This window comes from Caretta caretta, chromosome 5, assembly GCF_965140235.1.
Source record: "Caretta caretta isolate rCarCar2 chromosome 5, rCarCar1.hap1, whole genome shotgun sequence".
In the NCBI taxonomy this organism is placed as follows: domain Eukaryota; kingdom Metazoa; phylum Chordata; order Testudines; family Cheloniidae; genus Caretta; species Caretta caretta.
In genome coordinates, this window is record NC_134210.1 from 17,282,830 (window position 1) to 17,427,008 (window position 144,179).

Consider the following 144,179-nt stretch of genomic DNA (forward strand, 5'->3'; position numbering starts at 1 on the left):
CTGCTTAAGTTGAAATAAGAAGGCGGCACGCTTGTAGATATAGTTTGGAAGGGAACAGGCTGAGCTGACAGGAGGGAAGGAGCTTCGTATACTATATAGCAATGGACTAAAACTAATGCTCCAGCTCAGAACACGCTGAACTTTGGAACAGTTCCATGCCAGACCCAACCTTCACCCCTGGAGCCTGTCTCTCATGATAGCACGTCTACTACAAGTCAGCCCATCTCGGGCTATTGCTAAGATTTCTATGAGCAGCCTACTTAATCCTTCTGCTGCCAGATGTGTGGGTCTAGGTCTGGGGATGGGACAGGGACACGTGTTTGATTATTATAGACCCATAGCTTCTCATGAATGCTGGGATGGAAGGGACCTCAAGGAGATTAGCTAATCCATCCCTCCTGCACTGAGGCAGGATACCTAGACCATCCCTGATAGGCGGTTGGCTAACCTGATCTTGAAAACCTCCAGTGATAGGGATTTCCCAGCGTCCCTGTCCTGTTTTAGTTCTTAAATATCCTTATAGTTAGAAAGTTTTTCCTAAAACTCCAACCTAAATCTCCTTGCTGCAAACTAAGTCAATTATGTCTTGTCCTGCCCTCAGTGGACATGGGGAACAACTGATCACCATCCTCTTTGTAATAGCCTTTTACATATTTGAAGATTCTTATCCTCTTCCCCCCTCAGCATGGGCAGCGCATGACTCCTCCATTTGGGGAGGCCGCCTGTGGCCCTGCTCGAAGGTCTGCCCCCCGCTCAGCCTTCTCCCCGAGAAGCTCCAACCATGCCTCACTCCTGGCCCCACTTGGCCCCCTCCCCTGGGACCCCCCCCGCCACCTGCCACTCGTGCCTCTTCGCCTCCTCCCCTGGCTCCTGCTCGCCAGCTGCTAATGTGCCTCTTTGCCCCCTCCACCACTTGCACCCCCTCACCTGCCCATGTCGTTTCGCCTCCCTCCCCTGGTTCCCCTCCACCTGCTGCTCGCCCCTCTTTGCTCCCTCCCCCAGACCTCCCCACTCGCCTGTTGGCCAAGCCAGCCACTCACGGCTCGGGATGCCTCCTCGCCCGCTCCCACGAGGCTCCCATGCAGGCAGAGTGGGGGCAGGCAGCGGCGGAGCCTCGGGGTGAAGCGGACAAGTGGGACAAGGCGGGGCCTCGGGGTGGAGCGTAGGTGGGGGCCACAGCCAGGGGAACCCCCTTTTGGCAGCAGCGTGCTCCAAAGGCAGCAGGGAGGCTGTTTGGGGAGGCTTGGCTTCCCCTGGCCTCTTATACCCACTGCCCATGCCCCTCAGTCTTCTTTTCTTAAGACTAAACATGACCGAGTCTTCCAGCTTTTCCTCGTGGGGCCTGTTCTCTCATCCTCTTCTTTTTGTTGCTCTTCTTCGGACTCTTCATTTTGTTCACATCTTTCTCTGGCTGCCTAGCCAGAGCTTAATTTTCACTGGAGCTTGCTGGGGCTGAGCCTTGGCACCTCTTTCAATACAAATTAAGCACTGGGGGAGGGGGCAGGGGGAGGCAGCAGGGCCCTGAGGGGTGGGAGCCCCTGGGAGTCGGGGGGGGGGGTGAGCCTGCTGGAGCCAGGGGCCACACATGAAGGTCAGGGCCAATGGGGGCACCAATATACAAGTTTTCCCAGGGTGCTGTTGGCCCCGGGTAGCTCTTAACGTGGTCTGGCTCCAGGTTCTTGCCTGGCTGGGGGTGGAGTCATGGGGGGGTGGGACGGTAGAGGAGGAGTAGGGCCGTGTGACAAGGGGTAGGTTTTGTGCAAAAGTTTTTTGTGCCCAAGGCCACAAAGAATCTTAATCTGCCTCAGAGTGTGGATGTAGTTATATCCATATAAATGTGCTTATACCAATATATTTTCTCAGCTCTGCTACTGACTTGCTGAGTGACCTTGGGCAAGTCATTTCCTCTCCTTGTGCCTCAATTTTCCCCTCTGTAAAATGGGGGTGATGATACTGACCTCCTTTGTAAGGTGCTTAGAGATCTACTGATGAAAAGGGCTATATAAGCGCTAGGTATTATCATCATCATTATACCAGCACAAGGTATATTTATTCTGATAGAATTGTAGCCATGCTACAGCTTGTACTTGCATAACTATATTGGTTAAAAAAAAACAACCCCTCCTACCCACCAGTGCTACTAGGACAAAACCTGTGTGTAGGTCAGGTCTTCGGAGCACACATCCCACTGATTTTCCATGAGACTTGTGTTCCTAAGTCATTTTTAGACCCTTTGAAAAACACCTCTCCCGCCGTCTCTAATTTTACCTGCTCATGGTACACAGGCCCAGCTTTATCTGGCCTACAGACAAATGCTACTTTCATGTGAACGAATTCCAATTAGCAAACCAGAACTGGAGACCGGACAGTGATCACCTAAATTTTAAATCATGCCCATGCTTTTGTTAGTGACCGTATTCCCAGCTCACTACACAAATATCCACACCCACACGAGGAATAAACAGTAATGCTAGTGCCATTCACAAGGTAGAAAATGAGAGCAGCACTTTCAGCATGACCACGCCTGCTTATAAATCTGGAGATTGCTATACTATGCTATTATTTCGCCCTAATTAAACTCAGATGCTCAAGCTCGTGGCTAGGTCCAGCATGAGAATATAGACTTCACGGGGACTTGCTTACGTTAAAAGCTAGTACGCAGTGGCGAATGCGAAGTGTAATAAGTAGTACTTCATTTACAGAGATAGATTATGAAGCTGCTGCTTCTTCAGGAATACACAAAAAGAAAAGGAGTACTTGTGGCACCTTGATGCATCCAATGAAGTGAGCTGTAGCTCACGAAAGCTTATGCTCAAATAAATTGGTTAGTCTCTCAAGTACTCCTTTTCTTTTTGCGAATACAGACTAACACGGCTGTTACTCTGAAACCTGTCATTATTCAGGAATACAATAATTTATAGGTGCCTGAGGGCTAATCTGCTTATCTTTATGGTTTCTGGAAATTCTAATTAACTCTAAATCTTTTTTTTTTTTTGGCAGCAATCCCCATGCATCCAGGTATGGGCTTAATTTATCTATCTAACATCCCCCCGTCCCATCATACTCTGCCAAGCTAGCAGTGGCTCCCACCACAGCACCTCATCTTGGGCAAGAGCTGCAGTTTCTCTGTAGTGATCTGGCACTGCTTTCCACTCGAGGACTGCAGCATAGAGCTAGTTGATTGTGGCAAGCCGTGTCCACAAAAATTCATGCATCAATTGTTGCCTGTTTTGTATGATTTTGCCCTCTCCCAAAGGTTTGGATTTCTACCTCATCGCAGGACATGGGGACATTTTTGCTCCCACATTCACACTTGTAATAGTTGAAGAAACAGAAGAAAGAATTATTCAAAAAGTTATTGATTAGAAGATTAACTGGGAGAGAAAAGATCTGGAGGTCTAATTCCCACCTCTGTGCCTGGCTGGCTTTACAACACACCTGTGAAATATCACTATTTTCATTTATAGACAGGGAAGCCCAGGCTAAAGTTAAGGGATGTGTTTATTATCAAACTGCAAGCCAATGTCACAACGAAGTTAGAACCCATATCGCCCCCCTGTTCCCTACTCAAAGTGGTGGTCCGCGGACTGGTGCCAGTCCGCGAGCCATCGGCTGCTGGTCTGCACGCACATTGGGGAAAAAAATTGCCGGTCCCCCACATCAGATAGCTTGAGAAGCACTGCCCTAGATGATAGCTAAGGAACCCAGGCTGAGTGACGTACCTGTGCTCATAATCCAAGCCAATGTTACAATCAGAGCTTGGTGGAGAATGGAAATCCATTTCATGGAGGAGTTTGAGATTTGGTTTCATTACAATTGAGAATGTTGAAATCTTTGGTTAACTGGAAATATTGTCCTCCATCCAGCTGTACGGTGAGTCCCTGCTCTGGGCCTAGGGAGGGGCTACCCCAGACTGGGGGATGCTGGGAGCCCAGGCTGCTAAGGAGTGATGATCATGTAAGCCAGGACTTGCAGGACTTCAGGCTCTCAGCTCTGGCAACCCATGATGCAGGCTGCTGAGAAGCTGGGCGAGCAAGCTGGCAGCAAACCAGGCAGGGTTCCATTGGAAGCATCCCTCATTTGCACTGGAATTTAAAGTTGAAATTGACAGGCCTAGGCCTGTTTCAATTTTGACTAATCAGCAAATTCAGATGAAAAAAAATGTTTTGTTGAAATTTTTCTGACTAGCTCCGGTCTCAGCCAGGGTTAGAACCTCTCTTGGTGCCCTGTCCCGTAGCTAATTCGCTATGCTACTGAACCTGACTCCCTGGAGCCTGACGTTCCCTGTCTGGGAAATGAGGGCAATGGCAGCAAAGCCTAATGAACTGAAGCTCGTGAGGTGCTGTATAAATGTACAAAACAGCATCAAGCAGCGTTTTTCAGAGGTAGGAATGGCACTTCGGCTCTTCTGCATCGCAGCCCTGTGCTGTATTTCCAAGTGAAGGTGGCTTTGAGCTTTTGCCAACATCTAAGTCGTAAAAAATAGCATGTGTAAAGTTCCACAGAAATTTGCCCAATGGTCTTTTAATACTGCTCCAGTTTCACGGAAGTTTTGTGAACTCAAGCAGGCACATTTCAAACAAACAAAAACAACCCCCTCCCCCGCAATCTAACCAAAAAACCCCCCCACTTCCAATGTTCCACCCAGCTCAGTTTATAAACATTAATTAAGTATTGCCCAGAGGTGAGATTTAACTATTATTCCCATTTTACAGATAAGTAAACTGAGACAGAGAGGGATTCAATAATTTGCCGCTGCTCTCACAGGAAGACAGAGCCAGAAGCAAAACTCAGCGGTCCTTCTACTCCTATGATCTAATCACTAGACCAAGTCTCCTCTAGGAACCTATTCCTTGTAAATCCACTAGTTGAAGAGCAGTGAACCCAAAACACCGCTACTACAACCTGGGTATAAATTAACCACCTTGAATCTGCATAAAATGTCAGCTGTGTGAGGTGACAGAATTTATCGTCTGTTCCTAGACTCATTTTAAATATAGGCAGGTCATACAGGTCTGCAACCAAAAGTAACAATGTAATGGATGCAGAACTGCTAAAGATGCAGATGAAATTGCAGCCAACACTACAACTGCCTTACTGGGTCCCCTGTAAACATTCAAAAGATGAGAGATTTAATAAATGTGGGTCAATGTTGCAGATGCTTAAAACTAACAGGAGACCCGCACATGTGAAGTGTCATTTGTGGTCCTTCACCTGAAGTTGGAGTCCATTTTGCAGGAGACCCCAGCCCCACATATTTTAGATAAGAACAAAATTTAGATAAAAAAATGAAGTCCAGTGTTCTGCTAAGATTCTGGAAAGAAACAGCCCCTGACAGTGAAGAGCAGCTGTCTTCATTAACCACTTGGAAGCTGCAGCCAGACATTACACTGGAGCTGGGTGAACCGTGAATTGAATTGATGTTTCTCGGATGTGAGATTTGCACAACGTCCGTGGCCTTGCAGTACCGTATGAGTGTGCTCGTGTTTGTGAAAGATGGCTCCATTTTGCCAGTTGTGAGGACAAGGAGCTAGCTCAGAACTGATTGCCTGAATAGACTGATTGCCAGCAGACGAGAGTATGTTGACTTGGAAGCTCTGCAGATTCTCTAGCTTTGAGCAGAGCGGACACCTTTATTCTACGGTGACAGCAAGGGTGGAATAAAGGTTTCTTCATTACATAAAAAGCTGTGTGAACTGTCTGCCTGCTGCCTTTCATGGAGGTTAACCCCTACATGGAGAGAGTTTTGCACCGGCACCTGTGGGGTAAGCTGCACCAGTGGAAGTCAGGTTGGGTTGCAGTGCAGCTGTACTGGGATTTTGTACCAGTGTAGCCAGACTGATGCAAGACCCCCCGCAGCATAGACAAGTCCTACAGCACAACTTTACAGGCGTGGTCCTCTTGCCCGTAGGGAGCAAAGAATGTTTCCGTGTTTCAGGAAATGGGTGATGTGTGCCTAGGTTCAGAGCTTCCAGACCAAGAGGCAGAGTGTGTGTGTGATTACACCAATATTACTGGCCATTAGTGTATACTGGAGGTTACCACCATAGCCATCCCTCCTTGCATGAAATAACTGTTGCAACCCATCCCGCATATAGCAGCATCTTAAAGACAGATATACCCATGCACAAACCCTCCTCCGCAAGGAGGATACCACGTTCTGCAGATACAACAGTTGGGAATGTTTACGAAAACCTGGACCTTTAAGATTCCCCTGTGGTCAGTCAACCAGCCATCCTGAATTGGAAGCTCTCCCCCTCCCCAGTCCAATAGTATTCACAACATGCAGCTCTGATGGTTTTTCAACTGTAGATCTCAATGTATTTTTGCAGAGGAAGCACTGTCCCTATTTTACAGATGAGCAAAGGGGCACAGGGAGGAGATGTGACTTGTACAGCAGGTGACCCCCCAGCTCAGTGGAAGGGCCAAGGAATAGAAACCACGTCTCCTCAATCCGAGTCAAGTGCCTTGACCATTGAATCATGCTGCTTCTAGTAAGGAGTGTTCATCAGATAAAATACATTGAGGCAACAATCATGCCTACATATGGTTTGGTAGCTCTCGTCCTCTAATGCCCCTACTCTACTTGTGCTATATTGATGACATCTTCATCATCTGGACCCATGGAAAAGAAACCTTTGAGGAATTCCACCATGATTTCAACAATTTCCATCCCACCATCAACCTCAGCCTGGTCCAATCCACACAAGAGATCACTTCCTGGACACTACAGTGCTAATAAACGATGGTCACATAAACACCACCCTATACCGGAAACCTACTGACCGCTATTCCTACCTACATGCCTCCAGCTTTCACCCAGACCACACCACACGATCCATTGTCTACAGCCAAGCTCTATGATATGACCGCATTTGCTCCAACCCCTCAGACAAAGACAAACACCTACAAGATCTCTATTAAGCATTCTTACAACTACAATACCCACCTGCTGAAGTGAAGAAACAGACTGACAGAGCCGGAAGAGTACCCAGAAGTCACCTACTACAGGACAGGCCCAACAAAGAAAATAACAGAACGCCACTAGCCATCACCTTCAGCCCCCAACTAAAACCTCTCCAACGCATCATCAAGGATCTACAACCTATCCTGAAGGACGACCCATCACTCTCACAGATCTTGGGAGACAGGCCAGTCCTTGCCTACAGATAGCCCCCCAACCTGAAGCAAATACTCACCAGCAATCACACACCACACAACAGAACCACTAACCCAGGAACCTATCCTTGCAACAAAGCCCGTTGCCAACTGTGTCCACATATCTATTCAGGGGACACCATCATAGGGCCTAATCACATCAGCCACACTATCAGAGGCTCGTTCACCTGCACATCTACCAATGTGATATATGCCATCATGTGCCAGCAATGCCCCTCTGCCATGTACATTGGTCAAACTGGACAGTCTCTACGTAAAAGAATAAATGGACACAAATCAGATGTCAAGGATTATAACATTCATAAACCAGTCGGAGAACACTTCAATCTCTCTGGTCACGCGATTTCTGATCTCAAAGTGACTATCCTTCAACAAAAAAACTTGGAAAACAGACTCCAACGAGAGACTGCTGAATTGGAATTAATTTGCAAATTGGATACAATTAACCTAGGCTTGAATAGAGACTGGGAGTGGCTGAGTCATTATATTAAGTAAAACGATTTCCCCTTGTTTATTCCTCCCCTCCTCCCCCCCACTGTTCCTCAGACGTATTTGTTAACTCCTGGAAATGTGCTGGAAATGGCCCACCTTGATTATCACTTCAAAAGGTTTTCTCTCCCCCCCATCCCACTCTCCTGCTGGTAATAGCTCATCTTAAGTGATCACTCTCCTTACAATGTGTATTTTTTCATGGTCTGTGTGTATATAAAATCTCCTCACTGTACTTTCCACTTTATGCATCCGATGAAGTGAGCTGTAGCTCACGAAAGCTTATGCTCAAATAAATTGGTTAGTCTCTAAGGCGCCACAAGTCCTCCTTTTCTTTTTACGAATAAAACATTGTAACTTCCCTAAAAATGCCTTTTGCCCCATGTCCCCCCCCCAAGTTATCCTTTATGTGCCCCCATAAAGTTGTTCTTTGTCTGCCTGATGCACAGAGGACTCACCTTACTCAGCCCTGACCATCCTGTTACTTCCTTTATAGTTGCCATTAGGTGGTTGCTGCCCATTTTGGCAGTTGAGAAAGAAACTCCTTCAGGTACTGCAATACAGCATCAACTCCTTAGCAAAAAGCCTCTTTGGGCAATTGCTTATGCAGCACAGGTGAGTCACTGCTGAAACTGCTGACTCCAAAATGCTTCCCCCGCAGACACCCAGGTTTCAGTCTTCTGCACGGCACACTGTCCTTTCTGAGGCTACACCACACCCTGGAATGTGTTAAAGCCCATGCAACAACAACTACGGGAAGCCCCATGCTGGCTCATAACTGCTTTTTTAAAAAAACAATACTGTCCTGGACAGGAGTTTGACTAGCACTATCTTTGCTTAAAGTTATTTTTGATACAAGAAATGTTACAAACCAAATCTGAGATAGCCGTTGATGAATATGCAAGGAATAAGATCAACTGCGATGTCTAAGAACAGTTACCAGCAGGTTAGCAGCACAGAATATGGTTCTGTTGGAAATATGTATTACACTTCCAGAAATTATTGGCAGTGTTGCCTAATGATTAGAACACAGGACTCCTACGTCCTATTGTGTGGTCTGCCACAGACTTACTGTATAACCTTGGTTAAGTCACTGAACTTCTCTGTGCTTCATTCACTGATCTATACGCACCCAGCACCAAAGTATCAGAACACCTCACAAGTATTATCTTTACCACACACCTGTAAGACCAGGAAGCACTCACTCTCTTTTACATACGAGGAACCACATCACAGAGATTAAGCAACTTGCCCAATGCTGTGTTGAATATTAGGTGGAGTTATTTAGGCCTGCTGCCAAAGATTTGCTGGGCAACGCAAAAGGAGGTGGTGGTGGTGGTGGGGGGGGGGGGGGTATGGCAATTTTTAATAGTTTATAGCTTGACTAAACTTCAGTGAAATTTCATTGGATTTCTTATCTCTGAGGGTTTTCTCCCAGCCAGATTTCAAAAGCCTGCTGCCAACCATGGAAGTGTTGGAGCGTCACATGAAAGAAAGGTTGAAAGAAACATAATGGAAGCATTGGGCAACCTTAATATAGGGGTGTTGCAGATCGATTGCATCTGTGCTGCATCCCAGCTTTTAAACAGGCCCTTGGAGAAACACCTAAGGGGGCCCCACTTTTCCTTAAGGATAGGCCACGTGGCCACACTGCCTCCAAGACTGAACCTCTGGGCTCCAGCACTCCTGTTTCACACCATGAATGCTGCCCAGCAAGTCCCACTGGGATTGTCTCCTGTTCAGAGACTTTCACACACTCCAGGGACCAATGCACTTCAGTAAGTATTTGCAGTGACCCCAGGAAGCCTTTTCAAAACAGGGGAGGATTTATTAGTCAGCTGGAAGACAGCACCAGGCAGTTCTTAGCTTAGCACAGAGAAGCAAAAGCTAAGACATAGTTCGTGCTGGCCAAGCCAGACTCTCTTGAGCCATGCTGCTGAAGGAAATATCTTGGTTTCTTCTCTTTGTCGCTGTTTCTTTGTCTCTCAGTCCCAGGTGAGGTCCTGTGTCTCTGCATAAACCAGCTCTTATTCTAGCCTCCTGTCACCTCTTGGTCCCTTATCTCCCTCCTGCAGAGCTGACATGTTCTACCGGCTGGAGTTTTCCTGTTTGCAGGGGTCAGTTGTTCAGTCACTGGGGTTCCCATTGTCTTTCTGGATCCCCCATTAATGCAGGGGGGGCTTCAGCCAGTCCATTAACAACCCATTCATACTGCCCCAGTTACATGACACAAACCCCTCATGGCTCCGGCTCTACCCTGAGACCAGCTTTTTAACCATTTTGAACCCAATGGGCAGCAATCCTTCATTAAAAACTCACGGCCATGCATATGACTCAAACATAGTACAGAAAATTTTCACTTCAGCACAAGAAGTCACGAATTACCAGCTCCCTTTCTAATTTACTCTGATGGACGTCTCTCATACACGAGCATCGGTTTAGTCCACATTGGCTGCTTGAGGGGTAATGTTCTATGCAGCTATTGGCATCCATTTGTATCGCCCCATTAGGAAAGATTATTCCCCTCACCCTCCTGCCTGTCTGGACTCATTTTATTGCTTAGTCTGTCTTGAAAGCAAAGAAAATTAGTTCATAGTCTCTTTATTATCTTCACTAGAAGCAACACACCCACGGGTACCATAAGGTAAACTAATTTACTTCAGTTTATTCAAACACTACTGAGGAACTAGAAATAACCCTACAATAAAACCTTGAAGAGGAAATCTACATTAAACCACATGCTTACCCCTACTTGGCAGGCTCAGAGGAGCCTCCTCATTGTAGCGAGATGGTGAGTGTCTTCAGAAAGTCCCTTCCCCTGAGATTATTGAGCCAGTAGGTCTGAAATCTAACCCAGGGCAACACAGGAGTCATAGATCATGCTGAACTACAGTTGCTTCCTTGCTGTTCTCTCCAAGCTATAGGCAGAGAGCTTCATTCCTCTCTGGCTGAAGGCCAAGGCTCAACTCGCTCATTTTTTCCCCACTCACAAACCACCATTCGCTCTTGAATACCTTGAAGTATGTATCCAATATGCATCCTGCAGCTACCGGGTGGCCCATGTCACCTCTAGCCTGCTTGGTGCGCACATGCACCAGTAAGATTCTCTACACAGGTTGTTGGGTAAAAACCTCTGATATGTATTGACCCACTGCCTCCAAACTACTTATGCATCTTTGACCCCGCTAATTTTATTCATCTCTGCCCTAGCCCCTCCTCTCTGAGCACAAAGGTAGTTTATAGAGTCTTTTTTCACCTGCTGCTGTTGGAGCAAGTGGTTTCTGTTGGCTAGCTGGTAAAGTGAGCTCCACTCAGACTGACTACATCCCCTTCTGCTAGGTGATTGTGCAATAATCATCCACGAAATACAAATAGTGTGAAATACACTACATAACTGACCAGCTCCTCAGCTAGTGTCAGTTCTTCAGAGCTCCTTTGCCCTTCAATTGAGCTAGGACAGTAGGCAGAAGTTGAAGAGCTGACCTATTATATGTAGCATATTTAAGGCTAAAAGAAAAAGGAGGACTTGTGGCACCTTAGAGACTAACCAATTTATTTGAGCATAAGCTTTCGTGAGCTACAGCTCACTTCATCGGATGCATACTGTGGAAAGTGTAGAAAATCTTTTTATACACACAAAGCATGAAAAAGGGGGGTAGGAAAAAACAAGGGGAAATAGGCTTGAAGAGAGACTAGGAGTGGCTAAGTCATTATGCAAGGTAACCTATTTCCCCTTGTTTTTTCCTACCCGCCCACCCCCCAGACGTTCTTGTTAAACCCTGGATTTGTTCTGGAAATGGCCCACCTAGATTATCATACACACGGTAAGGAGAGTGGTCACTTTAGTTAAGCTATTACCAGCAGGAGAGTGGGGTGGGGCGAGGTATTTTTTCATGCTTTGTGTGTATAAAAAGATCTTCTACACTTTCCACAATATGCATCTGATGAAGTGAGCTGTAGCTCACGAAAGCTTATGCTCAAATAAAGTGGTTAGTCTCTAAGATGCCACAAGTTCTCCTTTTCTTTTTGCGAATACAGACTAACATGGCTGTTACTCTGAAACCTGTCATATTTAAGGCTGTTTATTTAGCCTCTGCAAACAACAGACAGCATCTACTCAATGGAAGCTCAGTCCAAAAAATCCTCCCTCCCACCTATTTGACCAGAGTGATTGTTGAATGGCTGATGCTGTCTTGAGTTCTTCTGAAGCCATTCCCTAGGGAAAACAATTAGATTGTTCTAATTCACTCACATTCACTCCCAGCATAACATTGCTTTGGACTCCTACATGTTCAAAACAGGGAAGCTTCGGTGTGTTCTTCACTTCACAGGGGATGTGGAATAGAACCCAGGACAGGTGCATTCCCAGCCTAGCACAGGTAGTTAGTACATTAAACAAGAGCTGGTAGCATAAACAAAAACTGAAAACATTTTAAGTGCATCTTTGGAACAAACCCATTTTTTGTTTTTCAGAATGTGAGCAGCTTTGTGGTGTTGTGTGTTTTTAAATAATGGGATAAAAAAGGCCTCCGGCTGAACCTACCTAACCATTCTGGAACCACAGATTCATTTCCACACAGGGTTAACACAACTCCGTATCCTCCTCAGGAAAACACATCAGTATAGCTTAGTTTTTTCTGTTACAGGTGGGTCTTTTGCAGGAGGAGGCTGAGCTGTTCTAGTAATGTGGACATTAAAGATCCCATGGCTTTTGAGAAAGGGGTTTGCCCCCATGTCTTAGGCAAACTGTTGCCTGTCTCCCAGCTGGGCAGTGTGCTGTGGACTGGTTGGTTGCCAGATGCGTTTCACTTGGCTCTATCCTGTTTGGAACGAAAAAGGCAAATATAACACTTTCACACCCTGCCCTGATGCTTCCATTAAGCTGCTTTATTTTCCATCCTCACACCATGCCCCTCCCCCCGCCCCCTTTGTCCATGCAGGGATATTTTAATTCTTAACCTATTTGAGGCAAGGAGCTGGTTGAAAAGTTCTGAAATTCTTTGCAATTTTGTGTGTGAAAAATATGCCCGTTTTAGGCCAACTCTACTTCCTACTTACAGGCCCCATAGCTGAATGCTTTGAACAGTGGACAATTTTTCCACTTACCTGATTTTAAAAAAGGAATCATTGCCCTTGTGGAAGTAGATACATCAGAAAATTAAGCTAGCAGGATATTAGCTCAGAGTTGGCTTTAGAGGAAACTTTAAAACTCTTGGTTTAGTGTTGCTCCTTTTCTCTTTGCCAAAGATCAGCCAGTGGTTTATTTGCTCCAAACACTATGTCTAAGATAGGCGATCCAGCAGCCTAGCTCAGGGTAATGAATTGCCTCCCACTACCCCTGCCAAACCTGCTCCCTGGGTGTTAAGAGAACATTTGGAATCACAACTAAGCAATGATTGGCAGAACCTGGGAAAGGTGAAATGTACTAACCACTCAAACATCGAGGAGTCCAGCTTGTACTAAACTCTCTCTCAACACTAGCAACCTCAAGCTACCACCAAATATCTAGTGCATAACTACCACAGTAATGGGCAACCTACAACCTCTTATCTTCCCCACCCCTGAGCTAAACGAAGCTTAGCCAAAACATCTCCAATGCCACCTATCAATACGCAGGGCCTGGTTAACAGACAGCACTGGTGGATGACCTCCTGCTGTCTATAGACAATGGCCATATTTCCATATTCATCTTTGGACTCAGTCATAGTAAGCCACGAAGCTCTATCCTCTCCTCTGTATTAGTCAGCATCTGTATGAAGGGGATCAGGTGAGAGAACACTAATGGCAGAGTCATCAGTATTTGCATGACACCTAGCTCTATATTACACCCACAGAGCTTTCTTGGGGCCCAGTCACGGTCAACACCTGGAGGAAGCAGAATCCAAGGAAGGTGGAAATAGATTAAAGAACTTGTCTCCTTTTGTTAACATCCCCCTGTGCTGACAGTAGCTGCTTGCTGTTTTGGGGCTCAATTGGACTTCTAACTATTGGATGACAGGATGGCCTCAGCTATGACAAATGCCCATTTCCACCTGCGTCTGGCAAGAATGCCATGCCTCAGCCTATTGTATTCAAACCTGGCTGTCGTGAGCCAAGTCTTCATGAGATCTTGGGCTTAACATTGCAACTGATCTCAGAGTGACTATCTTCAGTCCTAGGTGATGCTGCCTGGTGGGGAATGCAGCAGCCTATCTACAAGCCACAACAGGGTGTCACAGGCACAAGTTCCTAAAAGATAAGACTCCTGCCTAAACAGCCCGATTTTCAGAAGTTCAGTGCACAATCAGCTCCCTCTTGACTTCAATAAGAGTTGCTGAGTGCTTAGCACTTTTGGGAAAATCAGCCCACTTAGTTAGAAGCCTAATTTTAGACTTTTTAAAAAATCTTGACCAGAAGTTATGTAGAAGCAAGTTGCTCAGAGAGGGGGCTAAGAATGCTATAAGAATGTAGATTTATTGAGCGCAGCTGCACTGCTGTCCCCCTCCCCAGTGGAATGCTCCGCTCATAGAGCACTTGTATTTGCTAAACCTCCACCAGACCAAGTTCTAACTGAAACCATACTTAAGATCATCCCAATACCAGGCAGACTAAGTGTTCTTGCATAGCAAGTCTTGGCTCTTTGTGTAAGTGAATTATAATCTTTACCATCACTTTTGCTTACCTCTGCCACAACCACCAAGTAGCCTGATATAATTCTTCATGTTTAGGGAGCAGCTTACGTTATGGTTTCATGAAAGCTAAATGAAGACGTATCAGAATCACTATCCTCTGCCCCCCATCCCCAAGTTTCCCTTTGCTGTTTTCAGAAGGGAAAATAAAAGTGTCAATCAAAAGTTCTACCTATAAATCACTTATGTAAGTACAGGTTTCAGACTGGCAGCCGTGTTAGTCTATATTCGCAAAAAGAAAAAGGAGTACTTGTGGCACCTTATAGACTAAAATTTATTTGAGCATAAGCTTTCGTGAGCTACAGCTCATTTCATGCATCCAGTGAAGTGAGCTGTAGCTTACAAAAGCTTATGCTCAAATAAATTTGTTAGTCTATAAGGTGCCACAAGTCCTCCTTTTCTTTTTATGTAAGTACAGAAACTCATTCAGGTCTTCCATTGGTGATTCATAAAAGATGTTTGCTGACAGCACTAAAATATATGTACCAATGGCACTTTAGATCACTTTAAAAACACTAAATTAATCCTCAACACTCCTGTGAGGCAAGTATTAGATCTATTATGCAGATGAGGAAAGCAGAGACCAGAGGTTAAAATGGACAAGGCATCTGTGCCAGGGTTTGAACTCTGGAACTTCTGGCTCTGAGTTCCCGGGTACAGGATTCATTTTTTGTGCCTCAAATGATTTCCAGGCCAGCAGATTTTTGAAAGGTTAGTTCTCGTTGGTATCTGCGGTGTTCAAAATTGAATGCATTTATCAAAACTTAGAACAAAAACTATCCTTCACCCCTTCTACCTCCCACCAAACATAGGAATGGAAGTAACACACTCGCGTTGGACACAACATGACGTTGGACGTGATTCCAGGTTACAGCTGGACACATTTGTGGCACGTAAATGACATGACCAACTAACTTGGCTTAAAATTTGCATGACATGAAAACAAACGTCTACAGAACTTAGGACACATTTAAAATCTTTTTTTAAAAGCTGACACTCCCTTAGTGTTTACAATTTTAACACCAAAATCTGGAAGTAAAATGGATTTGGTTTTCTATTGCCCAAGCTGAACTGAAACGAGTAGATTAAAAAAAGTGTTCAGTTTTAATAACCATTTTATTACATCGGTAAACAAAAACTACGGGATTTTTAAAACTGTCAAACAAGGACTTGCCAATGAATTAAAGATTCATAGAAATTGTTTCACCTTTATTTAAACAGAAGCTAAAATACTGAACTTTAGTCACTTATCAGAAGTGTTTCTGATGCAGGGAAAATATAAAGTGTAATACAATAATTATAAGAAAATCAAAATTAGTCTTTTAAGCTAATTCCTGCCTTGTGCTGGTTAAGAAACAGATTTTATTGGAAAATCAGCTGAATATTTTGATATTATAAAAACATGTCTAATTGTGACATTTTCTCAAAGCCTGAAAAGTAAATTATTCCCTTGCCATGTGACACACTAAAAGAGAGCACAGGGTGAATTCAAGTTTTATTTGTCCTCTTCAGGATTCTATCAAGAAAAAAAATTGAGAAAAAAGAGGAATCCTTAATCCCAATCTGACGGTGGACAGCAACATCTTCTTGGTGTTCCACAGCAGCGGGCCAACTGCGTAAGAGGCTTGAGCATCTCTAAAGATGCGGAGGAATACGGATGTCGATGCATCTGATGAAGTGAGCTGTAGCTCACGAAAGCTCATGCTCAAATAAATTGGTTAGTCTCCAAGGTGCCACAAGTACTCCTTTTCTTTTTGCGAATACAGACTAACACGGCTGTTCCTCTGAAAGGTAGGTGATGATTACAGAGTGGCAGATCTGTCTCTAAAATAATCAGGGCCCAGCATGTTTAGAGGCTTGAAGATAAATAGCATGACTTTTATTCAATACACCTGTTATTGCTGCTGGCAGAGAGCAATCACTTCAACAATATTTACTGGATATTCATTACTATAAGAGCTACATCATCATTTCATAACAGCTTGGACTGAAGTACATCATGGTGCTCAAACAACCAAGTGCTGCAGGTTCCAGTCCCTTCAAATGGAGAGGTCAACCGAGAACTCCTTTTCTTGACAGGGACATTTGTCTTCACTCTTCCCTTTTAATCCTAATGCAGCAGATTCATAACCGGAGCAGCAGCATCCTGCACCAGAGGCAACAGAATCTTGCCCAGTGGTAGAAATCTCTTGATTGCACACTGTTAGATTATACGTATCTGTAAAACACATACATGCCTTCTAGTTCTGGACAGTTTCTGAAGGCAATTTGAGGCCAAGTTCTGTACTCTTACTTGTGTTAAGTTATAGCTCACTGAAATTCAGAGGAAGGGTAGCCCAGTGGTTAGAGCAGCAGCCTGGGTTTCAGGAGACCTGGATCCAACAACTCACTCTGCCTCAGGATTCCTGTGTGACTCTGGGCAAACAGTTTAATTGCTCTGTGCCTCAGTTCCCCATGTGTCAAATCTGGATCATAGCACTTCCCTACCTCTCAGGGGTGTTGAGAGGATAAATGCATTAAAGTTTAAGATGCTCAGATACTACTGTAATGGGAGCTATAAACTCCTAAAATGGATCAGAACTGGGCAGCTTGCAGAGCAAGTTATGAATCAAAATGAGGGTGAGCAACAGAATCTGACCCTTAGTAAGTAGAACAGATACCATGCTTAAGACCTCAATGCATCTGTGTTCACATTCAGTTTAACACCAAATGCAATGCACTTGATATTGTTTACAATTTTCAATTAAATGGGAAAGGCAAAAAAATTATACCTGCAACTTGAAATCAGCGAGGAACTGACACGGCTGAAATAATGAAAGTAAAACACTACTTCAAACAAATACCTGATAATTCTCTTCTGCTGCTGTATGTGTGTGTATCTAAGTAGGGAAATACATTTATCTTGGATGTGCTTGGAACAGAAAATTTCTAAATTATTTTGACGATGCGCTCTCAGATATTACTAGTCCTACATCTAACTTTTCTGAAATTTGGTCAGTCATTGCTACTTTTAAAAGATTATGTGTAAAATTAAAAACTGTTCACTTGCAAAGCACTTCAGCAATAAACCCCCCAAGTTTTAAGGGAGTGAAAGGGAGCTATCAGATTATAGTTTCACAGAAGTGGTTTGAAATGAGAACCATGAAGACAGCAAGATCAGAAAACATTCAAGTTAATGGAAACAAGTCTTTATTAAGTAACTTTTAATATCAGAAAAATAAAACTCTTATAATTCTCTTTACAGCAAATATATAATATCAGTGCTTTGGCCATCATAAGTTAAAGGCCCTTTATCATAAAATATATGGTTTTTAAACTTTACTCAAATTGAATTTATAATCCCTATGACCTCCCTACATATACATAACAAAAAGAGTGTAGTAAAATTAGCAAATACTAAACTATATTGATAGTTTGTCATTGTTAGTTTGTGGTTTATAGAAATGGTACACGCACCTAATATCTGTCGATTCCTTGGCTTATTAGTTGCAGTGTACAATGCAATAAAATACAAAATACATGCTTGGTGAACATTTGTTCATATCTACAAGACTGGAGCTAAAGATTAGGTTTCAATACTGACATTTAACTATTCTACAAGCAATTAGCATTAAAGTTATGCATTACATAATATGCCATCAAGGCAACTCTTATACTGAAAAAATCGTAAAATAAAAACCATTATTTGTAAACTTTTATACGAAATGTAACTCTTCAAGTGGAAATAAAAAATAAAATTTCTGTATATTTACTAGTTCAATACATAGAATTTGTTTTGCTATACTGAGGAAAAAAAGCTTGTGTGTGTCTTGGGAAAAGAACGCTTAAAAAAATAATAGAAATTCTACTACAACGCCACTTTGTGTGTGTGGGGGGGTGGGGGGGGGGTTCGTTTTTTCAGATGCCAGCACAGATTTTGGAACATACTGAGGATGAAGATGCTAGAGACATCCACAGGTTGAAATGTAAGCAGCACATTTGAAAGACATTTTTTGTTGTGATTGGAAACAGTTTTGAAATGACGTAAAATAATTGAAGGGCCATGGTCACAGCTGCTTTCAGGAATTATACAAGAGCACATACACGCCTCCCCCTTTTTCCTTTACATTACTAAAATAAAATATATATATATATATATATATATATATTGTATATATATATTTATATAATGTGCAAGACAAGTATGGATTGAACATAAAAATGCTTCACATTTTGAACTATATAATCTCTAAAATGTAATTTAAGAACACCTTGATCAGACTAGTGAATGGAATGTTAGCATCCTCACTATTAGCCAAAGTATGTGCACCCCAAAGTTCTTATTGAAATGGGATCAAGCCACAGCCAGGCTACTCCACATTCCATTAAGAAAGGCAGTGGGTAGGAATTCACAATGAAGGAGACCAAATCATTCCTGATCCTCTGAACATACCATTGTTCACAAACTGGGTGAGATGAAGGTCAATTTGGCAGTTTCCCTCCCGCCCCGCCCCCAATTAACAGTGATCTATTTAAAACTGCCAACAACCTTACTGATTCCCCAAAAAAATCAAACTGTGCATTAACAGGTTATTTGCAATACTGAAGAATTAGGCGTAAGTTGTTGTAAAATAAAACTAAACAAAACCCAAAACCTATTTCAAAACTGGCAGTGTAAAGAAGGCAGCATTGGAAGTGTTTTTTGATACATCAATAATACCATGAACCCTCCAGAGCAGACTAATTCTCTGTTTAGGCTATGGGGTTCATTGCCTCCAGAACTTAGATGTTACCAACACTAATACAGATCACTAGGAAAACCTGTAAAATTCATTTGTTTTCTTGGTTGTGAAATTGATCTAAAGTTTCCCCCCTACTGTTCCTTAACCTTATACCAGATGTATCTCTGATAAATGTGCCATCCGTTTAAACCAAACCGGACAGAGACCATTAGATTTAGTGTTACCGTAGCAGCCTTTTAGAAAGTATAAATTTACTAACAACTTTAGCCTAATCCCAAGAAAACCCAATAACAGTCAGAATTAATTAGGAAGTTTACTGGGGGGAGTACCATTACACCCATGCCTTTAAGAGTTTAAAAAGTCCATATATAATATCTATATATATTTAAGAGTGAATTTGGATTGCCTGAGTAACAGCTGTCTGGCAAACTGGACATGATGGCGTTTCTTTTTCACAGATCTTGTTGGCACATTCCATACAGAAGAGATTGTGGCCACAAGGAACTAGGGCAGCAATAACTTCATTCTCAAAGCATATCACACAGTCATGCTTTCGTCTAGACTCGGGTGGTGAACTGGATGTGGAACCGCCGTTGGAAGAGGAGTAGCTGTTGGTACCATTAGAAAAAGCAGGGATGTATATTGGAAGGCCAACCTGGTTGCATGTACTGGGTGGGTCACTTCTCACTCTCCTAGCAAGCGGATGTTCCAAAGTTTCAGGAAATGTAGGTGACAGACGAGGAGTGGATGGCTGACTTCCTCGACGCTGAGCCTTCATGTTACCAGCAGGGTCGCTACCAAAGCCAGATAGCGGGTTTACTGGTTCAAAAGGGGCCCAGATGGTTTGGGAAGGCGTTGGTAAGGAGTCATATGCAGGAGAGTCAACTGCAAGATCTTCTGTGCCCATTGAAGGCAACGTTTCTCCAAACCAAAAGTTTCCTGTGCTGAATGGACTTGTTGGGCTGAAGTCAGCCAATCTATTGCTTCCAAAATAGGAATCAGTGGAGCCACTTCCTAAGGAGCTGGAGCTGTCATTTCTATAATTAGAAATCATTCTGGTGCGGCTAGGAGGGACAGGATTGGAAGTAAGCCAAGCAGATCCAAGAGTGCCGCCTTCAAAGCTCACATCTGTACCATTGTAATGGAAATCATTTTCTTCATTCAGCTCTATGTAGTTTCCTGTGCGCATGGCAATATGCATTTCTATTTCTTCACGTGCACGGTCTACATTTTCAGGCATCCCTGTAACCTCAAAGACTGGCTCCTTGTCTCTGCTGGGAGTAACAATGTACGTGTGTGTCTGCTGCTGAATTCTTTTGATTGTAGCTCCTTTGGGTCCAACCACCAGCCCAACTACACGGTAAGGCACCCTCACTTGGACTGTAGTCTGACCTGGCAGGTTGGGAGTACATGGCAACCCACCCAGAGCAGGACCATTTTTGTTGCGTGATGCTCTGATCATGGAGAAGTGTTCAGCTGCTGAGAGAATTTCCCTTTTGGCCATGGCTACATCCTCTTTTCGTCCAGTGACGACAAAAATGGGTTCTTCTCCTCGAACAGGGGTCTTAATGTAAGTATTCGTCTTGGCTCTTAATGCTTTTATTTTGCAACCTGTTTAGAGGAAAGAAACACACATTTAGTAAAGAGGGATTTTAGAAAACCACAAGAAAACAGTCTCCTGTTTTAAACTGCTTGCAAGCTTCAAGGGTGAAACCTGAAGCCATCTGTACTTCTCACACGTCATGTCAGTGAAAGCAGCAAAAACTTCTCTCTCAATTATGTCCATGTTGATCTGTGGTGACCACAAGGGTGAGACTAACACATTGTGCAGTAACATTATTCAATTGATTTTTCTTAATCACTTTAAAAAGTGTTTTTACATTATGCCTTAATACTACAATCTATTCTGAAGGCAACTCTTCCCAGTGCTTGGTCTATTCGATGAAGCGTTATTTCTGTGGGGCTCTCTTTTTTTTAAAAAACACATTATTAAAGACCGCACCTTTCCAAGGTTTCCCAGAGGAAAAAAGTGAAATTAAACTCACTGAGATATCAGAGTTGTAAGTGATGCAATTGAAGTTCTCATATCCCGGAGCATGGTGTTTACTGCACCATCATGAATTTTATGGAATGTCAGTTCTACTGACAAAAGCAATCTTCTAATCGGCGTCAACGTTTAAGATGAAAGGACATTCAGTTGCTTAGGTGCATGCTAAGGGTTTACCTGTGACAAGGCGGGCGGGGAGGGGGGAGAGGAGTAGAAATGTTGCTACTCAACTGTTCAATTCAACTCAACTCTTTTCAGCTCTGTCTACATCAGTTACTTTGTGATGAACCTTCAACGTTAGGACTGGTAGACCTCCACGAGTTGTAGTAACAGTGGGAACACCAGGCAAGGTGCGGGCAGCCTTTCAATGCAGTGTCAATTAGGCCTACGTCTTGTCTACACTCGTGCTCCATGAGTTGTTTATATGTCTATATAATTTATTACACACACATATATACACGCACACTTTTGATAAATGCCCTCACATTACAGAGCAAATGTGAGGTATACATGGCTCCACAACCACCACGTGGCACTTAATTTCCACAGTGCCTGTAAATGTAACTAGAATTCTGTGTGTTTCTGGCTTTGTGGGGTATACTTCCTCAATCATGTCAAGATGCATGCTAAACACCGGCACAATTAAGCTAAACCCTCGAAAAAACAAATAAACAAGGCACACCAGCATGCATTAACACACGTTCCAATGACTTCCCTTGCTTCTCCCCATCAGAAGTGTTCAGTAAAGAGAAGTCAAACATTGACAGGAGTTAGGGAACAGACAATGCACACATGTACTATAAGCTATAGGTACTTTAAACCACATCCTCAAAACATGACTTTACCAAGAAGTGTCATCGTTACCAATGAGCACTGGTATAATTTATACTTTACTCTTGCCTCATTTCATAAGTGGAGACTTCCCTCCCAGCCTGTTGAGTAACAGTCTGCCAGTTTTCTCCTCATACTTAATTTGGTATAATCTTTGTACATTAGGTGCTTGCTGGGATTTTCGGGCTGTATTTACATAATGAATGCTGAAGGAGTAGAAATGAATAGTTAAAGAAGCTTTACACTTGTATAATTCAAAGTCTGAGGACAAAATGGCAGGCAGGCCTCTTCCTAAATACGTGAGGATTTTTAGCATGTTGTGCACACAAACAATAAGAACTCCTGCTGCACATCACCAGGACCCAAAAGTAGCCAACAGACTCTGTCAGTGATCTGCAAAAGTTATGCCTACATTGCCTAAATTTACAAGATATGCCTACATTGCAGCTGGGAGCAAGCCTCCTAGCCCAGAGAGACAGACAGAGACTCGAGCTAGCAGAGCTTGAGTTAGTGCGATAAAAATAGCAGTGTGGACACCGTTACTAAGGCTGCAGCTCTGACTCGCTAGGCTTGAAAGCCCAAGCCACAATGGTCACACTGTGTTAGTTTCAGCCCCACTAGTATAAGTCTGTCTACCTGGGTTGGGAAGCTTGCTTCCAGCTGCAGTGTAAACATACCCAAAGGGTGCCAACTTTAACGTTAGCTGCTTAACAGCCATTGGGGGGGGGGAGGGGGGAGGGAGAGAAACACAATTCAAAGGAAAGGAGTACTTGTGGCACCTTAGAGACTAACCAATTTATTTGAGCATAAGCTTTTGGTTAGTCTCCAAGGTGCCACAAATACTCCTTTTCTTTTTGCAAATACAGACTAACACGGCTGTTACTCTGAAACAATTCAAAGGGCACTTCGGCAAGGAAAACTATCAATTTAAGTTCCCCAAACATTTTGGTCTCAAAACATTACCTACTACGGTTTCAAGTAACACTGATGATTAGAATCGTGTGCGCGCATGTGCGTGTGTTGGGGGGGTGGGGAATCATTACCTCTTGGGGCTCCTCTGCTGATCCTTTCGAGGAGTTTAGAAGCTCAGGAGAGGTCAGGCCAGCTGGCTTGGGCTTGTGGGCCTTGGGCCAGAAAAATTGGTGTGCAGATGTTTGGGCTCAGGCTGCCTACAAGGGTGTAGGGTCCCAGAGCTTGGGCTCCAGCCCAAGCCAGAACATCAACCTAGCAGTTTTTAGCCCCGAATCCCGAGCCACCTGCTCATGCCCTGAAGCTTTTATCCACACGTAGATGTACCCTAAGAAGCCCTACATTGCAATGCTGCTGTCAAGGCCAGAAAGCAAGCAGGCGAGAAGAAGAAACAGGTACAAATGGTGTGGGTGGCACAGCGCCTGTGCCCAACTGCTCTCCTTTGCTGAGCAGGCCCCTTTGCATCAGCAGGAAGCCAAAAAACCTCATAAAAGGCTCTTTAAAAACATGATGGCTTTTCTATCAAATATTCCAGGCTATGCTATGTACAAGGATGCTTGCAGAAAGGGAAATTTTTAACTAATTTAGTAAAAAAAAAAAGTCACCCCAAAAAATGACGATGTGTCCCTTTCATTTACTCTGTAAAGGAAGATTTTATGCAAGTGATTTGGGAGTGGAGTCTCCCAATATTCATATCCACCTAGCAGGACAATTGCCACACCAGCAATTGAGTGGGGGGGGACTAAGAAAAAGTCAGATGGTACAAGCAGTATGGGAGGTTGTAGGTATCAGCTTTTGGAGAAAGATTCAATTTCTCTGCTAACAACATTAAAAGTACACCATAGCTCCTAATTTAGGTAATTTCCTCTTCTCCCTGTACACCCTAGATTGTGTTGTGGGCTTCCTACTCTGAATAAGTGCCCAGTCTGCCCTTGGTTTTTGATGCCACCACAAACAGGAAGTTGACAAAGCAACATGAAATTTGCCTCTGGGGATAAACTAGCTCACTGTGAGCCCAATATGCTGCTGCTAAGCTAGTCAATGCAGTAAAGTCTTGTTTATCTGAATGACCCCAAATTGAAGTCCTATCCTCCTCATGTGCACCAACTATCCCCGCCCCCCCACAGACACACGCAAAAATTACTTTAATTTCCTTCGTTCAACTTAGATAACTGATACTATGTCCTTTATTTCAGAGAGGGTATGAAACATGAACATTTAAAGAACTACTCCAAAGTGTTATGACTATCTGGCACAAAGTGCGATTTAAAATTTGAGCCTATTGAATACTAGTTTCCATAGTGCTTCACCAATCTGAATAAGTTACACATTCTAAACAAGTTTCCCTGGTAGCTAGTCTTCTGTCTCCAACACCCAGTCCCTGCAACCTGCAGGGACTTGTAATGTCAGCTGAAAACTCATAAAAACAATGCTTTTAATAAACTTCAGTCCCAATACAATTCACATTGATAAGACTGTTTGTTTCACATGTCAGCATTCAGAATGGTGCACTGACCAAGAGGAGCATGGCTTTCTTTTAAGATATGACTCATCAGCCTAGAAAAAGCAAAGCCCCAGACATTTAAAAATTGGCTTCACAAGAGAGTGGTTTCCACCAAATCCAAGGTATACTCTCAAACTTTATCTGAAGGATAGAAAGAACTGCCACTGAAGGAAATCATTACGACCTACCAAATTCATAGTCCGTTTTGGTCAATTTCACAGTCGTAGGATTTAAAAAAAAAATCAATTTTATGATTTCATGGTGGTGTAATGGGGGGAGGGGGTCCTGACCCAAAAGAGGGTCATGGGGGTTGCAAGGTTACTGCAGAGGGGTCTTGGGATTGTCACCCTCACTTCTGCACTGCTGCTGGCAGGGGCACTGCCTTCAGAGCTGGGCAGCTGGAGAGCAGTGGCTGCTGGTTAGCCTCAGGAGGTCATCTAGTCCAACCCCCTGCTCAAAGCAGGACCAACCCCAACTAAATCATCCCAGCCAGAGCTTTGTCAAGCCGGGCCTTAAAAACCTCTAAGGATGGAAATTCCACCACCTCCCTAGGTAACCCATTCCAGTGCTTCATCACCCCCATAGTGAACCAACCTCTAAAGCCAGTGCCACTGCCAGCAGCAGCACAGAAGTGAGGTTCACAGAGCATGGGTGGGGTGGGTTACCGTATGTCCAAGTTTTTTTTCCCCAGAAGTCTCTCACGTGGATCAGAAGCTGTCCCAGCCAGCAGCCACAGAGCTACTTGCAGCCAGGTGAAGTTAGAACATAAGAACGGCCATACTGGGTCAGACCAAAGGTCCATCTAGCCCAATATCCTGTCTTCTGACAGCGTCCAATGCCAGGTGCCCCAGAGGGAATGAACAGAATAGGCAATCATCAAGTGATCCGTCCCGTTGCCCGTTCACAGCTTCTGGCAAACAAAGGCTAGGGACTCTACCGCTGCCCATCCTGGCTAACAGCCACTGATGGACCTATCCTCCATGAATTTATCTAGTTCTAGGTTCCCAGAGGTGGGTCTCATCTGGCTCCTTGAATGGCCCCTGCAGGGGAAGAGGAAGTCCCGTCTTTCCCTAGCTAGGGCCAGGACCCCCCCGACCTTGTCCTTCCCCTACGATAATCAGATTTCATGGGGGAGATCAGATTTCATGGTCTGTGGTATGTTCATGGCTGTGAATTTGGTAGGGCCCTAATCATTATGTATAACACCAGAGACCTATGAATGCATCAATCAATACCAACTCAGTTTAGTTTGCTAGGAAAGCTGGAAGACACCAATAATAGACTATTGTAAAAGGCAATCGTGTCATAACTGGGTCACTAAACCTCATTATATAGTTCTATTAGAACGATTTTTCTATTTGTTTTTACTTGGCTGTTCTGGTTCCCTACCCTCCTCTATTAATCACTGCAGAGGGATGATGCAAAGCATTTCCTTGTACAGCATACTGCATCTGAACACGATGCCTTCAGTCTGACATGGAATCATTAAGCAATTAAGAGTCATATGGCTACTGTACAAATCAAGAGGTTTCTCAGCCTGTTAAGTCAGAGACAAAAACGCATGCATATGAAGAAAAGGCCCCTCCCCCCCAGTGTCTCCTAATTCTGGACTTGAATAGCTATTCTGATGCAAGACAATGTAGAATAGCCCAGTAACAAATGTAAACAGACATGAACAGTGAAGTCTGACAGCCAAGGAGTACTGTATTCTTTTAGACTGAGGCCTAGTCTACACTTAAATAGATTAACTTAATTGCATCACCAGGGCCATGAAAAATTTCTTATCCTGAGCACTGTAGTAAGGTTGACCTAACCCATGTTGTAGACACAGTTAGGTTGATGGAAGAATTCTTCCACTGACCTAGCATCCACCACTAACTATATCGGCCAAAAAACCACTTGTATTGATACTGCAGTGTAAATATATCTGTAACTTGCGTAGTTCCACTGATTTGAAATGTGCCTACAACTGTACTTAACTTTACCACTGAGTAAGGCACAATAACACTAGGTGTAGACTGGCATAGCTGTTGGCAAGGGGTGAAGTTTTTTTTTTTTTTTTTGGGTGGGGGGTGGTTAAACTGACATAGTTATGCCACTAAAAGCCTCTTGCAGATGCGGTTATATCAGATAAGGGGGTTTTATATTGGTATAGTTTATTTTGCTTTGCTGAACATGAATAAAGTTATACCAGTACAGAAACGCCTCACTTAATGTTGTCCTGGTTAACTTTATGTTGCTGATCTATTAGGGAACACGCTTGTTTAAAGTTGCACAATGGTCCCTTATAGTGGTTTGGCAGCTGCCTGCTTTGTCCACGGCTTGGAGGATTCTCTGGAAAAGCAGCCCCTCCTTGTGGGGATTAGAAGGGGGGGGGGGGCGGCAGTCCCCTTTTCTCCCCTCCTCCATCAGCTACCTTACAGGGAATTTAGGGGATGTGGCTTGGCAGCTGCCCAGCACCAGTTCAGGTGGCCCTCCCCCCTACTGCCTCTGCCCTGCCCTTTGCCTTGGAGCTGCCCCTAGAGCTTCCTGCTTGCTGGGAGAGGGGTGCTGATATCAGGATGTCCCCCTGCTCCTGCCCCCCCCCAACCCCCATACTCCCTCTCCACAAAGTGGAGGAGGGGGACAGGGCTCAGGGACAGAAAGGAGGGTGCTTGCTGGAAGCTGTTGCTTCTTGTCTGATCTGCTTAAAAGGGCAACATACTTGAAGTGGGGTCAGCATATTTAAAGGGGCAAGGCACGAATCTCTCTCTCTCACACACCCACACACACACACTCATGCACGCACCCCCCAGCACTTTGGAAAGTCAGCACTTGTGCATGTTCTGTCAGGAGGAGGGAGTGGTGCGCCCCAGCTGGATAGCGTGGGCTCCTCATCATGTTCAGTTTTTGCAGGGAAGTGTTTGCAGCTACTACCCTGCATCTATTGTGTTTCCTCCCTCCTGCCTCGTAGAGTGTGAGGCTACATTAACATCAGCATGTTAACCCTTGAGAGCCCAGCTAAGTACTAGTTCATCAGCAGCAAGGCATTCCCTGGGAAATATTCCACCCTCTTACTCCACCACCTCAACCAAGCTTCACAGTCATTCACGGCTGTGTACAATATTAAACGATTTGTTTAAAACTTATACTATATATGTATATAATATCTTTTGTCTGGCGAAAAAAATTTCCCTGGAACCTACCCCCCTCCCTCAATTCAATTCGCTTAACATTGTTTTGCATGAAGTCGCATTAAGTGAGGAGTTACTTTTATATATGTGTAATTGAAGGCTTGTCTAAATGGTGGGATAATGCACATTACAAGGGTATGATTTCTAAAGTGCACAGACATGCTGCACATTAATTGGTCCATGTAGACCTGCTCGTGTGCACTAAATGTTCTGTAGTGCACTTTAACATAGTGCTGTTACGTTAGCATAGTGCTGTGCTAGAAAACTTGTAGTGTGCACTAGCATGGTCAACACATTGATGCACTTTAAAAGTCACACCCCAGTATGTGCATTGCTAAAAAGCACAGACAAGTGCTAAGATTTGCTCCCCTCCTTTATGCTGTCATATTTAACAAGCATAGACAACACCTAAGTCTTTGAAGGACTGGGGCTTTAACTATTTGCCGGTTGGTTTGTGCTGATCATATCCAAAAAAGGATGTTAAGCCTGAAGTTCTAAAGTTGATATTCCAAGGAAAATGAGAACACTTGGTTTGGCTCATATTTCTCAAACCTCCTCCCCATTTTTCTTAAAAGACAGACTTGTCTGACCAGAAATTTTATAACTTGTAAATATTATCCTTCCCCTTGAAACGCAATTTGTTCCTTTAGAGCACTTCTTATCTCTCAAGTAAGCGTGTGTTTAGGCTCAAATAAATATCTGAAGGACAAAATAGGTCTTTGGCAACATAAACGTTCTTAAAGCCTAAAAACAGATTTGGCACGTGTGTTAGTTTATCAGCTAAGGCTGGGTGGCTCTTACAAATCATGAGTTTAAGAAGAAAAAATATATATAGTGTCAGAAACATGGCTAACCCGAATGGCTTCAAGCGAGGCAGCATACTGCATTAGACAAATATTAATCATACGAGTGCTGATGGCATGCTCAGCCTTATACAATACACAGAGGCACCGGAGGGGTAATATTCCAGGACAATATTGCCCAGGAAAAAGGCCTTAGCTAGCTGCCTGATCTAGTTAGTTTTTCCATGTTTTGTAAATATATGTACATTTTAAACACAAACACAACCCAGGGCATTTAGGATGAGGGTTCAGTTCATGAAGGGGGAGGGAAGAGGATTTGTGATAAATAAGCCTGTCAGAATTACACTAAGAATGTCCTTATTTACCCCCATGCAATCAATTAAGTCTTTTTAAAAGGGCAAGAATTTTATAGTGATTGCTCCTTCCAAGATGTTCTGTGTTTGTTTCTACCAGGTTCTTCCACTGTAGATAGAGCAACTCCAGACTCAGAACTGATGTATGTACCTAGCAATTTTACTGAGCTTTTTATTTGTTCAAACCTGAATCTCAAAATATGGGTGTGCAGTGGAGAGGTCTCAACTATACTATAGCTAGAGTGATGCCTATGAGGAGCATAGGACAGCCAAACAAATTGTAAAAAATCTACTAAGTATTTAAAACACACACACACACCCAAAAAAAACCAAAACACAAAACAAAAAACCAACACCAACTAGCTGAGGAGCAAACACTGATGTTCCTAAATGTAAGAGCAGAAACGGTAACACTAACGTTCTATACCAGTGGTAACCAAACTATGGGCTGTGTCCCCCCCTCCTGTAAGCAGGTTCAAAGGAACATTGGGGGGGGTGCACATCAGGGCCCAGGGAGGGAGCATCATCTAGCCCAGTTCAGCCCTCTCCTTTGCCCCCAGCCCCAGCTCATTCCCTCTCCACCCCCAGCTCCACCTCTAGCCCCAGCCCCACCCCCAGCCCAGGCTCCTCTGCTGAGCCAACTGTGTAGCAATGGAGAGGGGACATGGACACATTCAATTACTGGTGAGGAGGGGCAGGGCAGGAAAAGTTTGGGCACCACTGCCCTATACAGTTCTAATCTTTTGTTAATAGGCAATAATAATCATGTCCTTACGGACTTCGACACTATAAACCAGATGAGACAAACTGCAAAGATAACAAGTTTCATGCGCCAAACTTTGGAAGGGGAAACCGCAAAACAACTTGATAAAAACCATCTAGAAAAGCAACGACTACTGGAGCCCCTTCTCGTGCAGCCCAACACCGAGGCCTGGTCTACAGTAAAAAATGAGAGTCTTAGCTATGTTGCTCACAGATGTGAAAAATGATGTGCCCTCAGTGCTGTAATTGGGTCAACCTAAACCCTGGTGTAGAAAAAGCTAGGTTGACCTAGCCACAGCCTATTGCAGTGGTTCTCAAATTTGTATACTGGTGACCCCTTTAACATAGCAAGCTGCGGAGTGCAAGCCCCCTTATAAATTAAAAACACTTTTTTATATATTTAACACCATTATAAATGCTGGAGGCAAAGCGGGGTTTGGGGGTGGAAGCTGACAGGTTGCGACCTCCCATGTAAACCTCACAACCCCCTGAGGGATCCTGACCCCCATTTTGAGAACCCCTGGCCTGTTGAAAAGGTGGATTAACTCCTAATGAAAAACAGCTTCCTTCAATGTAGGAAGTGTCTACACCAGTGGTTAGCAACCTTTTTACGCACAAGATCACTTTTTGAATTTAAGGGTAACCCAGGATCTCCCCCACCCCTTCTCTGAGGCCCCACCCTGCTCACTCCATCCCCTGCCCCCCCTCCGTCGCTCTCTCTCCTCTACCCTCACTCACTTTCACCAGGCTGGATCGGGGGGGGGGGGGGGGGGGAGGGTGCTTTGGGCTGAGGGGTTTGCATTGTGGAAGGGGGTTCCTGGCTGAGCCAGGCGGTTGGGGTGCAGGAGGGGCTGGGGTGCTGGTTCTGGGAAGGGGTTGGGGTCCCGCCAAGCTGCATTTACCTCAGGTGGCTCCCGGTTGGCAGCGTAGCAGGGCTAAGGCAGGATCCCTGCCTACCCCGGCCCCACACCGCTCTTGGAAGGGGCCAACGAGCCCGGGGGGGGGGGGGGGGGCGCCCATGGCTCCATATGCTGCCCCTCTGCAGGCACTGCCCCTGCAGCTCCCATTGGCCAGAGTTACCCATGGGAGCTGCGTGGGCGGTGCTTGCAGGCAGGAACAGCTCACAGAGACTCCTGCCCCCCATCCCCAGGGGGCGTGATGGCCGCTTCCGGGAGCAGCTTGGGGCTGGGGCAGGCAGGGAGCCTGCCTTAGCAGCAGACCCTCTGCACCACCAGACTTTTAGCGGCCGGAGAGCGCGATTGACTAGGAGAGTCTTCACGATCGACCAGTTAATTGCGATTGACCGGCTGGTGACCACTGGTCTATACTATAGCACTGCAGTGACACTGTTATGCTGCTGTAGTGTAGACACACCCATAAACATTAAGGAAGGAACCTCAGTCCCAATCTCCCTCAATTATTTCCTTCCACTAAAATTGAAATGACTCTTCCAAAGTGATTCTTCAGAAGTAAGAATCGGGCATGGATCTGCAGAGGCAATATAGTCAAAGAACACCTACTGTTAAGTAATCCTCCTCTCCTTCCGAAGGGCCTCAGAACATCCTCAATGATGGGCGGTTAACAAGCAGTCACTACCCAGGAGTGTGGCCACACTGGGCCAGACCAATGGTCCATCTAGCCCAACAGTGGCCAATGCCAGCTGCTTCAGAGGGAATGAACAGAACAGGGCAATCATCAAGTGATCCATCCCCTGTCGTCCAATCCCAGCATCCGGCAGTCAGAGGCTGAGGGAAACCCAGAACATGGGTTGCATCCCTGCCCATCCTGGCTAATAGCCATTGATGGACCTATCCTCCATGAAATTATCTAATTCTTTTTTGAACTCAGTTATACTTTTGGCCTTCACAACATCCTCTAGCAAGCAGTTCCACGGGTTGACCATGTATTGTGTGAAGAAGTACTTCCGTAGGTTTGTTTTAAACCTGATGCCTATTAATTTAATTGGGTTACCCTTGGTTCTTGTGTTATGTGAAGGGGTTAAAAAAAACCCACTTTATTCACTTTCTCCAAACCATTCATGGACCACCCCCACCTCACCCGCAATGGGGGATTTGACAGAAATCTATAAAACTGAACAGTCCTAGTATTTTTAATCTCTTCTCATACAGAAGCTGTCCCATACCCCTAATCATTCTTGTTGCCCTTCTTGTAGCTTTCCCAATTTTAATATATCTTTTCTGAGATGGGGAGACTAGAAATGCAAACAGTATTCAAGGTGTGGGTGTATCATGGTTTTATATAGCGTCTTTATGATATTTTCTGTCTATCCCCCTTTCCTATTGGTTCCCAACATTGTCCTCTTTTTTGACTGATGCTGCACATTGAGTGGCTGTTTGCAGAAAACTATCCAGGGTGATTCAAAGATCTTTCTTGGGTGGTAATAGCTAATTTAGAAGCTATCATTGTATTTGTATAGTTGGTATTTTTTCTAGTGTGCATTACTTTGCATTTATCAACAATTAATTTCATCTGCCATTTTGTTGCCCAGTGACCCAGTTGTGTGAAATAGCTTTGTACTGGGTCACTGTTGGCTTTGGCTTTAACTTTCTTGAGTAATTTTGTATCCTCTGCAAACTTTGCCACCCCCGTTTACATCTTTTACTACATCACTGATGAATATGCTGAATAGCATTGGTCTCACTACAGATCCCTAGGGGACCCTGCTATTTACCTCTCTCCATTCTGAGAACTGAAGATTTATTCCTACCCATTGTTTCCTGTCTTTTAACCAGCTATTGATCCATGAGAGGATCTCCCCTCTTATCCCATGACTGCTTACTTTGCTTAAAAGGACTTTGGTGAAGGACCTTGTGAAAGGCTTCTGAAAATCCAAATACTCTTATTATTCAAACCCAAGTACACTGATTGACCAGATCACCCTTGTCCACATGCTTTTGACTCCCTCAAAAAATTCTAATAGATTAGTGAGGTATGACTTCAGTCTACAAAAGCAGACTCTTCCCCAACATATTGTGTTGCTCTGTATCTGATAATTCTGTTCTTTACTATAGTTTCAGTCAATTTGCCTGGTACTGAAGTTAGTCCTGTAATTGCCAGGATTGCCTCTGGAGTCTTTTTAAAAATCAGTGTTACATTAGCTATCCGCCAGTCATTTGGTACAGAAGCTGATTTTAAGCAATAGATTACATACCACAGTTTGTAGGAACTCAGATTTAAAACTGCAGACCTTCAGAACTCTTGGGTGAATACCATCTGGTCCTGGTGACTTAGTGTACCCTTGAATTTATCAATTTGTTCCCAAGCCTCTACTGACACCTCAATCTGTGACAGTTCCTCAGATCTGTCACCTCAAAAGAATGGCACAAGTGTGGGAATCTCCCTCACATCATGTGAAATGAAGACCAATGCAGAAAAGCTAAGTGAATTCTTTGCAATGGCTGTGTCTTTCTGGAGTGCTCATTTAGCACTTCAATCATCCAGTGATTGTTTGGCAGGCTTCCTCGTTCTGATGTACACCTCTACCCCGATATAACGTGATACTCAGGAACCAAAAAAAATCTTACCGTCTTATAGGTGAGACTGTGTTATATCGGGATAGGGAGAGTAACCATTCCCTGCTCCAGCTCACCTCCGCTCTGCCTCCTCCCCTGAGCGTGCCACTGTGACTCTGCTTCTTCCCCCTCCCAGCCTTGCCGTGCCAATCACCATGTGCTAATGCAGTAACACTAATTTGGATATAATGAGGTAAAGCAGCCCCGCTCCCTGGAGCGCTGCTTTACTGCATTATATCCGAATTCACGTTATATCAGACCGCATTATATCAGGATACAGGTGTACTTCAATTTTCTACAGTTAGCTTTTGTTGCTTTTACTAGTTGCTCTTCAGATTCTTTTTTGGTCTGCTTAATTATATTTTTATACTTAGGGAAAGCTTCTCACACCAACATGGAGCGTCTTCACCAGAGATGCGCTTGCATATGTAGACATGCCTTTAAGAGGACCAAAAAAGCTGAACAACAGAGTACTCTTTTTATTTTTAAATTGGGGTATACATTTGAACCTCTATTATGGTGTTTTAAAAAATGTTTCCATGCAGCTTGCAGACATTTCACTTGTGACTGTTCCTTTTAATTTCTGTTTGTCTAGCTTCCTCATCTTTGTGTAGTTCTCCTTTTGAAGTTAAATGCTACTATGGTGGCTTAAGTTCCCATATTGGTGCACATAACAAAATTCATTCTGCACATGGGTGGGAAAAATTAGAGAGAACACTGGTGGTGGATTCAGTATTTCTCCTCCATCCCGCCCCCAAAAAAACTATGTTAAATTTAATTATGTTACAGTTGCTATTATTGAGCGATTCAGCTATATTCACCTCTTGGACCAGATCTTGTGTGCCACGTAGACCTAAATCAAGAATTTGTCTCTCTCCTTGTAGGTTCCAGGATTATCTGCTCCAAGAAGCAGTCATTAATGTTATCTACAAATTTTCATCTCAGCATCCCATCCTTAGGTGACATGTACCCAGCCAATAAAGGGATAGCTGAAATCCCACATTATTGAATTTTCTATTTTTATAGCCTCTCTAATCTGCCTGAGCATTTCACAACCATCACCACCACCCTGGTCAAGTGGTTGGCAGTATATTCCTACTGCTATACTCTTATTATTCATGCATGGAATTTCTATCCATAGAGATTCTACAGTAGTTTGAGTCAAAATTTTTACTGTATTTGATTCTATGCTTTCTTTCACATATATAGTGACTCCATTGCTCCTTCCCCCCATACCCTGCACAACCTACTCTGTCATTGCTATATATTTTGTACCCTGGTACTACCATGTCCCACTGATTATCATTCCATCAAGTTTCCGTGATGCCTATATCAATATTTGCATTTAACACCAGGCACTTACTACAATTCACCCATTTTAGTATTTAGACTTCTAGTGTTTGTATACAAGTATTTATACAATTTGTCAACATTAAGTTGTGGGTCTTCGTGTGATTTAATTGAATGGGACTCTTTCATTTGACTGGTTCTCCTCAATTCCGACCTGTACTTTATCAATGTCTATCCTAAGGGATGTCTCTAACCAAACAGTGTGCTCCTCTGCACCTGTTGGCTTTCCTTTAGTTTAAAAAAATAAGAAATAAAAAAAATTCTCTACCTTTTTAATTTTACATGCCAGCAATCTGGTTCCATTTTGGCTTTGATGGAGCCCATCCTTCCTGAATAGATTCCCTCTTTGCCAAAAGGTTCTCCAGTTCTTAATAAACCTAAAACCCTCCTTCCCTACATCATCTCTTCCATGCACTGAGACCCTGAAGTTCTGCTTGTGTAACTGGCCAAGTGCAGGGAACTGGAAGTATTTCAAAGAATGCTGCCATGTGGGTCCTGGACTTTAATCTTACACAGCAGCCTAAATTTGGCCACCAGGACCACTCTCGTACCTTTCCCTATATTATTCGTGTCTGCATGTACCAGAACCACTGGCTCTTCCCCAGACCTGCACATAAGTCTGTCTAGAGGTCTTGAGAGATCTGCAACTTAAGGTTATATCTAAACTAGCGCTTTTGTTGGCAAAACTTTTGTTGGTCTGGGGTATGAAAAAAAACAAAAACAAACCACCCCAACCAACAAAAGCACTGGCGTGGACAGCACGATGTCGGTGGGAGAGCGTTTCCCACCAATATAGTTACCAACGCTCATTGGAGGTGGTTTAATTATGCCAGTGGGAGAGCTCTCTCCCGCCCACCGGTATAGAGCGGCTACACATGAGACCTTACAGCGTCACAGCTCGATCGGTACAGTTGTGCTTCTGTAAGGTCTGTAGCGTAGACATAGCTTAAGTCTCCATTTTTAAAATTTTTTTTTGGAGTGAGAAAAAACAGAATGAGAACCTCTTCCTCCTTCCCCTCCCCCCAGACTACTGAGGTTCTTCTATGCTAAATATTTCCCATTTAAAGAAACTGCTACTGTGACAGTTTGGTGGATGTATCTGTATCAACTGAAATTCCATTTTGACTTTGTGAAAGCCAAGTTGTATCACAACTTCCATTTTCAATGTAACTTTATGGTGGCTGTGAGCATTCCTTGTGCAGCAGGAACTTCCTACCCAATGTGTCTGGGAAACTGTTACAGCACAATCAAGGGCCATCAACCTTGAATGGCTCTACCTCGGTGGAACGGTGAGTATGGCAGCAGGGCCATGGACGCTGAAGAACTCTGCCCCAAATCTGAAGGGGTTGCAACATGGAAATTCCCCTAGCAGCAGCACAGAAAGGAGTCAGAGACAGGAGCGATCTCTATGCAAAGCAGGCCATTTCACTGCCAGAAGACCACGGACTGGGCAAGAAGGCTGGAAGAGTTGCATGGTTTAAAGGACTCACAGAGGCAGTAATGTCACAAAGGACTGCATTCAGGAGTGGTGTTGTTTTGCCATACTCTTAAAGAGTAAAGAATTTGTATGTATATTAAATTCTTTTGCTAAGTGGTTTCTTGCTTTACTCTCCTGCCACGCTGTGCTGGGGTGTTACCAGAAAACCAGAGCTCCTACAGCCAGGTGGACTCTGGAGGGGAACATGTCTAAGCAGCTAGGGGAGAGGGGAGTCAGGATGGCTGATACATTTGTTCCAGGATCTAGGCAGCTGGACTTTGGGTCTCATTGCCGTAGAAGACTTAGAAGCACACAGAGAGCAGGCTTGGAACTGGTTGTAAGCAGCTACTTTTAAACAATTTTTTAAGTAAGGATAAGCAGCACAGAGTGAACTTTGATTACAGTAGCACCTACAGACCTCAAAAATTGGGGCTTCCATTGTACCCTTAGGGACTGTACAATCGCATAGTAAGGTTACTGAAAATTTCAATCCTAATCAGGCAAGACAAAAGGCAGGAAGGGAGAGAGGCACAGAGAGGTGAAGTAACTTGCTCAAGTTCACAGCAGTTTGTGTCAGAGCTGAGAACAGATCCCAGGTTGTCTCCTGTGTCCCAGACAGCGACATCCTTCTGTACCAGGCTGCCCCTTGATTGGACTGTATTGTCAGCCTCTAAACCTCAATGATCCATGGCAATTGCACTTCATTCCATATGGATCAGACGATACCCAAAAGAAGAAGGAAAAACAGACGAACTCTCAGGCCTCCTCTCACCTGTGATGCTTTAAAGATGGTGCAGACGTTGACAAATTTGAAGGATCACGTGTCTGCCTATCATCTATAATGTTGATTCCTAGTAGGTAGTGACTTAAGATGATGATGCTGCAGACAAATGGCCAGTCCTTTTAACTTTGTCAGCTTCACACCATCACCCATGTCGGCAGTCTCTTTCATAACTTTCCTCTGAATGTTTGAGCCCACAGCCGTGACTCACGCAGCCCCAATCGGTAGTGCTCTTCTAGATGGTTCTAAGCTTGTTGCAATGGGGGTATTCACGACTCATGGAAGCAGTTCTTGAGTAATTTATTTTTAAAATGTGCGATGTCAAGGTAAACAGATGGATCCCTTTGCCACCAAGTTTGATGTGAAATTAGGTTCAGCCTGTTTTTGAGAGAGGTGGCTACGGAAACAGGAGATGCTTCCTCTTTTACTTCTAGTTGCAAATACAATAGTACCACAAAGCAGAGCCCTGCGGGGAATTATTTTTTAATCCTGCTTCCATCCTGTCCTGCAATATCCACTCCCACCTGTTCCCACATTGTTCCTTGAATTTTTATCCTGCTCCCACTACTATGGCAGCAGGTTCTGTGGGACCCCAGTCCCAACAAAGGGCTCTACCATAAAGGCAAGCAACACTAGAGAAAAGTAAGTTATTGAATGGTACAAAAGTGTAAGTGGAGCTCTGGAGGGACTGTTCCAAGTAGGAGAAAGACAGACAGACAGACAATGTATGGGTCTCGCATGTTAAAGTTAAAATAACTTGATAAAGAGGACATTCTGGTCCCTCCGCTCATTAAGTTACCACTGCAATCAGAATTAAGTGTTTAATTACACTGCATTATCTGGAGTCTTTTTACTGACCTGTGGAACATTTCTATACTGACTCATTCTTTACATAGCTATTTACAACACTTTCATTATAAATTTAGTCACGCTTAGTTGTTTCCTTTTTATAAACGCACCGATGTGCGCTCTTTTGGCCTTTGGCTTTATATTTGACTACTTTCAGTACGAGCCAAAAATGCACGCGGCCAAAGGGTTTTATCCAAGATTTTAGATTGTAAGCTGTTTGGGACAGGGCTTTTCTTTATGTGCGTATAGTACCTACTGCCAGGAGTCCTGGCCTTAGTTGGGGCCTACAAATAAATAAGGGATCTAGAGTGCTGAACTCCCGACTGGTTGTGATGACAACTGAAAGCACTCAGGTTTTTGTAGGATCAGGAATCCTTCAACTCTTAAAATGGACTTATGAAGGCTCCTTGCAAAACATCCAAGTAAAAAATTTGACCCGGGAGGGGGGAGAAACTGGACAATGGAGAAATCACTCAAATTAAATGTGATTTACCATGGTAACTGGGGTTCTTAAAGAATTTTGCTTCTGTGGGTTCACAGTGGTGGGATATGGCCCCATCTCTACTCCTGTCAAACCTGTGGTGTCTGCACAAGTGCCCTCTCATAGCACTGAGCAGCTGGGGTAAGATTATGTAATGGTTGTGTTGCCCCAACCACTCTAGCAAGACTAAAGAATACAGAAGACATGATGGGACTAGATAGAGGCAACACTCCGAGAGCCACTAATTAAGAATAACAGATTCTTTGAAGGAGACTATTTTCCCCATAGGAAGTCTAGCACAGAGTACAATTCTAGCAATTCAGGAAGGTGTGCTGACAAGTTCTAGTTTACACAAAGATAATAGAACTGCTCTCTGAAAGTGGGCTCTCAAGTCAGGAGAGTAATGCTGTGTAAGTCTGTATACAAAACAGGTAACAGCCCAACAGACTGCTATGATAGACATGTTATGAGGTGGGCATTCAATACTGCCTTGCCCTAGAAGTGTAAATTCGAATGTCATGAGGTAGACACCCAAGCCCAAAGCATAGTCTAGTCCTATACAGGGACTGATTGAATGAAGTGTAAAGAAAACTGCTGTGCCCTTTAGACAGAGACAGTCTTGTGGATTTCCTCACTGACTTAGTCAAATAAAAACTCAAAAACCTTTTGACATCTGGGGCATATGTAGAGTCATTTCCTTTATGTGAGAATGAAATTTTGGAAACTCCACAAGATTAATGGTCTGATTCAGGTAATATTTCATAAAACAAGGATGGTCATTGAGGCACTAGCCTGGGACTATGAATTGAACTTGGTCTCCTCAGCTCTGCCACAGACTGTGTGACCTTGAACAAGTCATTTAACCTGTGCTTCAGTAAAATGGGGGTAATAGTACCTGCCCACCTCAAAAGGAGTGCTGTCAGAAGAACAAGTGCCTAAACAGAATTCAAACACCACACCTGGGATAAATCGGGGATGAGGAAAGTCTGCAACTCATTCTTCTCAAGTGAAAGTGCAAATGAAAATAGAGGTAGAATGATAAATATTCACCTACAAGGTAAACACCTGAACTGGCACCCATCAACCTTGTCAGCACCAGCTGGGGTCCCATTGTATAACAGATTCTTTGACCAATGGGAAGACTAGATCTCTACAGTCATCCCACCACCAAAGATGCCTGAAAACAGAGCTGTCCACTGGCAGACGATATGCTGAAGTGAGAGATAGCCTTTTGTAGTCTTACCTCAAGGGTGAGACTTTCAAATCCATTAAGTTGTCCATAATACTGGATATGGAGGTAGAATGTAGATAAGGGTCTATTTAGAAAAAGCCTTTTCCATTTCTAAGTGTAAAAACTTCAATGAAGATTATTTTCTAGACTACAGCAGAATTTTCTGCACTTTTATAAGACATGTCAGGTCAGAAGTAATTACATATCCCATGATTCAAACAGCAAGACAAAGCAATTCCAGACTGGGATGGAAGGCAAGACAGCAGGGAAGGCAAGACAGCAGGTCTGAAGATAATGGTAAGTAATACTGAGGCTCCACAAAAATATCTGTAATAATTACATTTGGTCCATGTTGCAGCAACCAGTATAACTCAGGCTCAGCCTATCTTTATGACCAGTGGTGGAATAAACAGACAGACAATCAGCTAAGGACATGCATTGAGGCTCATCACAAAGAGGGCTATGATGCACAGACCTATTTCTTGAACAGTAGGCCCATCTGTTTAATCCATCAACTGTGATGTTCCTGAAGCCTATGAATGGCTACTGTGTTCTCTTTGCCTTCCAGACTGAGAAATAGGGGATGTCAGCAATCCCATAAAGCCAGTGTCTCCTGTTAGAGTTGCACCTCCTTTTTTGTTCATGTAATATACAGTGGTAGTTCTATTTGTTAGCATTTGAACAATGCAGCCATTGTTCAGCGGCAGAGATTTGAGAGTTCACTTTATAACTTGCAGCTCCTGGACACTGTGGAACTTAGCCTCCCACACATTCCACCAACCCTAAATGGTCAGCCTCCGGTGATGGGATCCTCAACCAAGAAACATCTGTTAAAATTACAATAGTTGGGGATGGAATACCGAAACACTCAGCTTGGAGACAAACTGAAGAATAATCAACATAGCTCCAATGTCATCCATATTTGGAGTGAAATTTATTGCTAACTAACCCTGCAAACTTGAAATAAGATTTAATAAAGGTGTCTCACATGAGGAAGGGCCATCTACTCCATTAGTCTGAGGTAAGAGCTCACTGATTTTAGATTAAGCTCTCAGTGGAAGATACATTCAGGGACACTTAAGCTTTATTCTGGAAGAAATGTCTTGGCCCTAGGGTGGTCCATGCTAGCCCTTCTGAAAAGTTATTTGGGTAGGTACAGGGCCCCATTCAACTATCAATACGTTATAAATCTGCAGACTGCAACAGTCTGCAAGTCTCAAGAGGAGACGAGTGGCAACCAGTGCGAGGCACTCTGAAAACACCTTTGGCCCAAAAGAAAAGCCAGATAGCAACACCTTTTATTATTTGTATTACTGTAGCACCAAGGAGCCCTACTCGCAGACCAGGACCCCACTGTACAGCGCCTAGCACCAACAGAACAAAGATAGTCTCTGCCCCAAAGAACTTGCAATCTATTTATAAAGATCATCTTCCACATAAAAATGGAGGTATTTTCTGTGAGTCACTCCAATAACTATATGAAAGTAGGCACCTTTAAGCCAAGAGCGTTAATTTAATCTGGAGGGAAAAGGTAGGAAACAATGGAAGTTAACCTGAACTGCCTAATGAAGTAGGTCAGTTTTTGGAGGCCAACTGTGGGAAGAAGACCGTCTCAATATGCACCCGATTGCCCAAGCAAGAAAACCGAGACACCTCCCATGTATCCCTTTAGGTCAGAAGGCCCAACTGTCAAAACTGTCAGCTGTCCTCCCAACAGCCATGACAGTACTGATATGTTTTCAATTCAAACCCCTATAATGCATAACTTCCAAGTTGTCAGTGCCAAAAAAGGGATACTGCCCTCTTACATTTGAGGGCAGCAGAGGTTCCTGGCAGGTTTACTGCCTAGGACACAGAGCCTCATATGAAACAGCAGTAGCATATGGTTTGTACCATTACCCTAGGAGATTAAAGTATGAAGGTGTAATGTATTATGAATTCAGGAAAAGTATATGCATGGAAAAAATATGGACGGTTAAATACCTGGATAGACAGAGGATATTTGGGGAGAGCTTCCTTTTAAAGAAATATCTGAAACTTGAAATGAAGTTGAATTTTTAATGTCCTGGACTTTTAACTTTCAGGTTTTTTTTTTTTTTTTTTTAAAAACAAAACAAAACCCTGAAGCTTCCAAGACCCATCAAGATTTTTTTTTTAAGTTGCTGATAAGTTTACAACCCAATGCCAATTTAAAAGGTTTATGGAATCCCCTGACACCCCCCCCCCCCCATCATCCTCTTTTTCATTTGCACCTGGGAACTGGCCCTTGACCTTTCATCTCAATTCTTACAAAACAGGTTTTAAAAAGAGAGACACCTTGCTGATCCTGCTGGAACACTGCATCTGGGGTCAGGGTCTTGCTCAGATTGTAAAGTCCATATCATCTGGGGAAACTTTCAAGATCTGGTAGTTTTGCTGATGCAGCTTATGAAATAGTTTCCCCCAGGACCAGTTAGTCCAATGTGGTTTAGAAGTACATTAGTCTGGACTTATATAGATGTTCACACATGAAAATCCACAAGATCTTTGGCAAGGAAAATCTGTACTCTTCAGGTGAGAGTTGGATGGGAAGATGACTGTGAAAAAACATTACAATATGTTAACTACTGCAGGTGGTAAAAATGGTTCCCACTCTAACAGTGGCAACAGTTTGTTTTTAAAGCAGTAGCAGTTATGTTATTTACTTTGTCTTCACTACAGCTTTCTATCAGGGGAAGTGTATCCATGGTAGCAACAGTAGGAAGTTTTTGGAGATAAATAAGTCTACTGTAGACAAAACTTCTGTGGCTTATTTTTCCTCCTCAAACTCCTGTATGTCTGGAACTTCTGGAAAGCTTCATCCAATCTCCTTCAACCACTGCCCCCTAAACTACATTTTTGTCCTGTTTTTGTTTTTTAAATTCCCACTTCTATTAGCAATGTTGGGGGCCCAAGAAGGCAGCCCAAGTCAATGGTTTTCTGAGTTTGGCTACAGACTTATGTGACCTTGTTCAAGTTATTTAACCCAACCTTTGTCAAGCCAGTCAGCAGCTTGCTATCCCCCTTTCCTTTCTGCCAGTGCTCAAAAGGCCTCTCTACACTGTGGAAAACTTATGGGTTTCAGAATTTATAAGGAAAATTCTGCATGAATTGTTTTGGAAAAAATGCATGAATTCATTGGAACAAATGGTTTATACCTTCCTCCAAGTGTTTTCCAATGGGACGTGAATGCTCGCAGCAGGAAGACTAGGACTGAAACGTATACGGCTATGTCACTAAGGCCACATCTAAACTAGGGGTGCTAGAGAGGCATAGTATGGTGCCATAGCTATGCTGCTGTAACCCCGTTGTGCAGATACAAACTACAACAACTGGAGGGGTTCTTCTGTCACTGTACAAACACCAGCTCCCTGAGCTATGGGAGCTAGGTCGACTTAAATGTTCTTCCACCAACCCAGCTGCATCCACACCAGGGATTAGATTGGTTTAAACTATGGTGCTCAGCGGTGTTGATTTTTCAAGCCCCAAGCACAGTAGCTATCTTGACCTGTTTTAAGTATAGACCAGGCCTGAAGTAGCAACCCTCAGTGAAGCGTTGTTTACATGAGAAGTGCACATTTGCAATTTACACATCAACAGAAACTTCTGTAATTTGCACTAGTGCAGGGTGTCCACACTATGCATCCTCGCTAGTGTAAACTTGCTGAATATATCCACACAACACAGCTCCTTCAGCTTGGATTACACTTTAAAATTAGGTCAACATAGCTACAGCATTCAGAGGTGTGAATGCACACCCCGAGTGCCACTGCTAAGCCAGCCTAACCCCTGGTGTAGACCAAGCAAAGTTGACAGAAGAATGCTTCAGTTAACTTGGCTCCCGTTGCTCAGGAAAGTGGAGTTCTTACAGTGATGAAAAAATCCCTCCCATCGCTGTAGTTCCTTATCAGCGCTACAGAGTTACAGCAGCATAGCTATGGAGCCGTACTGATGCCGCTACGCTGCTCCTAACAGGGACATGGCCTCCAACTGCTCCAGTATCTATGTCAGTTCCCAGCACAAGTCCCCAAAGTGGGAGTAGCAATCCAGAAGGATAAGTGCTGTATCAATATTTTGAAGAACTGCATAAGTTGTATTTATATATTAAAAATGCTAAGTATTTTGTAAGTTTAAATATAACTGGCAAATAGAAGTCAGCTTACACCTTTTTTGCTTTGTTATGGTATATAAAGAATGCTAGCAGTCCATTCCCCCGCCCCCTGTTAAAAATTCAGCTTGGCTAAAGAACTTTTTTGTTAAGTTCCAATCACCCTAACTCTTCTTTTCAAATACACACAATAAACATGCTCTTCAGACCCCTGCGAGTCCTCCAGGAAAACTCGCACCAGATTTGACATTCCTGATATTTCAGCAATTAAACCATCAGGGAACATATTAAGAGAACACCTTCCGGGTTCTCTTTGTACATAACAGAACAAAAAATGCAAAGGGACACAAATCCAATTGTTGTAAGCTCATTCACAGGTCACCTTTAAATTGCATCAGCACTGCATAAAAATATTCTTTTTATTAAACAAAAATATTACAGAAACAGGAGATCCATGCACAGTGTTATAGAAGCCGTATTAGTTCAAAACTAGAATGCAACCAGATGATGTTCAGGAGATATGATGGGATAACCACATTCTATGGTGTAGCTGCAATGTCCTTACTGGAATGGACACAAGGCAGGCAGAATTTAGAATCAAAATTCTCTAGTACAGCGGTTCCCAAACTGTTGTGCGTGAGCTTGATGGTCTATCCATTCACCTCAACACACTTTTTTAAGAAGGCAGTACATGAACAAATCAAGTTTGGGATCACTGCTCTATCAATACATGGCTAGACTGTGTCTGTGTATGAGAACGGTTCTATTCAATAAACAGGTATTTCTAAATACAAACTTTGAAGATTCCTTTGATAAGTATACCACTTCTATACCAACTATTTGTTTAGCTATCTGAAGTATAGACTTCCTTTAATGAGTTGCCAATACATTTTTAAGAAAACCAATGCTTTTATGCCAGTGTTTTTGGTAACAAAAAATAGTAATGAAAATCCTGAGTTCTCTCTTCTGCTACTTGTCCTTTTCTGAAGCCATCATCCTGTTTTTGGCACAATCTTTTCCACAGCAACTAAGTGTTATCACAAACTAAAAAGTATGATGTCAGCTGAGGAGCAAAAGGAGGCAGAGCAGATGAACACTTCAGGAACAAAGATCCTGTTTTCATGCAAACTCCATTGTGAGAGTCATTTAAAACAAAAAAAAGTACTGAAGAATACACTACAAGGAACAATCCTAAACTGGTGAAGAATAGACTGGATGGCCTAATGAGTCTCTCACATCTAATTTTTATGATTCTCTTAAAGAGGAAGAGAAATACAGAAAACAACATTTTTCAATTATGCGTGACCAAGTTTTTAGTCACTCGTGTTTATTTCCTGGAAAAGTATTTTCACTTCTGAATACTGAATACTTGTTGCTCTCTCTTGGACAGGCTTTTAAAGAAAGGGTCTCAGATCTGTGTATTCGACCCTGTTGCATGGGGAAGCAAGGGACATATTCCTACTCTAATAATCTGTAAACATTTGATTTTGAAGTTTGTTAAATGAACACTTCAACTACTTATACAACAGAAATGATTAAATAAAAAGGTATTTGCGTATAGGCTTTTCATGAACAAATAAAGAGAAAATCCTTGACCTGAGCAGCTTACAGTCCAAACAGGTAACAGACAAAAAGATGGGGGAAAGTAAACCCAGTGAATGAACGGTGTTTAGAATGCATCTTTTTAGCTCCACTTATTTTGTATTATTTTAACTCACCCTTTGACTCAAACAGCAAATGTAAATAAAGTAATATAAAAAGGGAAATGGAACAGAGTGCTTTTGTTTAGGCACCTGTGTTTGATCATTTAGGCCATCCCCCTTTACAAATTAAAAAAATGCTTTTAATTTTCTTACCAGAAACACTTGTGCATGAAATGATCTTACCAACACCCCCATCTTTCCCTCACCCTGATACCACAAGAAAGTGACAATACTGAATCTGTGACATCACAAACATGACCTTATCACGAAAGCATGATTTGAAAAACAAACATGTGACTTTGCAGTAAGATCAACAGGAAGCAAAAACTGGAGTGTGAGGACAAGAACACTTAGTCAAACACGCAACAGTTAAAAATAGCAACAAGGGAAATAACACATTTATTCCCCCCATTAAGTTTGCTCATGGTGGAAGTCTCATCTTATTTGTCTGAATGAGCATGAATGGAAGTTTGTCATAATAAAGGACTAAGCATGCAATTCTGCAAACATTCAGACAAGTGACTATCGTCATTCACATACCCACAGAAGCCAATGCGACTACTCACATGCATGTGTTTGCAGAAACTGGCCAAAAGTTAGTAAATTTCAAACTCAATTTTACCACAAATTGTATTTTAAAAAACCCCCACAACACTGAAAGCAAAACAAACTATTTTTACTCAAGCAGATTATATTGAAATGTATGGTTTAACGTTTCACACACACAAACAAGTAATCACCACTAAATGTAGGAGCCTGAACTATTCTTGCACTCAGCTCTTTATGCAGGCTTCCCAGGCCATTCCAGTCTCATGTTCTATTACACGCAAGGGCCTGTTCCCAGCAGCCCCAAGCCCCGGTTATTGTATCCCCAGACAAAAAGACAGATTGGGGGAGTTAGTTTAAGGGACTGGTTGGAGAATTTATCCCACTGACTGAGAATGAAGAGAGGCATCCATTCAGCTCATTCATGCCATTATGCAAACCTGAATAGCTGCAGCTACTAAAACTGAAAAAACCTTATCAAGTTTAACCAAGCAGTCTTTGATTCTAACAGCCTGCCCAGAAGAAGAGATTACAGCCCTATCCCTTCACAACACTACTGCTGTCTCCCTACAGTGGCTTGTGCTGGTTTATGCTCCAGCAGTTGTCCATCTCTTCTCCCCTGAGATAAGCTATACTATACCCCTCCATGTCTAGTTAGTCTGTTAAGCAGACTCCAGTTTCCCATTTTAGCAGAGCTGTCCTGGGCCAGCTCAGTTCTGCCATCCTGCCCCACTGGTGCACCTAGGCTTCAGGCCACTTGACTGGTAAATTTCACTTCCCCAGAGTCCTATCCCTTTTAGTATAAATACTCACCACCACCTCGCCTGACCCGGTGATAGCTGATTGCAGCGACTCTGGCATTCTGCACGCTTCCCCACCCCAGGCACTACTGCCCATTGCCCTGGCAGAACTTGCCCTACCAACCTACTGCTCACCCCCCACAGAGCTCATCCCACCCAACTCCCAGCCAGAACTGTGGCCCAGTCCCAACCCCTGCTCAGCTCATCCATCTGCCATGTTATTGCCTATTCTCCTGGCAAGGCTCAACCCTCACCCTGCTTCTGCTCTGGGGATATCAAGTCTCCTGGCCAAGGTTCACACCAACACATGCCCCCTCTTCAGGGGCTGGTCGCCAGCCATCTTCCGTGGAAAGCCCCCCACCTCCCAGCAGATCCTCAAATCGACACCCACCTGGCTGGGGCGCCCCCTCCCGCCCTCCAACCGCAGACCCAGAGTCCCCGCCCCCCCCCCTTGTAACATCCTCCCACGGCCCCCTGCCAGGCTGCCCACACCCCCACCCATGGCGAACACCCTCGGGGGCTTGGCCGGGATTACCCCACCCCCAGGGAGCCTGCCCGAGCCCTCCCCAACTTCTCCGTCCCAGGCACCTCACCGGGGCCTCCCTGCCCCTGTCGGGCCACAGCCTCACCGCCGAGGCTTAGTCGGGCCTTCTCTCGCACAGCCGGGCCGGCGGCCTCCCCCCTCGCCGGCGGCCCTCTCCGCCCCCCGCAATCCTACCAAGCGGGAAGGCCTCACCCCTCGCCCGCCTCTCTCCTGCTGGCCTCGCCCAGGCCCCGTCCCCGCTCCCCTCGGGCACGACTCCCCCTTGCGCGGGCGGGACTCACCCTGACGGCCGACGATCTCGGCCACATGCTCGGAGCTGGGCACCGGGACGCACTCGGTGGTGTTGACGCTCTTCCTCCGCAGCAGCGCCGCCTGCTCCCCGTTCAGAGCCGGGGCCGCCGCCGGCCCCCCGCCTAGGCCGCCGCCGTAGGCGTGGGACAGCATCGCCGCCATCATGCCCTGGGGATCGTCCGCCCCGTACAGCACCCCGGCCACCGCCGTCTCTTGGGCATCGAAGGCGGCGGCGGGGGACAGCAGCACGGAGCCGAGCCCGGGCAGGAGCGGGTGAGGCGGCGGCGGCGGCCCCCCCGGCGGCAGCTGTGAGGGCGAGGAAGAGGAGGACGAGGAGAGCAGCAGCGAGGCCGGGTCCTCCTCCTCCTCCTCCTCCTCAGCCGCCAGCAGCTCCTCCTCCAGCTCCAGGTCCCCTTCGTCGTCGACCTCCTCCGCCCCGTCGGGCCCCGGCTCAGGCAGCGGGGGCAGCCCCGCCAGCCGCTCCCGGGCCTGCTGCCGGGCGGCCGCCTCCCCGCTGCCCGCTAGGCCGCGATCGTGGAGGCCCAGCCCGGCCAGGCACTCCCGCAGGAGCAGAGTGTCCGGCTGCTGGAGCAGCAGCAGCGGCGGCGGGGGCAGACGCTGGGCCTCGGCGGGCTCCTCCTGGGGGCAGGCGGCGGCGGCGGCACTGCCGCTCGGCATGGCCGGGAGCGGGGGCGGGGGGGCTCGGCTAGGTCCGGGTCCTGCTGCCGCCGCCGCGGAGCCTAGAGGGGCAGCGTCCCCTCCATGCCGCTGCCGGGGACACCGAGTGACGCGGGGCACCGGGCGCGGCCTGGGCGCTGCTGCCGCCGCCGCGCTCAGCGCTTCTTTTGTTCCATCGCTTCCCACTCCAGAAAGAGCCGCAGGCGGCGGCGAAGGCAGCTGCAGCCCCGCCCCGCCCCGCTCTCCCCGCCGAGCGATTGGACGGTGGAGCCGGTGCCGGGGCAGGCCTGGGAGAGGAGGAAAGCGCCCTCCCCCGCGGTCCCCGAGCAGGAGCAGGCGCTGATTGTTGGGGCGGCCCAGCGCTTATTGTGACGGCAACGGGGCCGGGCTGGGTCCCCCTTCCTCCGCCTCCGGCCTGGGTCAGGTCAGGGCGGCCCCGCAGGCGGCGGCGGCGGCTCTGCTGCTAGGGGCCGAGGCATCGGGGCTGGCGCAGAGAAAGGCGCGGGGAGCGGCCACAGAAGAGGTTCGGGCGCCTGAGCATGTGGGTGGCTGGCTGGAGAGCGGCCCTAGGGGGGCTGCCTGGGCCCGGAGTCCGCATCTCCTTAGGGTGCGGCGCTGGGTGCCTGCCTGGCTGTGCCCGGACTCGTGTGTCCCGGGAGCGCGCGGGGGGTGGGTGTGTCTGTCTGTGGTGCGTGTTCCTGGGGCATCTAGAGTAGCTGTGAGTGTGTGTGGTTTCCCCCGTCTATCCCCCCACCTTCTTTTTTCACATGGGGAATACCTATCACAAGCTTTTCCCGTCTGTGTCCAGAAAGTCTGAGTCCCTTCCGCTGCTGGTCTGCGTGCTGAGATACTGCATTAAGGTCTGGGTATCATTCGGCTGCTTTTGTGTTCAACCATAATGGGGTTCACTCCTGCAACAGTAACAGCACTAACTGCTTTTGCAGAGGGGTATTGCCTCTTTTTGGCCTGAGCAACTAGTAAGATGTCAGGATCCTGGGGCTGTCCAGGTCAAAGCAGAAATTGATGAAGTCTGGTATTCTCTTTGATGCATCTGTTATTTACAAGGAATGTATAAAGTCCTGCTTCTTGGAGCACAGAATGAACTAAGAACAAAAGGAACAGTTTTGTAGCTTATACAGACTCAAGCCTCTTTAGTCAACAAACTCCAAAACTTGCTTTGTCTTGCTTTTCCCGGTGTCACACTACTCACCATTTGGCTTTCTTACCATCTACTTCTGCCTCTTGCTCTGTTCTTGGCTGTCATTGGTGTCTGGCTGTGTGTTCTCTCTCTTCCCGCCGCCCTTAGGTATGGGCCCTTAACCGTCTCTTACTACCTTAAATGAAGGGCACATTCACATATCAGTTTGAACAAGTTTTTAACTCAACCTATAACAAGGCTTCACCCAGCTCATAATAGTATTTTCAGCCTTTCACGTAAGCTGTGCGTCATCTTTCTTTTTACTTGTAGCCATTTTCCTTGAACCCTCCAACAAGTTTCACAACTCTCAAACAATCTTCTCCCAGAAGTAAATGAAAGCCTCTGGCTAATATTCTGGTATTTTCCAGTGGCATTCCTCACCAAAGGAAATCTCCTGTGGAGCTGTTCTATTAATCACCCCCAATGATCAGTGGTAAATATGTTGGTGGGAGAATGTCTTCTGCTGCCATAGCACTGTCCATACTGGTGCTTTTGTCAGCAAAACTACATTGGTTGGGGGTTGTTTTTTTTCTCTACACCCCTGACCGACAAACGTTTTGCTGACAAAAGTGTTCGTGTAGACAGAGCCTAATGTGTATACATGTTTGCAGGATCAGGGCTAGGGTAGTAAATTAAACAAAAAGTTCTTCTATTATTATTTTTCTTCTTCATTCTGGGGCTTTGACCCGCATTAGGATGTTTACTTATTATAGAACCAGAGGAGTACCAATTGTTCTTTCTGCATGAGTGGAAAGAACAAGAATTTTTCCTGCACTTTTGTTGGTCCAGTATCTGCACCCTCTTCAGTTTTTCCCCCCCTACCACAAACAGTGTTTTTTGTTCATTCCTGGTACAAGAGCCTCAGTAAATCCACCCTATTTAAGGCATATTATTGAATACAGCAAAAAAAGAAAAAAAAGTAAATATTATTACATTTGCTTTTGTTATATTTTCTAATGCAATAATAGACAATTAGCATACACGTGTTGGTGGCTGTGCAGTTTGTCTCACAATTGTTCAAACAATTCAAGTGGTTGTCAGCCATTAAAGGGAACCATGCAATGCAAATCTTAGCTGGAGAACAGAACACATAATCCAGAGTGAAACACCTTCAACAGTCCCACATCAGACAAGTCCAGTGGCTAGAGCACTGTCCCAAGAGATAGCAGACCTTTGTTCAAATCCCTTCTCTCATTAGGCAGAGGTGAGGAATTGAACCGAGGCCTCCCATATCCTGGGTGAGTGCTTCAGCCACTGGGCTGAAGTTATAAAGGAGGTTTCTCTTCCAGAATTTCTTGCAAAAAACAACTTAAGTGCTTGACTCCAGGAGAGGGTTCCCAAGACTCAAATCTGCCCCCATTCTCGAAAAAAAAATCCTAAAATGCAATCCCACTAAGAACTTTAACAAAGGGACCTTCCTAGCCTTCTCTGAGTAATCTAATTAATTAACTCATCCCAGTCTATCTGCCTTGCTTCCAAGTTCTCTGTAGAAATAACCGCCAGATCATTTAACCTTTTCTGCCCCATGGATGCTCTTGCTTAGTTTTAGCTTGCTGAAACACCTTTCATTAGCAGCTACGGTAACAGGAAGACCGCAAAATTATCCAGTGCTGTTTCTTGCATCTAAAGACCTTTTGTGAATGTAGCTAAGGAGATCAACGGGTGCCTTCATTTCCAAGTCATCCTTAACAATTTGCTTGCAAAGACTGGTGAAAAGCTCAGTCTTGTTCTCAACGCTCTGGAGTTTACATCTTCAGGATAGCTGCTTGGTGAGTTTTGTGTGTGCTTCTTTAGTCTTCACTCCTGATACTTTTAAGTTTCTTGCCTATGAAAAAAAGCAAACCTTTTTCCTGACTCCATCATACTTATGAATCGTATTCTCCAACTGTGTTAATATTGTGTCTGTGACGGAGTTGAAAACCTTTTATTCAAAAACTTTCAAGATCGGATGACCTTCCATCTTTTGCAAGTTTACCTGGCATTACTCTCCTCCTTTGAGATAATTTATCTCTGCATGGATATTGCTAAACGTTTGTAAACAAGTATGAGCCATACCAACTGGGAGGAAGAAATTAATCAGAAAAATAAGAATGGTAATGGGGAATTGTTTAAGAAAACTTTACTAGCTGCCCAAAAACCACCAACAACCACATACCACACAACAGAACCACTAACCCAGGAACTTATCCTTGCAACAAAGCCCGTTGCCAATTGTGCCCACATATCTATTCAGGGGACACCATCACAGGGCCTAATAACATCAGCCACACTACCAGAGGCTCGTTCACCTGCACATCCACCAATGTGATATATGCCATCATGTGCCAGCAATGCCCCTCTGCCATGTACATTGGTCAAACTGGACAGTCTCTACGTAAAAGAATAAATGGACACAAATCAGATGTCAAGAATTATAACATTCATAAACCAGTCGGAGAACACTTCAGTCTCTCTGGTCACGCAATCACAGACATGAAGGTCGCTATCTTAAAACAAAAAAACTTCAAATCCAGACTCCAGCGAGAAACTGCTGAATTGGAATTCATTTGCAAATTGGATACTATTAATTTAGGCTTAAATAGAGACTGGGAGTGGCTAAGTCATTATGCAAGGTAGCCTGTTTCCTCTTGTTTTTTCCTACCCCCCCCAGATGTTCTGGTTTAACTTGGATTTAAACTTGGAGAGTGGTCAGTTTAGATGAGCTATTACCAGCAGGAGAGTGAGTTTGTGTGTGTATGGGGGTGGGGGGGATGTGAGAAAACCTTGATCTATGCAGGAAATAGCCCGACTTGATTATGTAAAGAGTTGTCACTTTGGATGGGCTAGCACCAGCAGGAGAGTGAATTTGTGTGGGGGGGTGGAGGGTGAGAAAACCTGGATTTGTGCTGGAAATGGCCCACCTGTTGATCACTTTAGATAAGCTATTACCAGCAGGACAGTGGGGTGGGAGGAGGTATTGTTTCATATTCTCTGTGTGTATATAAAGTCTGCTGCAGTTTCCACGGTAAACATCCGATGAAGTGAGCTGTAGCTCACGAAAGCTCATGCTCAAATAAATTGGTTAGTCTCTAAGGTGCCACAAGTACTCCTTTTCTTTTTACAATTGAGAAAGGCCATATTGATTTAAAAACCAACCAACCACACCAATCTGGTTTAGAAGGGAAGTGAAGGCAGCTATAAAAAAAAAAAAATACAACAAATGGAAGAAAGGGGAAGTTGACAGTAATTAATATAATTCAGAAGCTATGAATTGTAGAAAATTGATAAAGGAAGCAAAGGGACACAATGAGAAGTCTATAGCTAATAGATTTAAGGACAATACGAAGGAGTTTTAAAAGTATATTAGTAACAAAAAGCATCCTGACTATGGTATCGGTCCATTACTAGATGAAATGATAGAATTATCAATAATAATGCAGAATAGACAGAAACATTCAATAAATATTTGTTCTGTATTTGGGGAAAACAAACAGATGATGTAGTCATATCATAATGCTCTTTCAATTCCACTAGTATCACAGGAGGACGTTAAATAGTAGCAGCTAAAGTTAGACATTTTAAAATCAGCAGGTCTGGATAACTTGCATCCAACAACTTTAAAAGAGCTGTCTGAGGAGTTCACAGGACCATTAATCTTGATTTTCAATAAGTCTTGGAACACCAGGAAAGTTCCAGTAGACTAGAAGAAAGATAATGTTGTGCCAATATTTAAAAAGGCTAAATGGGGTGACCTGGGCAATTATAGGCCTGTTAGTCTGACATTGATTCTGGGCAAAATAATGGAGCAGCTGCTATGAGACTTGATTAATGAAAAGGAGGGTAATATAATTAATGCCAGTCAATGTGGGTTTATGATGATATCTTTTTTATGACATTGCAAATTTAATGCCATATACTTAGACTTCTGTATTTGACTTGGTACTGCATGATAGTTTGATTTAAAAAAAACCTAGTAAGATATAAAATTAACAAGGCATATATTAAAAGATGGCTAATTAGTAGGTCTCAAAATGTAATTGTAAATGGGAAATCATCATCAAACAGGTGTGTTTCTAGTGGGGTCCTGCAAGGATGTGTTCTTGGTTCTATGCTATGTAACATTTTTATTAATGACCTTGAAGAACATGTAAAATCACTGATAAAGTTTTCAGATGATACAAAAATTGGGGTAGTGGTAAATACTGAAGAGATGAGGTCACTGATACAGAATGACCTGCCTAGTAAGTTGAGTGCAAGCAAACAATAGACATCTTAATATGGCTAAATGCAAATGGACACCACTGGGAACAAAGAATGTAGGCTATACTTACGGGATGGGGGACTATCCTAGGAAGCAGTGACTCTGAAAAAGATTTGGGGGTTGTGGTAGGTAATCAGCTGAACATGAGCTCTCAGTACAACTCTGTGGCCAAAAGGCTAAAGCAATCCTTGGATGCATAAGTACAGGAATCTTGTGTAGGGTAGAGAGGTTAGTTTACATTTGGCACTGGTGCAACAGCTGCTGGAATACTGTGTCCAGTTTTGGTGTCCAAAATTCAAAAAGGATGTTGAAAACTAGGACAAAGTTCACAAAAGAATCACAAGAATGATTAAAGGATTAGAAAATGTGCCTGATAGTTAGAGACTCAAGGGGGTCAATGTATTTAGCTTAACAAAGAGACGATTAAGGGGTGACTTGATCACAGCGTGATCCTGGTAAACCAAGTGTGAGCTCTGGCCAAGGCTGTAGGCGTTAGCTATGACCAAGTCATAGCTGGAAACCAAACCAGCTCACTTGTATGTTAGTTTTGTTCAAAATAGGTATTAGTTTTATAAGAACGCAGTTAGTGTTTAGGTTTCAGAGTAACAGCCGTGTTAGTCTGTGTTCTCAAAATGAAAAAGGAGTACTTGTGGCACCTTAGAGACTAACCAATTTATTTGAGCATGAGCTTTCTACAGCTACATCTACACTTCATCGGATGCATACTGTTAGTGTTTAGAGTCTGAAAAATATTTATAAGTTACAGCATGCATTAATCTCACCTGTAATGTCTGTATTCCATGCTGCAAGGTAACATAAGTTTTATAATTGTAAAGATGCCTGCTCTGCACGTGTGAACTCAGACAGGAAAGTGGTTCCCCCCACTCATTAAGAAGGGCTATTAAGACTTAATGGGCCATCTAGGACAAAAAGCTGTGTTGATTGACGCATCCACCCAAGAAGAAGTTGCATGCAGGAGCCCTTGTTCCATCAGTTGAACTCTGGGAGAAGGTGATATAAAGATGCTCACAAGAAGAAATGGTTCTCTCACGGGGCCAGGAACACTAAACTAAGGCAGAGATCCCCCAGGGGTTACCCCTGGGTCTGCTGTGAAAGATATTTTGAAATGACAGATTACTACATCCCTGTCATCGATAGGAACCATAGATAGTAATTCATTTGTGTGTATATGCTTGCTTGAATCTGTAAATAACTCATTTCTTTTTCCTGGTTAATTAACCTTCAGTCAGTTTATTACAGGATTGGCTATAGGCGTTTTCTTTAGTGTGAGATCTAAGTTACAAATTGATCTGGGATAAGTGACTGGTCTCTTGAGACTGGAAGCCACCTGAATATTGTGTGATTTTTGGAGCAGTGAGGCAGGGGACAGTGGGGAGAGGAAAGGGGAGAGAAGGAGATGGTGGGCAGGGGGTGCAGGAGCCCAGCAGATTGCATCCCCTTGGCAGCAGCTGGGGCTGCCCCGTTAACAGGCCCATTGAACCCCCACCCTGATGAGCTCCGCCCCCCTGGAACTAAACCACTTCAATGAACCCTCTCTCCCCTTGCACCCACCACCCCACTGAGTCCCAACCAGCAGCATCTGGCACCACCCCACCAAGGCCCACTCCCCAGCACCCAGACCTTCCTGTTGAGCCCCAGCCACCTTCACCTGGACTCCCCTCCAGGCCCATTGCCCCTGTATCCGGAACCCTGCAATGAGCCCCTGGGTATCGAGATCCCCCACTGAGCTGCCCACACCCATATTGCCCCACACAAAACCCTCTTACCCCACACCTGGATCCCCCACACTAATCCCCTCCACACTTGGATCCTGTTGGGCTGAGCCTGCCAACACTTGGTGCGCCTGGTGCAGAGGCAGGGCCCTGGTGTGTTTCTGGGGCAGCCTCACTGCTGAGTCCATGTCCTTGGGGGAATGGGATGGTGACTGCAGGGTGATCTCCCACCTCCATGCAGCAAGTGGCCTGTGAACCCCACTGCCATGCTGGAGCCTCCACATTTATTTATTGACAAATGAATTTTATAGAATTTTAAAATATTGTGTTCAGAATTTTTATTTTTTGACGCAGAATTCCCTCAGGAGTAAAGATTGTGTGTTTCACTAAAAGATATGGCGTAGGAATCCTTTTGGGGAAGTTTTGTGGTCTCCTGACCTCCTGTACAACACAGGCCACAATGGTCCCTTCTGGCTCTGGAATCTATGAATCTTGTTCTGTGAAGTAGCAGCTTCCTTACATGAAATGAACCCAGAAGACCATAATTCCAACAAAGCATCTCAAAGCTCACCAAGTAAACCGCAGTAAAGGTTTTAATATCACGGTCTGGACTCGGCAATTTTTTGCTCACAATGTTAATTTTTGGACAGAGAGTATACCATGTCTCAGCCAAAGCAAGGAACGAAAGCGCTGAAATGTTCGTTTGCAAGCTATCAACTTCTGACTTAATTCTGGCATGAGAGTGTGTGAAGCGTTGATCTTCTCGAAAGCATCAAGAACACGCTCAACCTGATTTTGAAATGGATGGATTGCCACAAACCTTGCTAACCATCTTGTCATGATTTGGCATTTAATGTAATGCTAATATGCTTGTTGGAATTATTAATATTTGAAATTAATATTGATGAGAAACCACCAAACACTAATTTAATCTAAATTCCTTCATTAAATCCAAAGGCCAAATGGTATTTGTACCATTGCTCTAAATATTCCTAAAAAACCTAAATAATAAGCAATTTACTGCACCCAATAGAGTAACAAAACATTTATAGGCATTTAAATGATCAAGATACTTACACTGTGGTCAGACAAGTATTGGCAATGAACCCTTTAAGAGTTTATTTTTTTATACCCCTTAACAAACAGGTAACGTCATTGCCAAATACCGACTTTAGCTGAAAAACAATTTGAGACAGTTCACCCATATATCCAGTCTTAATTCAGATAAGATTTACAACCTCCTTTCTTCCCAAAGCCTTTCCTTTTTTAAGATTTACAACTTCCTTTTTTCCTCCTCCACAGCTTTTCCATTGCACCTGGCTTCACTTAGGCTTTAAGACTGGTGTGTAGTTTGGTAAGGGCCATGTTGGCTTATTTTAAGATATATTCTCTGTTTTTTTTAAAACAATCTGTAGTAATCTGTACTGGTCAGAGGCCTTCTTTTTAGAAATTTCCTTCTCATTTAGTTATTCTTTCAACGAGATATTCTCCCTACTTTATTCCTTCTGGCTTTATAAGTTATTTTCAAGGCCTTCCTTCTACTTTCTAGTCAGGGGCTTTCTTATCAACACATTTCATTAACCAATCTTCAGGTAATGAACTCTAATTCTTTAAGTTCATATTTATCTTATAATGCTTTCTCTACACATCCCAAAACCTAGCAGAAAGTCAAAAACAGGATTTACAATCTTTGAATAATAATAAAAAAAAAGAACAAATTTGTGAATAACCATTGCAGCAGTTTCTCCAACAAAATTAACTGAGCAGACAGCACATGGGATGAAAGATGCATTCTGATTTACCTGCTGAATTTGATTTTGAACACCTTTCTGTGCATGTTGCCCCATTGTCATAGTTTTGTCCCCTTCAATCAGCCGTATCTAAGCTGTCTTTTTTCAAGCTTCTCTAAAATAATCTGCGTAATGCCCCCTCCTATTTTGGTGTGGATATCAATGAAATGTTAGTATACCTTAACAGTGGAGACAGTTGTTCCATTGGGGACAGGTCTGCAGTGCAAACAAACAGAAGAATTTAGCTTTCCTAATCTTGTCAAAAATAGTCTCAAAAATGTCTTTCAATCCTACTGATAAATACACTTTGAATTTGATTTGATAAGAACATCACCCTTTGTGGTGCCAGCCTTAATTGCTTCCACATGCTCTCGCAACACCCTATCATACCTTGTAAGCAATTCAGATAACCCCCCAAAATTACCTTTACAAAGACTAATTGCTTGTCTGAATCTTTCAAATCTAAACACCTCTCACTTTACAGCAAAATATCCAAGAGACAATACAAAATATTGTGCCATACGTCCTTCTGCATCTGACAGTAGGTTTGCACATTTTTGTCACTTGTGTGACCCTTTTCCAGTCATTCTGCAAGTTCAATCTAGAGAGTGTTTGCCTCCACATTCTTTTGAACGGTCACATTGGCATACACATGCATTAAAATGGAGAGTTTCTGAACCCAGTTTTATGGTTTGCAGAGAAGATGAGGAATTTGACTGGAAAAGCAAATAAATGAAACAGAACAAGGAGGCAAGAGTCAGACTGCTTCTACGAAGACTGCTGGAGTAACTCCCCCCTAGGAGTTTTGACAAAGAACCGTGCTTTAATACTTGCCTTTCTTTGTGTTGGCTAGGTCAAAAGCCTTGTTCTAAATTAACAACAGGACCATTTTCTACCAAAAAAAAAAAAAAAACCAACCCCAAACAAACAAACCCAAAAAAACCCCACAAAACCTCTCACTTGTGGCAAAAATCCCAACCCACACTTCCAATAATCAAACCAGTTTCAGTGCCCTTATCCATAACAATTGCATTAGCAACCAACGGGAAACTTTCTGTCCAAGAATCAGAGACTCCAGGACCCAACAATTCAGTTTCAAGTTCTGTGTTAGAATCAGACTCCAGCACCCAACAAGCCCAAATGAATGTCCTCACTAGCTAAGGACAGCTCAGAAGTGCCAGTAGCAGAACCATCATCAGACTTTTCACTATGTACATGGCTGTAGCAGTTCCTGGACTCACCAGTGCAGTGCCTCCTGCTGGTCATCTGGGAATTAGCTCTTTTCCAGCCTCAGAGGCCTCCTTCTGGGCAGTGTCTCACTTGCCTCAGGCCCCCCGTGTTCCTCCCAGACCCCAGTGCTCTTTACCTTGGAGTGCTGCCCCCTGGCAGTCCCCACACTCTGGGTCTCCCCTCCCAGGGGAACCCCCAATCCACTATACCCATCTTGCCTCAGTGGCTACTGCCAGTCATCATCTAGCCCCCACTCCACTGGGGCAAACTGCAGTCTGTCATGGTCACTCATCACTGGCAAGGAGGTTGGACCAGCTGCCTCTGCCTAACCCCAGGCTGCACCTCTGTAACCCCAGTACCTGCTTTGGCCTTTAGCAAGGCCTCAGCCTGGGGGTTTGCCAGGCTGGAGCTCTCCAGCTCCTCTTGCCCTTCTACAGCACTGTTCTACTTCTAGTACCCTGAGCTCCCACACAGCGAGGTCCTTCTCCCTCCAAGACTGGAGAGAGACTCAAACTCAGCTCCTCCCTGTGCTCTTATAACAAGGCCAGGTGTGGCCTGATGGGGCCTGGCCCCAGCTGTGGCTTCCTCCCCAATCAGCCCAGCCTTCCTCTACCAGAGCAGGGTAACTGCCCCGCTACAATTGCCAAACTTCACACCTTTCAAGAAACTTTGCAGACTAAGCCCAGTCTTCTGATCTTCTTTTTCATAGGCCTGCTGCAGCTTGTGCTTTTGAGCGCTGCTCTTGTGTTTGTAGGTATTCATGGAGAAAATGATGGTTGCCTGTAAGAATTCTCCAACCAATGAATTACTAGGTTTGGAATGACTGTGGTAGCAAGTAAAAGGTGTAACTAAAATTCTGAGAGAAATCTGGTGAAAGGTCATAATGTGGCTGTGAAACTCAGACTTATATCAAGTAAAACTAATGACCCAGAGTTCAGGAATACAGATAAGGTCAATTGAGGTCAAGTGAAGGGAGCAGTTACAGAGAAGGCTAGCGACCGATGACCCGAAGAAAAGAGCAAGTAGTATAAAAACAGGGCCCTTTATGGGTCCTGGCCTTGTTCCACTGGGGCTGTATGAACCCTGCTTTGCATGGCCCTGGTTACTTGTCCTCACTTTCAAGGCCCTTCAGGATCTATCCGCACCCTACCTGTCATCTCTCATTCAGTATCAAAAGGTTGACTCCCACCTCTGATTGGCCCATGATGTCAGCCCCCATCATGCAGTTGTTAAATTTTTAAACAACCACCTTTGTGCTCCCTCCCATGCTGACCCAGACACTTGGGAGGAGCTCCCCATAAACATCTGCAAAACTAACTCATTCTCTTCCTCCAAATCAATCCTTAAAACTGAAACTTACTAACAGTTTGACAATGATTCGGCTGATGGTGTGCTGAGACCATACTATCACACTGACCAGTGCCCTCTCATTCTTTGTACTCCCTAGTTCGTCTGTTTGTTGTCTCCCTCCATCTTATACATAGATTGCAAGTTCTCTGTGGGAAGGGACTGTCTTTTTGATCTGGGTTTGTACAGCACCTAGCAGAATGGGGTCCTTGTCTATGAACGGGACTCCTAAGCACTCCAATAATACAAATAATAATAAAATAATGATCATTTCACATTCCCTTGGGCATCCATATTCTCGCTATAGCAAACACTCCCAATGCCAAAGTTATCCAGCTGCTAATATTTTGCATTTAAGTCCACTGTCAAGTTTAAGGGCTACCACTGTAATTACTGTACTTTAAAAATAATTATTTTACTACAAACACTTTTTTAAGCCATGCAGATAAATTATGTCATTACTTATAACAGATCAGAAGTAACTTTATAAAAAAAGTGTACTACAATAGGTAACTTTTCTTACTCTTCCCACTCAAATCTCCTCCCTCCACCCTTCAATACACCTCAGCAAGAACCATCTCAACACAAACTTTAGAGTCCTTTAGGTTACTTTCCAAGTGTACCTGATTTGCAAGATCATCAATCATTTTTTAAAAAATACCTCTTGGCCCAGATCCCTGCTGAAATCTCCTCATTTATAAATGTCAATTAGTAGTATTACAATTGGTTTTAGAATTCTGTAATTCTAACATAGCAGTATTTGCTTGAAGCTCTCTGCTGTTTGAGCAGGTGTTGATCCTACTGGGAAAGGGTTTTAAAAAAGTTATTTTGACTTCTGGCTCGTTACCCTACTGAGTATGGCACTATGGGAGAGAGATGTTCTAAGGTGTGGGCTCAGCAGTTATAGGGAGGAACCCTGGGGGCAGTCCAGCCTGGGTAGAAAGCTGATCTTTATCTGATCTGGAACTGATCTTTATCTTATTGTTGCTATCAGTCTTTGTTAATAAAATTAAATAGCAGGATAGGGATGAATTTGAACATTACATACTGTATGGACTGGGGTTGTAGAGTTGGTTGAGAAAGGCACCTGCTCACACCAGTATAACATTTCTTCTAATATATTAATGAATCCCACCTAAATTGAAGATTCTCCTTTGAATATTTTATTGTATGCTTCATTTGGTGTCTGTGGTATATACTTTATGTATATGGAACCAGAGATGTATATTTTTAAAGCTAGAGCAGTGCTTTATGGGGGGGGGTCTTCTGTCTGAGTATTCATGGAGGTGAGTCCTGGTTCAACAACAAAAAATACACGACCATGGGCCTGTAGAACAATATTTCGGTGCTTGGGCCACAGTCAGTGACCTCCACAGAGCTGGATGCTGTACCTCTACCCGTGATCACATATGGACAGCAGCCCACTGATTATATCATCTTCATAAAACAGAGTATGTTTGGGTTTTTCAGAACCTGAAACTGATCTCGCTTAGAGGGGAACACTTGATATCCTATTATTCACCTGCTGTAGCTAGATCATATGTATTTACAAGCAGAGGATTATGAGATTTGCAAATGTCCCTCACCTTGGATGACCTGGAGTCCTATTCAGATAGTTGTAGCTGTAAGCTGGAATCCATGTACCTTGTCACTTAAAATTACCAGAATTAGTGTAATCACCCTTAGACCCTTTAACTGACTCAGGACTGATTCACTATGGCCTTACAGATAGTCATCTATGAACTGGAGAAATAAGTAACTGTTATCTTTGGACTCCATTCTCTCCTTTGTGAGGGAAAACGTATAAGGAGGAAAAACTTTGGGAGATAAAACTTGTGATGTTTCCCATGTGTGAGCATAGAAGGGTGGAGTGGTTTCAAACACACATTAATGGAAGAAGCTGGCAGTTCTGCTTTCTTTCAACTTCAGGTTGTATTATTGTGCTGTTTCCCCTGTGAGTTTTGGAAGGAGAGAAGCCTAACCAGCTACCAAAGGAGCCTGAGCCGCTTTAATTTAAGCAAAAAACAGACCAGGAGTAATACAAATAACTCAAAGGTTTTCATTAGTGCAGAGAGACAGGAACCAGGCGGCTGGTTTCATTTCCATCCAGGCTACGGGAACCATACCTGTTTTGGCCAGGACAGTCCTCTTTTTAAGCTCTGTCCTGGATGTCACAACTTTTTTGGCAAAACTGAGCATTTGTCCCATTTGCTCTTTCCCTACGGGGAACACGGAGGAATGTTCAGGCAAGAGCAAATGGGACAAATGCCCAGTTTTGCCAGAAAAGTCATGATGTCAGCTCAGGCAAGTGGCAACACCAGGTGGTTTGGGTTGTCAGCTTGGGGGGGCTTGAACTGTCGGCACCGCACAGCAGGGCTTGGGTGAGCAGTGACGCAAGGTGGGGCTTGGGCGAGCAGCGATGCAGGGTGGAGCTCAGGCGAGCAATGATACCACATGGCTCAGGGGGGCGCAAGTTGCCTGGTGTCGCTGCTTACCCAGCGTCCCATTTTCACTTTAGTGAAATATGGTCACCCTGATTCAGGCAGGTTTCTTACCTTTTTTTTTTTTTTGTTACTTTCATTTTCTCCCCAATTTTGAAGTTTTAGCTCTTTAAATTTCTCCAAGTCATGTTCACATCCTTTTTCCTGTTTGTCTCACATGTTTACCCAGCTTCCTGTTAGTTTATTTTCCCTGACTCTGTTTGCCTGTCTCCTCAGGGGATCTCCTCCTGAAGACAACCTTCTTGAGACTGCTCTGCCAGGAAAATAACCCTTCAGGAGAGCCAATCTCTCTGGGCAACCTAATGAGCGCAGCTGGCCTGAAGTAGGCTGCCTGCTTAACTATGATGCCTAATTGGTTGGCAGAGTCAGCAAACTGTCTCTTAAGCCCAGCAGTCAAAGCATTTGTGCATGGCTTTGATAGCTCCTGCCCTGTCCCCAGACTTGTCTCACTGCAAATAACCCGATTCTGACCTTTGGCTCAGATCCTGACCACTGACTTTGGCTGGGACCCTTGGCTTTGGCTTCTGGCTCCCGACTCCGACTGTGACCTTTGGCCTCTGACTCTCACCTGGGTTCTGATTCCTGTTTTAACCCCTAGGTCTGACTCCTGTGCCAACCGCTAGGCATGACCACCCACATCCCAATCACATGGCACTTTCCTTAGCTCTGTCCAACAGCCCCACTCCCAAATGGCATGTAACAATCCGTTTCTAACATTCTAATCTCCTGTTTAAAGGGATATTAACCAAAACATGAGCTTGCTGTTTAAATAGCGTGCAGAGTGGAGAAGAATATCAGTCCAGTTGTACCCTGTTGCCTTTCACTGGGGAAAATGCATCTCTCTGTAGTGGAAACTAAACCTGTGCTGCTATTGTATTATATTTTTCCTTTGTGAATTTAAATAAGTTTCTCATTCTCAATCACGTTCGCAAGTCAAGTAAGTTACTATCATAGTGCAACTGTCCACGGACTCCAGCACTTGGTCATAATTTGCATAATCCCCTAAAGAGAGCTGGTCAAAAATTGTCTTTTTTTTTAAAGTTTAATAGTGAGGGTGGTTAACTATTGGAACAAACTACTGAGGGAAGTGGTGGATTCTGCATATTTGAAGTCTTGAAATCAAGGCTGGGTGCCTTTCTTGAAGATATGCTTTTAGTCAAACATAAGTTTTTGGGCTGAAAAGAGGGGCATCTGGGTGAAATTTTATGGCCTGTGTTATACAGGAGCTCACACTAGATGATCTTGCATCCAAGAGTTTTAAAAGAGCTGGGTGAGGATCTCACTGGACCATTAATGTTGATTTTCAATAAGTCTTGGAATACTGAGGAAGTTCTAGAAGACTTGATGACAGTTAATGTTGTGCCAATTTTTAAAAAGGGTAAATGGGATGACCTGGGTAATTATAGATCTGTAAGTCTGACCTTGATCTTGGGCAAGATAATGAAGCAGCTGATATGGGACTCAATTAATAAAGAATAAAGGAGGGTAATGTAATTAATGCAAATCAACATGAATTTATGGAAAATAGATTATGTCAAATTAACTTGATTTTTTTAAAGAGATAACATGTTTGGTTGATAAAGGCAATAGTGTTGATGTAATAGACTTCTGTAATTTGACATGACATTTTGATTAAAAAATAGAATAATCTAAAAATTAACATGGCACCCATTGAATGGATTAAAACTGGCTAACTGATAGGTCTCAAAATGTAACTGCAAATGGGGATTGTCATTGAGCAGATGTTTCCAGGAGGGTTCTGCAGGGATTGATTCTTGATCCTATGCTTTTTAATATTTTTATTAATGACGTGAATGAAAACATAAAATCATCACTGACAAAGTTTTCAGATGACACAAAGATTGGGGAATTGGTAAATAATGAAGGGGACAGGTCACCGATTCAGAGTGATCTATATTGTTTGATAAACTGGGCAGAAGCAAACAATATGCATTTTAACATAGCTAAATGTGAATGCAGCTCATACTTAAATGATAGGAGATTCTATCCTGGGAAGCAGTGACTCTGAAAAGATTGGAGGCCATGGTAGATAATCAGTGAAACATGAGCTCCCACTGTGACACTGTGGCCAAAAGAGCTAATGCGATCCTAGGATATATAAACAGGGGAATCTTGAGTAGGAATAAAGAGGTTATTTTATCTCTGTATTTAGTACTGGTGCAACCATTGTTGGAATCCTGTGTCCAGTTCTGGGGGCCAGAATGCAAAAAGAATGCTGATAAATTGGAGAGGGTTCTGTGAAGAGCCATGAGAATGATTAAAGGTTAGAAAACCAGCCTTATAATGGTAGACTCAAGGAGCTCCATCTATTTAGCTTAATAAAGAGAAGGTTAAGGGATGATCTGATTACCGTCCATACATACCTACACAGGAAACAAATATTTAATAATGGGCTCTTTAGCAGAGAAAGAAAAAACGTGATCCAACGGTTAGAAGTTGAAACTAGACAAAGTGAGACTGGAAATAAGGCATACATTTTACTTTAGCCATTGGAACAATTTACCAACAGTCAGGGTGGATTTGCTATTCCTGACAATTTTTAAATGAAGATAGACAAACATCCAAAGAGATATTCTCTAGGAATTACTTTGGGGAAGTTCTATGTCATGTGTAACTCAGGAGGTCAGACTAGATGATCACAGTGGTCTCTTCTGGCCTTAGAATCTATGAATTTGTTGGAATTAATTTTCCTAGTCTTTATATGAAGTGTCAACAATCCCTGGAAATGTTCCTATCCCAGGGATATTAATTCCAAACAGGAACATTGTGGTGGGAAATAACAGTGCTGCATCCGTAATACACTAATCCCCTTTATTTCAGGCTATGAAATATTCACAATGGTTAAAGTATGTGACTACCATCGTGGCTGTGTTCTGCTAGTCACATTGTGACCCTTGGAGCCCCTCAATACCAACTGGTAGAGGGCATACCCTACTGTGACTCACATCAGGCCTAACACACTCATTGCCTCAATACACTGTTGTCATAATCTGTATCTAAAAGGTGTCATGTAAAGTATGATATGCAAACTAGTAACACACTGGTCCCAAAAATAATTATGTGGTGTATGTACATAGTGTATACAGAGAATTATAGATGCGTGCTGGAAATCTGTTCTCAAATTGCGTTTGGCAGACAGCCCTAAACAAAAGAACGTGTATTTACTTGTTTGAGGACAATGTAAGTATATTTACATATAAAGATGAACAAAGACATCAAGCTAACAAGCAGGGGAGAAGAGCATCTAATCATTAATTGGGGGGAGGGATAGCTCAGTGGTTTGAGCATTGGCCTGCTAAACCCAGGGTTGTGAGCTCAATCCTTGAGGGGGCCATTTAGGGATCTGGGGCAAAAATTGGGGATTGGTCCTGCTTTGAGCAGGGGGTTGGACTAGATGACCTCTTGAGGTCCTTTCCAACCCTGATAGTCTATGATTCTATGATCATGACGAGGGATGGAATCTGTACCGAGAAAGCCAACCTGGCTCTTGAGACAGAAACACTAAACTTTGGGGAATATAAAGACAAGCAAAAAACTATTTTGGTTATCCATCACTGAAGGCACTTCAGGTTCAGCACCCTATGAGCCTATGAAAGGTGGATTCTTTTGGCTTGGAAGGCAAGAGTAGCTAAAAATTGACTAGGTGAGAACCTGTTCAGACAAAGATAATAACTTGCTGAAATTAAGGTTTAGTCACTAGAAAGTGGGTTTGATTTTGTTTTACTTGTAACCTTACCTGTTTCTTTTATTCTTATTGACAGGTTTCAGAGGAACAGCCGTGTTAGTCTGTATTCGCAAAAAGAAAAGGAGTACTTGTGGCACCTTAGAGACTAACCAATTTATTTGAGCATGAGCTTTTGTGAGCTACAGCTCACTTCATCTGATGAAGTGAGCTGTAGCTCACGAAAGCTCATGCTCAAATAAATTGGTTAGTCTCTAAGGTGCCACAAGTACTCCTTTTCTTTTATTCTTATTATCACTTAAACTTCTATTCTTGTTTTGTTTTATTACAAAACCATCTCAGTGCTTTGTATTACAGTGACTCGTAAGCCTTCAGCTAAACTAACAGGCTAGTGTGCATTTTGTCTCTTTGGAGGCAGAGAACTTAATGTCTGTTGAATGTCCAGTTAGAGCAGTGGTTCTCAACCTATTTACCATTGTGGACCGCATGTGGGACCCACAATGTGTTATGTGGGCCACATCCAATAATACCTGAATGACCCTACTGATGTCACATGGGCCATATCTCTGTGCTGACTGGGCCGCAGGTTGAGAACCACTGAGTTAGAGGGACTGGATACTGCAGAGAGATGTCTCTGGGGAAGTTGGGAATTGGGTTCACTGTCACCTGGAAGGCAAAGTTTGTACGACAGCGTCCCGAAGAGTCTGCTGGCAAGGAGGATGAGCTAGTGTGTCAGGGAGATGACATATAGCTTAGCAGCTGCAAAGCTCTCACTTGCTGAGGCTGAAAGGGGTAACATAGTTGCTCACGGTTCTCAGTATCCCAAGCAAGACATCATATGCACCAAGATGTGACTAAGCATGGATGACACCAGTGTCCCCTGATGCTGGTTGTGGTGACCTTGAAGCTCACAATGAATGACTTAAAAGCCTCTGTTTGAGTGTGTGACTCCATGAGCCTGTTCACCCTTTCAGCAGAGCTGGTTAGATACGGTTTAAGGCTCCAAGCTTCCCCTGCCCTGCATCCATGTGGAAGGAGCCTGTGCTGGTGGAAAGGGGAATTATGTCACTGCAGAATGTTCTCCTCTCCCCAGGCACCGCTGATGCCCCTTGATGAGGGTTGCAGCTCAGCAGAGTTGGAGGCTGTGGAGGAACTAGCTTGGCTTCTTTGACCCCCACCATGAACTGAAGGGGCAAATGGCCTAAGGATATATTAACTACTGCAGGCGGCATGCTAGTCCCGCACTTTGTGGGGAAGTAGTCTGGAAACAGTTATAATCAATGAATCCCTGACAGCCTGGCTCCAATAGGCAACGCTTCCTGGGAGCCAGGACTGAATGGGCAGAGGTTCCCAGAGATGGCACAGAACCTCCAAATGACTGACCCTGTGTCTCTGGCAGCTCCCCTGAGAGTCACCCCAATTCCAGAGAATCTCTAGCCGACACCCTGATGGAAGATTTCCCAGCAAACTATGTGAAGGGCCCTTAGAAATTAGAATTTGCTCACTGGAGAAAAAAAGTTATCTTGTTTACACCTTATCGGGTATGATTTCAAACCTGTCCTATGTCAGAAGGCACTCACGTGGTCAGGTGGTTTTCTTAGTTGTATTCTTTCTCTGTGCTCCCTTTCTTCCCTGACATTGTTCTTCACACCAACACTTTACCCTGCTTCCTGCTAATGTTTCCTCCATACTTTCTTCAGACTTCCCTGTACCTCCCTGGCTGCCCAAACTCAGTTACTATTCCCCTCTGTCCAAGTCCAACAGTCATAGAACCTCCCAGCACTTTCTGATTCCAGCCTTCTGTCCCTTCTTCTTAAAGGGAATAACATGAGTTAAAAAACAATGGGCCAAATTCACCTCTCAGTTGCAGTGCAGTGACCGGGTGCACCATCTGCCTGCATTCCAAGGAGGGTGATAAGGTTAGGAAGCCCTAGAACTTCAGACCAGGAAGGGCAAGGAAACAGCTGGAGTCCATTTGCCTTTCTAGAGCATATCAAAGGAAATAAGCCAACAGCAGGAGAGTGCTAGAAATGTCTGAGTAGCCCAGTGTGGCATTGATCATCAAGGACTTGGAAACATTACAGATTTCATTGTAAAACCATTCTGGTTAAAGACTTTTTCATTTTCCCTTCAGGGAGTAAGGTTCAGGAACTGTGTTTGATTTCCCTCTCCTGGTCCCGCTCCCCCCCAGATTTTTTCAGTTCAACCTTAAGAAGGGAAGGAATTCCAAAGACAGGCTATAAGCCAAATACAGACCAAAGGGCTGAACTTTACTTTATTCAGAAAAGGGAAGAAATCCCAGGGGCTGGGGCCTCACTCTTTAGGGGCAGAGATCCCAAAGGGTCTTTGGAAGTTAGTACAGAGTTTTGTGAAGCTCATCTTGACTACTGCTTTTGTTCAGAGCCCAAGTTGGGAGCTCTCATGTTCATGGTGGGGTCCCCTCTTAGCAGTGAGAGACGACTGCTGGCAACTTGGTTTAAAATATTCTGGCATGAAGCCAGAGTCACTCCACTGACATAGGGGAGTAATTCTAGCTGTAATTAGAGCAGAATTTGGCCAAACACCTCTGCATATATATTCAATGCTGCAGCCAGCAGCCACACTACTCTCTGACAGCATTTAGATTGGGAATATGCCTTGGAGCCAGATAGTTTCTTCTGGCAATGAAATAGCGCGATATCCCTCAAGATGCTAATTCCCTGTTGTAGGGCACAAGTGCCTAAATCACATTTTTTTAAATAAAATGTGAAACATCAGATCTTGACAGTCCTTATTCCGTAGTGTAGACATACCCAAAGATCCAACTTTCGGTTGTAAAACAGGCTCCATGAAAAATTTTCAACCAGCCCTATTCCCCACAATATATTTTCTAGTGTTTTGTCCTGTTTTGGGTGATTTGAGAAATGGGTCTCCCACCACTTTCCTTGGGAGTCTGTAATGAAGCGAGCTGTAGCTCACGAAAGCTCATGCTCAAATAAATTGGTTAGTCTCTAAGGTGCCACAAGTACTCCTTTTCTTTTTGCGAATACAGACTAACACGGCTGCTACTCTAAAACCAGTTATTTTAAGAAGTTCATAGACTTTAAGCCAGAAAGGACCACTGTGATCATTTGTCTGCATAACACAGGATTTACCTACAGGCATTTCTATAGCATTCATCACTGTCATATCTGAGTGCTTTAGTTATGCTGGCTCAAGCACACTTGAACAGGCAGAGTTATGTGGTATGTCAAAAGCAACCAAAGACGGGGAGAAACTACTATATCACCCTGAGCTGCTAGACTGGAGGTGTTGAATGGGTTGCCGTGAATATAAATAACTGGATCAGCATAGTTCAACACTATTTCATCAGGTGTGTATTACAAGCTGTCATAAATATAAAGGGAAGGGTAAACCCCTTTGAAATCCCTCCTGGCCAGGGGAAAGCTCCTCTCACCTGTAAAGGGTTAAGAAGCTAAAGGTAACCTTGCTGGCACCTGACCAAAATGACCAATGAGGAGACAAGATACTTTCAAAAGCTGGGAGGAGGGAGACAAACAAAGGGTTTGGGTCTGTCTGTGTGCTGCTCTTTGCCAGAGACAGAACAGGAATGGAGAACTTTTAGTAAGTAATCTAGCTAGGTATGTGTTAGATTATGATTCCTTTAAATGGCTGAGAAAAGCATTGTGCTGAATAGAATAACTATTTCTGTCTGTGTATCTTTTTTGTAACTTAAGGTTTTGCCTAGAGGGGTTCTCTATGTTTTTGAATCTAATTACCCTGTAAGATATCTACCATCCTGATTTTACAGGGGGGATTTCTTTATTTCTATTTACTTCTATTTTTTATTAAAAGTCTTCTTGTAAAAAACTGACTGCTTTTTCATTGTTCTTAGATCCAAGGGTTTGGGTCTGTGGTCACCTATGCAAATTGGTGAGGCTTTTTATCCAACATTTCCCAGGAAAGGGGGGGTGCAAGTGTTGGGAGGATTGTTCATTGTTCTTAAGATCCAAGGGTCTGGGTCTGTAGTCACCTAGGCAAATTGGTGAGGCTTTTTACCAAACCTTGTCCAGGAAGTGGGGTGCAAGGTTTTGGGAAGTATTTTGGGGGGACAGACGCGTCCAAACAGCTCTTCCCCAGTAACCAGTAATTGTTTGGTGGTGGTAGCGGCCATTCCAAGGATAACGGGTGTAATATTTTGTACCTTGGGGAAGTTTTGACCTAAGCTGGTAAAGATAAGCTTAGGAGGTTTTTCATGCAGGTCCCCACATCTGTACCCTAGAGTTCAGAGTGGGGGAGGAACCTTGACACAAGCCTGCCAGCTACAGTTAATGCATATTAAATTCTTATAATCCTTCCTTATAAACCAATCCCTCCAGCCCCTTAATCACTGCATTGCATAAGGAGTGGGGCTTTTGGTGGGCATGTACGAGGGAAAGCTTCCTCCAAGTCGGTTGCCATCAGAGGCTCCACTGAAGCCCAAGGCAAGAAAGTGGAGAGCTCCTCCGTTCCACGTGGGCAGGAAAGCATTGCCACAGACCCAGACAAGAGCCCAAGATTTTGTCTTTCTCTGAATGGTGGTGAAATAGTGCCTTGTACTTGACACTCCAGCTGCCATTCTCCACCTCAGTGGCTTTAAGCTGATGAATCAACAGTATACTAATTGTTTCAGCTCTCAGAGCAATGGGGTTTGCGAGGCAGTTTAGTCATGCCTGGAATTTGTGTGTCTGTAATTCGCTCTCTGCTGAGGATTATAGGCATGTTGCTGTCTGGCTAGCTGAAGTATAGCACTTCCCTTGACGAAAAGTATTCAGTGCAACACTAGAATCTGCCTCATCATTGTGCTCTCCGTGCAGCTGTTAGAACATTCACTGTGTGCGGCTAGCCCAGAGGCAGCCCCATCACACAGAAGTCAGAGCTCCTTTTTATGTTTGGCTAAAGCATCTGCTACCATGGCTCCAGGCTATATCTGAGGCCCCTCTGGAATGTGGGCGTGGAGCAGAGGCAAAAGGGAGAGTCCTTCAGGTAGCTTTCAGAGGAATGCTTTCCAAACAAATCAAATGGCCATGTGCTGGACTGATGAGATATCTTGAGGGATCCAGTTGGAAATAGACAAAATATTCCATTCTTAATTGTCTTTCCATGTGTAGCCCCAAAGCAACAAGGGTTATTCTTGGGATTGACACTACTCTGATCTGCTCATAGTGGAGTAGAGAATGGGGGTAGGAGTATCAAGATAACATAAGAGAACCAGGAAGATTTGGTGGGATAATAGCAATTGCAATTAGGCAAGGCTGATTATATATACAGCCCCTGAGTGCTTTACAAACTGAAACAGAAAAGAGACGAAGGGACAATTTCAACCATCCCTAAAATGCAGCCACTTCTGCAACCCAGTGTCTGACACATGTGTGGCACCAATTTAATAGCAAAGAGCAGCACTGCAAAACAGATTGTGGCAAGGAGAAGGAAGAATAATGTATGCACTTGAAATTGTCTCTCCGCCTAGTCTGCACATAGATTTCCCCTGAATTTCCAAGGGGAAGTGAGTAGTTGTTAGACACCTCCCTGCTACCGTTCTTCTCCTTCTTACTATCGTGACAGATATGGCAATTTCCTGGACAAATCTTATTGAATTAAGTTAAAGTTTATTGAATTCAGTTTTTGTATTTTAGGAGGTCACTGCTTTAAAAATGCAAATATGTATGTATTATTGTGAGACTGTAGGTAACTTCTCTAGGAGACGTAGCCAATGTAAACTTTGGAAAGTGTTATGAGCTTCAAAGGACTCTGACACAACGTGCTGGACAAACAAAGTTAAGTGGGATTCCTGGGAAATACTTGGGAGGAGAGGAAGGCAACATCCCACCTCCGCAGCCATCTTTTTTAAGCAGCACCCAGAGGAGGGATTCATTGTCAGCTGATTGATCACTTGTTACATAAAGACAAGCGCAAAAGCCCAAACTGGATAAACACGTGACTCACAGATTCCTGTCGGTGCTTGTTCTGAGCCAAGGTGGTTATGAACTTGTGACCTCAGAAAAACCTGTTGGTGCGGTTTGAAGGACTGTTCACCTGCCAGAATCCTTGTTGGAGTCAGGGATGATCTCTGGTAACCTTAGCATGCATGTAGCTTCTTTTATTGTTCTTAATATATTTTCTCTGTAATGCTTTTATCTTAAGAATAACTGTGCTTGCTTACAAAGAGTGTGTGCTAACTTAACTGTGGGTAATTATGCTATTTATAGCCTTAGAAGGGAAAGCACAGCAGAGTCATTGGCCTGCTTAGGCACTCTGTATGGCTTAGGAATAACACAGTGCCGGCAGGGAACTGGGCAGCCTGGAAATGCCTTGGTCAAGAGGGAGAGAGACATGTGTCTCCGGTCAAGAGAGGCGACATCTGGGGAGCCATAAGCCTGAGAGTGGGTGCTCTTGCTGGACCACAGAAGGGGAATATAGGGGCAGCTGCCCTGAACTCTGACAAGTATCACTTCCAACCGTTTGATGTCTTCCCCTCTTCTTGTAAAAGCGCACTACCTTCTCCTTAGAACCTCCAGCTTTTGACTTTTATTTGATTTTTGTAGTTTATTGCAGTTTTGCTCTAATCCTTCCCCATCACCTTAAAAGAGAAAGATTGCCTAGTAAGAGTCTCCCCTCCCTTTCACAATTCCATAACATCCCTATGGCAACTACAGTAATTGCTTATGTGAAAAAAATAATCTTAGTAATGCCGTTTTAACTGCCTTTAATGCAGTGTTGTCTCATCTCTAAAAAAATCAAACACACTGTCTACTTCTGCTGTTCATTTCATCTCTCCCCACCCACCTGTTCTGTTCCTCTCCTTCCTCCTGCTGTCCTGCTCATGCTTCTGGGCCATCTGATCCTTTCTTTCTTCAGTCTCTTGATGTGCTTCCCTGCTGTCTGCTTCTCTTCCTCTCCGGGCGTACCTAGTGATGCCAGCTCTCTCAATTTTTGTTGCGAGTCTCTTGAGACATGCTGTTTTTTTTATGCACCAGCTTCTGGAGTCCTCTGATTCCATGACAATCTCAGCTTTCATTTAAAAAACAAAGCACATTTCTAGCTCTCATGGCCGCAGAGAAAACATGAGCCCTGAAGGCTTGAACACCAGGAAAGAAATAAGTAGAAGTCCACATTTATTATTTTAATATCTCATGATTTTTTAAGCTGATCTCAAGATTTTGGGGGACCAAACTCAAAATTTTTGATTGCTTACAGCTCACAATCCTGCATATTGCCCACCTCTCTCTGCTCCCCTAGGCGTATTGCCTTGTTCCTTTCTCTCCTTCTACCTTGGACGTGCCTTTCAAGTGTTCTCTGGCAGCTCCAGTTCTAATGGTAGCTCCAGTCTCTGATGGATTTTCCTATTTCCCCTCCTCTTGTTATTTAACAGTAACCCCCAGTAGGTTAGGCTGCCTCTGTCTCCAGCTGCTTTTATAGGTGGTCAGGCTCCTTCTTGCAATGAAAAGCCTGGACACCTGTAGAAACAGCTGGAAATGAGGAGAGCCAGCACCAAATCACCAACTAGCTCTCTGTGGACTTCCAGACAACCTGCAGTGGTTCCCAAACCACAGTCTGGGAAACTTTGCTCTACAATAGTCCCTTGGAGCCATTTCTTAAACACTGGAATTCAGTTGCTCACAGCAAAGTATTATAAAGTAGCTCTTGTGCTGGTAAATGTATTTATTTCTTCAGTTTGGGATATTTTCAGGCTAGAACCAATTCTGCTGGAGTTTTTAAGAAACCAGGCTGTTTATATGAAATCTGGGGTGGGGATGGAAGGTGAGGGAGTGCAAGAGATGAACAAACACAGTGGAGAGGAGGGTTTGTCCTGTCAACTAGGAAAAACAATCTCTACCAAATATCCAGGCCAAGCAAGATGACGAGATCTCGAGGCCAAGGAAATAGATATTTTTGGCACACCCCCTAGTGGAAGCAGTGGTATGTGCCTGTGAGTGCAGGTGCCAAGGAGTTTACACTTCCCCCCTCACCCCCCCTTGGAATGTGATTAGCTCTTGGAAGGAAAGGAGTACTTGTGTCACCTTAGAGACTAACCAATTTATTTGAGCATAAGCTTTCGTGAGCTACAGCTCACTTCATCGGATGCATACTGTGGAAGCTGCAGAAGACATTATATACACAGAGACCATGAAACAATACCTCCTCCCACCCCACTGTCCTGCTGGTAATAGCTTATCTAAAGTGATCACTCTCCTTACAATGTGTATGATAATCAAGTTGGGCCATTTCCAGCACAAATCCAGGTTTTTTCACCCTCCGCCCCCCTACACACAAACTCACTCTCCTGCTGGTAATAGCCCATCCAAAGTGACCACTCTCTTTACAATGTGTATGATAATCAAGGTGGGCCATTTCCAGCACAGATCCAGGTTTTCTCACTCCCCCTTCCAAAAACCACACACACAAACTCACTCTCCTGCTGGTAATAGCTTATCCAAAGTGACCACTCTCCCTACAATGTGCATGATAATCAAGGTGGGCCATTTCAAAGGGAGGCCATCACATTGCATCCCCCTGAAAGACAGTTGCCATCCCAAATCCCCAACCTGGTCATTTTATTTATGGATGTGATAACTTGTTTTTACAGATGGCTTGAACAGTTAAATCAACTCCACACAATCTTGTCACAAGATTCCCCCTTCCCACTCCTGTGTGTGATCTCAGCCCGTACTATCCATCAGACTTGTCAGTGCACAGACATGATTACAGTCAACTAACACTGAATGCTAGACAAAGTTAAAAGTGATGGCAGTATTACAATGTCCATGTTTACGTAGCTGCTTCTTAAAAGAGTCTGCCACAGATCTACAGCATTACAAGTAACAGATTTGGAAACCTTTCAGATCTAAGTGTACTGGAAACTCAATTCCGAGTGGGTGTAAAACATTGCCATTCTGATATAGCAAGGTAGTGGAGAATTAGGCTCACCGTCTTCTGTTGTGATCTGGCCTTAGATGAGAGTTAACATCACAGGATTGCACATCATCTGGTGCAAGAAAATACTGGTCTCTTACATGGAAATCATGTGTATCTGTTGATAGTATATGATGGGCTGTGACTGGGAGGTAGTGATTGGATTAGGAGCCAAAACAATATGAATTTAGCAAAGGGTATTGCCAATCTGGGTCTAATGGAAGGTGTATATTTGTGCCTTGTTATCAGTGTAAATAAATTTACTCTCTAACTTGGGGGGAGGTGAAAAGGTTAATTGGAAAACAGCTAATCAACAGCTGCACTGAAGCTTGCTGATAAAAGTTGATTACTTTGACACTTAATTGGCTCCTTTAAAATAGAGCTTCCAATTTAGAAACAGTTCTAAAAAGGTATTTGAATATGATATCAATGGTGATATTGCAGGTGGGATATGCACAAGGGACAGACATGGATGTATTGCTGGTGAGAAACAAATGCTAATGTATCTGACCACAGCAGGGTTCGATTAAGGCAACCCTGAGGCATAGGGACACCATGACAGGGGGCACTATGTAGCTCTCTTCCCACTGCCCTATTGAGATCTCTGGATGGAAGGTGTTATAGAAGTACACAGTATTATTATTATGTACTCTTGAGTGTCAGTTGATAGTCAATTAATTGTCCAAAGTTTTCTAGTTTGCAGGTAATGCAGATTTTGCCATTAACTTCAAAATTCCAAATGATGACTAAAGCTTCTCTCTTTTCTCTCATGCATTTGAGGAAGGGGTGGTTAGAGGTATTGTGTGGAAATTGGGGGTCTTTATTTGTGTGTGTTTGATCTGGTCTATTATTAATGACAACTGTCATCAATGTTAATGTATATTGTCATTAGGACACTCAGTGCCCCATATGGGTCCCCTGAGAGTGCGAGAAATCTAATTCAATGAGATGCATGTGCACCGGTTACAAAGGGATTCATGCCCATGTCCAAATGAAGAACTGGATCTTAAAGGAGGAGACCTAACAAAACCAAAGCAAAACCCATCCAATGAAGTGAGCTGTAGCTCACGAAAGCTCATGCTCAAATAAATTGGTTAGTCTCTAAGGTGCCACAAGTACTCCTTTTCTTTTTGCGAATACAGACTAACACGGCTGTTACTCTGAAACCAGATTCCCTTTGTGAGGCTACCTGGGACTGGAACATGTAGAACTAGTTCTTAATAACCTTTTATATGGACACCTACCCAAAGCCATATTTTTTCTGTCCTAGAGAAACTGGCTATTGTCTTATGTTTATGAACATAAATAAATTTATGGTGCTATATGGATATGCAGACTAATAATATCCTAATATTTTACATCAAAAATGGTGAGTTGTGATGCTGACTTTACACAAAATGCTGTTTCCATGAAAGAAATGAATAAATAGGTCCTGCACCATTATCTATGTCTCTCAGCAGGGATGTCAGATACCAGGGTATTTTATTTTAAATAATTTTAGATGCATTTACAAGTGGGCAGAATAACCAAGGTTCAGGATGGTTGCTCTACATATGAGATATTAGTTACCATGAGGGTTCTAACTCAGAGAGGTAGCTACTAAATTTCATATGGCTATAGTCAAGTTTTGCATTTCTACATGGTCTTCTTTGTTTGTTTCCTCTCCTTTCCTGGAACTAGTTTATGAGAGCAGGCCGTGCTCATTGAACACAGAACGCTGAAAGCTCAGCAATAATGTTGTGAGATTATTCTGAGAAGTCCAGGACATGCTGAGGTGAGCAAGTGGCAAGTGACAGGCACAGATGTCCCTGGGAGAGAACTAACAGGGACTTGGACTGGCCGTCTTTGTACTCTTCAGCCAGCATGTAGTTCTAAACAACTGGCTAACACTGATAAGACCATTGCAGCAGCCTTGATGGCTTTTTTAACATCATCTTTGCTGTGTTTGGCCCTTCTTACAGGAAAGCTCTGTAGCTTTCAAACAGGGTTGAAACCAGTAGAGGTCTATAAGAAGGTAATAGGTTTCTATAGAAATTACCCTAAAATCCTATAGAATGGCATAGAGACTAATATATTTTATAGGCTTTTTGAAACATCCTCTAGGATTCTATGGAAAGGCTGTAATTCTCTACAAAATACTATAGGGATGGTGAAAAAAAAATCATGTACATAAGTTATCATTTCCTGTTAAATTCGCTAGGATTTTTCTATGGTGTGAGATGGGTGAGGGCGTATGTGAGACCTACATATTAAGTTATGCGGTCAGCATGTTGTAGGAGTATGTACTCTGATTCTTTCCCAGCATTTCTACAGTTCCTGTTGGAAATACTCTGGGCTGTCTTTGAGGCTGGTTGGAATAGGGGCTGGCATCTCTGAGGAGCATTAGACTTTAACCCCTACAGGCTTAGGTCTGTATTTTAAACTTGAGAAAGTCCAATATTTGTTTCTGTTGTAATGAGAACACTTTAATGACTGATATAAAGGACAGGCTCATGTCACTGAGGTCACTTGCTGAGGTGAGGGGAGAGCAGAGAAGAAACTGCTGTTTATAAACACGCTTTCTTGGGATGTTCTGTTACTTCTGCTCTTGAAATTCACTGCAGGCTAGACTCTCACCTAGGAGTTCTCTGTCTGAGAGCAGGTTTGATATTTTATGTACTCGTTGTTTACATGAATTAATTTCCTCCAGGCTCTGATCTGAAGCCCATCGAAGTAAACAGAAAGATTCCCATTGACTTCAGTGAAAGCTGTATCAGCCTCTTAGGACTTGATCCAAAGGCCAGTGAAGTAAATGGAAAGGTTCCATTAAAGTTAATGGTTTTTGGATCAGGCCTTTAATTTGCTGGATTGGGCATTTTTTTCGTTAGAACAAAAGATTCAAAACATCTTTTGTTTTGTCAGCTCCGCATCCTTACTTGTATTTGCACTCGTCATACCCCCACAGTCCATTTCAACAAATGTCTGTCATTATAATTTTTATAATATTATAACACCTGGAGACACCAACAGAGGTTGGGCCCCGTTGTGCTAGGGGCTGCACAAACACAGTGTGAGACAATCTCTGCCCGGAAGAGTTTCCATCCTAAACAGACAAGACATAAAGGAAGTATTATCATCCCCTTTGTACAGATGGGCAACAGAGGGCACAGTTCCCCACTGCACCAGGGGGCAGAGCAGGGGAGGTGACAGGGAGCCAGTCAAAGTTCCCTGATTCTTTGCTGTCCAGTCGAGGAGTAAGTTAAAGCGCCAAAGGAACAGCTTTAAATCATGCTGCTGGCAGAAAACTTTCCAGTAGCAGAGAATTGGGCATAGTTGAGCCACAATTTACCTGTCCCACCTCGGATAGTGCAGTGCCCGCAGGTATGGAAATGGTCTGGGAAGAGATAGAGCCACCTCCACCAACTTTACATCAGCTTTGGATTCATGGACCAGAGAAATTAAATGACTTGCCCAAGGCCACGAAGACGTGGATGGTAGAACCAGGACTAGAGCCCAACCTTCTGAGGGCTAGGCCAGTGCCTTAGCCACCAAAGCATCCTTCTACTCCTATCTACAGTGCTGGAAACGAGACAAGGTCCCTGTCTCATTTATTACTGTGTGCAAAGTTCTTTGCAATGTCTGAGTGAAAGGCATTAGATAAAGTCAAAGTATTATTCAATAGGTACGTCTATATTGCAACCAGAGGTATAATTTGCAGCGTGTAGACATTCCTGCACTACCTTTCATCTGCCTAGCTCACTACAAATAGCAGTGAGGGTATGGCCGTGCATGCTTTAGTGGGTGCTAGCAATCTAAGTACATACGCAGAGGTTCCAGGCAGGGCTGGATTTACACCTTATGCGCCCCTAGGCACAGTATCTTCCGCGCCTCCTCCCCACCCCGCCTAGAGCTGACCTTCGTGTTGTCCGTATGAAATGAAAAGAGATATAAACACAGCCTCCCCGGGAAGGCATGAGACCCTTTGCCACACACACTGCTCCCAGCCCAAGCTGGGGCACAGCTCATCCACCTCAGGTGAGGCACAAAGGGGGGGGACTGTACCTCTCCCCATGGCAAGTGGTCCCTGGGTGTCTTCCATCCCTCCCACGGCCCAGGGAGGCAGCGCGCTCTGGCTCTGCCTGTGCAGGTGAATGGGGTACGGGCCACTCCCCTCCCTGACATGGGACAGAGGCAGCAGAGCGACCGAGATTGGGATGGGGCTGGGATGCTCCCAGCACCTTCAGCAGTCGCCGCACCCCTCCGCGGCTCACTGCGCCCCCAGGCGGGCTGATTCGGATGCTCACCCTGCTCCAGCCCCACACACTAGGCAGCCACCAATCCACACCAGGAGTCCGGCCACTCACAGGGTAACTGTGTATGTATTAACTTTAACTTTTAGGCGCCCCTACCACGCCGGCACCCCTAGGCATGTGCCTAATTGGAAATCCAGCCCTGATTCCAGGTGAGTTTGAATAGCCTGTGATGCCATGTTTCCACTGCTATTTTTAGCAAACTGGCTAGATTAAAGTTAGTGTGGGTATGTCTACATGAGCTGCAAATTATGCCTCTAATTGCAGCGTAAATGCTTCAGCAAACTCTGGAAAAGTTGGTAAACAGCAGCAAGCATTTGCCAAATATTTATTTTCTTTATTGCAATATGAAGCCTCTTGATAAATATTTTGGCCAATACCGGTGTAATTTCTTCCCCTGTCAAATCACCAGAGCAGAGGATGGACACTAAAAATACATACTGTAGCTAACAATCTCCCACTAACAGCAACTCATGGCGATTATTTTCTTGTACCTGATCTGATGGGGAGGAGGCCTCCCTGTCTGGAGAAATGTTGCCATCTGTAATGCTGGATTTTTAAAAGTGAAACCCCCATCCCCAGTTACATACATAAATAGTAACATATCCTCCCATAGGGCCGATGACACTGCTGTAGGGTGGAAAGCACAAAAAGTTCTCTTTTCTTTGCATCCACCACTCAGAGGCTAGGCAGCAGCAATCCTTGTGCAGACTAATCACCCCAACAGGTTAGAGAGGATCAAGTGGGACATGGTCTCACCCAGGCAGCAGAGATGTCTGTGTACAGAGAGGTAGGCAAGTTGCATCCCTTTATGTGGTGTAGAAATGTCTACATTGATCTTGTGTTGCTGGGAAGCTCAGTGATATGTGGAGCTACAGAACTCTGGCCTGTGCCTTACAGAGCTCTTATTGCAGAATCTGTTGTAGTTGCATAGAAACATGATGGCAGCTCTCAGCAATGCAATGCTGTGTCCCTGATTTGATCAATATCTGCAGGGATTGAAACAGGGAATCTTAACACACTGAAACTCTACTGCTTGAACTAAACCAGCCACCTCTATTAGCTAAGGTTGCAGGAGGCTCAGCAGCCTCTCTACAGTGTCTCGGGCCTTGGCCAGAGTGGCACGTTGAGTGGGTGTGGGTTACACATGGTGATAGGAGACTCTGGAACTTCTCCAATTTAGCATGTCAAAAATCAGTATTTCTATCTGAAACCTCAGACATCTGCTACATCTCTTAAACGAGGGAAGCTATGCCTAAATGGGCCTTTTCCATTGGTAACTTCTATGATTGGTATTGCACACTGACGGAGCAGGCCGAAGAATACACTGGGTCAAGCTCTAATTTTAGCAGCTTCCTTCTCGAGGCAGCAAAGCATGGAGAGCCTCAGCGGCATGACTGCAAAGATATATAATGCTTCTCAGAGCCCTATGGCATGGACTAAAGGGAAGCTGACAGGAAGTGAGAGTGGGTGTGGAGGGGAGACTAAAATGGAATGAAAGAGTTTATGCTTCTATTGATTTCTTTTCCTTTTCTCCCTTTTTAAGGGATTGCTTAAACAAACAAAACCCTGCATAGAAAAATAGAGACATTAAATAATGTTAATGTTCCAGCTTTAGCTGCAAAACTCTGGAGAATCAGATTTAAAAATGTAACATCCCTTTTTCCAACATCCTGTCAGACACTTGGCAGTCTGGAATATCCCCAGTGATAGTGTTAGAGAAATACCCCGATTTCCCACAGGTATGTACTTGTTTAAAAGCCTTGTGTCTGCAGTCAATGAACTTGGTTGAAAAAAAGAAATATCGGGTATAAAAATCTGGTTGACAAGACAATAAATTAAATTAAATGAAAAGACCTTTTGCTTGTATTTGATTAAACAGCTGAAGTTTTTGACTAAAGATGGATCATGGAACTAAGAAAAAATAACGGACATACATTTTGTAATTATAAGTAGGGTTGGTAGCACGTTCTCTATTGAAACAGTTTTTTGATGGAAAATTGGGTGTTTGTCTAAACAAATATTTTCAAAAGATGTGTGTGTTTTGTGTGAAAAATTCTGATTTTTGAGAGAAAAATGCCCTGCCACCTGGCCCTTTCTGGTTTTCAGATGGAATATGAAATATTGTGCTCCCATAGGACAGGCATCTGACTGGCCTACATCTCCCATCATGCATCGTGGCCATGAGACTGCTATGATGTGCTGCATTCTGGCGTATAGGGGAGGATAAGAGCATGAGGCTCCCACACCACAACTCCCATGCAGCACCACAGCACCATTTCAGAATCAAAACGTTTCAATTTTTTGGCCAAAAAAAAAGGTTTTTTTCCATGGGAACCTCCACCGTCTCCAATTTTCTGACCAGCTGTAATGATAGGCATCCTGGTGTAACCTATTGCCTCGATTGCATCTACTCTGCTGTGTGCCGTTACCCTTTCTTTTACTGCTTGTATAAAAAACCACCACCCCTGTACTGCCAACTTTTCGGTTGATCTATGATTAAAAAAAAACCTTAACAACTAAACCACCATGTTCTCCTCATGCTATGGCCATTGGATATCGTCATTTCTGCTCTGCCCACAGGGAAAGATGATATGTTGTAATATCTAAAGATAACAGCGTGAATAAAGGATGCGTTTTAAAAAAAAAACAAATGGCACACATTCCTTCCGTCTCCATGGGCACAGCTGAGTGTAGCTTCCTGATTTTATTTTCTGAGGGTGGGTTTATGCTCAGCTTGAGCTCATTATTTGAGCTTTTTTTAATTTATTTATTCAGATGTAAAATACAGAATGTTCATTGTAGGGAGCAGAGCTTTCCCACAATTTATTTCATTTTCTGCCACTGTTGGTTTGGCCACTTTATAACCATCTTGTGACGTGTATTGATGACATGCTGATATTATAGCTTACCACTTAATGTGTAAATGTTTATGATATACTGTACAATGCAGGGCACCTTTGTATTGCACATCATGGAAAGCATCTCAATCCACTATATAGTCAACTAAACTAATAAAAATTACAGGACTAATTTAATAATTGAACTGTAGCATCTTCCATAAGAGATTTTACATCATTTTAAAATGCTTGTGAGGACATTATTTTAAACATAAAAACACTCTGGGTGAAATTGGAGTTAATGGCAAAACTTTCATTGGTGTCAGTGGAATCAGGATTTCATTCTCTGGATCTAATCCTACAAGGTAGGGAATTCCAGACCTCAAGGAAATAGTTAGATAAGGATCAGTTGCTTCCTTTCTCTGGTCTGTAATGGGTATGAATGATTTTTAGGCTTATGGAAAATGTGTGAACTGGACTATCAAGGTGGAAAAGCAATGAAGGACTTCTTAGGGTAATAGAAGAATCTGCAGTCCCAATAGTGTGCCTAGACCTGAATTCAAACCACAATGTGTCAAAATGAGGGTGAAAATAGTTATAAAGCTAATGGGACATTCTTGCAATAACCTTTCCCTATAATATCAGCAGTAGAACGATAATTGCCCAGATCAATGGGAATATAAAGATCTTCCTTTAAATAAAGGTGTCACAGACACTGTTAAGTGCAGGTGGTCATTCCTGGGATCTAAGAGAGGAGTTAATTACCACTGTAGGATGCCACAAATACTCCTGTTCTTTTTGCGGATACAGACTAACACGGCTGCTACTCTGAAACTGTAGGGTAAGCACTCCATGTCAGCACCATTACTTAGTGGTCAACGACCGATAAGGCAGGTAGTGGCCTGCAATTGCATAGCTAACACCATTACCATTACCACAGCTCCTATTCTGATTTATGTCTGCCTTTTAGTTTCCTCAGTGTATAAGAAACCTTAGCTGCCAGTAAGATCTGAGTAGGCTGTTGTCAACAACAAGTGGAGATGTCTATACGAGCCTGAAGGATAGACTCCCGTGTGGTTACTTTAGTACCCCTAGAGAATGCAGGAAGGAAGGGCCTTTAACTGTGCCCCTGAGGCTTGGCTTTCCTGCCTCATAATATTAAATCCAGAGCTACTGTTTGAACAAACAAGTCACCTGAGAGGAATAGGATCTCTACAACACCTCATCTTCCTCACCTTAGCAGCTGTGTCCAAGAAGTCATAAAATGAGCTTACTGCACTAACACCCGCACCCTAGCCTCTAACAAAGTAATTAAGTGATATGTGTGTCCTCCTGGCTGCAGAGACTGAATGATATTGGCTTCACCTTAAAATCAGACAACATGACACATCCTTGGATGGTCTAAAAGTAACCATCTGCATAGCTATCCACGTTAACATGGCATTTATAAACAAAGAAGACAAAGACTTGTTGCATTTTATCTCATCAGAGGCTTCAGTCGTTTGGGAAATTATAATTGCTGAGTGTGGAAAGCAATCAAAAGAACTTTGGGAACTCATTCACAGGTCACTCAGGCATCCCCCGGTGGAATACACACACTAATTTTCACAGTGGCAAATTTTGGAGACAGAGTGAAGATATCAGATCTAGCAACAGTGTAAGGTCATTAAAATAATTGAAACAATATAACTTGCAAAATAGACATGGCTCTCAATATTTTCAGCTACAATAGTGATCCACAGTTTCTTTCACAAATAACTACTCCAAAGCAAGTGAGTATATTATCAGGGGAACATACTAGCTTCTCTTAGATTATTCCTAACATCTAGACTATTTTATACTTCAGTGTCAAGCTCTCTGGAGGACTGGAAAGCACAACTGGACGTACAGCTATCCTGAAGATGATAGATGATAAATGTTCACATCTCAAAGAGGAATAATCTCTCCCTGTGTTATCAACCTCAGACTCTATTCCTCTCTAGTTAAAGCAGCTTGGTAATAATTCTGACACATGTTGGTGATGCAGAAGGATGAGGGCTCTGCAATCCAGCTCATTTGGAATTATCATTAATGACATGATTTTGGGGACAGTATATCAAAGTCTACAAGTGAAATGAGCAATGAAGAAATCTAACATTTGATCTCTTTTTTGGCCTTTATTAAACCTCAGCCAGCCTGAGCAAACACATGGAGTTAATGTAGCTTTTATTGGCATATTCAAGTGTAGGACAGTGTGGTGGTCTTTGTCCCTCACAAATGGCTGTATTAGCTGCGTCTACAACAGCTGTTGGCTAATGGAGTTACTCCTTTGGCTCAAGAGGCTTAGGTGTTGGAGGTCCATAGTTCAATACCAGCTGACAACAAATTATGGCTTTGGTGGGTAGAGAGTATTACTCAAGGAAACATATTGCATGACATAGTAAGCCCCAATCCACATTAGCGCTGTGTTATGTACTGGAAGATAAAACATATGGGTCAAATACTCAGTTTTTACTCACTCGTGCAAGCTGTCAGGACAGTGGGAATGCACCGAGTAAACACTTTAAGATCTGGCCCTGTCTGAGACGAAAGAATCCCACATCTCACTATTTTATAAGGAAATCCTTGACAATGTGTATGTAACTTTATGTGTACGTACCCTTCCGCTTACCTGAGTAGTGAATCCCTTATAAGTAGAACAAAAACAATTGTTCTGGGTTAGGTATCAACTTATCAAGATGTTTAGTGTAGTGTAGTAGCTAAAGCATTGACCGGGGAATCGGAAGACTTGGATGCTTGGCTAGTTCTGGCCTGCTGGGTGACCTGGGGCAAGTCATTTCCCCTTTCTATGCCTTCATTTCCCCATCCGTACAATAAAGATAATGATACTGACCTCCTTTGTAAAGTGCTTTGAGATCTACTGATAAAAAGTGCTCTATAAAACGCAGATGTTGTTATTAACTAACGGGTCTCTCCGTTGCCATTAAGCAAAGTGCTTGCCAACATAAACACTACAACACTGAACATGTATTGCTATTTGCTGAACTGAATGGTGCTTTGTGAGGTTTCCTTTAGCATTCTCTTTTTCCAGTTTGCATAGTTATCTGTGCAGTAATTTTTACTGCATTGTACTCTGCTCTCAGTTACTGTGGTGAGACACCTGTCACTTCAGGGAGTATGAAAATAATAATAAAAAAAAAAAGCAGACAATTGTGTCTGATCCAGTAATGATGCTCAGGGAAAGAGTGGGCACTGAAACTAATTTCCAGTACCAGAGTTTTCCCTCAGTATACTCCAAATGACAAGCAGAGATAGAGAGCCAAATTCCACTCTTTGTATAAATCAGAGCAGAACTTGGTTTGCCACATTTGTCTTTGCTGGTCACAAGTAAGCATAAGGCTATCATAGAGCCATAGGGCTAGAAGGGAACGCAAGGGTCATCTAGGCTAACCCCCTGCCAAGATGCAGGATTTGTTGGGTCTATACCATCCAAGACAGATCATAACTTTGAGGACATTATCCTGCTGTTCTAATAAGTGTAATAAACATAATTGTGGCCCTGTGTAGTATATTTTCATTATACTATTTAATGAGTATCCAATATTCCCAGAACAATTTATTCCATAATCCCAATAATGGTGATAAAGAAATAAATATTGGTTTATAAATGGCTGGGCTATACAGTCTAAATCAGGGCCCAGAGATATGGAAGAGGCGCTGTTTCAAAAAGCAGTTTGCTGCTATGTCAGAGTTTTCTTCTGACCTTATATATTGCCATTGACTGTTGCACATAGTCTCCTTTTTCTAAATTTTCAGACTAAAAATACAAAGGAAAGACTATTTTAAAAATGTATTTGTTTAATACTTCAGTAGTTAGGAGGTATTTGCTCATGAAAGGTATATTTAATCAGTGGTGATATACTCAGTTTGACTTGGAACCCTATACCTACCTTTCCTGATTTAGATCATCCAATCACTCAGCAATAACTAGCTATGCTAAATCTAAAGGGGTGTGTGTACTGCTGGTATCTTCAATGTATATAATGCTACTTGAAATAGTCAAAGTAAGTCTGTTCCTAAGCACAGAAATTGAATGCAGAACTAAGGCCCTAACCCTGGAACTGTTTATATACACAGGGGTGGCAAATTATATGGGCCTGTGGTGCTTATGCTCCAGGAATTTTCAGGGCCCGGCTCCACCAATGTTTGCGACTGGGTCTCTCCTCCTGCCCCATCTGTGCACCTTTCCTGGAGCATCTCCTGGCCCTGCCTGCCACCCCCAGGCAATTTAAAAAGGGCCCTGGGGGAACCCGGCCACCACCGGCAGCGCAATGGGGCTAGGCCTCGCTCTGCGCTGCTCCCGGAAGCGGCTGGAATGGCACTAGAGCCCCTGGAAGGGGGGGGGGGGGGTGTATGCTGCCCCCGCCCCTAGCGCCAACTCCACAGCTCCCATTGGCCAGGAACTGTGGCCAGTGGGGGTGATGCCTGCGGGCAGCAGCGTGCAGAGATCCCCTGGCCTAGGAGCTGCTGCCAGAGGGATATGCGGGTTGCCTTCCGGAGCTGCCTGAGGTAAGCGCCGCATCCCTCACCCTCTCCCCCTGCCCCAGCCCAGAGCCCGCACCGAGTGCCCAAACTCCCTCCCAGAACCTGCACCCCTCCCACACCCAAACTCCCTCCCAGAGCTTTAGGCAAGCGTGTGTTTGTACGCGTGCAGGGGGTGGGTCTTGGACCCATTCTAGGCACCACCAAAAATTATACAAGCCTGCCACCCCTGTATACACATAACTTTCCTCCCTTGAGGTATCCCATACCAGTCAATGGGTTTTCCAGATAGGGCCTTAACAAAACAGCAAACATTGCATCTGCTATGAGCTAACAAACTGCATAACTATTAGAGGCTTTTTGCACAGCCCCCACACTAAAAATGTAAGTTATGTGTGTTAATGTGGTGAAATGCATCTCTTGATAGTGAAAAAACTCTCAGCTCCCCCAGAATGAGGACATTAACAGTGCCGAAATCCCACTGTCAACCCCACCACAAGATCAGGTTGTTGAATCCAGTGGCATCACAGATATTGCATCACATAGTCATGCATATCACACAGTCACTCTGCTTGGCTTGCTTGCTCTTGTCTTGAAATGTTCAGGTTTCTTGCTTGACACAGGGTGAACTGGCCCTTTAAGAGGGCTGGGGACACAGTCCCACAGGATGTTTAGATTGACGTATTAGCACATTCTGACCAAAAAAAGCTTTGAATTTTTTCTGAACAGTTCTAAACTGCTGTAATATCACAGCACAAACATGGCAAAGCAACATCAGGATGTAATGAGCACTCTGCCTGAAGCTTGACAAGAAGAGCATGTGGAGACTCAGGTCCCAGTCCAGCAATGGACTTACACACATTTAAACAGGTGAGTAGTCCCACTGAAGCCAAAGTTAAGCACCCACTTAAGTGCTTTGATGGATCAGGAACTTCAGTTGCTCATGTTAGTTATCAGCTTTTCAGGCAAAAACTGCAGCTAAATAAACTGTTTGAATATTTCTTGAAACTGACACAATATATTAATTGACTTCGTACAGAGTTAAGATAAAAATGTAATTGCCTCTTTTTTAACTCCCTTTGTGAGTAATGATGTTCCAGTTTTGCAATAAATGGGAGGAAGAAAAAAATAAGGCTTTGACCTTTAACGTTTATAAACCAGACATGTTTTTATTCATGAATCTTTGCACAAGTATATTTTATGCTGGACCTGGAGTTTTGCATTCAGGGGAAATTTTTGTTGCCAGCTCCAGGCGTCAGAATTGATTGACCCCCAGTTATGCTCTTCTCCCCTGGGGTTCATAAGTCAAGTTGTTGTAAAGTGCTCCTACAACATTTGCTGGAAACTGTGACCCAAGAGTGGGAATTTATGTTGGATGCTTACCTTTAGAGAAGGGCTTTGTTGCAGAGTGAGTGAGAGTGAGTGTGTGGGGCAATGGGGGTTAACTAGTGAGAGTGAGAATAATTATTTCTACCCATAAAACTTCATATGGGGAAAAAACCCAAACAGTCATACAAATTTTGGTGATGAACATTTTCTAAAGCAGATATACTAACAAATTATAAGTGCATTTAAGTACCACAGCTTTGTGTAGTATTGCGCCAGTAAATCCTCTCTCAACAGATTAGAAGACTTAAATAATTCTACTGTAAGATTAATTTGTCACTCAGGTTATTGGACTCTTCTTTGTAATGTCTTTGCAGAATTCAGCTGGGTGCCATTAACTTCCCTGCATGATTACTATAGTTGCATTGTGATCTATAAAAAAAAAGTCTCTTTGGAATGGCTCCTGCATATCTGTGTTGAAACAAATCTTCCTTATACAATTACATTTTTTGCATGGGAGAGAGTCTTCATTCTCTAAAAACAGCCAACCACCAATACAAACGAGAAATGGGAGTGAGTTTTATGCAGTTATCGATTCATTTATCTTCTAAGAGGAAAACAATTTCTAAAAAGCAGACAATAGCTATTATTAAATGTAATGTCCACACCAAAGCGCTGGTAACCTTGCTTGAAACTGTTCTAATACAGTTACAGCTAGACACTGCTGTTGTAAGTAGAGATGGCACCCACCCATAAAGCTCAGGTCTGAGCTATGGATCAAGAAACCCAGATGTGAACTTTCTGGGCCTATTTCTATTCTTAAATTGGTCTTACATCAGTGTAGCTGCTGTGCCTTCATTGGAGTGACTCCATTTATACCATATCTCTATGATGGGCCTACTCCAAAACTCTATATCTAAACACTTAAAAATGGGGGATAGAAATCTGGATCCAAATCTGAAGTTTCCCATATTCCAGGGTGCTTGATTTGGCCCATTATAGAGATGGGTTGGTGCTGTGAACTCTCATTCAAATCACCACTTAGGGCTTTGGTTTAGGCTCATCCATCCATAGCTGGAATATGGCTTGCAGAACAACTGTACTTGTCTTGTTAGTTAGGGGTGTGTTGCTATCAGACTTAATCTTACAGGATGGTTATTAAAAACCACCAACCAGCCCTCCAGAGCGCACTGTACGCTGGGTCCAGACCAGAGGTATATTCCCCAAACTGGGGGTTCTGCTTCCATTGTGGACAGGGCCTAAAAATGAACCGACAAGCACTCCATTAAAACATCTGGGGAAACTGTTCTTTGATTATGTAAGACATTAAGGGTGTGTATGAAATGGGCCAGATACTCAGCTGGTGTAAGTATGCATGGCTCCTTTAGATCTGGTACCCAACATTTTACAGTACCTCTCTCTACACAGCTTTGATCTTACTTCAGACTGATGGGATCCACCAGTATTGCCACTTCTTCCCAATGTGGTCAGAAGAGACCAATGTCAGGTTGGTAGCATGACATTTTACCTCCCTGAATTAAAAACCAAACCAAACCCACCTACCATTTAAAGGCAGAATTGATTTCTGTACCTTTGAGTCTCACAGGGCTTACCTTTTGTTGTTCTCTTTTTAAGTATTCTCCCGAGTATTCCAGACCACCCTTCACAGCAGCTGGCTTTATTTTGTAGTTCTTCCATTTGCCAAAAACTGATCAGGAGAGCAGAAAACAATGTACAGCCTTTGTAAGATGCTAAAACCTCTTGGAGCAACATCTTCTTGTCTTTAATAATCCTTCACCCTCTCACAAAAGCTGTGTCTACACAGGGCTTTGTTTGCTCTGGTGTGGCTCTACACTCATTGCAATACCCCAGGATAGATATTCTGGGGCAGTGTAACATGGATCTTGCACCAAGATGGCTTACCCTTGTTTGAAACTACAGTGATGGAGTTATACCACGGCCAAATCCCTCTGTTTAGTTAAGGCCAAAGGCTATTTCCCGCCTCCATGATAAAAGCAGGAAATATTAGAACTATAATACTGTTTATACAACAAAACTCTGCCATAAAGGAGATCCTGGTAGTTTACACAGCTGTAATTGGGTTTCCCAAGTGGTAGATTTTAATTTTACAGGAGCAAGGTGCTCCAACCTTTCATTTACAGAAAGGCCTAGAAATTCCCATTCTCTTTTCATAGCTTATAAAAGTATCCAATGAGAATGAGAAAAAGAAAAAGCATTAAGGACCCCAGAGAAATATCCTTTATTCAGTCTGGGATCCTGGATATTCTGTCTTTTAGTGACATTATCAATTCCTGGGGACTATATTCTCCCCTTGCTAGGGGAGGGACTTGATGTAATTGAATATTTCTTATCTTTAACTGCTATGATCCTAAGAACCTTTTACAAGCTCAGCTGAAGCTTTGAGAATGACTGATCCTAAGTCACTCTCCAACTTGTAAGACTGGGCTTTTCTTGAAAGATACTCTTCTTGAAAGAGTAGTTAATATTATGACATGTTTTGGTGCCCTTTATATAAGCTCTTTTTACTGAATTGCATGCCAGTGACAGGTGTAAGACTGACACCTGTGTAGAATGAATTCCTTCATTTAGGCACAGAACAGCAATACAAGTTTCCAAACACTATCCCCCCAAACCCATGGAAGGGCCAGTAATTTGCCACTTCTGAGACTGTGGCTACCTGTCTGAGAATTGGTCTGAGGCCACCAAAGTCTTAGCCAAATGCTCAATGCGTGTCAACTTCCAGTCACTACCAATCTGAGGTGGTGCTGTGGAGGTGAAAGGCTGGGCATCTAACTAGTCATGTGACCTGTCCAGAACCCATCTTCATTTTAAAGCTGTCTGACTCCCTTTTGGTGACTGGTTAGGATTGTAGGCTCTTTGAGGCAAGGACTTTTTTTTGTTCTGTTTGTACAGCACCTAGCGCAATGGGATCCTGGTCCATGACTAGGGCGTGTAGGTGCCACAAATAATACAAATTAATAATGATAAAGCCCTAAGCCAAAGATGAACTATCAAAACAGACATTTAATAAAATCTTTTGGGGGGGCTTTGGCTACATCAGTTAGAGATATGACCAGCTTTTATTGCAGTGTCAGCACCAATGGTTTAAAAATAAAAAGCACGTTACTGATTGCAACAATTCCCTTTAAATGCAAGGTTGCACAGTGGGGATGATCCTCTGAGAAACACTAACTTTTCAGGTGCATTAGAAACAGGTTTCCTTTGTTTGTATCATCCATGTGCTTTCAGGCTTCTGCACTGACAGCATCTTTGGTGTCAGAGGAAGCCTGACCATTCCATGAGACTCTAGTGCAGCAGTGCTGGGAGTTATGTAGTAATCTGCTCTTTAGTAAGTCCATATCGCAAGTTAGAGGGACATGTTACCCTCGCTGGCTAACCAGCGAGAGTATCTCGGTTCATGCAGGCACAGCAAAGCAAGAAAACAAAGGTTTCGTTTCCTGGTGAATTTTAGCCTTTTCAGTTATGGCCTCCTTTCCTTTGTCTCTAGCAGATCTAGCGGTGTTAACCCTGAAGACCCAAGCCCAGTGCTGCTAGTAGTGATTTAATGGGGACAGTTGTGTGGGATTTCTTTAGCTCAGTAATTCCGATAACTCATGGCATCATCATCATCACTAAACATTGCAGTCTCTGGCCACGTTTAACTCGCTAACAACACTAACCTGAATCTACACCTATGCCTGAGACTCCCACTGATGTTTTTATTTCACAAGCTCAATGCTACTTTATGGCAGCATCCCCCATAGTAGAGAATCCACTCAGCCACCTCCAGCCTGATCCACCTGCCATCACAACAATGGAAGGCCCTGTGCTGCATGCTCCAGCTGATGCTTCCCAGGGTGCCTCTGCCTCTTTCATCTGACTCCTCACCTAGTACATGATGGTGTTGTGATCTCTTCAAATGATATATAGCAACAGTCACTCCATTAACTATTGGACTATGGCAGAATCCTTATTTAGAACATCCGAGTGGACAGCCAATCAGCTTGCCAGAAAAGGAGGCATTTCAAAAAAAAAACCCTAATAGCTAATATGAAATACTGTGTAGAATTTACATACAAAAACCAATGCCACTGACTACATTTAATCAGTATTTCTTTTGATCTTTACTTTGCAGCTTCTGTGTTAACATGTGGGAACTCAGAGTGTTGCACATAATATATAGGTGAATTCCCTTTAATATTACCTAAATGCATCCATATTAAGTGAAATTTTAGTTACTACCATCCCAGTTAGGCAGCAGTATTGCAGTTTGCTATTAGGCTAATTGGATCCCGATTAAGTATCTCCTGCGTTTAATATAATTATGATAATGATGCATGTTCTTTAAACATAAGATCCAAGATCCTTTGAGCACCTAATAGCAGGGGCAGATTTGGGTTCAACTGCTGGCTTGGCCACTGACTTGCAGTACAAAGTTAGCAAGTCATTTAACTCTCTGTGCCTCATTTTCTCCATTGGGAGAACAGAGACATCCCTGCTTATCCATCTTTGTAAATCTGTTTCCAATCTCTGGACGAAGAATGCTGGGCAAATGGTATTGGTTTATAAATTGGATTGGTTTATTATGTTTTACAGACTATAACTAGAAACATAATATGATTATGTCAGAAAAGGAACATCACCTTATTCTTTCCTAAGCATGTGGGAGGAAGAAAATACATTAGAATACGGAGAACCTCACATCTACTTGCTGCAGGAAGGTCAGAGACTAAGGAGCACATTTTCTGAGGAGCCTTCTCCTGGAAAAAAAACAAACAACAAAAAACCAATCACGTCTGTTTGCTCCCATTTGGTCACACAAAATCCTCACTTGTGCATGCAAGCTGGAATTTGGGTGAAAGAGATGGTTCAGTGTTAGCCAAGGTGATCAGGGATGCAACCCCATGCTCTGGGTGTCCCTAGCTGCCAGAAGCTGGGAGTGGACAACAGGGGATGGATCACTTGATGATTGTCTATTCTGTTTTCCAACAGTGACCTGTGCCAGATGTTTCAAAGGGAATGAACAGAATACTGGGCTAGATGGGTACATTGGGTAGACCAATGTGGCCATTCTTAAGAACAGGGACACTTGGCTCTTTTTTTGTAGACCCAGTTTAGCAGTCTTTGGCTGACAGAGTCTGCAATGTTTAAAATAAGGGCTTGTCTATACTTAAGCACCACAGCGTTCAGTGAAGATACTTCCTCCCATCAGTGTAGGTAATCCACCTCCCCAAGAGGCAGTAGCTAGGTCGACTGGGCAATTCTCCCCTTGACCTAGCGCTGTCTACACTGAGTTAGGTCAGTTCAGCTGTGTTGCTCAAGGGTGTGGATTTCTCACACACCTGAGTGACATACTGTAGTTATAAGGACCTAGTTTCCTAGTGTAGACCTGGCCTAAGTAAAGAGCACCTTTCAGGGCCTTTTGTATGACTTAGCGGAATGGGGTCAGTAACAGGTGGTATCGATACATGAGATTATCACTGTGTCCTAGGTCATTTGTTCAATACTGACCTATGTGGCCTAGTCCTGCGCTGGTAAGTCTCTCTCAAGCCTCCGCATGCCTGCTCACACATCTACAGGCTGGTCTACGCTGCCATTTTACATCGGCAGAGCTACGTCTGTCTGCCAGAGATGTGAAAAAGCCACATCTCTGAGAGTCATAGCTATGCCAACCTAACCCCCAGCATAGACAGCTCTTCATGTTGCCATTCTCTGTGCGCATAAGAGAGTGGGAGATGGTGAATGCAAACTAGAACTCTGAGCAATTAGTGTCAAGAGTTAGACTGGCTTTAGGCTCTGATCTCCTCAGGGTGTTGGTGAGGGGGACTGGGTCTTCTTTTCTCTTTGGAGAGTATCTAGCACATTATTGGCTCTAACAAACCTAATAACTCTCTTGCCTGCATCTTTGTCAAGACATCAGCAACTTTGACTCAGAGCAAGCTGTACATTTGCAGAGCGAGAGCCCAAACCTGTAGCTCTGACATGAGTAGCCCATTGAGTTCAGAGGGGCTCCTCACATGAGGTGAGACTATAGGGTCCTTGTTCCACATTAGTCATGTTCTGTTTTGAGGCTTCTGCTCTGTGCTTGCTGGGCTCCCATGGGAGACTGGCAGTCGCTCCTTTTAACCTCAATTAAAAACAAACAACCCACTATAGGAGTCCCAAGAATTTGCTCACTATCCTCTGACTGGGTGTGATTTGCCTTCCTCATATCAGTTACTTTGGCTCCTTAAGCTTGTTTAACTTGCGTGGGTGACATGTACTTCACAGATAATACCAAAAATTGGCCTTGGCAACGTAAGTGTAATATTTTTCCTCAAGAATTAACTGAGCATTTCCCCCCCGCCCACCCCCACCCCCAGCGGGGTAGTTACATACAGGCTGACCTTTGAGCATCAGTAATGCCCTTTCCTTTTAAAAGTGCAGTTTAAAAACTAATTGTGCATTAAGCTAGTGTGGCACTGTTAGAGGGGTCACTCATTGGCCAGCATGCCCCCTCCTGGCCAAGCATGGTGTAACTTCTTTGGATTTGGCCCTCCCTGTTAATGGTCACACCAAGTCTTTTCATGACTCAGCCCTCTGGCCCAATTGCTTATGGTCCCTCTGCTTCCAGGGTAAGAGTCCAATAAAGCAGAAATCTAATGACTGTCCCAGGCCTTCACCCTCAAGCTGGGCTCAGTAGTTCTCTTCCCCATCAGAGTCATGTGTTTTTGCTTCCCTGCAGGGAATTAGACTATCCCTCTCCTCTGGGGTCCAGCCCAGGGGCCCTGTAATTAAACAGCTAGAGTCTGCTTCCATAGACTCACTGCTGTTTTCCTGGCCCACTTCCTGCCTTCAGCCTGACACTGAACCCCCTCAGGTTTGGTGGCAGCATGCAGCCACTTTCAGAGTGAGCCTCTTCCAGCTTTGGGGGGAGGTCTCCCCCCTCGGACCTCCTCCTCACCTCTGGAGGTCTCCTCTCTGGAAGCTCTCTTTCTAGGAGCAGCACTGCGTCTCCCAGCTAGGGAAATAACTTTTCTGCCCATTTAACCACATAGTAGCAGCCATTACAGGGGTTATACACCCCACCACTGGCATACAGGTTTGAGTTCCCTTTAACAGCCCTTCTGTCAGCATTCCCAGGAGACGGCAAGGCTGTTGCATGATTTGGTAATGGGGTTACAATCCAATCCAGACATCTGTACGGCAAGGCTGAATCATGTAGGGCAACTGAAGGCTGGGCAGCTTCCACTTTTTTTTTTTTTTTAATATATTACAGTAGCACCTGGGAGCCCTGTTCCTGGACCAGGACCCTGTTGTGCTAGGAACTGTACAAATACAAAACACCAAACAAAATGATAGTCCCTGCCCCAGTGAGATTACAATCTAAGCATCAGGCAAAAGACAACTGATAGATACAGGCATATGTACGGGGAGCACAAGGAAGCAGGGAGACAACATTGGGCCTGCAGGATAGGCTGTGGCCTCAGCACACTGGCTGCCTAACCTGACAGCAGCCACTGGAGTGAGTGGATACTGATCTCTGTCATGTGAGAGGGGTGCCAACCTTTTGTAACCCTGACCCAGGTCAAGTGGCTGGGGGCAGTAAATAGAGAACTCTTATCAGCACTCCTGCCTGTAATGAAGGTGTGACAAGTCTGCACACATGCCAAAAAAATAAATTCTGGTCCCTGTGCAGAGGGCTGGCTTAAGGATTTAGGACAGGGTTAGTAAAACGGGACACCCTCCAAGCAAATGCAACAGCTATTATAAGCCCAATAGTATGAGGTGTCGAATGCTCTCAGCTTCTGTTGTCTTTGCAGGATCAGACCCCATGCAAGCAGAATAGTTCACAATGTCAGATTTTGATCTCAGTTACACAAGGGAAAAAAAAAAATCTGGATTTTAACACTATTCAGTTTAATGGAGTGACTCCAGATTTACTCCTATGTAACAGTTCTGAATTTGGACCTAAGGTATTAAAACTGAGTTGTTACTGAAAGAAGGAATGTTGAGCAGGACAATGGCATTAACCCCTATGCTCTTCCAAAAATGGTCCAACAAAAGACATGGATTTATATGATACCTAGTTATTGTACAGCACTCTTCATTGGAAGATCTCAAAGCACTTTATAAAGGAGGTCAGCATCACTATCCCCACTTTACAGATAGGGAAACTGAGGCAGAGGTAAGCCAACTCATCCAGCAGGCCAGTGGCAGAGCTGGGAAAGGAATCCTGATCTCCTGAGTCCCAGTGCTGTGCTCTATCCACGAGGCAACACTGCCTCCCCCAACAAGTGTCTCTGAATAATCTCCTTCATACAAATTGTATTGTTATATTTAATTCTGTATTTCACAATGTTAAATAATGGATACTAGCAGAATGTAAATGAAATTAAGAGGTATAGGCAAGGTGGTGAAAGATACTCTTCTGCTGAAGATGAGATGGAAAGTCAATGAAGCAGAGAAATATAAGCATAAGCAAAAGTGGCTAGTTTGTGTGATAGGACATATAGCGGGCTAGGCTTTGGTGAGGTGAGGGAGTAGAGCGAGAGTGGCAAGGGCCATGAGAGAGGTTGGATCAGGCTGGTTATTGGTGCATTTTATAAACAAAGTCCATGGAGAGTATTGGAAATAAAGGAGCAATGTTAAACTGGATCATGAAATGCATAGTGAACCAGTGGAGTTGCCTGAGGATGGGGTGAGAGGTTTAATCTCTCATTTTAAGGGAAGTTACCGTTAGCAATTCAACATGGCAATGCCACCCATGGATACATTTCTGGGTCCAGGTGTAGAATTTGAACTGATGATCTCTGGAACCATGAAGATGGTACCAAAACGATGGGATGAACTTTACTCCTGTGTGCAGGTCCATGTGTTCTACAGTAGGTGAACACTCGGAATGAGTATACTCCCTCAGTACAGGAAGGCAAGTATTCACCACCATTCTTGGTCTGAAGGGATCAGTATCATGAACCAGCTGGCAGAAACACCAACTGGAGGAGGGGAGGAATTAAACAGGATCAAGTATGTTGAGTCAGGACTTGCTCTACTCTTAATGGCCAGAAACCCTACCTTCCTACCTAGCTTAGCACCCACTACTAATTACAAAAATCCTAAAAAAAAAGTTGGGATAATCCACATGGATTATCCCAATGAAAGACTATATCCTATTTATACAGCTATACTTAATCCTGCCTCAGAGCACTGGGATGGACTAGGTGACTGCTTGACGTCCCTTCCAGCCCCACTTTTTTATTATATCCGGATCCTATTGTCTCTCCCCCCCCCCCATTTTGATACCTAAGATACTGTAAAAGCTGGCTGCCTTCTCCCTCTGCTTTAATTCCAATTAGTTCCTCTTTGCCTGCAATTGTAAAATTAATATTTTCTGTCCCATGTGTGAGGCATAATGGGAGTTATCGGCTGTTAGCATATGGTTGAACTATTGCACCTGCTGCTAACAAAGATTCAGTGGGCTTAATTTGATGAACAAATGAAACATTTGTTAAAGATGGGAAGGAGGGGGAAGGGAAAGAATAACTGCAGAGTGGCTCTTCTCTCCACTGGAATGATTTATCCTTCTTGACTCAATATGAAAAAGCTCATTCAGAGCTAACAGGGAAAGCTAACACGTGACGAAAAGAGGGCAATAAAAGAAAAATACTTCACATCTGCACTCTGTCACTGGAAAGGGAACTGCATGATGATGAACAGCCTCTAAAGGGGCATCAGAGGCCCTAGCCGTAGTAGGTCTTGCTGCAGTGTTTTGAAACTAGTGGTACTGCAACTACAAGATGTGCTTAACAAACCCTGCTGACTGCGACTCGGTCAGGGACTGATCAACTCCTGAGCGGCAGGACCTAGTTCCAATGCTGCACTGCCCCAGGGAGCCTGCAGGTGAGGGGCCTCACGCCCCTGGATCTGAGGGAAACTATGCACGTAGGTCATAACCCAGCAGAGCATTTGAGCACCTGCTTGGGTTCCTTTGACGTCGGCTGCCGAATCAGGGCTGTGAAGAAGAATCACAGTTCTTACTTAAAGTAAGAAGGCGGCTTCTAGCCTCTTTGCCATGCTGGCCCTGAACATGTAAGTTATCTCTAGAGAGGAAAGCAGCCAGGTTTCATTTCCGGAACAGGAGGATGGCTGGGAGCTAAAATCTCCCCCACTCCACCGGTTTGTAAAATGTTTCCAGTCAAGCACTCTATTATTACATGAATTTCTGTGTCAGCTATCTGGGTACTTTTTAAATTACTAGTGTCGAACTCATTACTTTCTAAAGTGATTTCAGATACCTGGAGGATGAAAGATGCTAGAGAAAGCTATGATGTATTCTCCCTGTCTCCTGACGGGAGTGTCTCAAACTATGTGCAATATGTGTTTTAGGTTCATTTTGAGCCTATTGGAAAGCAGCTTTGCAAAACAATTGCACATTTAAAAAGGTATTTTTCCAGAGGAATGTACAGTTCATGAGAGGTTAATTAGCAGTGGTAGGAAATGAAGTTCTCCATTTACTCATAGCACTGGTAGCAATAGTGCAGGTATAGTACTCTGTACTCTCTCATCACCGTGCTTCAATCCTAATCTGGAGGCCCCACCTTTAGGAGTTAGAGGAGTAGTTCAGTTTAGATTAACAGTCCATTTCTGGTGTGTCTGCCGACACCTCCAATAAGTGTCAAATTGGATCTTGTGAACAACCTAAGCCACCCAATGGCCACCCACTGAACACCACTGTTGGTCGCAGAAGTTGGTCACCCACCTTGTGGGTAACAGTCACATGTAAATTATAATAAACGTCACAAATCTGCAGCCACCCAGGACTTCATGATTATCACATTGCCACACACCTCAGACACTCAGAGCTTTGTGACAGAAGTAGGAGCAGAATTTGCATTCTCCTGCATCAAAGTAGAGGCCCCAAAAACCTGAGCTAACGGAGACTCTCCACCAGTTTTAAAAGGCCTGTGGGATTCAGAAATGCTCTGCAGTTCTATCTAGCAGGGAGCAGTGGAACACAGACATTTGCCAGTTCATTTATGTACTTAGCAATTTACATTTTCAAAGCCTTAACTAATTCTTACCACATTCCTGCAAGGTAGGTCTGTAGGTAAATACTATATCCCCATTTTCAGATAACAAGATCTGAGAAGCAAACTGATTTCCTAAGGCTACTCAGCAGCTGAAACAAGATTATGACTCAGCAGTTCAAGTCCCAATTGCATGCTCATTTCTCCTATTAGTTCCCTACAGTCTCACTTTATAATGCACTCTCTTTACAGCTGCAGATGTTGGCACATTTTAGCTTGTTCAAGGATTTGACAGGATGTGTGTATGTCTTTCTAACGAGCATTTTGTTTTCCAGTTTTAGCACAGGAGCTCTGACCCTGTGTTTATTTTGATGGTACCTCACAATACCTTTTGCATTTTTGACAGCTATGGTTCTACAATTCTTGCACCTAGCACAGGGGAGTAATTTTTCCCCCTCCTGTACTTTCTGGCTAGATGAAGGACTTTGAAATGTGCTAGTAAGGCAAATCACACATGGCTTCCTAGCTGTTCACAGAGTAGTCATTACCCAGCAGTACTCCAAGAGCTGATTTGGAAAAAAATCATATTATTGCAAGCAAAAGATTAGACCATAGGTGGGTCTAGGTGCCAAGGAGCTGGTGCTCCACCCTGTCATGTGGAAGGCTCTCTAAAGAAGGGATTTCCCCTCTGTGATCCAGCCATCTAGAAAAGGTGTCTGCTCTACCCTCACAGGGAACTGTCTTGGCCTAGCAGGCACTCTGACAAGTGCAGAGCTCTTCTAGCTCTACAGTGGCTACAGGAACCCCCAGGGCTAAGTGTATTCTGGGTCAGGCCAGCACAAAGGGGACATGTCAATGATGAGATGACATATCAGGGCAGTCTTGGGTCTTGCCTTGGCAATTCCCTGCTGCCACAAGAGCTGGGTTAAGGCAGTAGGGGACACAAGTTAGGACACCCCACAGGCTGCTCTAAGTTGCTCCAGGAGTTCAGTCCAAGCCTGCCAACCCCAGGACAGAGGTGACACAAACACTTGTTCTTGGTCCTTGTGCCAGGCTCTGCAGCAGTGCAGGGATCAGTTCCCCCTGGCAGCCTGCTCTCTCCTTCTAGACTTGCACTGGGTGGGAAGCTGGGACCATGGGATTGTGGCCAAATGCTGTGCCCCACATCACACAAACAGTGACCCCACCCCTGGGAGAACGGAGCCTGGAATACTGTTGCCTGGGAGGAGTGCAGGTAAAGGAGTGCGCTGGGGGAAGCCAAGAAACTGATGCTGAAAATTAAACATACTTGGGCATACTAGTGATTTTGGAGTCATGAAATCCAGTCCAATCTTACAGCTTAGCTGAAAACATTTCATGCTGACATAACCCTCAAGACAGCACAGAGGGCCAGGTTCAGTATATCTAGGTTTGGGGCACCAAAGCCAGGGTGTGCACCTGAGTGCCCACACAAACCCTGGTAGAGCAGAGGCAAGAGCAGGGCCAAGAAGGGCTGGAGCAGCCACTATAGAGCCTAGGATCAGGTTGGGGGAACAGGGTGTGGGACCCCAGGGGCTGGAGCAAGCCCAGGAGCAGCTAGGAACCCCTGGGACACTCCTCAGCCTGGAGTTTCTCTCTTCACTCCCCCACCATCCCTCCAAGGGAACTGCCATCCCCTGTCTAGGATCCGTTGGGACAAATAACTAAACTGACGTTCGCCCCATCCAGAAACACTGGAAAATTAAACATAGCTTCTTGAGGTGCCATTTACAGGTAGAACTCTTCACACCCCCCCTCCCCAGCCCAGCACTCAGACCATACATGAGCAGGGAGATCTTTGTTAGGGGAAGGGGAAGAGTCATAATCTTGGGGGGAAAAAAAAACCAAAACACAAAAAACAGTGTGCATGCATATATATATATACACACACACACACAAAGAGTAAAATAACCCCTGCACCCCAGTAACTTTGGGGATCAATGGTCCATCCAAGTCCCTTCCCACCAACTGGTGGGAATGCCCCTTTGTCACATCACCTAACCCACTCATCGATCAGCCAGCAGTAAACCAAGTGCCTCTTTGTAGGCCTATCTCCATTCCCAAGGGAGGTGCTTGGCCCTATCACCCATCCCAACTTAGTTATTTAGATTTAAAGTGCTGGGTAGGCAGGGTCCCATTAGAGTCCACTGAGCTCTGCAGCTATCCTCTGCATTGCCTCTTGCTGCAAAGTTCTTAGTCTGTGTGGTCTCTCCCTATTAATGCCTCACAGGACGGGAGCCAAAAACATGTTAGATGCTTGAGCAAAGACCCAAATGTTTGGAAAAGGCTTCTCCACCACACCTACTACCTCCCAAAATCTATAGTCAGAACCAGCATGGTGACTCCCAAAGGTCACTAAAGGAATGGTGGGTAGGTAGCCTGGGCAAATACAGCTCTGGCATAGGTTTTCTTTTTGTCACCTCTAGATGGGAGTAGAGAGCTGTTTCATCTCTGGAGCTTCTGGCCATAGGGTTTATTTGATCCAAGATAGATGCAGGATACTGGTGCAAAAGAAGCACAGAGAGATCTGTTTCCTTCTACCCCAACCAAGAAACTTTACTAGCTGTGAGAGTCCTTTCAGGCCTTCATCACAGACCACACCCACCCCAAGTCTCCTTTACCACCACATTTCAGTATATTCATTTAGGGTGACCAGACAGAAAATGTGAAAAATCAGGACAGGGGGTATAGGAGCCTATATAAGAAAAAGGCTCAAAAATCAGGACTGTCCCTATAAAATTGGGACATCTAGTCACCCTATATTCATTCAGCAGGCCACAGCCTATAGTGTTATTTTCATGTACTTACATTCTACAGCCAGCTTCCATATTTGCCTCTGGTGAAAGGGCTCCCCAATACCAGCTGCAGGCATTTCATCCTCTGCCTTCCTTCAGGCTCCTTCCTGTCAGTTTATATAATCCCATCTGCTGAGATTGCTTCCCCTTCACTGAGCCCTACAGCTATAGTTCTACTCAGCTAATTGACCCCCTCTGTCAACTACCTGTCTTCCAGCTAGGTCCCAATTAATATATACTGCTGGGTGCTGAGTTTGTTCTTGACTCAGCACACACTGTTACACAGCACAAGACAAACAGTATTATCCCTCACTGATATTAACTCCCTCTGTGTCTGCCTCATTGTGGAGCTTCTGCCTGAGACCTTCCCCAGCACCTCCTGCTACAGAGTGAAGGAAACAGTATACCTATTAGCACAGGATGCTCTAGTGTCTAAATAATCACTGCTACCCAGGGACCTTCAGAAGTAAATTAGCTGACAACTTAAGGGTGGTTCTTGTTTATAAGGTAACATCCAAATCCTGGGATAAACCCTCTCTCTGAGGCTGAAGATCTAGCTGTTGGTTAGCTCTCAGGATAAGGTTATTATTACTGAGTTTAATGGGGAACATTGTCAAGTTACTGGTATAGTAAAGTATGTCAGTTTCTTAGAATCTGAATTTTTTCCTCAATGCATGAAATGAGTTGCTTAGGTGGACATGTTTGTTGTGGGCATACCGATGGTGAGATCTGAAAGCAGCACTAAGTTACTATAACCAGATCTTGGGTAATAAATACCTTAGCCTTCAGTCTAGGAGTTTGTTTAGAGTGGGACATGCTTTTGTTTGTTTGTTTTACATCCCAGAGTTATAAAATGTAAATAATATCCAAAACACAATTGCTCTTCATTTAATACCTTTCCTCTTGCAATTGAACTTTTGATACTATCATGATGAATGCTTCAGAAAAGCTATATTTATTGAGCTGTTACATAAAAGATTTTCTACAGACTATCTCTTGTAGCTTGATCTCTGTATCCAGGGAAACTTTCCTTCCTACAGTCCTACCGCTATAAACTTGCCTGCCCGGAACCCAATAGGACTGAAAACTTGTCTGCAATTGTAGTCAATTGTACCACGGACACTTTCCGACTTTGTGGCTGTAGCAGTTATGAGAAGGCATTAAATATGATCCTACTTTGGCTTTGTAGTTGTCTTCTAAGAACTTTAGGAAAGGACTTGCTTTGGAACGGTTCCTGTGCTTCAGATATTGCATCCATTCTAGGGTTATGAATTCTAATTCACTTTGGTAGTTTGCAGTTACTTGTTTTGAATGTTGTATTGATCTTAATAATGTGGCCTTAGGAGGATTTTGTCAAATTAATTGAGCAGGCAAAAATAGTGAAGGAGAAACTTATTTCTTTGTCACCCATGAGATGGTTATAAATCTCTTTCTGCAAGTGTAAAGGAGAAGTTAACCTGATTTAGCTCTAGAGAGGGTCTCTCACAGTAAGCTTTAAAAATAAAAGATGTTACTGGTTGCACCATTCAGGCAGAGCCTTGAAGATTGAATGGTGTGAAGCTGCCCCACACTGGAGGATGTGGCAAGGGTATGTTCCGTTTAATAGCCATCTGACCAGTATGGAAGACAATGGCCCTAACTTCACCTTGCTCCTTTTGGGAGGCTGGCCTCTGTTTCTGCTATCTGCATCCCTTCCTTCTGGAATGTCCATGCAAACTCTTGACCTAAATGTATTTCCCATGTTTCCTTTGCAACTATCCATCCCTCTCTTCTTGGCATGTCCTGTATCTCCTTTCACTCACACTCTATGCATGGAGCAGACCCCTGCAACCCTATATGCCTCCTTCCACCCTCTTCTTTTGGCCATCATTGGCCTCTGCACATATGCCATCTACTTCTGCCATTGTGCCTAGCATTATCATCCTAAAAGGGAGTGGGGATGAAAATATTCAGAGCAAGACACATGCATGCTCAACCTGACAAAACAAACCCATGATCTTTATTTGTTCCAACCTCCCACCTGCCACCAGAAGAAAGAGGATGATCTTGTGGCTAAAGCACACGGATGGACGTTTGGAGGTGTGGGTTCTACTGTCTGCACTGAAACAAACTACCGCAGGACCTGCATCAGACCACTTATGTTTTGCAACTTTTGGCATCTAATGAAAAATGGCCAGAGCTCCGATCACTCAGCCCCTCTGATACTCAGGCCATTATATGTGTAGGTGCCCAAATGTAGACTTATTTGGCACCTTAGTTGGGAATATTGACCACAGTGACTTGATGAGTTTGTCCCTTGCTGCACAAATGGCTCTGAATGGCATCACAAGGTATCAAGCAGAGCTAAGGTGTTACATCATCACCTGACCACATCTGAGAAAAACAAGTGACATTCACTTTGCGCTCAGGTGTAAGTGGTGATTTTCTCCATCTTCCCTCATAACTATCTGCAAGTAGCAAAAGCACCCTCCACTTATGTTTTTTAGCTATTTACTGTTTTAATTAAGCCTGGGATGCCTTGCTGTGTGGTTTGTCACTGTGTGTGAAGGGCACATTATACACTGGGGGCTTTTCCTGCTGTGACAGGGTTTTGCAGCATAACAGAACACTCTTTTATATGGGACTCAGGAGACTTCACTTAAAATCTGTTCCAGGCTGGCACTTTCATCGTTGATGTATGGATAGTGGCTGCACTTCAGGACTTTTCCTCTCCTTCTTTTTATCTGGTGGTTGTTCTTTTCTTGCTTTTGATTCCCCATCTACTATTCATTTTTTAAAAAGTAATCCAATCCATTACTTCTCTGATTCTCTTTCCCATGACCCTCCCCCCCCACATCCTGTGAACTTTGGCTTCAGAAGTATCTTATAACCATTTTCATTGTTTTTTAGTATGCTAATAATAACTTATTATACTAGGAGAAGATAGGTAAATTACCACAGGTTGCTGCATGTGTTTTATACATATTTAATCCTCGTCAGCATAGGCCTGAACACTTCCACGATAATTATCAATTTAACTTCACATCACATGAGTGAAGTAGGGAAGTATTATTATTACCCCATTTTATAGATGGGGAACTCAAGCACAGAGATTGAAGTACAGACCATGCAATCCTTGCTCAAAGGTGGTGAACACTTGCTCAAGTTGGTGGAATCACATGTGTGAGTTAGGGTGCATAATACAACCTTAAATGATTTACCCAAGGTCAAGGGGAAGTCAGAAGTGCAGCTAGTAATCAAGTCCAGGTCTCCTGAGTCCCTGTCACTATGATAACCATGAGACCACCTAGTTCTGTGTGAGTTCCAGGTTCCTGGCTGGACTTTCCAACTACCAAAGAGGCTATCTGCAAAGAATAGTTCCTGGTGTTTATACTGAGTCCAATGCATGCTCAGATAGGATTTGGGGAGTTTAGAGAGGGCAGTATGAATGATCTTGCAGACATGATCAATAAAGCTCATTAGCTACTCTCTGATCTTCATTGTTGAGTCTCGGTGCTTTAATTTAAGAAATGCCCAGTCACTAGAGTCACAGCAATAGAAAGTCAGGAGATCCTGTCTTTTCGTCTGGGACTCAGAGCACACACCGAAGCCAGCATCCTTGCATTGCTTCACTGCTCAGACGCTGTTCAAAATACAGGAAAGAATTAAGAGTTGCATAAAATACCACTTATGCTTTAAGCAAGGAATAGCTGCTTATCTGCTTTGGGAAATAGGGACCTTAAGATGAAAAGTTTGTTTAGAAGAAACTGTCAAGCATGAAAGCTTTCAAAAACCATTTTCTTGTGAAATTTGTTATAATTTTTCTACATAGCTCTGTCATTGATTTCATAGAATCATAGAATATCAGGGTTGGAAGGGACCTCAGGAGGTCATCTAGTCCAACCCCCTGCTGAAAGCAGGGCCAATCCCCAACTAAATCATCCCAGCCAGGGCTTTGTCAAGCCTGACCTTAAAAATATCTAAGGAAGGAGATTCCACCACCTCCCTAGGTAACGCATTCCAGTGTTTCACCACCCTCCTAGTGAAAAAGTTTTTCCTAATATCCAACCTAAACCTCCCCCACTGCAACTTGAGACCATTGCTCCTTGTTCTGTCATCAGCTACCACTGAGAACAGTCTAGATCCATCCTCTTTGGAACCCCCTTTCAGTAGTTGAAAGCAGCTATCAAATCCCCCCTCATTCTTCTCTTCCGCAGACTAAACAATCCCAGTTCCCTCAGCCTCTCCTCATAAGTCATGAGTTCCAGTCCCCTAATCATTTTTGTTGCCCTCCACTGGACGTTTTCCAATTTTTCCACATCCGTCTTGTAGTGTGGGCCCCAAACTGGACACAGTACTCCAGATGAGGCCTCACCAATGTCGAATAGAGGGGAACGATCACGTCTCTCGATCTGCTGGCAATGCCCCTACGTATAAATCCCAAAATGCCATTGGCCTTCTTGGCAACAAGGGCACACTGTTGACTCAATTTCCAGCATTCACTTGGTACCATTTACCCAAAGCAGCCATCTTCTACCATATTAAATTCCCTCTATTACAGGAAACAACTTCCCTACTATACAAATGACATGAATACACAAGACCAAATAAACATTCAAAATGGGGCGGGCAATGTATTTCTTCTCTGGAAACCTGGGAGACTAAGAGTAAGGGTGCACATAAGATATATATATAGTATCAATCTATATAAAAAAACTCAAGAAGTGTGGTTTTGAAATTTCTCACACTTCAAGCTTGAAAAGTGAGCTGGTCACTTTGTGAGGTCTCTTTCTAAGGGTTTTAATCCCAAATTGATACACAATAATTCTCCAAGAGGTTAGCAGCTCTAGGGCAATATTGTACCTCAGTTCAACTCCCATTAACATCATTGGGCTGATGATAGCAGTAGACTGAATTCTGCTGTTCCATTTGAGTAATTCCCATTGGTTTCAGAGGAATCTCCTATAGAGAGACTCACCCCCACAAAGGAATGCACCTGTGGAAACCAGAGGTACTGTATGCATATGTAAAATGTGAACAATGTATTGCAGTGGAAAAAGTGTATAACTGATAAAGTATGCTCAGCCCAAAGCTTGATCCAGCTGTGCGGGACAAATGTACAATGTAGCCGTATGTTGGAAAACAAAGCTGAATGGAAGAGACCTATAAAATGCAATAGGGTTGACATCCTTCCTGGTCTATTCCAACCCTACTTATCGTCTCTTATACGCTATCGGGATGTCAATTCCCACTTCCGCTCACACCGATGCTAGTCTTGATTGCCTATCTGTCATATGTTTCAACAAATACCATCCCTTTGCCATCTCCTACGGAAGGAAAGAGGTCCCTGTAAACATCTGCACAGCCACCTCATTGTCCTCCTTCAACTCCCTTGGCTTTACTGTCTACAAAAAACCCTCAACAATGGTTAGGCAGCTGCTGTATTGTGTTCACTGCTTCATACTTTCTTTGTAATTGTCTCCTTGTCTCTTTGTGTTTCTTCTGTTTGTTACATCCATTTGTTGTCTCATCTCATGTAAACTCTGGAACGGGGACTGTCTATTCGTACAGTACTTAGCACGTGTCTCTCATCCCTAATTTGGGCCCCTTAATGTTGCTGTCTGAAATTAATAAACCACCACCACAACAGGGTTATGTAGAAATTACTCCAAAAACTCTACATATTAAATACCATATCCTTTCTGTATGTATTTTTAAAAGCATCCTATGGAATTCTATAACAAGAATAATAATGTCTATAGAATGATTCAGAAAATCTATTAAAAAGTTTGTCTATTAAATGCAATGGGATTTTTTCCTTAAGGAAATGCTTAAATGAGCTCTCTAATGCATGGGCAGAAAGAGACACACATCTAAAAAACAATTATGATACTTTGCACTTACATACTGCAGCATTTTAGATAGCTCTCAAACTAATTTAAAAGCTGGGTGAGCAAGTACTACTATCTCCATTAGAGCTGAGTGAATAATTGATATTTTGGCTTGCTGGCTGAACTGAAAAATCTGAAACACATTGTTTCTGATGCTGAGCTCTCAAGAATGAAGGACGTCACAAAGCAATGGCTACTTTTGAATATTTGTCATAAATCAAGTCACACGGCTAATCAATGGCAGAGTTCAAACTAGAACCCAGCCTTCCTAATCTCAAGTTTGGTGCTCGGTTTATTGGATCACAACTGCCTATGTAGTCCAACATACATGCAATGGAGGGCAGGAATGGACCTTAAACAGGGAAAATGGAAGCACCCTGAGTTATCATTTGAAGTCAATTAGTTAATGTTTGGAAAGAGAATTGCAAGTTTTAGTATTAAAGTGAAAAAGCGAGAGCATTGTGATCATCGGTGAAGTGCTATCCAAAACTGTGACTATGCTATCTCTAGGGAAGGGGTTTGAAGCTGCTCTGTGACCTTATTAGTGTATAAATTTAACTCCATTTTCTTTGTTAAAACTACACCCACGTGTGAAAATGCTTTTCCTCAAGTATGCCACACAGATACATGCAGTAATTAAATAGACTTATTATATAACTTTTTCACATCTTCAAAAATGTGATGTATGAAACTGAGAAAACATGCTTTCAACAAGTCCATCTTTATGAGGCTGCTAACGCTTGCATACTTCGGCAAGAGTAAAGAAAATAAGCAGACCTCCTTTGGATAGTAGCTCATTTTGGACAAATATCTCAAAGGCATCATTCTTTTATATCGTGAAGTCATTGGAACAACTTTCAGTAACATCACATAGTAGCATACAGAAGAATAAGGCATGACAGTGTGGCGTGGGATGAAGGTTTCATTGGCATGAGCTTGAGATGTGCATGTTATTCACAACGGGGGAAGCCACCAATCAGTTACCCAGGTCATCAGAAGAGTTCCAGTGAAATCTTTTTTAGTTTATTAGAGAGACAAGGTGGGTGAAGTAACATTGTGACAGATTTTTGTTACCAATCTGCCTGGGGCCACAGTTGATCAGGCTGGGGCCACAGGATCTTTTTTGGGGAGGAGATGACAAGGCACACCAAGTGTCTAAATTTTAAAGTTTTATTAATGAAATAATAAAACAACAGCCGAGAGTGTTGGGAATGCTCCCACGTCACTCAGGGGAAGAAAGAAAGCGTTAATGCCCCAAGCCCTAACCCACTTTCATACTCACACACGCATGACCCAGACTGGCCAAGACTGGGTGTAACATCAGAAGAAAGGGTGTGTGGGGGGGAAGGTGGATGGGAGTGCTGTCCTGGGCCCAGGTCATCCAAGGATCCGCTGTTGATCTCCAAATTGCTCCAGCTCTCAGGAGGGTTTTAAGTCCTGGACTCCTTGTGGGGGGTGGGTGGTATTCCACTCAGGGACCTCTGCTTCTTGTGCTCTTTGGGCCAGTCCAAACCGGCTTGCTGTGGCCTCCTCGGTTTCCCAAAACATTCCGGCTCTGGAGACTTTGTTTTTTCTTCTCTTGGCCTTTGCTGTCGCTGTCTTATTTGCTCTCACTGTTTTTGCTGCTATCTCTGCAGCTCTGCTCAACTTAGTTCTTCTCTTCTCACGGCTGGGCAGCTGCTGATTTCTTGTCGAGCCCATGAGCTTGGGCTGGGGCCAGCGTCTTATCTTCACATGGAGCTAGCTGAAGTGTAGAGTTAACCCGTTCTCTGCTCTTCTTCCTCTCCCCCCTGGCTTCTCGTATTCTGCAAAGAAAACTTCCACTATCCACTCACACACATTTGACCTTCCCCAAAATGCTATGCGATATTTGCAACAGGGCTAGTCACATACAATGCTGATCTGCCTTCCCAGGGGAAGCCCTGAGGTTATGACAATATCTTTTACTGCAGGGGTGGCCAACCTGAGCCTGAGAAGGAGCCGGAATTTACCAATGTACATTGCCAAAGAGCCACAGTAATACATCAGCAGGCCCCCCCATCAGCTCCCTCTCACACTCCCAGCGCCTCCCACCCACCAGCAGCCCCACCGATCAGCGCCTCCTCCTCCCTCCCCACAACTCCCAATCAGCTGTTTTGTGATGTGCAGGAGGCTCGGGGGGGGGAGGGGGGGAGAGAAGGGATAGGAGTGAGGGCATGGCAGGCTCAGGGGAGGGCAGGGGTGGAGTGGGGGCAGGGCCTGTGGCAGAGCCAGGGGTTGAGCAGTGAGCATCCCCCCAGCACATTGGAACTCTGGCACCTGTAGCTCCAGCCCCGGAGTCAGTGCCTTTACAAGAAGCCGCATTTTAACTTCTGAAGAGCCGCAGGTGGCTCTGGATCCACAGGTTGGCCACCCCTGTTTTATTGGATGAGAGAGACAAGCTTTTCAGCTACACAGAGCTCTTCTTCAGGTCTCGGAAAGGTACTCAGAGCATCACAGCTAAATACAAGGTGGAAGAAATTGTTTAGTGTAAGTAATTAAGACCTATTGTAGAAAACCATTCCAGGTGTAGTGGCCAGTTAACTCCTTTGCAGTAATAGGACAAAAAAATAAGTGTGTGTGTGTGTGTGTGTGTGGGGGGGGATTAGTGGGTTAGAAATTTTTGTAATAAACCATAAATTCAGTGTCTTCATTAAGACCAGGATTTTTATTATCTAGCAAAGTTATGAATTTAAGCTCCCAGGCTCATCATTTGAAGGCGTTGTGTGGATTTCCTTGGAGGAATGAACAGTCACTCCATATTTGACCTATCAGTCCTTGTGGAGGAAAAAGTCCAGGATTTATGCCTTATACCGGTGGTCCTCAACCTTTTTTGGAGCATCAGTGTTTACAAATGGGTCCTGGCCAGTCCCGACCCAGTAAATAGCTTAAGTAGAAAACACACCAGTATTTTGGTCCCCAAATACTTATTACCCCTTACATATAATAAATATTAATTATTAACTACAATAAATTAAAGCAGCTCAACAGTCAGAAAGTTAAAGGCAGAAATCAACATCAACAGGAACATATTAACAACAGTATAATAAATCCTAGGTTCCACTTCATGAGAAACTTGAGCTTGCTTCTCTTTGATGAGTTTATCAAAGTTTGGTCTAATTGCAGTCAGAGCAATCCGAAAGTCGTGGACAACATCCAGTCTGTTCCTGCTTTTATTCTTCAGTAGAGTCAAGGCAGAGAATCCAGTTTTGCACAAGTATGTTGTACTGAATGGCAAAATGACTCCAATAGCCTGGCAATCAAGAATAGGATATTCTCCAGCAGCGGCGCTGCACCAAAACCAGAGAAGGCTCATTTCAGTATCTTTTCTTGGTAGACTGTGATTGCAAGGTAACTTGACCAGCTGAGATTCTTCCTCCATAGGTAGACTCCTGCTTTCCAACACAGGTCCAAATGGATCCTGTATCCATTCTTCACCCTTGGGTTGCTCATCTGGAAAGTAATCGCAGCATCTTGTGTGCAATTTAGTTAAATGATTACGGATTGTTTTCTTCAGTGCTTCCTGGCTAGCGGAATCTTTCCACTATTTTGTTTCTAGAGACTAGGGTGACCAGACAGCAAATGTGAAAAATCGGGACGGGGATGGGGAGTAATAGGAGTCTATATAAGAAAGACCCCAAAATCGAGACTGTCCCTATAAAATCAGGACATCTGGTCACCCTACTAGAGACACATTACGAAACATGTCCATGCTTTCATTTGAAACATGTTTGTTCCACAAAAGTTTTTTTTAATGCAGCAGTTTTGTCAGTTTGCTCAGAGTGATTTGCAATCACTAAAGACAAATTCAAATAATTCAGATGATTGAATGTATCTGCCAGATATGCAACACGAGCAAACCATTTGTCTTTACTGAAGTGCTCTGCCAGACAAGCCTTTTCTTCTTCTTCAAGAAAAGCTGCCAACTCACTTTTAAATTTGTATACATGAGACAACCGTTTGCCACAGAACAGCAAAGGAACCTTAGCATGGTAAAGCTGATGTACATGTGTATTGCCCATTTCCTGACAGAAAACCTGAAAGCATCATGAATTCTTGGCATTTTTTAAATGTAATTCACAATTTTGACAGCATTTTTAAGAGTTTTGTGAAGCTCAGATACCATGCCTTTACTTGCTAATGACTCCCTGTGTAGAAACCAGTGGTTCCATGTTGCACTGGGTGCTTTGCGAAAGGATTCTTTGAACAACTCCTGAATGTTTCCCTGTCATTGAAGCGGGTCCATCAATTGTAACACAAACTCACTTTAACCAGCTCAAGCCCACTGTAGCCTTTTATTTTATTTAAAGTGAATTTTGTAATGTGGTATTACACCACTGTGGGTTCAGCTCCAGTGGCTACAGTTTCAAGCTTATCAGAAGTGCTTGTGGCACCAGAAATTTGTAAGTCCCTAAGGTGCCACAAGTACTCCTGTTCTTTTTGCGGATACAGACTAACACGGCTGCTACGCTGAAGCTTATCAGAGTGAAAGATACCTCTGCTACTTGCTTCAAATTTAGAGCCTCTAGGAACACGTTAAAGCCCAAGGGTAGTGACCACACATACTATCACAAGTACACAGTCTAGTCTATTTTACAAGTTTTATTAGAGTTACAATTAAAGTTATGATTACTCAAATGGTGGTGGAATTCTATAGAAATTCGATACAGACCTATGCAGAAGTTTCAAATATAGTTATACCCACATCCTTAACAATTGTGTTAAGGTCTGATGAGTCTCTCATGGATTGATCATCAGTAGAGGGATGGTTCCTGATGGAGTTTCCCCATAGGGAGCTCAATTTTCCTGTTCTGGGCACCCCCTTTTTATAATGTAATTCTGACTATACCTCATTAGCATTTATGCACATTGTGCATCCTGAGGTTAGGGCATGTGTTAGAAAAATGTGGCTACTGGGTATCTTGTAAGCAAAAATGACTTAAATTTTTGCAATATCACCCATTGGTACATCTTTTTCCTTAGTCTTAGGGCATCGGGTTATTCTTTGGTCACTTACTTATATCAGCATTTCTTAGCTCCCAGGCCTAGTATGGCTAAGCTAAAATCTTACAGGCCTCAGCCTGTAGGCCTTGAGTTTCAGCCCTAGTTACTTAGATACCCAATACATGATTATTCCCTCTACATACTGATCAGTCTTATGCTTTTATAATCCTACAACTTAACTCTATTTAGCATACAAATGATTATATATGACATGTTAGTTAATTGTAACATCACACAATAAAGGAACAATAAACTAAAATCATTGGCTATACCACTGACTCCAAGTAATTACCAAGTGCAATAAATGTATCATCATCAGAAATAGGCAAATCCTCAGTAAACAAGTACTGTTCTTGAAAATCACTTTCCCATAGATGCCTCACATAAAGCCATCTAGATAGTGCAGTTTGATATATCTGTAGATTCATCTGATTGTAAAGCAAAACAGTTGCTTACTAAAAGACAATCAGTTGTTTGCAGTCTTCTGAGATATTGCAGATTCTTCTCTGTATTGCATCGCTGGAGAGAGAGATTGTTTTTAATTGTTTTGTAGCTGACTCGCCCAACGATTCAGTGCACAATAGCTGGGGGTAAAATTAACTTCTCAGCAATGGCATGAGCTTTTCTACATTTCACAATGCGGTGTGCAACAAGGGCCTTGTCTACACTGCCCACGTTGGTGACAACAGTCAACTTTCGTTGACCAAACAGTGGAGGTGTACACACAACAATGCTCCTCCCGCCGATTTAAATCCCCTCCTATGCTGACAAAATAAAACCACCTCAACGAATGGCAGAGAGCTTTTTTGCGACATAGTTAGAGTGATGTAGTGCCAGTGTAGACGATGTACTTGCTTATGTTGCCCTAAGTGGTCTCCAGGTGGTGTCCCACAATGCCCATCAACAGTTTGAACTCCACTGCCCTGCAGGTACATAGGCATGTGCCCCTCCCCTGTTTAAAGGCCCTGGTATTTTTGAAATTCCACTTCCTGTTGCAGCATGGACTATTCACACAGCATCTTCCCAGCTGACCATGCTGGCTTTCCACAACAGACATGCTCCCGCATGGAGTACATTGGAGCTGTTGGATCTGCGGGGAGAGGATAGGGTGACCAGACAGCAAGTATGAAAAATCGGGACAGGGGATTGGGGGTAATAGGAGCCCATATAAGAAAAAGACCCAAAAATTGGGACTGTCGCTATAAAATCAGGACATCTGGTCACCCTAGGAGAGGAGGCTGTGCAATCACAGCTTTGCTCTAGCCATAGGAACTTTGATATCTATGGGCAGATTGCTCGTGGCATGCAGGAGAAGGGATGTGAAAGGGACGTGCAGCAGTACCATGCTAAGATCAAGGAGCTGAGGCAGGCATACCAGAAGACAAGGGAGGGCAACCATTGCTCTTATGCAGCGCTGAAGACATGCTGCTTCTATGGGGAGCTGCACTCCATCCTTGGTGATGACCCCACCATTACCACCAAGAGCCCCGTGGATATCTTGGGGGGAATTGGAGGCAGTGGCCTGCGGTGTCAACCCCGAGGATTAAGTGGTGGATGAGGAAGTGGAATGGGAGGAGGATGTGGGACATTCGATGGGGTCATCCAGTGGCATGGCGAGTCAGGGCCTATTTTTGACTCCAGAGGGGTCTAGCTAGTCCCAGTGCTCCAGCTCTGGTGCTCATGAAGCCGGAGAGGCAAGATCTGGTAAGCATACATTTTGCTTTGATACTGCACAGTGATAGGAGATTGAGCTCTCATTTACTTTGTTATGTGATAGAGGAGGGATAAGAGATAGAAAATACCAACAGAGCTTATGCAGTTACACAGTTCAGGACTGGTGGAAAAGTTTGTTAATGTACAACGGGATGTCCCGGGAATCCTCCAAAGAGATCTCTAGGAACACTTTTGCGTAGGTAATCTGCAATCCTCTGCTGAAGATTCCTTGGCAGAGCTGTCTTGTTTCTCCTCCCCGCAGTAGGAAATTTTGCCACATCAACTGGCAGTTATTTCTGCAGGGACCAAAGCGTCACACAGGCGAGCAGCATATGGATCTGGTCTGAGCTGCACTCAAACTGCATCTCATACAGGAGATGCACTCTTGCATCTTGGGCTACCCTCAGGAGGGAGATATTGGGTTTGATTACCCCAGCCTATGGAAAAGGGTGCCAATATTCAAAATACTCTCCCTACATACATGTAATAACCCTCTTCACAAACCACCCAGACCCTTTCGTCCTTTCTCGCCCATTCCCCCTTCCCAACGCTCTCTCCTGGACTCCAAACCCACTGCATTTGGGACTCTCGCTGAGTTGTGTGCTAGCAAAGGGACAGCCAGAAAGAGGTGTATGTGACTTCTGTGATTCACAGCTTTGAGTGCACTCATAATACCATTTCTGTTCATGGTTTCTTTGGCTTCTGCAGATGTGCCCTTGAGGACAACTCCTACACACCAGCGGATCACCTCCATCAGATAAGGAGGGGAACTAGGTGGAGTAAGGAGCATGTTTAGAGAGGTGCTGCAGTCAACAGATGTAGCACATAGCGAACCAAGAGCATGGAGGGAGGCAGTTAATTAAAAACTCAGGCTGGATAGCCTGGAAAGGAGACATGGGCAGGAGCGGGTGAAAGATGGGCAGGAGTGGATGATAAAGGTAGTGGGAAGGGCCAGAAAAAGATGCTCAAGTCTCTCATAGCCTGCAGTCTGAGCACATCTGTGCACGACTCCCCCTGCAACTAGTACAGAACACTGTTCCAGATCATTCCCAAACTCCTCCACTATATTCCTTGCATGTTCCCATTCTGTCACAGTACCCCTTGCAATCCATCCCTAGACTGGTTTCCTGATGAAAGCTGGAGTTATACACAGCTGTGAGAGCCTGAACTGAGAGACTACTCCACATTGCCATGTCCCTGTTTGCAAAAAAAATAAAATAAAATAGTCTTATCCTTTAATTAATGTCTAATCTTTGAAACAAAATGAGTGGGTGTCACGCACTTGGTAGTTGCTACTAAAATTCAAAAACAGTGGCTATAGGTAGGAACATTTGCTCACTACAATTAAAGTTCAGGAAGCAAGCATTACAGGGGATCATATAAGGCAACATGTAAACATTGCCTGACCGAATGTATCACATAAAAACACATTACTGGTGCTCATTGTCAAAATGCTCCTTCAGAGCCTCCCTGATTTGAATAGCCCCCCGCGGAGCTCCTCTAATTGCCCTGGTATCTGGCTGCTCAAAAATCAGTAGCCAGCCAATCCACCTCAGCGCTCCACCCCTGGGAAAACTTTTCCCCCTTCACTTTGCAAATGTTATGCAGAGCACAGCAGGCTGCTATGATCATCAGAATATTTTCCTCACTGAAGACTAACCTGCCAAAAAGGCAGCGCCAGTGAAAGTCACATTCAACAGTCACTTGGCATCTGCTGAGCCTCTTGTTGATTCCCAGTGTAAGCCTCCATGAGCCATGGGAACAAGGGGTAGGCAGGGTCTCCCAGGATCACTATGGGCATTTGCACATTCCCCATGGTATCATCTGGTCTGGAAAGAAAGTCCCAGTGCACCGCTTCCCATATAGTCCAATGTTCCTAAAGATGCGTGCATCATGAATTTTCCCTGACTGACCCGCATTGATATCAGTGCAATGGTCCTGGTGATCCACCAGCGCCTGCAAGATCATGGAGAAGTAGCCCTTTCAGTTGATGTACTCCATTGCAAGGTGGTCTGGGGCCAAAACTGGGATGTGTGCCAACTATCGCCGCCCCGGCAGACAGAGAATCCCATTGCTGCAAAGCCATCTACTATTTCCTGCACATTACTCAGTCACAGTCCTTAGTAGCAGGAGGTGATTAATGGCCCTGCACACTTGCATCACTGCAATCCCCATGGTGGACTTTCTAACTCCAAACTGATTCACCACTGAGCGGTAGCAATCTGGGTTTGCCAGCTTCCACACAGTGACCACCACTTGCTTTTCCACTGTGAGGGCAGCTCTCATTCTGGTTCCCTTGCACCACAGGGCAGGGGCGAGTTGTGCACAGTTGCAGGAAGGTGCCTTTGCGCATCCAAAAGTTCTGCAGCCACTGCTTGTCATCCAATATATGCATCATGATGTGATCCCACCACTGAGTGCTTGTTTCCTGAGCCCAGTACCGACAGTCCACCATGTGCAGCTGCTCTGTGAATGCCAGCAACAATTTTAAATTGTTTCTTTCCATTGCACACAGCTGTTTCCCAGCTCATGAAATACTGCAGGACCAGCTGCATTGTGTTCATAATGCTTATCACCAAACTGGTCAGCAGTTCAGGATCCATGCTTTCAGGCAGAGATGGCGAGCGCACTTTACAGGGGCTGTTAAAAATGGCATGAAACAAAGTCGGAATCCCATGGAATGATGGGATGGAAATAAATGCATCATGGGACTGTGAGCATGCCCTCATGATGCACTGCAATCTGTTCCCAGATCTCCTAGCGGCAGAGGGTTCGCTCAGTGGGATAACTATCCTCTGTTGATGTAAGAGCGCTGACTATGGACACACTTCGCCAACACAAGGAGCATAGTGTGGATGTGCACTACAGATGTAATTAAACAGTATATGGTCGTCAACGTAACTTAAGTCGACTTAACTCTGTAGTGTAGAAAAGGCCAAGGTAAGAGGCATGCAATGCTTGCTCCCAGACAGTAGATACATGTTCAAGTGTTTTTGTGACATTTCCAAAGCTTTGCTTTTTCATTTATAAAGACAAGCCTTTTGATTTTTTTTAGCTAGAATGCTTTGTCTCCAAATGTGTATGTAACTTTGATGGTTTTATGCTTTCATTTGCCAACAGTTCACTGTAGATGACATAGTGTGGCCTGTGTTCACCATTTCGCTCCTCCATAAATGAAAACCCAAATTTTAAGTAAGCAGGGTTGTACCTACGATTACTTTTCTTCTGAGGTTGTGCTGAATTCCTACTATCACTGGTACTTGCAGTTGCAACAAAACAGTTTAAAAATGTATCCATTTCACTGACTAAAGGCTCACTTAGTGATTAATATGCACACTCTTCACTGGAGTTCTACATGGAATATTCTTTTCCCATAACTCTTCCCGCGTTGCATTCAATTGGCTAATCAGTAAGGCTACAAGTGGGTCATGGATGTCAAGAATCCATGATTTTACATGACCTCCGCGAATTCAGCCCCCGGCGGTGGAGCTCGGGTGGCTGCAACTATTTCATACATTCTTGTGACCCACTTTTGGGTCATGACCCATAGGTTGAGAAATACTGCCTTACACATTTAAAACCATCTTCCTCTAACAAGGACACTCCACTAGGGAAATAGATCACATCATGGAATGGGACACTGAAATACCCAGAGAGAACCTGGTTCAATATGGAAAAACCCCCAAAAACCCTCTGACTACACACCCCTACTTGTCACCTACCATCCCACACTGGAACTAATAGGGGATATGATCAAACAATTACAACCCACCACTGATGGGGACCACATCCTGAAAGAAATCTTTCCTGAAGCCCCTTTTCTGGCCTTCAAACAACCCCCCAGTATTGCCAAGCTCATCATCAGAAGCAAGCTCCCCACAGACCAGGGCCCACCAACTAAAAGTAGCACTATAGCCTGCCAGAACAGATGAAAAACCTGCAGATGTATCTCCATTGCTACGATGATCAATATCCCCCACAACCCACCTTTCAAGATCCACAGGTCCTACACATGCCTATCACACCAAATGCCCCAGCAACCACTATGTGGGTGAAACCAGACAATCACTACGCTCTCGAATGAACTCACACCGAAAAATGATAAAAGACTGTAGTGCCGGGGGCAAACACTCCAGTACCTTGGGGCCAACATATCTACAACAGCACCACAAACTTTAGGTTATTATGTGATTTGTGCTAGAGCATGCAGTCAGGGATTGGGGGCCCTTTGGGCTAGGCACTGCACACAACTACTTTACTGATATTCTTCTTACTTCATTAGATTTATAATGATGTTAAAAAGGCACATAACCTACTAACTTATGTTCTGTATGCAGGATGATACAGAACACAGGGTAAGCTGAAAGTGTCACCTCCTTTTTGCTAGCAGGGTGTGAATGCATTTTTATTCTGGCTAATATTGACTGGGATGAAAGGGGTTACATGCTATTCTTGTATGCTGTGGACTAGCGCCATTGGCTAACCCAGCAGAAAGGGGCGTAAAGCTTGGTCTATCATCTTCAGTGGGGTCAGGATTTCACTGAAGGTCCAGCTTGATCCAGATTTGGAAAGTAACCAGTGTAGCAACTGGGAGCACAAGAGTACAGAAATAAACTTGATTACCTGTGTCTGCCAGCAGCTGGGTTGCCATGTTCTGCACCTGCAGGAGTTACTGTAGTGCCTGTGGATTCACTCCCAACCAAAGAGCTTGGCAATGGTCAAGCCTGGAGGTTACAAACTGTTAATAATGGTGTACCTCTGAAAGCTAGGCCTTCTCTGAATGCACGTCTGTATTGCCCAAGAGCCAAGGAGAAAGCATGCTGGAAATATAATAAGAAGCTTAAGAGCTTGCATGTACTTACTTGCTTTGGAATCAGTGCTTAGCTTACTGAAAGCCAGATTTAAGCATGCAGTAGCTGGACCTTTTAAGGAGGACTGCCTTTATTCCTACCATTAACAAGCAGAGTTTGAGTCATCACCACCTTGTGACTCTCCACAGCTTCCATGGAAGTGTGGTTTCCACGGATACTGCTGTGAGACGATAAACAGCAGTACTGGGAGGTCTCCACCAATGGAGAAAAACAGTTTATTACTTCAGCTGGTGCATTCCCTTATTAGAAGGCTTTTTGACGAGAGGGAATTTTCAGTTTATTCAAAAGATGACAAACTCTTCTAGGGGGTGGAGCTGTGTCCATTTTGTGTCTGCCCCACCTTCCCACATGGTCCTCCCTTCATTCCAGTTATTCTGCTATCTCCACCGTCAGTGCTATTTATTGTGGCCCAGGATGTAGGCAGTCTGGCCTAGTTGTCAGAGCAGAGTCAAGTCTAGTGGGTGGAGCAGGCATCCAGGTTGGGAAACCAAGCCAAGGGTCAGCACCAGAGTCAACTGCAAATTACCAGAGCCAGGACCGGGAATCAAAGCTGAGAGTCTGTGCCGCGGTCAGGTTCCATATGCCAGAGACAATGGTCAAGTCAGAGTCAGGGTCAGAAGTTGGATGCTGGGGTCAAAGCCAGGACTGGTAATTGATGATTGGAGGACAGGCAAGGATCAGGCCTGGAGCGGGAGCACGGTGGGAACAGGAGCAAAGGCAGGTGTGGCAGGAGCCAGGAGCGGAGGAGGAATCAGAAACAGAGTTGACACAAGCAGGATCCAGTGCAGCCACAACAGGAAATCACCTGGTTGCTCAGACAGACTTCCTGCGTAGTGTGGTTGGACCAATTGGTGAAGCCGGGCGATCCTCCAATCAGGGATCCTGTGGGTGGTGCCTTGGCTGAGGCTATAGTCCTACTAGCTTCTCAGCCCACCAGGTTTCAGCAGATGTTGGGTGGGGTCCAGGATGCAGCAGCTGTCTCGGGAGTCCCAGGCCTAGGTTCAAGACCTAGAACATCACACTTCCCTTCTCTCTCTGTCACCACGCCACGCATCTTGTCAATCCATAGCCATCTGCTTCCTGGGCACCAGACACCTCTGAAGAAAGTCCAGGGACCGTGTGGACTTTCTCCACCACACATTTGTTCTCTCTTTTCTTTCAGTTTGGCCCTTGCCAAAGAACTTCCTCTCTCTTCCCTAATTGGCTTCTGTGCCCATCACCTCTTCACTTTTCTTCCCTTCATCCCCCACCCCCTCTTCTTCCCCTGCCTTCCTCTGGGCTCAAGACATTGCCAACATTTTCAGAGGCAGGGATGACACTACCAGTGGTGAGCTCCAGCCCCCTCCTTGCCTCTATCCTCACTTCCTGCTCTCAGTCGGCACCAGTCTGTAATGAATCCAAGTGCGGCAAACAGCCACAATGTCAGGGTGAATCTCTCTCCTCTGCTCTCTCACATATCCAGATCCTTCAGCTCCAAAAGCATAGGCTTGTACCACTTGGGCTAAAAGAGGTCTTCCACAGTTGTAACGCTTCCCTGCCAGAGAGCCACTAGAGGGCAGCATCACACCAGCAAAGGCAATACACTACATTGCCTCTGCAATGGCTTTTCTCCTTTCTTCTCCTACCCTTGGGCCAGTGACTCCCCAAGTTCTGCCATTAGCCCCCTCTTCTTCATTCTGACTGTCCCCCTGGGAGAACCCATCTTTCCCATGACTTTACCACCTGACCACCCCCATTACTACCAACCCCAAATGTTTAAAAATAATGAGATTGCCTTTAAATCATGAGTATTTTTAACATAAAAATGTTCTTTTTATTTGCCTTCTGCTTTCTGAGCCTCCGAGGTAGAGCTGGGCGGGAAACAGTTTTCCTGTCCCTGAAGGATTTTTGAGATTTCAATCATTTTCACAAACCCATAATCCAAAATGTTTCTGATTGGGTCAAACAAAAGCTTTGTGTGATAATTCTGAAAAGTTTCATTTCAGTTTAGCCCTTTTTTTAGAACAACTTAGCTAGAATTTCAAATGAGAAGTCTTTTGAATAAAAACCAAAACTTTGTTTAGAAAATGTCAAAATGGAACATTTTGGCAATTTTGAAACTTTCTTCATTTTTTTTTCCAAAATGGGAAATTTGGCAAAACCAACCCTTTACCATGAACAGGGTAGGTTTTGATGAATTGGCATTTTCCAATGACAAAACATGTCAGAAAATTCCCGACCAGTTCTACTTCAGGGTGGATTTGCTTCACATTTTCAAGCTTTTCTCTCTAACCAGAGGGGCCTTTTTCTTTTAAATGAAAACTGAGATTCTCAGGCACTGTCACATAATCATAGAAATGTAGGGCTAGAAAGCTCCTCAAGAGGTCTTCTAGGGTAGTGGCTCTCAACCTTTCCAGACTACTGTACCCCTTTCAGGAGTCTGAGTTGTCTTGCATACCCCAAGTTTCACCTCACTTAAAAATGACTTGCTGACAAAATCAGACATAACAATACGAAAGAGTCACAGCACACTGTTGCTGGAAAATTGCTTACTTTCTCATTTTTACCATATAATTATAAATCAATTGGAATATAAATATTGTACTTACATTTCAGTGGATAGTATATAGAGCAGTAAAGTCATTGTCTGTATGAAATTTTAGTTTGTACTAACTCCACTAGTGCTTTTTATGCAGCGTGTTGTAAAACTAGGCAGATATCTAGATGAGGTGCTCCTGCCTGGAACTTGACAGCCACTTCCTGCCCTTCCAGTCCATACAAAACGTTGCCTGCGAACTCCTCCTCTTCCTCTCTCACAATGTCGTCCTGTGATGGGGTGTGACTCACCACTGTGGTGCCTCTTACTGGCTGTCTTGGGAATTAGTTCTGTGCCCTCTACTAGTGGTGTCTCGCCCACTGTCACCTCTGCTCCTGGACCCATGTCACGCCCAGGACTGTGGCATCCTCTTCATGACATTGCCCTCCAGCTGTGCCACATTCTGTGTTCTCCTTTTCTGGGGGACCTGCAATCTCTTTTCCAGCCACTACCTCAGTGGCAATTACAGTCCTTTGTCCCAGGGCCACTTCCCATGTGGCTCCAGCACCCTTTTCTGCCCTTACCTCAGGGCCTCAGCCTGCAGGCCCTAGCAGCCCACCTGGAGCTTTCTCTAACTCCCCTGCCTTGTCCCTGCTTGCAGCACTGAATTGTCCCAGGTACTGGGGCTTCTTCCTTCTGCTAGGAGCCTGGTCTCCTCCCCTCAAGCTCCAGTCAGCTACTGAACTCTACTCTCCCTGCAGCCCTTGTTATACTGGCCTCCCGGGCCATGACTGGCTACTCCTCTCAGCCCCCTTCTAATTGGCTGCCTCCGGCGCAGCCTCCCTAGGGCTGCTTTTAACCCCTTTTCTGCCAGTGAGGGTCAGCTGCCACATCACACACCCCCTTTGAAGATTTCTTCACTGGCTTCCCATCTGCATCCAAAAATCCCAAACTCCTGACCCTCACCTCAAAGCTCTATAGAGCTCTGCCCCGCCCACATCTCCTCACCTCCCATTTTGCCACTTGGGCTTTGTGCTCTGCCTACTTCTTTAAACTTTCCACTCTTATCCTTCTCCACCAAGTACCTCGGTGCTTTCTTCCATTCTTCTCCCTATGCCTAGAGTGAACTCCCTGATCATATACACCATGCAACCCACCTCCCCTTTTACTCCCTCCTAAAACTCCCACTTCTCCAGCCCTGACCACACTCTCTTACCAACTTAACAAAAATCAACCATATTTAAAGGAACTCCTCCTGCGTACAACAGGTAACCACATGGCCTTTTTATTGTGTAAACCTCCCTATCATTTCCACCCTCCTTGTCTAGTGGCCTCTCTCCCTAGGCCATACCATGCCACACATATTCTAGAAGACTGTAAAACCTTAAGCACAGGGACTCTGTCCCTTATGTGATGGCAGGTGCCATGGACACTCCTGGTGCTATATTCATAAGTAATAATTCTAAGGAAGAGGCATCGCATTGGCTTTTAGGTGTATGAGTGAGAGTGTAACATTGTCCTTCAGTAGTTGCTCCACAGAAAGAAGAGAGGACTCACTACCATTGGCAGCAAAACTCTCCTTATTCAGGTGGTAGAGGCCTATATATTTAGAGCTGAAGGACCAGGGTTCTAGCTCAAGCTATCTGTATGTCTGTTTGCAGAACATGGATTCATTATAGCATGAGCCACATACAGCCCATTAATCAGGTTCCCTCCATGATACAACAGGTAACTTCTCAGGTTTCTCTGGAGGGCAGATTATAATGTGTCGGTGCCTCAGGAATTCACTTTGTAAATTATGCAAATCTGATTCCCAAACATCCACTGCCATATATCATGGAATATATTCACTTAGGTCTGCCTGAATAGCACGCTGTTATCCTGGGAACTCTTCATTAGCTAAGTATTATCACACTGCTGACAACATTTCAGTTTTATAAGGTTATTTAAGCTTTTGTTTACGGTGGTGGTAGTTAGAGTGATATACAATAGAATCACAATTTGCGAATAAGACAATACTGTATTTTACTCTTATTTTATATCCCCAAAGAGTCTTTAAAGTTATTAAAGATAACGGTGACTGTCAAAGCAAAACCAATGCCACCTCTTTTTCCTGTTATTATTAGAGCTCTTACTACTTTCCTAATCTTCTCTACATCTCCACATTTGTTTCATGTGCTATGGGAAAGGGGCTTCAGACTTCACCAAATCCTTGGTAGGGAGAGAATGCTATTAGAGTGAATGACAGGGTACGAAGCCTTCTGCAGTTGGTCACTTTACCTCTTCTAGCTCAGCTTAAAGAGCTCTGCTGAGGATTGTTAAAGGTCCTTCCCACCCAGGGGTATCTATCTACATTACTGGTAGAGTGCTTGTCAAGAGAACTTAGAAGCTTAGTCCTGTAGGGTGCTAAGCACTCTGGCCTGATCTAATAATGCATCTAAGCATACATATGCTTAACATTAAGCATGTGATTAGCTCCGTTGACTTCAGTGCTTAGAGCATTTAGAGCAGGTGCTAGCAGTTTCAACAGTGGTGTAGACTGCTGCCATAGTGTAGAACGCTGTCATTAGTGCCATTTGAACCAGCAATATGTTGGAGGGATCCCCTTGTTAAAAATGTGCTGGCAAAGTAAAAGGAGAGTAGGTTGCTGATTCAGCCTGGAACAGATTGCAACAAGAGTCTGGTATTTAAAAGAGCAGAACTCCAGGGAGTGGATACTCCAGGAACATCCTGGAAGGACTAACCCCCCCCATCCAAATCCATTTCAAATTGCACAAGTCAAACACTATGCCATACTTGCAAAATACTCCATCCATTTCAGGATAGTATAAACAGTTCCAGTGCATTTAATATACAGTTATTTGTCATGTGCCATTGTCTTCCTCAATGGGTGTAGTTACAATGATTTGTTTGTGTGTACCCAGCAAAGAGTAGTATTACCAGGTCTCACTCCTTATTGCGATCAAGTAACTAAAAAAGAGAAGTAGACACTGACGATGAATAATAAGAACATTCAAAATTACATCAGATAGAATAACACATATATCTTTGTAAAAGGTCTATAAACTGTCATGCTTCAGGGAATAAACCAACCACTAGTGGCAGGGGTTAGGAATATGCTTCCCTTGTAGGCTGGTTCTTCCATATTTGACCACTTGGGGGTTTCTTGTACCTTCCTTTGAAGAGTCTGGTAGTGGCTGCTATCAGAGATAAGACCCTGGACTAGATGGACCATTGGTGTGAACTCTGATATGGAAATCTTTATGTTCTGCTTTTAGTACACATAGTTTACCACAGGCTGTAGGAGAAAGTATTTGTGTGGGAGCACCTCACTGGTATATTGGTAAGCACACTCATTGGACACATAATGGCCTCAAAGTGATACCAGAAATGTGTGAAGCTTCTGCTTTATACATCAAGACATATGGGTAAACTGGGAAGAAGGAAGCACAATTTGAGTAAGGCTCTATCCATGCTATGACTGAAGCTGTGCTATCGTCAGGCAGTCAGATACATGGTGATGGTCTTCACATGTGAACCTAGATAGAAATCATTCTTACCTTTCGGCAGCATTCCATGTCCCTGGCAGGATCTTCAACTAGGACTCCAATTCTGCAGCAGGCCAGATTTGGTATAGTTGTATGTATGAAATCTTCTAATGTATTTTTTTCCTGTCAGCAGCAGTCTGAAACATCTAGCATAAAGATAGCAAGTATTACATCGATAATTGCTCTTGCATTCTTACAGGAAGTTCACTTGAGCTTCCAAAGTTGAACCCAGTCATAGGTTGCCACATGTGCTACTCTCTCCAGTAGTATTTTGTTCAATTAGCTGCAACAAGTGGACCTTTCATGGGGAATTCATATCTATGTTTCCCCACATGGGACAGGGTGTTTTCTTTAGGATGCATACCAGTAGAGTTTTCTGCCCATGAAGTCAGCAGAATAATCTCTGGAGGGCAGTATAGAATATGTATATGATATACAGCAACAGAGCGGGTCAAGAAAATTATTTGTAGCAGACCTGACTAGAGATGGAGACATCTTTTGAATAATTTATTTGATGATATTATTTGACCATTTAGAGACTCAGTCAAATAATAAAAACATTAATTCATAAATATTTAATGAATCATAGACTTGTAGGGCTGGAAGGGACCTCGAGAGGTCATCAAGTCTGGCTCCCTGCACTGAAGCAGGTCCAAGTAAACTTAGACCATCCTTGACAGGTGTGTGTCCAACCTTTTCTTAAAAACCTCCAAAGATGGGGATTCCACAACCTCCCTTGGAAGCCTATTGAGGCTTTGTCTACACTACAGGGGAAATTCGATCTAAGCTACGCAATTTGAGTTATGTGAATAGTGTAACTCAAGTTGACGTAGCTTAGACCTACTTACTGCGGGGTCCATACTATGTGATGTCGACAGGAGACGCTCTCCCGTTGACTCCCCCTACTCTTCTTGATCCGGTGGAGTACAGGAGTCGACGGGAGAGCAATCTGCAGTCAATTTAGCATTGATCGCTGCTCGTCGGTCCCCCGGTAAGTGTAGACAAGCCCCTAGAAATGTTTTTCTAATATCTAACCTAAATCTCCCTTGCTGCAGCTAAGCCTATTACTTCTTGCCCTACCTTCAGTAGACATGGAGAACGACTGATGAATTTCATCAGGTCCTGCTGACTTGAATACATCTAACTTGTCTAAGTATTCATCAACTTGTTCTTTCCCGGTTTTGGTTTGCATTCCTTCCTCCTTGTTAATAATAACTGTGTCACCATTAAGCTTTTTAGTGAAGACTGAAGTAAAATAGGCATTAAAATCCTTCACCGTCTTGATGTCATCAGGTATTAGCTCTCTTTCCCTGCTAAGAAGAGGACCTACACTTCCCTTGTCTTTCTCTTGCTTCTAATGAATTTAAAGTGAGCGACAGGGAGACATTCATTTAGTATATTATTTATGATTATTATTTGCTCAGCTCTAGAAATAAGCCCCTTCCTGTTTAATAAATTTGAATTCTATCTAAAGCTTCAGAGCGGGCATTTTCTTGAATAAATTTGCCCTCCATCCATCTTTAGGAATTCATTTTCCATTTCCATTTTGTTATTACAGCACTTCTCATTGCTCAGGGGATACACTAGGATATGTGCCCGATTAGTTCGTTTGCGTTACTCCTCTGCAGAGGAAATAAAATATTCTGTTTTACTATTTGAAGATTTACACTTTAAAAGAAAAAGGCTTCTCACCAGTGAGAATTTTGAGGCACTCCTGTTTTATTAAACGCATTCTGCAGTGTAGCAACATGGCAGAGTTGAGTAAATAATTCCCAGTGAATAACGGAGTCAATTAATTTGACTCCGTTTTTCTGTCTCTTCATTCTCCATAACCAGCTTTCAGTTTTCAAAATGTATTAGTGTCACAGGGTGACTGGCTCTTTAAGGAGAGTTGGGACGCCATCCTCCTCTGTGACTTATTGGCTATTTCCCAGCTGAGACTGATCAGCTGGGCATCAGGTGATTATAGAAGCAGAAAATGGGCCAGTGGGGGAAGAGCTGCAGGGATCAGAAAAGCTCCTGCAGGAGAACAAGCAGACTTGCTTGCTTCTGGAGCAGGGGGACTCCTAGGCAAGTAGCCTAAAGACCACTAGACAATGCTGCCCAGAGCAGGGAAGGTCTGGCAGGAAGTTGCTGGGCCAGGTGGGAAAAGCACTATTTGTGGTTGTCTCTGAGACAGGTGGCCTGTACAGTGGAAACCTGTAAGGAACAGACAGACCTTGGGTTACAGCTAAGGAACGATTGATGGGCTGTACTAGTTTTTTATGGAAGAAATAAAAGCTGAAGCTCCGAGAAAAGGGCCTGACTCAGACTCTGAGCAAGCCACATCACTCTGTCCTGGGCTGAGGCAACAGCACAGCTGCCTACACTTAGTTACTTCACACTTAAATTGCCAGGTAATTTCAGCAAATAATTTGCAGCATGTAGGGGAGGGATCGCTCAATGGTTTGAGCATTGGCCTGCTAAACCCAGGGTTGGCAGTTCAATCCTTGAGGGGGTCATTGAGGGATCTGGGGCAAAAATTGGGGATTAGTCCTGCTTTAAGCAGAGGGTTGGACTAGATGACCTCCTGAGGCCCCTTCCAGCCCTGATATTCTATAAACAGTGTGTTGTGCGTATTTGAGCTGTGTTGATTAATATAATTTGGAGGCATAGGTCACTTGGCATTGTTTCTGGTCTTTGTCTGGAGAAGTAAAGTTTTAGAACCAGGTGTCTGGGTTGAATAATTGTGATTACAAAGTGAAAATTTGCTTCCCATGAATATTCTCCAGTAACAGTTGCCTAAAACGATCTGTTTCTGTAAATATGCCTAACGCTAAATTCACCTGCTCAAATATTTATAGAAAGCAAACAGAAAAGGGACACAAACACAGCTGAAGCAAATTCTTTAGAAGCTTCTTCTGAATATTTGTCAGCCTTTTTTAAACAGTATTTGCCCAGGTTTGCAAGAAAGCAGTGTCCAAACAATATAATTGGAACCCTCGTCTTCTCTTTGCAAGCGTACGGTTGTAGGTTGAGAGGAGATAGTTAGCCTCAAATTAATTTATGGCAATAAATGAAAGAAGTAAAAGATATTGATGTCAATGGCCTACACATTAAAATTTGCAATAACATATGCAACCAAACACCGATATACACAAAAATCATATGCATTCCTTTTTATGCACACAGCAGTGCTCTGCTGGGAAACACAGCCCTCAGCCGGACCTCTCCTGTCAGAATCTCCCCAGACTCAGTCTTGCCCTCACCCCTTCTGGCAGACCCTCCCTCAGGCCCTCTGGACTCAGTCAGAGTTAGAGCCAGATGGAAATTTTTTGACTAAAAGTTTTTTCCTCAAAACTGAAACTTTTCATGAGAATGTATCCGTTTGGAACTGCTTTTGGTGGGAAAGATTTCCCAGGTCCGGGGGGAATTTCTGGTGAGAGACCCTCCCCAGAACGGGCAGGAGGGCAGAGGACTCACATGGGATGTGGGAGACACAAGTGAGTGCCCTGTCAGGCTGTGGAGTAAATCTCTCATGATGGAGCTATTCCTCTACATATAAATAGGTGTATGTCGGAGAGAGACTAACTCTATAGCTTGGTTGCTTGGGCACTATCAATCAAGCAGAGTGGGGTCTTGAACCAAGGTCTCCCATAACAGCACCATAACAACTAGGTTAGTGGGTGTTCTGGGGATGTGGGAGGACAGTCTCCCTCTCTCTCATGTGTGAAAAACCTTGACAGCTGAGATTCTTGTGTAAGCACGTGACCACGGGACCAGGTGCTTTAAGAAAAACACGATTCTCACAAGACTCAAAATCATGAGACTGGGTAATGCAGACAGGCTCATAAAAATGAGCCTTTTTTGCTTTTTGGTCCGAGGTGTGCTGAAAGAAGGGCTAAGAGAACTAACGATGGATAACCAATAGCTTGAATTCCCTGTGCATGCGTAGTACCTTACGGGTGAAAGGCAGCTACTTTCTCTCAGTGCTCTTGAGTCCTGAGTTGAATGGCTTTCTGCACCAGGCCCTGCCCTCTCCCCAGAGATGGGAGGCACCTGGCCAGCCAAAACTCCATTACAATATCGTTAAGGTTAGCGGGGATTCTTTAGGGTGGTAGCTCGCGATAGTACCACCCAGGGTAGCACTGCCCCCATAGCACACACTGAGTATTGGAGCTTGTGGTGCCTGCCTAAGACCAAAAACATTACTGTTGCAACAACACTTCCTTAGTGGGGTCAAGCTAATTTGGCTCACAAGGGTTTAAACCCAGCTCATGTTCCCTATTAGAGAGGGAACAAGCAAATGGATGGGGAGTTCTGCTTTGTAAGGATAGCAAGGACTGAAACCAAAGGATCAAAGAGTGACATCGCTATGAATTCCTGGCAATTAGCTTTCATTTCTCTGGCTGCTTCTGCTCTTCTAGTTCCCAAACTGAAGTGGAAATGCCAAATCTGCCACAAAGCAGGACTGCTCTTGGGTTGTTTCTGGCCCAATTGGAAGCAGGAAATATAGGATAGCTCATGAAAGAGTAGGGATCTCACAAGATTTCTGCCTGAAAGCTGCAGCCCCAAACGGTTTGGATAATTCTGATAAGCAGTTGAACTTGTGTTCCTATCCAATATTTGCCTGCTGGGCTGAGGTTCACTCATAATTTCATTTAACTGGGAACTGTTTCCCATCATCCAGTTGCATAATGCATCTCCCGTCCCTCTGAAAATAAATGGTCATCTAAGCAGCAGTCAGCTAATGAGATTTAAGGTCAGAACCACCCAATTCACTTCCTTAGCTGGAGGTATAATCACAGAAATTGTTTTTCAAGCCTGTGTCACCTAAAGAAATTAATGAAAGTTTATTTTAATTGGGAACTGTGCATACTGTTTAAATGGGCCTGGTGAATTCTGAAACCCACAGTAAGAAGCAAAGGCATGTGATCAGAGTTAGCACCAGAATCCTCCCGTCTAAAGGCAACAGAAGCACAACCATCTTTCTAAGTCTTTAATGACTGCGTTAATCAAAGGAAATGATTTCAAAGAGAATGAAAACCGTGCACACAGGGAAATCGCATGCAGAACACAGAGGGTTAAAACACAGTCACTCTGACATGAGTTCTGAAGAACAGGTCCCAACAGGCCTTCACATAAGTAATTCTTTCTTCCTCCTTTAATCTTCCATCTCAGTTGACAATTAAGCACATAATCCTTCATTCATTATTTCTCCATTCCTTTCCGCGGCTCCCCTTTGTTCTATGGGAGCAGAGAAAGACGAATGCTCCAGGACTGGGCTCCTGCTTCAATAGAACAAAAGATGCAGGTGTGCACTGTTCTGGTTAGCGCCTGCTTCCTTTGGGCTCAGTTCTGTTTTCTGCGGGAGTCAGTCGGAGTTTTGCATTGATTTCAATGGGAACGAGATCAGGCTCTCAGAGTGCTGAAATGCTAAGAAAGTATAACCCTAAGGAAGAACTTCCAGTGGTTAATTATGTAATGTTTAAAAGTAATTTCCTGGTGTCTCTTATAAACGTGTTGCCTTCTACTGAAGCTAACTGTCCTCATTCTTGTGTCATGAGAAAATTCACAGGAGCAACCAACTCATAGTGTCATTTTATTTTATATATGTTGATTTACCTCTTCACTCACCTAAATTGTCCTAATCTTTTAAAAATCTTTCCTCCTATGGAAGCCTTTCTATGCCTCTAATTATTTTGATTGGCTGTCTTTGGATCTTTTCTGCTGAGATGGGATAATCAGAGCAGAACTCAGTATTCAAGCTGAGAGCGTATTCTCTGTTTATATCAATCATATATTATTCTTTATCCCTCACTTAATGCACCAGAGTATCTTTGCTTTTTTGACCACTGCTGCACACTGAGCAGATGTTCTCATTGAGCCAGGTAGAGTCACAGTTAAGATTTGTCTACACCATGCATGACTGGTGGCAACGTGTAGGGTATGTGTAGCCACACGCTGCCATGAAAAACAAGCTGCATCCAGACTGTGGTGTGTAGCTACACATGCCAGTGAAAGGCTCTGGCAGCAAGGAGGCAGCAAGAAAAGGCTCTGACAGCAGGGAGTTGCTGGAGCCATTCCCCACTGCCTCCCCCCACAGAACCATTCCCCATTGCTGGAGGATTTACTAAAGCAGGGAAAGGCAGCGGGACACTACACTGCTCAAAATAGCAGTGTAGATGGGGGAGGTAATACGTGGGCATGTAGAGAGTTGTATAGGTTATATACCCTAAGGGTTCAGATTTGTCTTTACTCACCTAAGCAGTGACTCACCGTCTACACTGCTATTGATACTCGTGCTAGGGATTTGTGCAATGGATGTACATTGCATGCTGCAGTAAGGAGTGTGCAGTGTGGACATACACCTAGATCCTTCTCCTAATTACAGCAGTGGCTGGCAGCATCCCTTTGGTGGAGACATGATGTGACAGGGTGCTCCACTCACTGCTAGGATGGCGCCTCTGCCTGGTCACTCTGGGGAAGATCTTGTCAGGTCAACGCTCCTTCCCGTGGTTGAACACCATACTCCGCCTCTCCCTGTGGGTCTGCAGCCCCTCTCTTGCTCCACGGGCTGGGACTTCCTCTTTGTAACTCAGCCCTTTGGCCAGGTCACTACACACATTTTCCCCTTCCAGGGTACCAAAGCATTTCTCCAGCAATCCTGGCCAGTCTTCCCATTCACTGCCTCATAGTGCTACTCTCTCAGTGGCTGGCAGGGGAACCTACACCTGCCCTCTACCCTGGGCTCCAGCTCAGGGATCCCCTAGTCAGCAATCAAGGTCCCTTTTAGACCTTACCACCTTTCCCGGAGCCCTTTCCTTACCATCTGACACTCCCCCCTCGCTGGGTTTGCCAGCCTCCTAACTCCCTCCTCTCAGGGGAGGGACTCTAGGCTTCTTTTCTACGCAGCCCCCAAACATTCCTCCCTTCTCCCAGGGAGTGGCTGCGGAGTTTCCCAGCCACCCTGAGCATCCCATTTCCTGTCTTTATAAATCCCAGCCCAGCTCATTCCTCCCCAGCTGGGCTCCCTCACTCTGTCAAGGGATTACTCAACCCACCTGATTCCTGTCATCTGTGGCCTGCTTGGTTAATAAGCCCCCTTCTCAATCTGCTTTAGCCCTTTCAGGGCAAGTGTGGGGTAAACACCCCCATCACATAGCTTCCACCTCAAAACTGCAACCCTGGGGTGGGCAGGTATCTTCTTCCCTGGAGCGCTCATAGATGGGTCCAGAAGTTGTCTGGCTCATGCTCCAGGTCCCCCACCATGAGAAGCCACTTGCATTTCTCTTCCATGGCATCCCTGAATTTTTCCTATCTGGAATTCTGCATCTTCTCGCAATACTTGCAAGGCCAAGTCAGTGGCTTTCAGTTTCTCCTGTAGCCCTGGCCCTTCCTCTGTAGGCTCTCCCAGCACCCCTGCTCCCAGGGTCTGAGTTCCCAGCTCCCTCGATTAGTCTCCACATTAGTTCCCATATCCTTCAACTTGACCTCTGAGGGACTCTTCCTTCTCTCTAATCTCTCTTTTCTCTTCTCCCTTTCGGCCCCTTTGGCCTTCTCCATCACCTGAGTGCACATTCTCTGGGCATCTGACACTTCCTTCTGGCCCTCTCTTGACCCCTTGACCTTGTCCTGGCTTGGGTCTCTTTTCTAGTCCCTTGTTGGGACCCTTCCCTAGGTTACTGTTCTGTCTGTGAGGCACTGCCTCCTTACATGTCCTAGTTTGCCACAGGTGAAACAAGCACCTTCCCCTTCCTGTCTTCTTTACAGGTCGGACACCTGGGGCTCTCCTTCTTGCTTTCCTTTTGGAGCTAAGCTTCTTATTTTCCCAATAGGGGCAGTCTCTCGTAAAGTGTCCCTTCTGACCTCAGGTGTAACACTGCCCTGCTCGAGCTTCTGGCCTCTCTGGCCCCTGCTCACCTCCTGGAGGATTTCAAGCAAATATCTCTATTCTTCAACCAGCTGAATCATATAGTTCTGTGCCTCCCACTGTTGACTCTGTTTTGCTAAGACCTGTCTCATTAGGGCCTGTGTCCCCCTTTGTTGCTCATCAGCCCCCTTCATGGGAAGCAGCAACTCTGTGGTCCAGCTTGAGAGGGTACACCGGCCTTCTGCAAAGAAAGCCTCCACACATGGCAGCTCCAAGGTCCCTTCACCCCAAGTGTCTCTTCTATAGCCTTTTGTACTCCCCTTGTGTCAGGGCAGCTGTTTTTCTCTCACCCTCCCTGCCTTTGTATCAGAGGTAATCACCTGCATAGTCTTTCAAACTCCCCTTGTATCAGAGGTGACCATCAGGCCCACATTCTCTCCCAATTGTGATTAGATTCTCCGCTTACTGCTAGGATGGCTGTCACGGGGGTCACTCACTGCTAGCGAGGCCTCCTGCTGGTTGTCCTGGGAATTAGCTCCTCCAGGCTTGCTTTTTCCCTCTGGTGGTGTATTCTCCCTGTCCTGCATCGTCTATGGCCCCTGCTCATTCCCGGATCTGCAGTCTCCTCTTCATGGTTTGGCCCTCCAGGAAGGTCCTCCCCTTCTGGGGAATTCAAAATCCTTCCAGACCCACTGTCTGGCTGGCACCTCTAATACCCTGAGCCATTTCCCAGTGGCTGGTAGGGGAATCCAGGTCCAACCTCTATGCTGGATTCCAGCTCAGTGACCTTATAACAAGCAACCAACATCTCTGAACAGTCCTACCGCTTGCTACTCTTTCCCTATGCTTCTTCCTACTTTCTTCATACTCATCTAGCTTCCCCTCTATCTGGGTTTGTCAGCCTCCCAACTCTCTCCTCTCAGGGACTGGCTGCAGCCTACTTCCCTGCCTTCCTGCAGCCCCTGTCTGCAGCCAGCTACCTGGCTTTATACAGACCCTGCTTGTTCCTGCATAGGTGAGCCCATTCCTTTACTTAAGGCTTTCCCCTCAGCGGTCAGTCTACCAGGTTAATTGACCCATTTGGCCTCCATTAACCCCTTCCACTCTTGTGTGGGGTGAAAACCCCATCACAACAGTGCTTCTTCCTGATCACTCTGGAGAACAGTTTGCTAGGTCGATGCCCCTTCCCACAGTTGCGTGCTGTCCTCCGCCTCTCTCTCTGGGTCTGTGGCCCCTCTCTTACTACACAGGCTGCTGTTGTCTCTTTGTGACCCAGTCCTCTGGCCACGTCACTACACAGGTTTCCCCTTCCGAGGTCCTAAAGGATTTCTTCAGCAATCCTGGGCACTCTTCCCATTCACTGCATCATAGTGCACTTCCCCAGTGGTTGGCAGGGGAATCCAGGTCCCCCCTCTACTCCAGGTTCTAGCTCAGGGACCCTCTAGTCAGCAGTCAAGATCTATTCCCTTTTAAACCTTACTGCCTTCCCCTGAGCCCTTTCCTTACCATCTGGTACTCCTCCTCTCTGGGTTTGCCAGCCTTCCAACGCCCTCCTCTCTAGGCTTCTTGTCTCTGCAGCCCCCAAACGCTCCTTCTGTTTCCCAGGAAGTGGCTGCAGAGTTGCCCAGCCTAGCTCATTCCTCCACTGCTGGGCTCCATCATTCTATCAAGCCACCTGATTCCTGTCAGCTGTGGCCTGCTGGGTTAATTAGCTCCCTTCTGTCTCTCCAATAGTTATTTCTTGCTTTATCTTCTTTTCCTTTAGTTGCTTTCCTTCCCCCTGTGGATCCGAAGGTGACATGCAGCTCGACGTTGGGTGAATGTCTTTTGCGCATAAGCAGAAGATTCTACAGCTGAACTGAATGGAAGAGAAATCCCAACCTAGGAGATATAGTTGGCCATGGGAAGAGCTCACATTAGGGGCCTGTGTGGGAGCAGGAAGGAAAGATGCATAGCTTACAAGCAAGCACCTGCTCCTTTACCAACAGTCGTAGGTTTATCTTTGGGAGCATGAGTTGAGACATTGGCTCTCCTCCAGTACTCTGGTACAGTTGCTAATTTTAATAAGAGATTACATTTTTTCCCATCAGCAGCTCAGACACTCAATTCTTCAGATCCTTCATCAATTGTTAGATAAATACCATCTGGTTCCAGTGATTGCAATTTAAATGATCAGTTTGTTTCAACACTTCAGTCCCTGATCATGCCACACATTTATTAGCAAAGAGTAGCTCTGGGGTAGGCCTCTCATCATCTTTCTTTGACTCAGACATTTTTGCCTTTGCTCTTCTATAGCACCTCACAAACAATGAGCCATGTTGTTCTCTCCCATGTGAAAAGCGACAGGAGGGGACTTTTGGGGAGGAAATTTCTAAGGATTCCTCCAGATTGTCCGGATGGGGGAGTGGCCTACAGGGACCATGGGGCTCAGGGGAAGGAGGATTATGCAGGAAAGATAATGCAGTTAGGGGCTGTTCTCAGAGGCGACACATAACTGTTGATCTTGAGGGGCACAGTTTAAAGGGTCTGGGGAGGCATGTGACCGCCCACATGTCGCCTCTGGATCTAGAACAGCGGCTTTCAAGCTGTGGGGCACGGAACATTCGAGGGGGCGCGTGATGACAGCCGGTGGTTTGGGCCAGCCCCGCACAGTGTGCCTCAGGCTCGGGCCTGTGGTGAGTCAAGGCAGTGGAGATGGCACTCTCTCCCTGAGCCCTGCCGTGCAGGGCTGGCCCGAGTCAAAGTTGTTGCTAAATGGAAGGCAGAAATCTTGGACCCCCCCACATACATCACCTCTGGCTGTTATATTTTCTCTGTAAGGTCAGTGGGATTAGGGGATATATATTCCACCCTCCCGCCTCTACCACAGACCCCAGACAAAATAAAGAAGACTCCAGTGGGTCCTGGGGGAAGGGGAAGATGGCATCACAATGGTGGTTGAGCCCTCCAGTCTCACACTGGGGGTCATGGTCTAGCCTGATGAATTTAGCCTCCTAACACACCTATTTCAAAGAAGAGGAAATGGAGGCAAAGAGAGACTAAGGCCAACGTTTTAAACACGGATGCCTAGCCAGCAATCTAAATCCAGTTATCTCTTAGGTACCTAAATAGAGGGTCTGATTTTCAGGGTTGTTGAGTACTTGCAATGTTAGCTTAAGTGACTTGTGCAAGGACACACAGGAAGTGTGGTAGAGCTAGGAACAGAAGCGACATCTCCTGATGTTCCTGACCTTTCCTTAACCACAGGTGAGCCCTCCCTTCCTTTTTTTATGTAAGCAGTGTCAGGATGAGCTCCACCCTGACATCTGGTGGTGAGGTGTGGCAAGTTGTGGAAAAGAACTTCAGGGGCCGATCTCATTTGCATAGGCACACCCACCCCGCCTAGAATGAGACCATAGCTGCCCAAATGGTCACTTTGGCTGCTGTGGGATCCCCAGTGTCTCTGTTATTGGGGCAGGAAGAATAAATTGTTATTACCCTGATTATGGGAACTGTGCTTGGAACTGTACGTGGCCTTTTGTTATGATGGAGGGATTCACCATCAACTAAGTAGCACTCGCTAGGCAAGGGTCATGGGTTCCAAAACTGTGTGAGGGGAGAGAGGCTGGGGACAAGTATTAATACTTGGTGGCATGGGCCCCTTGGTGAGGGCCTTACATGCTAATTGCACTTCCTCCTCTCTCCACTGTGGAATATCAGAGCTAATTTTGATTTCATTAGAAGTCTAGTTATAGGCTGCTGAGCTCACTTTGGGCTGACAGTGCACCAGCACTGGGGCTCCCCTACTACAAGCTGAATTTACCTAAGAGCTGAAATCACTGAGTGTTGTGTTAAGTAGTGGGGGAGCCGGAAGATATATTGTGGAGCAGTTTGCGGGACGGCTGGAGTGCCTTGTGGACCGGCTGGTGAAGCAGTTCGACGCGGAGCAGTTTGTGGATGGCAGGAGTTGCTTGTGGGCCGTGGAGCTGAGCGAAGGAGTTCGTGGGGCGGCTGGCGGAGCGGAGCGCAGCTGAGCGAAGGAGTTCATGGGGTGGCTGGCAGAGCGGAGCGCCGCTATGGGGCGGTCAGCTTCAGATCATGTAAGGTGCCTCTTACCCCCGTCCCATTTCCACCCAGGTTGGGAGGTAAAGCTCCGCAGATAAACTTTCGAACTCTGGGGCTGCCCTGACCAGGGACAGAGACTTTTGGGGGCATTGGACTTTTGGGACTTTGGGTGATTTGGGGTTGCTGGACTCAAGAACCAAAGGGAAAAGGGCATGCCCCAATTTGCTTGGGGTGGGTTTTTTTTGCTCATGGGTTGTGTTATGAATCCTGTTGGTGGTGTTTCCCCAACATAATGCCACCTTGTTTCTCTCTGTTATTAAAAGGCTTTTGCTACACTCAGACTATGTGCTTGCGAGAGGGGAAGTATTGCCTCTTGGGGTGGTATATATTTGTCCCAGGTCACTGGGTGGGGGCTCGAGCCGGTTTGCATTGTGTTATTGGAATGGATCCCCTAGATATTGAACCCGGCCCTTGTTGCTGCCAACTCTGACGGGCAGAAGGGTTACATTTATATTGCTTTCTGAAGACTCAAGCAAATGTCTGAATTCCGGCTTCTTATTTCTGTGTAGAAATAACACATGGTGTCAAGGTTCCTTCCCCACTCTGAACTCTAGGGTACAGATGTGGGGACCTGCATGAAAACCCTCCTAAGCTTATTTTTACCAGCTTAGGTTAAAACTTTCCCAAAGTACAAACTATTTTACCTTTTGCCCTTGGACTTTATTGCTGCCACCACCAAGCGTCTAACAAATATATAACAGGGAATGAGCCCGCTTGGAAATGTCTTTCCCCCCAAAATCCTCCTACGCCCTACACCCCCTTTCCTGGGGAAGGCTTGATAAAAATCCTCACCAATTTGCATAGGTGAACACAGACCCAAACCCTTGGATCTCAAGAACAATGAAAAAAGCAATCAGGTTCTTAAAAGAAGAATTTTAATTGAAGAAAAAGTTAAAAAATCACCTCTGTAAAATCAGGATGGTAAGTACCTTACAGGGTAATCAGATTCAAAACATAGAGAATCCCTCTAGGCAAAACCTTAAGTTACAAAAAGACACAAAACCAGGAATGTACATCCCATTCAGCACAACTTATTTTATCAGCCATTTAAACAAAACAGAATCTAACGCATATCTAACTAGATTACTTACTAAGTTCTAAGACTCCATTCCTTTTCTGTTTCTGGCAAAAAACAACACACAGACAGAGAGAACCTTTGTTTCTCCCCCACCTCCAGCTTTGAAAGTATCTTGTCTTCTCATTGGTCATTTTGGTCAGGTGCCAGTGAGGTTATCCTAGTTTCTTAACCCTTTACAGGTGAAAGGGTTTTTCCTCTGGCCAGGATGGATTTTAAAGGTGTTTACCCTTCCCTTTATATTTATGACACATGGTGTCTGTTATTTCAGAATGCTCTTGACAAAACATCCATAAGAACAGAAAAGGACTATACTGCACAGATAACATCTTGTGGTTAGTGTAGACAACTCCTGGGTTTTGTTCCCAACTTTCCAAGAGTCTCATTCTGTGATCTGCTCTTTCTGCCTCAGTTTCTTATTTCTAGAACGGGAAAAATATTGTTACTCCTTAGGCACTGGTCTGTAATATGTGGAAAGAAAAATTGTGTTGTTATGGGAGACTTCAGTTTTGGGGATGTATGCTGGAAGTCTCATGCAGCCAACAGAAAAACATCATTAGAGTTTCTAAAAATTATAGATGATAATTTTCTAACACAAAAGGTATTGCACCCAACATTAGGTAACTATTTTGGACCTCATTATGATGGATGAAACTGAATTGATCATTGAGCTGGAAGTTGGTGGTTGCTTAGATCTGATCATGATCTGATTGCATTCAGTATGGTCAAACAGAGGACAGGTCCCAACCCAATAAATATAATTGGTGGTTTGAAAGGGCTAATTATGCAAAGCTGAGGAAAACTATGAGTGAAATTGACTGGGAGGAACAATTTAGACAAAAAATGTGAATAAAAATTGGGAGTTTTTAAAGAACATTTTATTAAATGGCTGAAAAGTCACAATTTCACCATCAAAAAAGAGTAACTGGCTAAAAGCCCATCCTGTTTCAGTGCTGCAAGGAGGGCAGCAATTAGAAATAAAAAAATCAATATATAACAAATTGAGAAAAGGGGAACTAGACGGCAAATATAAATGATTAGTTTTGAAGTGAAGAAAATTGATAAGGGAAGCTAAAGATGGGAAAAAAATCTATGGCTGGCAGGGCTAAGGATAATAGAAAGGAGTTTTTAAAATATATTAGGAACAACAGAAGCCCTTTACTAGATGGAGATGGTAAAACTATTAATAATGCAGAAAAAAGCCAAGGTGTACACTAAATATTTCTGTTGTGTATTTGGAAAGAAGCAAGATGAAGTACTTGTATAACATAAGGATGTTGAAGTACCTTCCAGTCCATTATTAATCAAAGAGGATGTTAAACAGTATCTATTATGGATAAAAAAGAGCTGCTGAGGACACCTCTGGATGACTGATGTTAATTTTAAAACTTGGAGTGCCAGGAAAATTCCTGAAGACTGGAAGGGTGCTAATGTTGTGCCATTATTTTAAAAGGGCAAGTGAGATGACCTGGTTAAATATAGGCTGATTAAGCTGACATTAGTCCCAGGGAAAATAATGCAAAAGCTGACATAAGCTTCAGTTGATAAAGAATTAAAGGACAGGAGTACAATTAATGCCCACCAACATAGTTTTATGGAAAATAGGTCTTATCAAATAAACTTGATTTCATTCTTTGAAATTATAAATTTGGTTGATAAAGCTAATTGTGTAGCTGTAATATACTTAGATTTTGCAAGTGCCACATGACGTTCTAATTAAAAAAATAACTACGAGTCTCAATAAAGAATACATTAAATGGATTAAGAACTGGCTAACACAAAAAGTAGTGGCCAATGGGGAACCATCATCAAATGGGGGTGGGATTCCACAGGGATTGGTACTCAGCCTAATGCTATTCAACATTGTCACCCATGTCGTGGAAGTAAACATAAAATCACTACTGATAAAATTTGAGGAGGACTCAAAGATTGGCAAAATGGTAAATAAAGATGAGGCTGGGGGTAGTCATACACAGCGAACTCAATCACTTAGTAAGCTGGGCTCAGCCAAACAAAATGCATTTAATACAGCCAAATGCAAAGTCGTACACCTGGGACCCAGGAATGCAGACCGTACCTACAGAATGGGGGAACTGTATTGTAGAAAACAGTAACTCTGAAAAGAATCTAGAGCTCACTGTGGACAAACAACTCAACCTGAGCTCCCAATGTGATGCTGTGGCAAAAAAGGGCTAATTGTGAACCTTGAATCTATAAACGGGAATAGTGAGTAGGAGCAGAGAGGTGATTTTACCGTTGTCCACTATTTGGGGAGATGGATAATGGAATACCATGTACAGTTCTGGTGCCCATATTTTTAAATGGATGTTGAAAAATTGGAGAAGGTGCAGAAAAGAGCCAGAAGAATGATTGGAGAGCAGAGAAAATGCCAGACAGTGAGACTTAAGGAGCCTGATCTGTTTATCTTATCAAAAGGATTGCGAGATGACTTGTTTGGGGTGTATAAATACCTTCCTGAGGAGAAGATACTGAGTGCTAAAAGACTCTTTAATCTAGCAGAGAATGGAATAGCAACAACCAATGGCTGGAAGCTGATGCCGGATGAATTCAAATTAGAAATAAGGGCACAAATGTTTAACAGAGAGGATGATTAATCATTGGAACAAACTAGTAAGGGAAGCGATCTAATCTCCATGTTCAGATCAAGAGTGGATGCCTTCCGGGAACCTAGGCTTTTGTCCCACACAAGTTATTGGACTGTATACGGGGGTAGCTGGATGAAATGGAACAGCCTATAGTAAACAAGAGATCAGACTAGACAATCTAATGGTCCCTTCTGGCCTTACACTGTACGAATGTATGGATTGTTAACTGCTGTAGGGCTCACTCAGTGTTTGTAATGCACTCTGAAATGTTGCTCAGGTTATTCTATGGTGCCTATTGCCTATACGAGAGTTTTTTAAAAAGCAGCTACATTATTTTCCATTTCTCAAAGACTGAATTCTTAGCTGTTTCCCACCTGTGTTCCTTTTAGCACCTTCAATTACATGGTCACTCTGTAGGAAAGGAGACGTTCCTATTTGCCAATGGAAGTACAGTAAGCCAAGGTCAGCACATTCAGTTTCCATGTACAGCTTTCAACTCCCATCTAGCCCAAAAGCTGCCAGAGCGTCTTCGCTCCAGGAACATTCTGCCTTTGAGTCACTGTTCAGATACACTACGGCTCTTTTTCAGTGCCTCAAAGCTTTCTGCTTTTATTTTTTTCCATCTGTGCTGACTCTGTCATTGACAAATTTTGTTCCATCCCCATAACCTTCTTTACCGTTACCCATGGAAAGCTGAGCCATCCTTTTCCTTCAATTCTGCAGCACCGCTGTCTGTGCTTCAGGAACACTGGAGTCCTTTGTGGTACCTGGTACACTTTCACCTGCTTTCACTGATGTCTCAACTCTAGTCTGTTTCTCATTCCGAAACATGGACCAAAGTATTCACTGGGTGCTGGGTGCTTTGAACGCTGGAGCTAGTGATCTTCTAAAATTCTCTTCTTCTTGATTGTGCTCTGAAAGAAACGCCAAACAGCTATGTAAGATTACTTGGCATTAATATTGCATTTTATGCCTTAAGTGGTGTATGATAAAGGGAGAATATTGAAGGCAAAGACTAAATACACACAGGAATGTGTGACAGCACTTTAGATCAATTCATTCCGCATGCTGAGAGAGATAAAACTGAGTCCGGGAGGGAGACTTTAAAGTTTGTAGCCCCAAAGTGTTGGTCATTCAATTGCAAGCCCTTTGGGGGTGAGACCTGTATTATATTTGGCACTGATATTCCACTACACGGCATTGCATACAGCACACTTACAATACTATGTGTGTTAAGCAGATACCTGGCATCTCCAGACAAGCACCGGGTCTAAGGCTTTTATAATCCCTTGTTATAGGAAACCTTGTCAGTGTAAAAGTGAGCAGATATTGTGGCAGTTCAGTGTTGCCTGCAGTTTCAGAGGGTTTGTCCTGTAGTGTATTGTTTGTATAGAAATGAATTATGGCTGGTTTAAGAGGCTTTCCTTGGGAACCCCCACAAAACCAGGATGTGTATTTCCTGGGGGATAAATGTTTGCAAAACTACCTCGTTGTCCTTCAAATCTCCCCTTATAACCCTCTTTTGCAAAAAACTTGACAACAGGTAGGCAGCTGCCTCTCATGCTGCCTCTCATTGTCTCATTGCTCCCCTGTCTGTATTCACCTGCTGTCTCTTGTCTTGTACTGAGACTGTAAGCTCTTTGGGGGCAGGGGCCATGTTTATGTTCTGTTTGCACAGCGCCTAGCACAATGGGGTCTTGGTGCTACAACAACACAAATGATTATTATTAAATAGAAATGATAATTTTGTAATTAAAAGGGGACACGAATCTTGGAAAAGTCCCATCAAACGCAGTAGGAATCATGGGTACATAAGAAATTCATGATAGGATTCAAAGTGATTATTTTCAATAGGGACGTTTGCTTCTCCTTTGCACATGATGCATTGTTATGCATTAAAAAATATTTCCCTTCCTAAAAATGCCCAGGCTGGAGCAGCATTTGGGTGTGTTGATCGCTCAGATAAGGAGTTACTCTGCGGTCGAAGCGATGTGCACAGACTGACTACAGGTACCAGATGTATACACAAACTCCAACAAAAAAACCAAAGGAAAAGAGGATCAACTAAGACCAACTGGATAACTATTTTGTCCCACTATAATAGGACTACCTTTTACATGGAACTTGAACCTCAATGTGCTTCCTTACAGGACCAAGGAGAGGCCTATAAAGGCTTGCTCCCAGTATCCAGTTAGCAAGAATATGTCCCACAGAGGTACTCTTGTCTTTGTCACCCAGAAAAATGCCAAGAACTTCAATCCAGGGCATCACTTGCACAAGGACTATGGGGCAGATCTTCAGATGGGATAAATTATGATAGCTCCATATGACTTCAAATACGCTATCATAATTTACCCCAACTGTGGATCAAACCATGAGCTTCCCAGTTTCCTCTATGAGAAAGGTAACAGGGCTCCTTTATCTCTCGGGCTGGTGGTCTTGATGGCTGAGGCTCTTCTCATTCCCACTAATCTGCTTAAAACAGCAAAAGGGCTCATAAGCCAGGAAGTCTGCAGTACAGATGCTTGTGTGTTTTCCACACGCAGAGCCATGTGATTGCTGCCCCACAGACACATCAATCTCTACTTGGTGTCTTTTTAGATTATAGCACTGGAGAGAGTCATAACATTATGAGATTCTCTCTCAGGAACTGAATGAAACTGGCTGAAACACTGTTGGCAGGTTGGTACTTTTTTCAGGTTTTACACTTAACATATCAAAAGAGAACGGGGCATGACATGGATAGTTAATTGGCAACTTTTTAAAAGGTACCTAAGTTCTTGGCATCCTTTATGGGCAATGTTCTGTTACTATCTTGAAGCGGGAACTGATGAAAGAAACTGGAGCAAGAACACATCAAGGACAAAGCCCGAATCCAGATTTTTAATGATGCAAACATAACCTTTTACTGTGGCAAACTCACCCTGAGTTCGTCACAAACCTGATTAAAGCCCACACAGCTATGCAGTACATTGTTTAATTATAGCAGAGCCTGTGAGCTCCCTTGGAGTTACGGATATTCAGACTTTCTAATGAACTTCTCCTTTTCCCTCCCCAATTTTCAGCGGAATGAGCGTCAAGCTGAAGCTTGGGAAATATACAATTATAACGTGTTTGGTCTCTGCCTTCAGGTGATGTTTTGGGGGTTTTTTTGTTCAGGGAAGGGGGAGAGCCACAAGTTTGAGAAAAATTCCTGGGAAAAGTGAAAAAAAAAGTTTCCCATTTTGAAAACAATTCTAATCACAGTCTCACTGCCAGCCCCCTAAACAGGACAACAGCAAAGATGCATGCGCTTGTCAACTTGATGTTTGTAGTATTCATTCAGGACATGTGTCTGCTGTGTTGGAAAAACATTAGTAAACACCCCTCCAACTGCACCCTGTTTTAATGCATTTCAGTTTTCACAGTTAAAATTACAAACAAATTAGGCAAAAAGTTATGGTTCCAACTGGCTACGTTGTGTGGGGACATCGGTTCATTGTAGGGCTGTGTTTATTACTGTGGAGGTAATGTTGTTGTTAGAACCGTAACTTCTACATTTCCTGACTTATTGTGATTTTTGATTCTTCAGTCTTAATGTATTGAGTGTGGGTGTATTTTATACGCACACAAGTTGTGTATTTCC

At 44.1% G+C, this 144,179-nt stretch overlaps 1 protein-coding gene and 1 long non-coding RNA gene across 3 annotated transcripts; both read right to left on the reverse strand.

Annotated features, from left to right (window-relative positions):
* Positions 1-17,502: 17,502 nt before the first annotated feature.
* On the reverse strand, positions 17,503-48,144 carry MEX3C (mex-3 RNA binding family member C). The gene is made up of 2 exons (XM_048850383.2): positions 47,202-48,144; positions 17,503-20,668 (listed from the first exon to the last, which is right to left on the reverse strand). The coding sequence occupies exons 1-2, from the start codon at positions 47,887-47,889 to the stop codon at positions 19,443-19,445; spliced, it is 1,914 nt and encodes a 637-aa protein (XP_048706340.2). The 5' UTR covers positions 47,890-48,144; the 3' UTR covers positions 17,503-19,442.
* An 862-nt stretch (positions 48,145-49,006) lies between these two features.
* LOC125637188 (uncharacterized) lies at positions 49,007-109,229 on the reverse strand. 2 transcript variants are annotated; one of them, XR_007356853.2, is made up of 4 exons: positions 108,531-109,229; positions 92,203-92,319; positions 89,152-89,246; positions 49,007-49,223 (listed from the first exon to the last, which is right to left on the reverse strand). It is a non-coding gene; the product is annotated as an uncharacterized LOC125637188 (long non-coding RNA). The 2 variants fall into 2 exon arrangements; XR_007356852.2 differs by lacking the exon at positions 49,007-49,223 and adding an exon at positions 87,377-88,797.
* Positions 109,230-144,179: the final 34,950 nt, after the last annotated feature.

Bases quoted from the DNA above. Each gene is read 5' to 3' on its own strand.
- MEX3C (XM_048850383.2), bottom strand. From the start codon at position 47,889: ATGCCGAGCGGCAGTGCCGCCGCCGCCGCCTGCCCCCAGGAGGAGCCC. The intron at 20,669-47,201 runs GTGAGTCCCGCC...TCCTCTAAACAG, and splicing joins CGAGATCGTCGGCCGTCAGG to GTTGCAAAATAAAAGCATTA.